Source organism: Trichosurus vulpecula, chromosome 1, assembly GCF_011100635.1.
Source record: "Trichosurus vulpecula isolate mTriVul1 chromosome 1, mTriVul1.pri, whole genome shotgun sequence".
Taxonomy (NCBI): Eukaryota; Metazoa; Chordata; class Mammalia; order Diprotodontia; family Phalangeridae; genus Trichosurus; species Trichosurus vulpecula.
In genome coordinates this window covers 541,467,304-541,570,175 of record NC_050573.1, presented here as the reverse complement: position 1 = coordinate 541,570,175, position 102,872 = coordinate 541,467,304, and the positions used below count along the sequence as shown (strand labels likewise).

The following is a 102,872-nucleotide window of genomic DNA, read 5'->3' as shown; positions in this document are numbered from 1 at the left end:
TCTTCTTTGTCACCAAAGAAAGATTCCAAAGTCTGAGACTGAATCTGGCTGCTTTTTTGCTGCCTGGCCATTTTCCCAGCCAACTTACTTGACCCTTGAGTTTTTCAGCGGGGTATGACTGCTTGTAGAGTAAAGAGTACTTTGTTCCAAGCTTGGGGGGATGCGCTGTTGATTTCAGAACTATTACAGCCATCTCTGCCACACCAGCACTCCTCCGTCCCCAAGAACCCCCAACCTGGACTGGACTTAGATCTTCAGCAGGCTCTGCACTCCTACTCTGATCCGCCACTTAATTCCTCCCACCAGGTGGGCCTGGGGCCAGAAGCAACTGCAGCTATAGTTCTGTAGCTGCCCCACCTCCGCTGCCCCTGGGGCAGTGGCTGAACTGTGAACTCTGTCCCCCTGTACCCAGCAGCTTTTCCCACTAACCTTCTCTGTTGTCTTTGGTGTTTGTGGTTTGAGAAGTCTGGTAACTGCTGCAGCTCACTGATTTAGGGCGTTAGGGCCTGCTGCGCCTGGCTCCTGCTCTGGTTGGTCCACCCAGCCCACGCTGGGCTCTGCTCCACTCCGCTCCGCTCTGCTCCCAGCTCCATGCCAGATAGACTTTACCCAGAGACCATCCAGGTTGTCCTGGGCTGGAGCCCTGCTTCCCTCTGCTATTTTGTGGGTTCTGCAGTTCTAGAATTGGTTCAGAGCCATTTTTTATAGGTTTTTGGAGGGACTTGGCGGGGAGCTCATGCTAGTCCCTGCTTTCCAGCCACCATCTTGGCTCCACCCCGGTTTTGTTTCATTTTAATGCAGAAAAAGACTTTAGGGCCATAGCCAGCCTGCCCGGACCTCCTTGAAACAATATTTTTGAGCTGGTTGGTCAATACAAGAAACAAGTGATATTAATATGGCAACTGGCATTTGCTGCCCACTTATCAGATGGCAGATTAGTTACAAGTGCCAAAGGATTACACTTTCTCTCACAGCTCCATACTACCTGCTTTCTGGTATCTTTTCTCTTCCGCCGTGTTAGTGCATCACAACCCCCATCTCCCAATTCGTTGACCTCACTGGGGTGATTCCTTAGAGAGCCTACACAAGGATTATTTGACTACTTGGGTTGAAAGTTTTTTGCTGTTTCTTTGACTCTATCCGAGCTGGTGTTGAGAATGGTATCATAAGATAATAGAGTGCTTGGAAGAGACCTTGGAACTTATCTAAACTAGCACTTCTCAAAGGGTGGTCTGAGGACTCCAGGGGATCCCCAAGACCCTTTTCCAACTATGTATCTACGTAAAGTTAATTTCCTTCATATGCTTCAACTAAAACAACACACGGCAATTGGTTGAATGCAGAAACAGATGTAAGAATCCAGCTGTCTTCTATTAAGCCAAACATTAAGAGATTTACGAAAATATGTAAAACAATGCCTCTTTTCCTCACTCAATTTTTTTTCGTTTTGGAAAATATAGTTATTTTTCATTCAAAAAAAGTTGCCTCCACTAACATGTGATGAGTTTTATTGTTAGTTTTAGATGAATTCATGTGGTGTTGTGTTTGTCCTTCATTTTCGAAGAGAACCGTGACATTGGGGAAATGATGGCTTGACCTGCAGCTGGCTTTGATTTGAGGGAGGGAGGGCTGTGCAAAGTCACCAGTCACACTTCTTCCTCCAGAGCCATCTGGGTCCAGTGACCAAGATATCGATCAGGACTATTGGAGATGGCCCAGGATGCAGTGGGAGACCTTGACACTTATCAGCTAAGGTCTTTCCAGGTTCTGACTTTGAGGAGGCAGTGCCCATGTAGTGAATAGGCCTATTTAAGAAGTGAGTCAAGGGATGTCCCCTTTAATTAAAAAAAAATCAAACTGGGAGGGGAAGACCGTCAGGGTTGCTGCTCAAAAGAGAAACAATTACTATTCACATTCACTCTGGTCCAGAAGGGCCCAAAATATAGCCATTAAGTGGAGCTTGGGCAGGGATCTATGGTGGTCCAATCTACGAGCTCCAGAGTGAAATGTGTTTAAGGTTTGGTCTTTGAGACAAGAGACAAAGAAAGAAAAGAAAAGAGAGAGAAAGAAAGAAGGGAAGGATGGAGGGAAACTAGCCAGCAAACCCCAAGTTAAGTGGGCAGCTTCCAGCCAATAAAATTTACTTTCCTTTGGAGAGGAAGAGGGAGAAGACAAGCTGAATTATCCACCCGGCTGGGTCCTCATTCAGGCAGCTCAAATGACTCACAGGTTTGTATTTGTTCTTCGTTTTCAAAGAGGACCATGACGTCAGGGAAATGATGACAGGACTTGCAGTTGACTTTGATTTGAGTGAGGGAGGGCTGTGCAAGATGAATTCGTAAGCATTTTTAAATGTATCTATGTTAATGGCTACTATAGTAAATGTTGATAGATATAAACCACGTAAACAAAAGCTCATTAAGGCCCTCAACAATTTCTAAGAGTGCAAAGTGGTTCTCAGTAATTTTTAAGGGTATAAAAGGTCTTTATTGTGAGCGATAAGATTGAGAACTGTTCATCTAGATCAGCCCTATCATTCTGCAGATGAGGAAACTGACACCTACGCAGGCCAAGTAACTCGACCAAGAACACCCAGGGTAGTAGGTTGACTATCCAATATTTGAACTCAGGTCCACTGATCCCAAATTTATGGTTCTTTTCATTCTACCACACTGTGCCCATGAATAGCTGCTTGCTTTCAAACTTTATTTAAAAAGCTCAGAAACTGAATGCAGAAAGTGATGTTCTGGTTGCAGAAGAAGGTACTGAACTAAGAGCTATTAGACCAGGGTTCTAGTGGTGACTCTTATTTTCTTGTTCAATCATGTCCTACTCTTCATGACCCCACTTGGGATTTTCTTGGCAAAGATACTGGAGTGGTTGGCCATTTCCTTCTCTAGTTCATTTCTCAGAGAAGGAAACTGAGGCAAACAGGGTTAAGTGATTTGCCCAGGGTTGTACAGCTAGTAAATATCTGAGGCTGGATTTGAACTTGGGTCTCCTGACTCCAGGCCCAGTACTTCATGCTATCTCTCACCTCAACATTACCTTGTACTTATTCTGCATATATTTATTTTGCATGTACTTATATGTGTACATGTTGTCTTCCATTATGGAGGACTGTTTCATTTTTGTCTAATGTCTGAACATGGTAGCTAGCTCATAGTAATTTAAAAAATGCTTGTGATTGATTTCCCAAAATCACACAGATAGTAAGTAGTAAATAGTATAGCCAAGTTTGAAGCCAGATCCTATAGATCCAAATGGAGTTGTTCTTTCTATTGTATTGCACGGTCTCCAAACATTTATTCTGTGTGTATGGGGATGGAGGGGGGCAGAGATACAAAGACACAGTCCTTTAGGTAGCTGGGGGTGTAGGTCTGGAGTTTAAAGATGTCAGGACTGAATAGATTTTGAAGTCATCTGCATCAAAGCAGTAGTTGAAGCTGTGGGAGTGAATATGATTACCTAGGAAGAGAGAGTAGAGAGGTAAAAAAAAAAAAAAGAAGAGCTCTCCTTCCCATTAAAGGTTTGAATTGCCCTTCAGACAGACAGTTAAGGTAGTTAGGGTAGAAGCACTGAAAATAGGCATTTGGGGAGGCAGGAGGAAGGAATGATGTTGGAGCATGAGGGCCTGTCAAGAGAAGACTGCTTAAGACAAACCCACCGTTGCATGATTTTGCCTGGTAAAGGTGCTGATCCTACCCACAGTACTGGTAAAGCAAGGAATGGCACTAGGGAACCACTTCACTAAGAAATGGTGTCTTCAGTAAGAACCCCTACCCCAACTCCCATTTATCTTCTAAACAGCCGCCGTTCCTGACCCAATGTTAGCAAGTACAGGTTCAAGCCAGGCCACCACACATAAAGAACCTATTTCTACGTGGACTAAACCATTTTTCTCTGCCTAGCACAAAAATACTTAGGGTAAAAAAAAATAACAATAGCAAGGCATCAAGCAAAGTACTGCTTCCTGGGTATTATTCAGGTGAAGGAAAGTAAATAGACATTAAAATTTCAGGGAATTGTATCAGAATTTGATATCCTTTTCTATCACTCTGTCTGAGAACCCTCTTGTTCTACCACTGCCCCTTCCCCTGCCCCTGGTCTTACTGTGGTACAGTCTGTTGCCTAGGGGATAGAATAACATCCTCATAGACCTCCCCACTGGACTACAAAGAGAGTAAAGGAGAAAGTAGAAAGTGTGACCAGAAGCCAAAGGCCTTTGGCTTAAACATTTCTCCTAAAGATGGAGGACTGAGGATCAAAGATAGGAGGAAGTGGTTGGTGAGTATGAGTATCAATTTTGTGGGTCCTCCTTGCCAGAAAACTATAGAAAGAGTAGCAGGCTAGGAGGTTGTGCAGGCTGGTGTTATCCTACCTCAGCTGCCATCCCTGGATCCCAAAACCCCGAACACATTTGCAGAAAAAGCATTAACCATTGCATGGAAGATGATCAGCCATACCCTTGGACAAGTAGACAATGCCCTTATTCGCCCCTTCAAGAATTCTTGTCCAGAAGATCATCATCATTGCCGGGAAGATCTAGGTGGGGTAGTTCATTCATCTACTTTATGATTGAACCATAGAATTTTTCTTTTCCTACTTGATGGACGTTTCCTCTAGAAAAGGACTGGAAAGAGAAAGGAGAAACTCATTACCAACCTTCCCAAACTCAGCATAGTTGTCTAGTCTAGAAAGTCTGGACTACTCACCTAGCTTTTCAGAGCTTTTCAGCTCTCAAGTCACCATTTTTCACGAAGCAACTTCATAGTATCCCAAAATCACAGAACATTAGAAATTGAAGAGGCCTTAGATCTCACCTAGTTTAACCCCCGCTGATTTTGTAGATGAGGAAACAGAATCAGAGGGATCACTTGTCCCAAGGCCACATGGGTACTGAGTAGCAGTGCTGAGATTCAAACCCATGTCTTCTGATCCCAAGTCAAGAGTTCTTTATACTATACCAAGCTATTCTCAGTGGCTTATCAACTAATCCTTTCTAAGGTCTTAGCTGATAATATTTTAAAGAATTACCCTTTCCAGAAATAACAGAATTTCAAAAGGAGGTCCTTGAAAACACAAAATCTCTAATAGTGGAATTTCAAGCATTAATAACAGGCCAGTAGGATAAAGATAGGCAACCATCTACTTAAGAAACCAGCCTTTTTTGTTACAATTAGTTCTTATGTGTTGGTGGACGTGAACAGACTGCAACATACATCCAGTGCTGGAGAAGAACTAGAATAAAGGAAATGTATGCTAGAAATAGAAGATGGGCTGATCAGAAATCCAACTAAATAATAAATAATAACGAAAAGGTAGTCAGCTCAAGTGCTCCAGTGGTATTCTTGGAATTGTCAGGAGAAATAGAGGAAGGCCTTTTGGGGGGACCCCTGTGGCAAAGTTATGGGGAATATGAACAAGTCATACAGGAATGTCAGGCAACTAAACAGCATGGTGGATAAAGCATTTGACCTGGAGTCAGGAAGACCAAAGGTGGATTAAATGTTGCCCCAGACAATTATGGGGACATCACTTAACCTCTGTCTGCCTCGTTTTCCTAAACTGCAAAATGGGGATAATAATAGCCTTTATCTCCCAGGATTGTTGTGAGGATCAAAAGAAATAACCTTGGAAAGTGCTTTACAAACCTTAAAATGCAGTATAAATGTTAGCTGTTGTCAAAGATGTCTAACAGGCATCCTGGCCTCCCAATACTCTTGAGTGTGATCTGAACCAGATTAAAATGTAATTAGGAAATATTTAACAAAATAAATAAAAATACAATAGAACATAGATAATGGAAAGCAGTTTTTTAAGTCAATATCCACCCTGTAGAGGATCCTTATGTATGGTTTAGTGATCTGCTCCCACCTCTCCCCCTTTGACACCACTGATCTACTTCATGGGAAGGAACATCCAAATCCATGAGATCACAGATCCATTTAAGTTTCTGAGTACCTCTTCTCAAACCCACTCTCAGTTCCTAGAGCCCTGACCATTAATTTCAGTTGAACCAATGCTGTGACACTTGGATTTCATTCTCAGGCCTTCTGTGGCCCCTAACCTCCAAAAGAGCTTTCAACAAGACTTCAAAGAGACAAAGTTAGTTTATAATGATTCTTCATTTGCCTTTTGGGTGGTCCTTTCCTCCGTTTCACCAAATCTCTTGGCTTTCTAAGACCCCTCCTAAAGTGTGGTATTTCACCCTGCCTTGCTCAACTAAAAAAGGTATTCCATGCTCTAGACCTCTCTGTCCTACTTTCCAACTCATGCCCTCACAAAATCTTCCCTGTCTTATATAACTATTCCTTCAGTGTCTTGCTCTTCAGCTAGCTAATCTAATAAAAGAATTTAGGCTAAAGGCTAAGGTGTTAATGGCCACTAATAGCTTAATGTTTCACCCTTCCAGGAAATATTTTAATTATATGCAAGGCTGTCAATAGCCCAAAAGAGTCATTAATAGTCAAATTTTCAGACTCATTGAAGACCAGTGGGAGTGATATTTTTGGACAAAGTGACTTTTTAGCACCCTTGACATCATATCAGCTAAGCATATCCCACCTTCCCCTATTCTTGGAGTCAATCCTACATCCTTGCCCTTTCCAATTCCTGCCATAAGCGTACTTTGAGATTGAAGATTTATTTTCAAAGCTACCATTTTGAACGATGTCCTTTTGCCTGTACCTCCTCCCCTGTCACTTTCCGAACTTTGAAATGACAGAATTTCACTGCTTATATTTCACATGCTAAATTGTAATTTTTAGCTCTTTCAAGGCAGGAACTGCATCTTTCAATACTAAAATTAGGGGTATGCTAGAGCCACATTGAAGAAGCTGAGAGAATCTGTTGTTAAATTTTCAGTGTCAGCTTACAACTCAAAAATCAGCAAATGCTACAAATCAGTGTTTGATTTATTGTCTCTGATTATCTAGAATTAAGAAAACACTGATTCAAATTAAACTTAAAAGTGTGTTGTGCATACAGTCAATTGTTATTTACCAACACATCCCTGACTAAAACTTCCCATAATTATGACACCTAACATTTTTCAAAGAGTTTTCATGTCCGTTATCTGATTTGGTCTTCATTTAAAAAAAAAAAACCTGTAAGTAGATATTATCATCCTCATATGATAGCTGAAAAATCTGAGATCCAGAAAGGTAAAGTACTTGTCCAAGGTCTCAACCGATCAGCCATAGGGTTAGGACTAGAACCCAGTAGTTTCTTCCTGGTGCAGTACTCTTCCTGGTACAGTACTTCCTGGTACAATTCTCTTGCCAGCATACGACTCTATCTTTTATTTGATCTGCATCAGTCCCTCTTGCCATTTCACCAAATTAGCAGGTGATATGGGACTTTACATACAGTATATGATTCTTAATCAATTACTATATGAAAAGGAGGTTTTGAGACTTCACTGGGATTCCCACGATTCTAACGGAATTTCCATTTTAGCAGTCCCAGCTTCCAAAATCCCACTTCCTTAGTCTATCGAGTGAGGTGTTACTGAGTCATCCTCACATTTTCTTAGTGCTTCTCTGAAAAGTTAAAATAAAATGAGCATAAACAGAGATCCAAAATAAAATGCTCTGTGGCATTAAATTTAATGAGTCCTACCACAATACTCTTAAAAGAATGCTCTCTCTTGTTTTTGTTTTGTGTTGTTTTGTTTTGTTTCTTCTTTCTCATGGTCCATTCCATTGCCTAAAATTCTTCTTTAAAACATGACTAATGTGAAAATATGTTTAATATGAATGTATATGTAGAGCCTATATCAGAAGGCATGCTGTCTTGGGGAGGGGAGAGGGAAAGGAGGGGAGAAGATTTAAAACTGAAAAGCTTGTGGAACTGAATGTTGTAAACTAAAAATTAATTAATTAATTAATTAATTTTTAAAAAATGATAAGGATACCCAAGGAAGTTTCCATGCCACATGCCTTATTTCAGAATGTTTGCCACAGAATATATTCACCATGTGCCGATTTTCCTTCATAGGAAACTGTCTTGGAGTATTTTAAAATGGCCACACAAACCAGAATTGGAGTCCAGATTCAAAATAATGAAAAATTTCTGCGAGACCTTAGGTAAGGACCTAGCTTACCTGGGTTCCCAAAAGAAAATAATATTTACTAATAAGAGAGAATTGATATAGTTTTCATTTTTGTTAAGTACCTTGTTAAGTTCCATAATACTATCCTATGTGGAACACAGTTTAATATAAGGCTAATATGTCTGAGACTCCATATGGGGGAAAGGCTAGTTACTGATATGCCAAGATACCACATTATGAAAAGATCTCTCCTAGAAACTGGCCCTGAGGTTGTTTCAACAATCTTGCTAGCAGCTTCTGTGGGGGTGTAAGATCTACCCACAGCCAGCACCCAGAAAGCTGCCAACAGCACAGGTTCTTTTGATCTGCTTTAATAAGGAAAGCAAGGTGAAGGGGTTGACAAGCTTACTTTTAATTCAGTATACAAATATCATTCACTTAATTCAGGGAAAAAGCCAGCAACCCAAACTTCAGAACAAAATACAAACAAGTTACAAACATCAACAGACAGACCCAATACAATTCATAGTTACCAACATCTAGGTTCAGCCCAGAAGCTCAGAACAAGGGCTGGCCCAGATTCACACGCGCCATCACTGCTGTGGGTAAGAGCTCCCAAGAAGAAAAGGCCAACCCCTGGTTTTATATCTTTTTCAGCATCAGGGGTGAGTCACACATGCGACTTACCCACGTGACCTAAAATCATCACAAAGAGGTGACAAACCCACGTGGTCTAAGAGCCTCTGATGTCCCAAACCTATCACTCAAACTCATTTGTAAACTAGGCCCTCCCCTGAGTTAGCCCCACCTTAGGCTCCACCTTAGTTACAAATCCACACTCAGGTAGGTTTTACACCTAATAGGGGTTTGGGCCTGGGGCTTAGCACCTAGTAAGGCTCAATGAAATACACTGAATTACTCAAAGAAAAAAAACCAAACTCTTCAAGAGCACTTGTTGAACTAAGTGCTAAGGAGCCCATTTTGCTTACCAACACAGAGGCATAAACTCTGGGGACTGATTCATACATAATGGGATTTCATGAGGATAACTGGGAGAAAAACAAAGCAAATAAGAAAACCTCAGGATTATTCAAAAGAAATGAAGATCTGCCCCCCCCCGCCAAGGTTATTCTGAGGCCTATGTGTAGTGGCATAGGTTAAATTAAGAAAACAGTGAATTGGAATCACGAGTAATGACCAAATGGAATTTGTGTTTTATAGTGTAAAAGGAAACACTGATGCAGACCTTAAGAAGCAGGTAAGTTTGCGGTTTATTGGTGGAAGCCCTGAGAAAACAGATAATGGATTATTGGTTTCAAACATCAAACAGACCCAGGACTTGGTTAAAAATCAAAGTTATCCAGCTAAGAAGAAATAGTTACAAATCATATCCTAGGGGGCTAATGGGTGGAGGGTGGTTTTGTTCTAAGGACCTTCCCAAATGATATACCGCAACTTAGAACAGCTGAAAAGTTGAGCTTGGCAGAGCAACATTAAGACAGGTGGGAGCAGGGAGAAGGGTACAACTTACTCGGAAAAATATCTATGTTCAAAATTCTTTGAATTGCACCCAAAGGAGGGAGGAGTAATAATTCCTCCCAAATGTGTACAGACCAAGGAACTAGCTATAGGGGTGGGGAATCTGTGGCCTCAAGACCACACTGGCCTTCTAGGTCCTCGGGTGCCACCTTTTGACTGAGTCCAAGTTTTACAGAACAAATCTTTTTATTAAGGGGATTTGTTCTGTGAAGTTTGGATTCAGTCAAAGCGCTGCACTTGAGGACCTAGAGGGCCACATATGGACTCAAGGACCACAGGTTCCCCACCTCAGGATTAGCAGTATCTGTCTGTCACATAAATATGCACCTAATAAATGTTTGCTGCTGATTGACATGAAATTTGCAAAGTATTAAGTTAGAAAACATGGAAAACACAGAATGAAATTCAAAACCTTTTCCCATTTTTTGTTTTGTTATTCTAACAGAGAGAGGAATGCAAATTTTATTTGCATACTGAATATAAATAGAAATGGATTTTCTAGTTACTTTCTATCTTCTCCTAAAAACCCATGTTCATGGGTTTTCAGAAAAATGCAACCCTCTTATTAGAGATATATCTATTTTCTTAAATTATTTTGTATTTGGAAAAAGAAAAAGAAATTAGATCATTCACTTTTATCAGAGAAGTATTTCTATTTTTCATCTGTACTTCAGCTTCCCCCAATGGGAAGGTTAAGAAGGCTAAAACTCTGGAATGAGATGAAGCTTGTGTCACATGAGAAACAGAGCTGTGTGTTTAAATTATATGGGAGAGAACATAAGGGAGACAAGAGACATGTCTCCAAATGTGTAAAGAGCTATCACATGGAAAAAAGGGCTAACCCATTCTGTGTTGCTCCAGAGGATAGTAGTACTAGGATTGTTGGGTAGGAGTTAAAGAGAGACAGACCTCCTTTCTCTTTGCAAAAGAAAATACTTTTTTATGTTCAGAGCTATCCAACATTGGAACAGGCAATACTTAGGACATACTGAGTTCCCCTCAAGAAAGTGATTAAGTCATTGTCAAGGCTTATTATCTCCCCCATTAGATTGTAGGCTCCTTGAGGAGGGTACTATTTCCCTTTTGTCTTTGTATCAGTGCCTTATCCATAAGGACAGTGATTGGACCTGTGATTTCATTGATATAGAAAATTTCTCCTCCCAATGCAGGTCTTTCAGTACCTTCTCTGAAACTTAGAATGTGGCTAGGGCACCAAGAGGTTAATTCATTTGCCCAAGGTCAAATAGGTGTCAGAGGAAAGATTCGAACACACTGTCTTCCTGAATCTGAGGCCAACTTGCTATCTGCTATGCCACACAGCCCAAAGTAGGCATTTAATAAATGCTTGCTGATCGATTGAGAGGTAGGACTAAATAAACTATATCTTCCAACTTTAAAAAAATGGTTTTGTGATTCTGTAAATGATATGTTATGCTTTGTATCCTTTTTTCTACATGCATAAGGGAGAAGTAGAAAGAAAGGTCATCTATTCACTTTATGTTGTAGCTGCCATATTAAAGTGCTTTTCTATCTCTGTAGGGCTCAAACCCTGGGATGTAATCCGTGGGGAATAGACTTAAAATATATGTATTCAATAGCGCTTCTTCAGACGCAGCCATGTTCAGAAGTTTTAGTAGTCATTTCTAATACGGGAAAGATGAAGGAAATATGACTAAGAACTCTACTATGCTCAATATGTCGCCTAAGAGAAGGTGAGAACAGTAAAATCTAGTATATATTTGATAAGGCAATCCTTGCCCAACAATCTAATGTAGGCAAGACATAGTCTGTTGATGGTAGGAGGGAAGACGCATTAACGGCTATTTTTGTAACTATGACAAATCTGTGACTGCTTTGCACACCAGTCCTCTGGCTAAGATGTAAACATAACTTCTGTGTGGCACAGTAGAAAGAGGAAGACCTCAATCCTGGTTTCCAGCTCTGCTACTAACTGTGTGTAAAATGAAGTGATAGACTATAGGATCACTAAGGACCTTTTCAGCATTGTTATTCTATGACTTTTTAATAAACTTCTATTTCCCAATGTCAGGTTGGGTCTCCTAGTATATGGTGATGTCAGATTACCCTCTCACCAGGCTCTGAAACCTCATTTTCCCAAAACATCTAGTACCTTCTTTTGGAAGGGCAGGACTAGGGGTGTGCTGGAGCTGACTCCTAGGTTCCCAAGAGCCCATTGTTAATGTTTCAGTCTGATCATTTATATCTCACTACAAATCAAGACTCAATTTATTGTTTTATTGCTTATCTAGACTTGGGAAAATATTAATAATGCAGATTCAGCTTAAACGTGAGTATGTGTGTATACATTCTTTTTTCCAGGAGAGCTCAGCTGTTAAACATTTCCCAGCCCACCTCTCTATTGTTCTATAAACATTGTTTTAGTTCAACAGGAGTAGAAGTCTCAGGGAATGAGGTCTGGTGCCTATAGGCTAATAATAATAATAATAATAACTGGCATTTATATAGCACTTTAAGGTTTGCAAAGTGCTTTACATCTATTACCTCATTTGAGCTGCACAACACCACTGGATAGGACCCACTTTATCCTTGACCTCTTGACAATTCAACCCAGCTACTTGCGAAAGGTAAATTCTTGTGGCAGCTAGGTGGCACAGTGAATAGAACACAGGCCTGGAGTCAGTAGGGACCTGAGTTCAAATTTGACCTCAGACACTTGACACACTTACTAGCTGTGTGACCTTGGGCAAGTCATTTAACCCCAAATTGCCCTGCCTTCCCCTCTCAAAAAAATGGAAATTCTTTTCAGAAGCACAGCCAAATTTGTAGTTGAAGCTGCTACTCTTGTTGTACCCATCACATGGGAGGTCACATTTTCCCTTTACTTCAACCAGTTCAGGTAAAGTTGCATATGACTGGAGGTAGAAGGGACTGAAAGTTCCCAAGAGTAAGGAAATCTCAGTTTTGTTCTTGGTTCTGCAACTAGCTAAGCTGGGTATCCATAGGCAAGTAATTTATTACCCTCTCTGTCCCTTACTTTCTTTGTCAAATAGGAATTATATTTGGTCTACCTACCTTACAGATTTGAAGTTTGAATGGTTAAAAAGTGCCATGTAAATAGAAAGTATGATTATTATTAACTAATCAAAAAGTAAAATACCCTACCTTTTTAATCTATGATGAAATTCCAGACCAAAGGCAGAGGACAGAACCAAATTATTTCCAAAGGTTCTTTTCAGCTCCAGGACTTTTTGATGAGGCACGAAGTTACATTCAATTCAGGATAACATTCCGGCCAGAATATTTGTTGTTGAGTCATTTCACTCATATCTGACTTTTTGTGACCCCTTTTTGGGGGCTTTCTTGGCAAAGATACTAGAGTGGTTTGCCATTTCTTTCTCCAGCTCATTTTCCAGATGAGGAAACTGAGGCAAACAGAGGTTAAGGAATTTGCTCAGGGTCACACAGCTAGTAAATGTCTGAAGCCAGATTTGAACTCAGGAAGAGTCCAAGCCTGATGCTCTATCTACTGCGCCACCTGGCTGCTGGCAAAGTGTGTGCAGAGAGGAAGAAACAAATTTCACAGACATAGTCAGAGGAAAACCAACAAAACTTGGTAAATAATAGGATGTGAGAATATAAGGGAGACAGAAGATTCACAGATAATGCCTAAGTTTTTAACCTGGTTTATTTTTGGGATGCTGAAGGTGCCAACACGAGAAAATGAAGTTGGGAGAAGAGGAAAGTTTAAGGCATAAGATAGCGAGCTCAATGCTGAGTCAGAGGCAGGGTGTCCAGCAGACGACTGGAAATTCAGGACTAGAGCTAAGAAATGGAGTAGGAGATACAGATTTTGGAGATATCTGGTTAGAGATCGCTAACAAACCAACACTACTATATACTAGGCACTGTGCTAAGCACCCAACAAGAGTTAAATGCATCAGACAGATCAAGGAGAATTAATGCTAAGAAAAGGTATCATATGGCAATTAAAGGGACACTGATGAGCTTGAAATGAAAGAGGCAGGATCATGGAATCATAGATTTAGACCTAAAAGAGACCTTAAAAGTCATCAAGCCCAATCTCCTCACTTTACAGATGAGGAAACTGAGGTACAGGGATATGATAGCTTGAGAAGAAGGCAAGGTCAAAAGAAAGGACTTTTTTATTGTCTTTAAGACAGAAGAGACTGAGCATGCTTTTAGGAAGAAGGGAATTGGCTAATAGAAAATAGAGTGAGTGAAGGACTGAGCTAGTGAGGGAAGCTTGGTCTTGACAAGGAGTAGGACCACCTCCTCCTCTAGAGCAAAGGTCAAGAGGATGAATAAAGACAGATTTTGAGGTGGAGAAATGGCCTTATCTTAGTAAAGTAGACAAAGTCCTCTACTGAAAGAATAGGAAGTGGAATCAAGTTGGGAGCTTGAAAAGACAGAAGGATTGGATCAGCTTCTATGGGGAGTGTGCTGGAGTATCATGGGGTGTTCAAGCAGGATTAGCACCACTGGTCTGAAGGTTTGCTGAGCCCTTTTCAGGACTATATGTACACCTTGGGTGTCTACCTGGCACTGAACTCTCACCTGTGGCTCCAAGAAGCTGTAGCATGCAAATCAGCAACACCCTGGTGTGGAGTAAGCACGACCATCTAGGCAGATGGGCTAAACCAGGTTAAGGGTAACCTATGAGCCTCCAACCCATTGGTGAGTTAGGGAGGTGTCTACGCCAAGCATTCAGAGACTTCTTCTGGTGGAATGGGTGGATGAGAACAAGTTGTTCCAACTGCTATGAAGGCAGCTGTAGCAGGGGTTGTGGAGCACTTAGAGCTTGGTCAGACGTTGAAGACCATAAGTTCATCCATTGCATCCCGGGCCTTCACCAGTTGTCTTGAGACTTTTGTCTGGCCACTGGACTTTGATGACTCTGGAAGAGAGAGTGAGGCTGACAACTTTTTGCAACTCTGTCTCACTTAAATCCAATTCATGTGCAAGTCAAGACATCTCCCTGTTATGTCCTCTTCAAAATGAAGGACAAACAACAGAATGAGAAGTGTGATAGAACACTAGAGACAAACAAAAGACATCACGCAGCAGTGAGGACTAGGTTGAGATTAGATACTGTGAATTTGTAGTGTTCACAGTCACCAATGTTCCATGACTTCCTCTAGCAGTACTTGGTAACTCAGGAGTAGGAACAAAAAAGGCAGATGGTGAATGTAACCAAGTGTCAGGGATTACTTAGCAGGGTGGGAAAAGTGGAAGAACTGGAGACAAGGAATTCCAAGATGGAGAATAATGCCTTGTTGAATTAGGGTCAAGACTGGAAGGAGGAAGATTCAACTTAAGCAGGGGTGATGGACTGGGAAAATAAGGAGAGATTAAATGACTACAAGTCAGGGATTTCTCATTGAAGGAAGTAGTAACTTGTGGGAAAGATGGAAAGACAGGAGGTTATAATGAGAGAGGAATTTCGAAGATTTAGATCTTGCTTGTAGTAGGTACTTCATAAATGTGAACTGAACTGAATTAATTTAGAACTGCAGTAATTTTGGGCAATAGATTGCCCCTTACAGGTGGCTGAGATAGAGTGAAGTTGAGAATCAAAAAGTCTGAGATAATAATAGCATTTATATAAAACCTACTATGTGCAGGTACTATACTATACTGTACAAATATCTCATTTGATCCCCACAACAACCCTGGGAAGTAGGTGCTATTATGGTTGAAGAAATTGAGGCAGGTCTAGGTTAACTGACTTACCAAGGTAAATGTCTAGTAAATGTCTGAGACTGCATTTGAACTCAGATCTTCTAGGCCCAGTGTTCTAGTCACTGTGCCACCTAGCTGCCTCCCAAGGACTACATAGTCCAACCATACACGACTAGGAATCTCTCCTATAGCATCCAGATTCAACTTGAAGACCTCTAAGAAAGGAGAAACCACAACCTTCCAATAGCCTATCCCACTTTTTTTAGCATTTATTTATTTAATTTATTTAATATATTTAGTTTTCAGCAATGATTTTCACAAGAGTTTGAATTACAAATTTTCTCCCCCTTTGTACCCTCCCCTCCCCCACTCCAAGATGGCATATATTCTGGTTGCCCTGTTCCCCAGTCAGCCCTCCCTTCTGTCACCCCACTCCCCTCCCATCCCCTTTTCCCTTCCTTTCTCATAGGACAAGATAAATTTCTATGCCCCATTGCCTGTGTATCTTATTTCCTAGTTGCATGCAAAAACTTTTTTTTTGTTTTTGAACATCTGTTTCTAAAACTTTGAGTTCCAAATTCTCTCCCCTCTTCCCTTCCCACCCACTCTCCCTAAGAAGGCAAGCAATTCAACACAGGCCACATGCATATCATTATGTAAAACCCTTCCACAATACTCATGTTGTGAAAGACTAACTATATTTTGCTCCTTCCTAATCTATCCCCCTTTATTGAATTTTCTCCCTTGACCCTGTCCCTTTGTGAAAGTGTTTGTTTTTGATTATATCCTCCCCTTATCTGCCCTCCCTTCTATCATCCCCCCTTTTTTAATCTTCTTCCTCCTTTCCTGTGGGGTAAGATACCCTATTGAGTGTGTATGGTATTCCCTCCTCAGGTCAAATCTGATGAGAGCAAGATTCACTCATTCCCCCTCACCTGCCTTCTCTTCTTTTCCTACAGAACTGCTTTTTCTTGCCACTTTTATGTGAGATAATTTACCCCATTCTATCTCTCCCTTTCTCCTTCTCTCAATATATTCCTCTCTCATCCCATCCCACTTTTTAGTAACTCTTATTTATTGGGAAGCTTTTCTATAAATGGAGCCAAATTTGCCTCTCTGCAACTTCCAGCAATGATCACTAGTTCTGCTCTCTGGGACCAAGAAGAACAAGTCAGTATCTCTTCTACTTGACAGCCTTTCAGATACTTGAAGACAGTTGCCCCTCTATGTCTTCTCTTTCCCAGGCTCAACCTCCCCACTTTCTTCAACTGATGTTCATATGGTATAAACGTGAGGACCTTCAGTGTCCCATCTTCCTCTAGACACTTCCCATCTTGTCAATGTCCTTCCTAAAATATGGTGCTCAGAGCTGAATGAATTCTTCCATATGTGGTTTGACCAGAGAATAGTTCAATGGGACTATCAGCTCTCTTAATGAAACTCAAGATTGCATTAGATTTTATTGCTGTCATATCATACTGTTGGATGGACAACCCGTAGATTTGGTCCATTAGTACATGTGTCTTGGACAAATGCTGATGTTGTATGAATATGAGTCATAGATTTTCATGGTCTCTGAAGAATAAAAGTTGAGGGACAATGAAGAACCACACGGTAGGTGTGAATAGGATACAACATGATATCAATCAATAATTGCACAAGAGGAATATAAAGGATGTTATCAGAGACATAAAGACATGCATGACTGGAAAGAAAGGAGAGCCAAAACTGATGGACAGCCCATGTATCCTCTCAATATCAAGAGAGCTGGGGAAGGGCCCATCCTAGTATATTAAATGAAACCCTTTTGGATCGTTTATGGGAAGACATGGACAAGAATTGCTCAGGATGTGAGAGAGCGAATTGGCTTCAATCTTCATCATTGGAGAAAGCACTTAGATGATTAATCAACTAAGCAATACTTATTTGGATTGAACTGAACACCTACTATGTTCCAAGCTCTGGAGATACAGAGGCAAAAATGCTCCTACCCTTCAGGAACTCCATAGGAGGAGACAGCATGTGCATAGATAACCATAGGGTCACTGAGGAGGAGGGACTTGTGGTGTTTGAAGGAGAAAGCCAAACTGCTCCTGCTTGGATGGCCTCCACCCTTGGGTGTAGTCTTTTTTCTCCAGCCACTCCCCTCCTCCTCCCCGTGGGAATGACTTTCTCCCTGGTGTCTTCCCTGGGCTCCCCTCTACAGAGGGAGTTCCCTTTGAGGCTGTGTGGAGTAAAACAATGAGGAAGGCAATATGATCCAGTATGCCCCCACCCCTGCCCCCACCAGACAGAAACTATTTCTGCCTTCCTTTGGCCAAAGGGGAAACCTTCAACATGTTTTTGCCTTGCTTTGGAAAGTTACGGAATACAAAATCACTAAGATTCTCCTTCATTCCACCCCCAGAGCCCTCTTGCCAGAATAAAAAACAAAAACGATCTTGACATTTCCAACAGAAAGTTTATCTTCTCTGTCTCCTTCTCTCCCTGTATTCTGTCCAGATGGTCTTTGCCTAATATTGCTTCTGTTTCTCCTTATGGTGATCTTTGCCCAAATGCCCTCCATGGAGCTTCCCCACTCTGGTTTTTGGATTACCTCACATGAATAAATGCCATTATCTTTTTTATTAAATAGGTATAGATGAGAACAAGAGGAAGGGCAAAAAGAATCACAGACTAGTAGGAGAGCTTTAAAAGTTACATGTTGAATAATACCTAAAAAGCATCTGTAGTTTTTTTCTGTTCTACTATGTATGTGGAAATATCCATTGGCCACACCTGTTTGATTTCCAGAGCCTGAGGAGGCAACTTGTGCCTAGGCTAAGGCTAACTTCAGGGCAGATAGGGGGCACCATAGTGCACAGAGTACCAAGCCTGGAGTCAGGAAGACTCATCTTCCTGAATTCAATCCAGCCTCAGACACTTACTAGCTACATGACCCTGGGCTAGTCACTTAATCCTATTTGCCTCAGTTTCTTCCTCTGGCAAATGAGCTGGAGAAAGGAAATGACGAAATACTCCAGGATCTTTATCAAGAACACTTCAGATGGGGTCATGAAGAGACAGAAACAACTGAAGAGCAGCAACAACCTACTTCAAGGGGTATAAGGATAAAATGAGACTCAAATGGGGTCCCAAAGAGTTGGACACAGCTGAACAACAAGGCTACCTTCAGCTGTGTACTAAGCCTATATACTGGGCAAGGAGCAGTAACAGAAGGGAGAAGCAGCTGTGTGGCTCTAAGTGAGGTGGGGGATTCAGTTCCCAACCTGGCCTGAGGCCTGCAGGAATCAAGATAGCAGGCTCAGACCAAGAGGAAACCTGCAGTTGTGTCATCCCCAGTGCCCACAGACCTCTGTCTGTCTCCCTATGCTGACCAGATACTGAAAAAAGACTGTTTTTCCCTTGGATTTCCCAATCAGGACTCTGTTTGGTGCTCTTTCTAGGCTTAGTTATGGGGGAGAGCTGAACTATACTGCTTTCTCCTACTCCACCATCTTTGCTGGTCTCTCTCCAATGCCGGCTCTTCCCTTGGTGCCAGCTCACTCTTGCCAATGCTTAGGAAATTTCTCAAAAATCCTGCTGCTCAGGTGCCAGGGAAGGTGAAGACACCAGCTGCCAAAGCTGTAATCTCTTCAGAGTTTTCATTGTTCACAAGGTCAATGCTAAAAGAAGGAAATACACAAAGACAAAGGTAGCCAGAGGCCCCAGAAAAAAGCTCAACTCCTTAAGTCTTACATTCCACATAGGGAGCATTAGCCCCCATCTTAGATTGATGATTAATCAATTAAACAATAGTTATTTGGATTGAACTGAGCACCTACTATGTTCCAGGCTCTGGGGATACAGAGGCAAAAATGTTCCTGCCCTTCAGGAGCTGAGGTTAGAGAAGGGCCATCCTTTATTCCCCAGTGAATTTACATCCTGTCACCCAGAGGGCTGTATCCAATAGAGCTGCCAGCTAAAAGTTGACTTTTTTCTACAGAGTGCAGCACTCCGTGTTATCAGCTTATCAGTCATTTAGAAGACTCCTGGGAAATTAGTCCATATGTGGCCTAAATTGTCCCCACCTCAGCTCCAACATAGTCCCCAGGAGGTAGACAGAGAATTCTGGAGAGCTGAAAGAATGAGGAAAGGGGAAGACCCCCATTACATGTAAAAAGGCAGGGGTTGGACCAGAAAATCTCTGAAGTAGTTAGAGCTGGAGCTCTAAATCTATGCGTATCTATGCATGCCATTTCTTGAAGGGCCTCAGATGTAGAGCAATGACATCTCTGGCATGTATGAGGCTGCAGACAGCTAAACTGTTCTACAGTTTTAATTACATATTCCCTGGTGATATTTAAAACTCATCTGTATTGCATGGGAATAATAACTAGTCAATTCGGGAAGCTCTGGCCTCAGCTCATGCTAGGTGGGTTTCCCTTTATCCCGGTTAAGGAAGGCAAGGCAGAATTACAACTATAGAACTTAATTCCATTTAATTTGACAAGCATGGGAGAGTTAGGATCAGTTCTTTTTTAAAAATCTTTTTTTTTTATTAAATTGAGATTTTTTTATTTTTAGTTTACAACACTCAGTTCTACATGTTTTTGAGTTCCAGATTTTCTTCTCCTCCCTCTCCTCCCCCATCCCCTCCAAGATGGCATTGAATCCGATATGTATTCTACATATACCTTCACATTAAACTTATTTACACAATAGTCAAGCTGTAGAGAAGAATTATCACCAATGGAAGGAATCTTGAGAAAGAAGAAACAAAACCAAAGAGAGAGAGAGAGAAAGAAAAAAAAAGAGCAAATAGTTTGCCTCAATCTGCATTCAGACTCCACAGTTCTTTCTCTGGATGTAGCTAGCTTTTTCTGTCATGAGTCCTTTGAATCTGTCTTTGAGCTTTGTAGTGCTGAGGAGAGCCAAGTTTATCAGAGTTAGTCATCACAGAATCAATATGTCTGTGGTTGTGTACAGTGTTCTCCTGGTTCTGCTCCTCTCACTCAACATCATATCATGTAGGTCTTTCAGGTTATTATGAAGTCCGTATCTTCCCCATTTCTTATAGCACAATACTATTCCATTACTTTCATATACCACAACTTGTTCAGCCATTCCCCAATTGATGGGCATCCCCTTGATTTCCAATTTTTTGCTGCCACAAAAAGAGCTGCTATAAATATTCTTGTACATATGGGTCCCTTTCCCACTTGTGTGATCTCTTTGGGATACAGCCCTAGAAGTGGTATTATTGCATCAAAGGGTATGCGCATTTTTATAGCCCTTTGGGCATAGTTCCAAATTGCTCTCCAGAATGGTTGGATCAGTTCACAACTCCACCAACAATGTAACAGTGTTCCAATTTTCCCACATCCTCTCCAGCATTTATCATTTTCCTGTTTTGTCATGTTAGCCAATCTGACAGGAGAGATGTGGTACCTAGGAGTTGTTTTGATTTGCATTTCTCTAATCAGTAGTGATTTAGAGCATTTTTTCATATACTTATAGATAACTTTAATTTCTTCCTCTGAAAACTGCCTGTTCATATCCTTTGACCATTTCTCAATTGGGGAATGACTTGAATTTCTATATATTTGGTTCAGTTCCCCGTATATTTTAGAGATGAGGCCTTTATCAGAGACACCGGTTGTAAAGATTTTCTCCCAATTTTCTTCTTCCCTCCTAATCTTTGTTGCATTGGCATTTTTTATACCAAAACTTTTCAATTTAACATAATCAAAATTATCTATCTTGCATTTTGTAATGCTTTCTATCTCTTGTTATGTCATGAATTCTTTGCTTTCCCATAAATCTGATAAGTAAACTATTCCTTGCTCTTCCAAATTGCTTATAGTATCAGCCTTTATTCCTAAGTCATGAACCCATTTTGAATTTATTTTGGTATGTAGTGTAAGATATTGGTCTATGCCCAGTTTCAGCCCTACCATTTCCCAATTTTTCCAAGCAGTTTTTGTGAAATAGTGAATTCTTAGCCCAGAAGCTGGATCCTTTGGGTTTATCAAAGAATAGATTGCTATAGTCATTGACTACTATGTCTTGTGTACCTAACCTATTCCACTGATCCACCACTCTGTTTCTTAGCCAGTAACAAGTAGTTTTGATGACTGCTGCTTTATTGTTTTCTCATTCTTTTTTTATTTAATATTTTAGTTTTCAACATTGATTTCCACAAGATTTGAGTTACACATTTTCTCCCCATTTCTAACTTCCCACTATACTCCCAGGATGGCATATATTCTGATTTCCCCATTCCCCAGTCAACCCTCCCTTCTGTCACCCCACTCCCCCCCCCACATCACCTTTCCCCTTATTTTTTTGTAGGGTAGGATAGACTTCTATGCCCCATTCCCTAGATATCTTGTTTCTCAGTTGCATGCAAAAACAACTTTTTCTTTTGAGCACCTGATTTTAAAACTTTGAGTTCCAAATTTTCTCCCTTCTTCCCTCCCCACCCACCCTCCCTAAGAAGGCAAGCAATTCAACATAGGTCATACTTGTATCATTATGCAAAACACTTCCACAATACTCATGTTGTGAAAGACTAACTATATTTCCCTCCATCCTATCCTGTCCCCCTTTATTCAATTTTCTCCCTTGATCTTGTCCCCGTTGAAAAAATGTTTGCTTTTGATTTCCTCCTCCCCCATCTGCCCTCCCTTCTATCATCCCTCCTTTTTTATCCCATTCCCCCTACTTTCATGTGGAGTAAGATACCCAATTGAGTGTGTATGTTATTCCCTCCTCATATCAAATCTGATGACAGCAAGATTCACTCATTCCCCCTCACCTGCCCTCTCTTCCCTTCCAACAAACTGCTTTTTCTTGCCACTTTTGTGTGAGATGATTTACCCCACTCTATCTCTCCCTTTCTCCCTCTCTCAATATATTCCTCTCTCATCCCTGAATTTGATTTTATTTTTTAGATATCATCCCTTCATATTCAACTCACCCTGTGCCCTCTGTCTATAAATATGTATATTCCCTTCAACTACTCTAATACTGAGAAAGGTCTCATGTAGGAATGTAAACAAAACAGTTCAACTTTAGTAAGTCCCTTATGATTTCTCTTTCTTGTTTATCTTTTCATGCTTTTCTTGATTCTTGTGTTTGAAAGTTAAATTTTCTATTCAGCTCTGGTCTTTTCATTGAGAAAGCTTGAAAGTCCACATTTTGCCTTGGAGCATGATACTCAGTTTTGCTGGGTAGGTGATTCTTGGTTTTAATCCTAACTCCTTTGACCTCTGGAATATCATATTCCAAGTCCTTCAATCTCTTAATGTAAAAGCTGTTAGATCTTGTGTTATCCTGATTGTGTTTCCACAATACTCAAATTGTTTCTTTCTGGCTGCTTGCAGTATTTTCTCCTTGATCTGGGAGCTCTGGAATTTGGTGACAATATCCTAGGAGTTTTCTTTTTGGGATCTTTTTCAAGAGGTGATCGGTGGATTCTTTCAATTTCTGTTTTACCTTCTGGTTCTAGAATATCAGGGCAGTTCTCCTTGATAATTTCTTAAAAGACGATGTCTAAGGTCTTTTTTTGATCATGGCTTTCAGGTAGTCCAATAATTTTTAAATTATCTCTCCTAGATCTATTTTCCAGCTCAGTGGTTTTTCCGATGAGATATTTCACATTGTCTTCCATTTTTTCATTCCTTTGGCTCTGTTTCATAATATCTTGATTTCTCGTAAAGTCACTAGCTTTCATTTGCTTCAATCTATTTTTAAGGTGGTATTTTCTTCAGTGGTCTTTTGGACCTCCTTTTTCATTTGGCTAATTCTGCCTTTCAAGGCATTCTTCTCCTCATTGGCTTTTTGGAGCTCTTTTGACATTTGGGTTGGTCTATTTTTAAGGTGTTATTTTCTTCAGTATTTTTGGGTCTCCTTTAGCAAGTCATTGACTTGTTTTTCATGGTTTTCTTGGATATCTCTCATTTCACTTCCCAGTTTTTCCTCTACTTCTCTTACTTGCTTTTCCCAATCCTTTTTGAGCTCTTCCATGGCCTGAGACCAATTCACATTTTTCTTGGAGGATTTTGATGTAGGCTCTTTGACTTTGTTGACTTCTTCTGGCTGTATGTTTTGATCTTCTTTCTCACCAAAAAAGGTTCTAGAGTCGAATCTGAGTCTGAGTCTGCATCTTTTTTCACTGCCTGGCCATGTTCCCAGCCAACTACTTGACCTTTGAGCTTTTTGTCAGGGTATGACTGCTTGTAGACTAGAGAGTGCTTTGTCCCAAGCTTTAGAGGCCTTGTGCTGCTGTTTTCAAAACTACTTCTACTCCTAAGCTCTGCCACAGCATCACTCCTCCTCCCCCAAGAACCGCCAACCAGGATTGCAACCAAGATCCAAGCAGGGCAAAGCAATCCCTGCACTCGCTCTGGTCTGGTGCTTGATTCCTCCCACCTGTGAGCCAGGGACTCTGGAGGCAGCTGACGCTGGAGCTTCCTGCTGCTGCTGCCACCACCGTGCACCACTTCCACCACCCACAGGGCTGGGGCTGGACCACTTTCTAACCCAATCTAGCTGTTTTCCCACTAACCTGCTCCTTGGTCTTTGGCGTTTGTGGGTTGAGAAGTCTGGTAACTGCCACAGCTCAATGATTCATGGCCCTAAGGCCTGCTCTGGGCCAATTCCCAGTCTGGTCTGTCCTGGCACGACACATGCTGGGCTGCGCTCCACTCCCAGCACTGTGCAATAGACCCTTTCCAACAACCATCCAGGCTGTCCCAGGCTGGAGACCTGCTTCCCTCTGCTATTTCATGGGTTCTGCAGATCTAGAATTTGTTTAGAGCCATTTTTACAGGTGTTTGGAGGGATTTGGGGGAGAGCTTAAGCAAGTTCCTGCTTTCCAGCTGCCATCTTGGCTCTCGTCCCCCCGCAGTCCCCATCCTGGGACTCTGACTGCTGCTTTATAGTACAGTTTAATATCTGGTATGGCTGGGCCACCTTCCCTAGCATTTCTTTTCATTAATTCCCTTGATATTCTAGACCTCTTGTTCTTCCAGATGAGTTTTGTTATTATTTTATCCAGCTCTGTAAAATAATTTTTTGGTAATTCAATTGGTATGGCACTGAATAGATAGATTAATTTAGATAAAATTGTCATTTTTATTATATTGGCTCTGCCTAACCATGAGCAACTGATATTTTTCCATTTATTTAGATCTGACTTTATTTGCGTGAAAAGTGTTTCGTAGTTATGTTCATATAATCCCTGGGTTTGTCTTGGCAGGTACACTCCCAAATATTTTATAGAGTCTACAGTAACTTTAAATGGAATTTCTCTTTCTATCTCTTGTTGTTGGGGTTTGTTAGTAATGTATAGGAATGCTGAGGATTTATGTGGGTTTATTTTATATCCTGCAACTTTGCTAAAGTTGTTTATTATTTCAAGTAGTTTTTTACTTGATTCTGTAGGATTCTCTAAGTAAATCATCATATCATCTGCAAAAAGTGATAATTTAGTTTCTTCTTTGCCTATTCTAATTCCTCCAATTTCTTTTTCTTCTCTTGTTGCTACAGCTAACATTTCTAGTACCAAACTGAATAATAGGGGTGATAATGAACATCCTTGTTTCTTATTGGGAATGCATCTACCTTATTCCCATCACATATAATGATTGCTGATGGTTTTAGGTAGATGCTATTTATAATTTTAAGGAAGGCTCCATTTATTCCTATGCTTTCTAGCATTTTTAATAGGAATGGGTGTTGTATTTTGTCAAAGGCTTCTTCTGCATCTATTGAGATGATCATATGGTTTCTGCTAATTTTGTTATTGATATGATCAATTATGCTGATAGTTTTCCTAATATTGAACCATCCTTGCCTTCCTGGAATAAATTCTACCTGGTCTTAGTGCATTATTCTTCTGATAAGTTGCTGCAATCTTTTTGCTAATATTTTATTTAAAATTTTTGCATCAATATTCATTAGGGACATTGGTCTATAGTTTTCCTTCTCTGTTTTGACTCTTCCTAGTTTGGGTATTAGTACCATATTTGTGTCATAAAAAGAATTTGGTAGGACTCCTTCTTCATCTATTTTCCCAAACAGTCTATAAAGTATAGAAACTAACTGTTCTTTAAATGTTTGATAGAGTTCACATGTAAAACCATCTAGCCCTGGAGATTTTTTTCCTAGGGAGTTCATTGATGGCTTGCTCAATTTCTTTTTCTGAGATGGGGCTATTTAGATATTTTACTTCCTCTTCTGTTAACCTGGGCAATTTATATTTTTGTAAATATTCATCCATTTCCCTAAGATTGTCACATTTATGGGCATACAACTGGGCAAAATAATTCTGAATTACTCTTTTAATTTCCTCCATTGGAGGTTAGTTCACCCTTTTCATTTTTAATACTGGTAATTTGGCTTTCTTCTTTCTCTTTTTAAAATCAAATTGACCAAAGGTTTATCAATTTTATTGGTTTTTTTCATAAAACCAACTCTTAGTTTTATTTATTAATTTAATAGTTTTCTTGATTTCAATTTTATTAATCTCTTCTTTGATTTTCAGTATTTATAATTTGGTATTTAATTGGGGGTTTTCAGTTTGTTCTTTTTGTAGCTTTTTCAGTTGCATGCCCAATTCATTGATCTCCTTTTTCTCTATTTTATTCATGTAAGCATTTACAGATATAAACTTCCCCTAAGAACTGCTTTTGCTGCGTCCCATAAGTTTTGGTATGTTGTCTCCTTATTGTCATTCTCTTGAATGAAGTTATTAATTGTTTCTATGACTTGTTCTTTGGCCCACTCATTCTTTAGGATTAGATTATTTAGTTTCCAATTAATTTTTAGTTTTATTTTTCCATGGTGCTTTATTACAAATAATTTTTATTGCATCATGATCTAAAAAGGATGCTTTGACTACTTCTGCCTTTCTGCACTGGATTGTGAGATTTTTATGCCCTAGTACATGGTCAGTTTTTGAGTATGTGCCATGTACCACTGAGAAAAAAAAGTATATTCATTTTTAATCTCTATTCAGTTTTCTCCAAAGGTCTATCATATCTGCCTTTTCTGAAATTCTATTCACTTCCTTAACTTCTTTCTTGTTTATTTTGAGGTTAGATTTATCAAGTTCAGAGAGGGGGAGGTTGAGGTCCCCCATTAGTATAGTTTTGCTGTCTATTTCTTCTTGTAACTACCTTAACTTCTCCTCTAAGAATCCGCCTGCTATACCACTTGGTGCATATATGTTAAATAATGATACTGCTTCATTGTCTTTGGTGCCTTTTAGCAGGATATAGTGTCCTTCCTTATCTTTTTTAATTAGATCTATCTTTGCTTTTGCTTTTTCTGAGACTAGGATTGCTACCCCTGCTTTTTTTACTTTAGCTGAAGCACAATAAATTCTACTCCAGCCTTTACTCTGTGTGTATCCCCCTGTTTCAAATGTGTTCATTGTAAACAACGTATTGCAGAATTATAGTTTTTAATCCATTCTGATACCTGCTTCCGTTTTATGGGAGAGTTCATCCCATTCACATTCACAGTTATGATTATTATCTATGTCTCTTTCTCCATCCTATTTTCCCCCATTTACGCTTTTATTTCTCCCTTCTCCCTTCCACTCTTCAAAAGAGTTTTGCTTTTGACCACCACCTTCCTCAGTTTACCCTCCCTTGATTCCCCTCCTACTTTTTTCCCCTTGCTACTTCTTCCCTCCCTTCTGAGCACCTCCCTCCCTTTTCTTTCCCCTTTCCCCTCCTACTGCCTGTAGGACAAGTTTGATTTCTATATTTATCAGAGTATGTTATTCCCTTCTTGAACCAAATCCTATGAGAGTAAAGCTCATATACTGCTCTTCTCCCTCCCTTTTTTCCCTCTACTATAATATGCTTTTGTGCCTCTTCATGTGATATAATTTACCCTTTTCTACTACCTCCTTACTTCTTCTCCCAGAACCATCCCTTTATATCTCTTAATTATGTTTTTATCATTATATCAGTTATTTTATACCGATAGCCACAGTGTGTATATATATATATACATATATGTGTATATATATAATATATATATACGTATATATAATATATATATATCTTTCAATTGTCGTAATAGCTGTACTATTCTCAAGATTGACATATATATAAAACATATATAAAACAATGTAATACTATAAAAGGATGTAAATAATTCACCTTATTGATTAACAACAGTTTTCCCGCCTGTTTACCTTTTTATGTCACTCTTGAGTTTTGTATTTAAAGATCAGATTTTCCATTGAGCTCTGGCCTTTCCATCAGGAAGGTCTGGAATTCCCTTATTCCATTAAATGTCCATCTCCTTGCCTGAAAAATTATGCTCAGTTTCGCTGGGAAGTTGATCCTTGGTTGTAGTCCAAGTTCCTTTGCCTTTTGGAATATCATTTTCCAATTTCTCCTGTAATTTAATGTAGAAGCTGAAAGATCCTGTGTGATCCTAACTGTAGTTCTGCGATATTTGAATTGTTTCTTTTTGGCTGCTTGCAGTATTTTCTCCTTGACCTGATGATTCTGGAATTTGGCTATAATACTTCTTGAAGTTTTCAATTTGGGATCTCTTTCAAGGGGTGATTGGTGGATTCTTTTGATGACTATTTTACCCTGTGGTTCTAGGACCTCAGGGCTGTTATCCTTGATGATTTCTTGGAAAATGCTATCCAGGGTCTTTTTTTTATTGTGATTTTCTGGTAGATCAATAATTCTTAAATTGTCTCTCCTGGATCTATTTTCCAGGTCAGTTGTTTTTCCAATCAGATATTTCATGTTTTCTTCTAATTTTTGCATTCTTTAGATTTTGTTTGACTGATTCTTGATGCCTCATAGAGTCATTAGCTTCTACTTGCCCAATTCTAATTTTTAATGTATTATTTTCTTCCTTTAGCTTCTCTATCTCCTTTTCCATTAGGTTGATTTTACTTTTCAATGAGACATTTTCTCCATTTATATTCTGAATCTCCTTAACCATTTCACCGATTTTACTTTTGAAAGATTTGTTTTCATCAGTGATTTTTTTTCCATTTTTCTTTTACCTCTCTAATTTGGTTTTTAAAGTCCTCCTTGAGTTCTTCCAGAAATGCTTTTTGGTCTGGAGACCAGTTCACATTCCCTTTTGAGGTTCCAGCTGTGGGTATAATGTCCATGCTGTCCTCTTCTGAATTGGTATTTTGATCTTGCCTATCTCCATAATAGGATTCAATGGTCTTTGGTTTTGGGGGGGGGGGTTCATGTTTTTTTTATTCCTCTTGGCTTCTAAAGTGGATCTCTGCTTCTGGGGCTCAGGGGGCTTTGCCCCAAACTTCTTATGTTGGGATCTGTGGACCTGCTCACTGGCTTTGTGTGCTATGGGCTGTGGTTTCATGAGGTGTGGGGGAGGGGTGGTCTGGTTGCTGGAGGTCTCCTCTTCCCTGGGACTGCTCTACAGCAGGGTGGTCTCAGCTGTTGTCTGTGCTGGTGTCTGCCACTTTCCCTGGCTGTGCAAAGGCAGTCTGGTGTCCTGGTGTTGACGTTTGCTAGCTCCACCCTCCTTGGGCTCAGTCATTTTCATTGTTCTGCTGAGGTGGGACCTGCTGGGATACCTCTCTTCCTGCACTAGTCTCCTTCTGCCACCACAAGAAGGGCCCTCTCCCCAGCTTCTCTAGCTAAAAAACTAGTGAAGCCCCACTTCTGGCTCCTCTGTTTCTCCCGAGGGAGTATTCTCTGGATGAGTGAGGGAGAGCCGATTTACCTGGCCATCATGGCTCCTGGAAGTTTCAAACCTTTAGGCTGTGGGCTAGAGGCCTCCAGGGTAGTTGCTCCTGCGGCCGGCCGCAGGCTCCACGCTGATGTCTCTTGTAGTTCCAACAGCCTTCCACCCCGGGCTGAGAGACCTGGGGCTCGATCACCACCCTAGCTGGTACTTCCGCCCCAGGCCTCTTCCTGTTCCTGGGTTTTGCTCGCCCAGCAACCCTCCCTGCCCGGAGCTCTGGCTGGGTTCCTCTGCTCTTCCCAGTTGGTGTGGTCTGGCGCTGTTCCGCATGCCTGGTGCTCCTGCCCCTCTTAGTCTACTAGTGGCTTCTAACTCTCTCAAATCTGCTCGGATTCACTTTTTTAGACATATCTGACAGAATTTGTGTCAGGATCAGTTCTAACATGAACTCTTTGGATGAGTAACTTCTGAACATCCTTGATGGGCAAAAGGTACAGACACATCCTCAACTTATCACCTCATTGCCATCATAACCCTCACTCCCAATCCTATCTCCTGACTATGCAAATTCCTTAACCAAGCTCTCAGGTTTTCCACAATATGACCCCAGCTTACCTTTCCAACCTTATTCTACAGTTCTTTGTACATAGTGTTCCAGTCAAATTGGACTACTCACTTTTTCCTGATTTGATGCTGCCATCTCCCTCCTCCAGGCTTTTTTTGCACACATCTGGAGCCAATATCTTCCCTCATCTATGCTTATTGACCTCCTCCCTCTCCTTCAAGACCTAGCTCAGGTGTCATCTCCTCCATGAAGCCTTCTGTGATTCCCCCTCAGCTAGAAGTGATTAATTCTCTGAGGCCAATCCATTTGACTTCCCTTAGGTACTGAATTATTTTATAACACAGTGATTCGTGTTTCTCAAACCCCTCCCCTTTGCTAAACTAAGCTCCTTGAGGGCTGTGAGTATGCCATTTTTTCTCTTTGGTCAAATGAAAGAGAATTTTTAAAAGCTTTTAGCACAGAGCCTGGCATTTGGCAGGCTCATGTAAATGCTTATTCCCTTCTTTCCTTCCTTTTCTTTGTGGCACCAGTGACTGAAAGAGATTATCAGATTCCACTGCATTTATTACTTGCTGAATATGAAAAAACTCTTTTTAAGAACAAGGTGTTTCCTACCCAGATATAACAAATTCATTCAAAAGGTTCCTTGAAAAATATAACAATAGAAATTTTATTGTTCAGTTGTGTCAGTCTCTCCATGACCACATTTGGGATTTTCTTGGCAAAGATACTGGTGGGGTTTGCCATTTCCCTTTTCAGCTCATTTTGTAGATGAGGAAACTGAGGCAAACAGGATTAAGTAACTTGCCCAGGGTCACACAGCTAGTAAGTGTCTGAGGCCACAATTGAACTAAGGAAAATCAGTTTTCTTGACTGTAGGCACAGCACTCTATCCACTGCACCAAATGAAACTCAGATTATAGAAATCTGGTAAGTCAAAAGGCAAATAGATGTGTCTTAATCCACAACTGCTTTCCACTGTGATGGAGGAGATCAAGACAGAGCCCAAGTTGGAGAGGAATTCCCTGTCGATGGTGAAGGCTTCCAGGTGCCCCTGTTTGTGGATAACATTGTGTTTATTGCTTCAAGCCTTGGAACTGCAGTCTCCTGGATCAGGGTGGTCAGTAATCAGTCAAAGGAGGTAAGTCTAACCATTCTCACATGAAAGACCAAGTGGATGACAAACATCCATTGCCTAGCCCTAGATCATGACATAAATCTTGATGGACAACTTTGTCCATTATTATGTGTACCTGGGACATACCATACAAATGGATAACAAGTTGGGATTGCCTTTGGGAAACTGAAAAGCTCTTTTAATGACCCAAGCTTCCCATGAAAACAAAAGCCCATTTTTTTTATATAAGCATCCTCTTTGTGTTGCTATATGACAATGAGACATGGAATACAATAGTCTCCAAAGAATTTTAAAAATCAGTATTACACAAAGGAAAATGGAAAATACATAGTGAGTGTGGGTAAAATGTGACGCATAACCAATGAGGAATTCCAAAGAAAAATTGTAGTAATAGATAACATAAAGGAGTTATATGAGATGAAAAGGGGACAGCCAGAGGATTCCCCTGGAACCACTGTAATGTAGGAGAAAGCAAGGAAGGTCTCCAAGTATGTGGAGTGAACCCTCTGTGGCGAACTTAACAACAAACTTGGGCAAGAAATAGCATGGCATGATGGCCAGGCCTGGCTGGGTTGTGATTTTCATAACAGTGAAGGAAAGGAAACTTTCAGATTGGTGAGATCAAAGATCGATCAGACCGTTCCTAGCACGGGCTTAATAAGTGTTCGTTGAATTGCATTGAATTGGTACGTCTGAAGTTGCTTCAAACTCCTTGAATGTGACAATCTTGTCTGTTCTTTCTTACATATCCTCCCATAGAGCTCTGCATACCATAGATGTTCAAGAATGTTGACCAATTAATATTTGGAATGTTTTTTATAGTTTAGTTTAAAGTTAGTTTGGGGTATTATCGTAGAAGGAACGTTGTTTTCAAAGAACCAGCAAACATTTATTAGACACCTACCATGTGCGTAGCATTGTGTTAGATGCTTTGTGGGCACAAAGAAAAGTAAGAAGCAGTCCCTCACCCTCAGGGTCCTTATAGTCTTAACTGGGAAGACAGGACATAGGCACAAGATAAGATAATTGACAACATAGGAAGCAGATGGTAAATACCAAGTGAATAATTCAGAAATGGTAATGGCTCTGTACATTGAGGCAAGGGACGCAGCTCCTGGAACTCTCCCAGGACACAGGCATTTTTTGAGTGATACCTCTGTAAACACCTGCCTTCCTGTGAGGTGAATGTGAATGTTTTCCTGGGTTTGGATCTAGATAGGGTGGGCAGCACTTGGGTATTAGTGCAAAGGAAACCTGGGGAATCTCTCCACCCATACCTTCTCCTTTAACTGCTAATTTGCCCCTGGCTTCCACCTTTCAGAAAGAACATGAAAAAGAACCCCAGGCCCCGCCTAAGAAAGGCTCAGAAGACTGGTTTGACACCCACAGTTTGACATACCAGAAGCTTACATTGGTAGATCTGATCAGCCAGGGCACAGCTGTTCTGTAAGTCTGAAATTTAAAAAATAACCTTCCCTTTAGCCATCTCAAATCCCCATCTCTATCCCTGCTTCCATCCCTCCACCTTCCCCAGGGAAGCATGGCAGTGCGTGATAACATATTCTCCCTTTAGGAACAAAAACAACAGCGTCATGCAAAAAATCCACTTTCCACTCAAGGCCGTCAGTCTCTTTGAATCAAGACTTTCTGAGTAAGTACAGCCCTAGCAGCTAAGAAGCATGTGTAACATTTCATTTCGGGAGATAATATTTTAAATGCTGCACCTTTCCATAAGTCCCTATGCTAGGCTCTCTCAGACAAGTTCGCTGGAATTCTTTCCTTCTGAACGCTTTGCCCAAGCAGAGTTTTGCTCGTTTTAAGTCATTCGTCTTGGACCGTTGACTAATTCAAAGGATTTGTACTATTCAATTTGTTCAATCAACATTGATGAAACACATACTCTATGTGCCAGGCACTATGCTAAGCACTGGGGATACAAATAGGCAAAAGACAGCCCTTGCCCTCAAGGAGCTTACAGTCTAAGCTTACTAGATTCCTACTACATTCCAAACCACTTTAGGTGCTATGGATTTAAGAGCATGCCAGACAATGCTCCTGTCCTCATGGTGTTTATAATCTTTTTTCTGGGAAGTGGGGAAAGGTAGAACAGGAAGGGGAAGAAAGGGGTTAATTGGCACTTTGAGACAGGGCAAAATGAAAAGAGCTCTGGAGTCAGAGGTTAATGATGCTGTTGTGGAAAATGATGGGGTGGGGCTTGATGGCTTCTAGATGGTCCCTTCTAGCTTTAGGTCTAAGATCCTTAACTAAGCACCAATAAATAATGGGAGCCCTGAAAGATGGAGAAGAGTGAGAGCATTCCGAGGGGGAGAGACAGGTTAATAAGCAAAGGCTTAGCATTGGGAAGAATGGCGTGTTAACAATCAGGTCTAGAAGCAGGTTTTTCATGTGGAAAATTGGTAAAATAGTGAAGATGGATCCAAACTGTGGGGTCCTTGAATGCCGAGCTAAGGAATTGGGACTTTGTCCTGCAGGTAATGGGAAAGCCACTGAAAAAAATTTTAATGGGAGAATTACACAATGAGAGCAGAGTTTTTAGGAGAAAAAAATACTCTCTCAACCATGTGCAATGTGGATAGATGGCAGAACCATTCAGCTAAAATAGTAATATAGGCATGAAGTGATGATGACAGCCCAGCCTGGTATGTGAATAGAAGGAATAGAGAGGAAATGATGGGCCCAAAACATTTGGAAGAAGAACTTGAACAACCCTGGTGATTGGTTGTAAAGAGGAGAGAGAAGCATCAAAGATGACTTCAAGGATCCTTCATCAAACCTTCCTGAGGAAAAGGTATATTGAATCATTAATTGAACTAGTGTGTCCCATTTTGAAAGTAACTAGGACAAACACATCAGAGCTGGGGGCATCTCCCACTAAAGCAAACTAAGTAGGAGGAAGAGGGTCAGGGGGACAATAAAAAGAGCACTGAAGGATAGATCAGAAGGCATGAGTGCGAGTTCTGGTTCTTCCATTGACCCTGGGGCAAGTCATTGCAGCATTTGGGGCTATAAAATGGGGATAATATTATGCCTTGTGCCAACCTCACAGAGTTGTTCTTAAGAACAAATGTGACATAGATATGAAAAAAAACTTTGAAAAAAGTAGAAGTGTGACATAGAAGTAAAAGTCAGCTTTGCTTGTGTCTTGACAGAGCTATTGAAACTTACCAGCAGAGAATTCAATGGCTCATGGAAGGCAGCAGGAAGGTAACAAAAGCAAAAGTTTTGCTCTTTGACGCTTTTATTTTCTTCTCTTTCTTTTTTTTTTTTTGGAAGCAGTTGAGATTAAGTACTGGCCCAGGGTTACACAGCTACTAAGTATCTGAGGCCAGATTTTAACTTAGGTCCTTCTGACTCCAGGGCTGATTCTCCATCCACTGAGCCATCTAGTTGTCCCTTATTCTAATCTTTTCACCTCCAAGCCATCTTCAAATTGGACTTTAAATTAGAGGTCCTGGGTTCAAATGTGGTACTTATAAGCAATTTGGTGGGTGAAGAAGTCATTTAACCTCTCTGAGCTTGTTTCATCATCTGTATAATGGGCATAAAAATATTTTGATTCATCCTCCAAAGGGATTGCTATGAGGATCCAACAAGATAAAGGGTATAAACTATCCTGTAACCATAAAGTATTTTACTTTGTGTTACTATTCATTATATTATTAAATATAATATGATTCTAACAATAGCATATAATGATAATCTGTTTCCTTAAAAAAATCAGCAACTTCTTCCTAGAACCCTTAACTTCTAGGCATTTTATAAGTTTTAAAATAATATATATTACATTTAATATATATTAACTATTTATTATTAATACTTAATGTATACTTTAACCAATTAGAAATATGTGTACATATATGTTATAGATACTTGATATATTACAACTATTTATTTAATTTATAAATTGTGTATTTATTTTATTACCAACTATTTAAGTTAATTTATACATTAACTAAGAATGTTAAGAACAGCTTTTTATCCCCTCAATATCCTTGTTCTCCACTTCTGTATATACGTTCCTTTTAGGTAGTCATAGAGTGTATGTTCTTATGATTCTATTTTCACTGCTTTCACTACTTATTTTTATGTTCCTCATACTTGTCATTTTAATAGAACAATAGTGTTCTCTTACATTCATGTCAATCTGTGATCTCATGAATTTGCATCTTCCTTCTAACACTGCAGATAGAAACCCATCCATGCCTGCCCATGTGTTACTACTTCCATGTCCTCCCCTAAGTTCACCACGGTGGGGGGAGGGGGATCCACCCAACAACATGCTGAGTGTGTTTGTCAGTTTCTCCTCACATCTGGAAGATGCCAGTTGGAGTACTTGGGCAGTCTGCCCATTGTGCCTTGCCCTCATCATGTACCCAGCCCTTCTCTTCTTTTCACTTAATCATTTCGATCAACTACATTGATATCCATTATTTGTTTAACTAAGATCCAGAAAGTTAAGTGACTTGCCCAAGATCACTCCAGTAGGTTTTTTGGTTGTTGTTGCTATGACACCTACAATACAAGACAATAAACATTTATTTAGCATCTTCCATGTGCCAGGCACTAAGGAATGGAGATGGCAAATAAGAAAAAGACAGTCCCTGCACTAATAATCTTAATGGGGGAAGACAACACACAAAAAGGAAGCTGGAAGGGGGAGGAGGGCAGAGGGTACACACTGCTGCTAGGGCGGGATGATGCCATGGAGTCAAAACCAAGCAGTGAACTTGGTGGGAAATGAAGAGCTGGCTGACCTTCTGGGTTCTCTTTAAAAGGAAACTTTAGGAGGAATTTTCTGCTTTACTCTCCAACCCTCTGATCAGAGGGACAGAGGCAACTGGAGGTACTGATGAAGTATGAGCATCGAAGTTGAAGCAATCTCCATGATGTCCTGGTGATGAGTTTATCATGGGAGGTGTGGGGGCCAGGGACCGCACCATGATGGTGAGGCAAAAAATAAGCAGTATAGTTGGTGGGAAATATACTTTTTGTATATCCCCAGGGTTGGAGATATTCTCGATAATGGTATTATTGGATCAAGTTTTTATGTTGCACTGTAATTTGAATTTTGTGACTTTACATTCTATCAGATTACCCACAGAGAAAAAAAAGTTCTGCTAATCTGCAGTTCCACCAGAGATGTATGAGTGTATCTGTTTCTCTAATTCTCAAGCTGGCACCAAAACTTTCCATCCCCTCCCCCAACCCCAACCCAAAAAGAAGTAGGTGACCCTTTGAGATTAAGGTGCTGGCTACCTATTAAAGATGAAGTCCGATTTCCTGCTGGGTACAACCTATGATATAGTTTAAAGGAAACTCCCTTTCCTTAATGATATAATTTATTATTATCACAGCTAGCATTTATTACATAGTGCTTTAAGGTCTGCACAGCACTTTAGATATATATATATGCATATATATATATACACATATATATGTATATATGATCTCATTCGATCCTCACAACAACCCTGGGAGGTAGGTGCTATTTATTATCCTCATTTTACAAATGAGGAGACTGAGGCTAAAAAAGGTTAAAAACAGGATTAAGTGACTTGCCCAGGGTCACACAGTTTAAAAAGTGTTTGAGGTTGTATTTGAACTCAAGTCTTCCTGGCTCCTTGTGCAGTACTCCATGCACTGTGCCATCTAACTGCTTTATTATCAAATGGATTATTGGTTATATCTCAGACCCTTTGGACTGCCGTGGTAATAGAGGCAAGGAAAGCACAGAAGGATGAAACAAATGGATGATCCAGAAACACAAATTTACCCAATAGTAGTAACATCAATATCTCTACTAAAACTATTGGCAGAGAGCAGACAATTCCTGCTTCTGTACCCTAACAGTATAGGTGTTAACAAGTTTAGAAATAATCACAGTGTGGGCAGAAGAGGCTAGAGAACTAGAGGGACCTGGATAGTCAAAAACCTTATCATCAAGCTCTCTGGATGAATCTAAAGAATAGTCCCAGGTTAGCCACTGAATAGCTACATGACCTTAAAAAACTCATTTAAAACTCTATGGGCCTCACTTTCTTCTCTGGCAAAATGAGGGTTGGGTTATGTTTGTTGTAAGTTTACATCACTAAAAGAGCACTGGATTTGAAGTCAGAAGACCTGGGTTCAAGTCCCAGCTCAGTCAGTCACCAGGTTGTAACCTTAGGTAAGTCCTTTGACCTCATGAAATCTCAGTTTCTTAATCTGTAAAATGGAGATGATAATATTAAGAGTACCCTACCATGCAGAGTGAGGACAGTGCTTTGCAAACTATAAATCACTATTAGAAGTGTGAATTATAATGCCCAATTAATCTTATAGTTTTATCTGAGCAAAGGGACAAATGGCTACATAATGTGACCTGGGCACTGTAGACAACCCTAACCAGTGGGCCCAGGTTTTGAGATCAGGATGAAGTCCAACAAGACTGAGACATATGTCTTTAGCAGAGCCTTGAAACTGAGAGTGACCTGGAGCCAACAAAGCACCGCCCCCAGGATTCCATATTCTTTGTTTTTCTCCAGGAATAGCTTCAGAAGGTCTCTCCATATGCTAGCATTTCTGCTCTAAGCATGGCAGGGCCAGGACGAGAGAAGGTCCACATGAGCAGAATATGACTTATGGGAAATTAGCCCAGTTGCTGATTTGTGGCTTTGGGAGAGGAGAATTTTTTATGTCATGACCTACTGTGACCATCTCTGTAGTTGTCTGAGGGGGAGACCTTCAGATCTGTTCTGACTGAGCTCTTCAACAATATTTTTATGCATCAATGGTCAAGACTCGGAGAATGTACTGGACTTGGGCATCCTCACAGAATTTTTTAAAAGGGTCAATCAAGCCCGGGGCTTGGCTTCAGCCAGTCAACTAATATCTATGAAACATTTTCTATGTGCCAGGCACTGTGCTAAGCTCTGGGGATACAAAGTAAGGCAACACATACGTGTATATACACACACACCAGGCTAATGTGCTGTATAGTATCAACATCAGCATTACTTCTGGAAAAAGAATAATTGCAGGACTGGAGGAATGGGCAGGGAGGCAGATGGGAGACAAAGATTTAGCCTCCTCTTAGCGGCATCTTCTGCCAAGAGACGGAAGCAACTAACAGGGAGCCAGCTCTAGGGCTCCACAGCAAGGACCTTAACAGAGACAGTGCTCTTTGGGCCTCCTGATTCAATGAAGGAAACTGTTAAACCTCTAGAGCTTCTCAGAGTTTGATCATCAGACAAGTACACAACATTCTCGGTGCAGTTGTAGCTTTAATAGCTTAAATCTTAGTGTCTTCAAAAAAGACAGTGCCAGTCTGAGCTTTAATAGCTTAAAACTGCACAAAGACTTTTGGGACACCCCATATAAGGTGCCACTGATTCAACAAATTTCTTTGCCCTTAGATGTTTGGCATCCTAAAGGGGACTAAGGTTGGAGTCCTGGTGGACGTTTCAAACATTAGCTGTAACCTTCAAAAGCAGGAGTTCCAACGTGACTTGTTGGTAAGTAGCTCTTCTAAACTAGAAAGAAAAAAAGCAACTCTGCCTTTCTCAATTCCATAACAAATACTTATGAAGCAACTATTATTTTCGAGGGACTTTGTTAGGCCAGGGAGACACAAAGTTTAAACCAACAACAACAACAACAACAAAAAACCACTCTCTGCCCTCAGAAAGTTTACAGTCTAGTAGGAGCTGAGAGATTTCTGCAAATAACCACCATAGGAATTACAATGTGATGAGCACATAGGAGAAACTAGACAAGACTGAGAGAGTCACTTTGAGCTGGGTGGATAAGGAAGGCTTAATGGAGCTGAGCTGTGAAGAACAGAAGGAAGGATTTTGACAGCAGAAGATAAGTCAAGAAACAGTTCCAGGCATAAGAGGAAAAAGTTCTTAACTTGAAAAAGGGTAGAGCAAGCTAGGATTTCAAGGAGGAAATGGGAAACCAGAAATAAGTTGGTGTTTCCTCCTAAAGTCAGGCAGCATGAGAAAAGCAATAAACAATGGAGAAGGTAATAAAGGATAAAGAGATGTATGAGGAGGGAAGTAGGAAGGAAAGTTTCTTAACGATTTGCCAAAGGAGGAGGTGCAGGCAGAGAAGGATAGGGACTGGATATCATAGATTTAGAGCTGGAAGGGACCTTATCAAAGACCATCTAGTCCAGGGTTTTCTAATTTTTTGTGTCCCAGATCCCTTGAGCAGTCTAGTGAAGCCTATGGACCACTTCTAACAATGTTTTTAAAAAATAAAACAAAATGCATAGGATTACCAGGGAAACCAAAGGTTAGTAAAAAAATAAAGATGCAACTTTTCCCATCCTTCTAAAGGGTCTGTTTACCCTAGGTTATAAACCCCTGATCTAGTTAGACACCATTTTATAGCCAGGGACCTGAAGACAAGAAAAGTTAAACAATTCGCCCAACGTGTCTGATAGGTGAATACATGGCGAAGGTGAGATTAGAACACAGGGCTTCTTGACTCCAAATTAGGGTTCCACCCAGACACTTTCCATTGTACCATTCTGCTAAACAGGAGGCAGAAGAGTATATGGGAGGGGCAGCAGGGGAAAGAGGTTTCTGTCCAGGATTGAATGACTTGTTCTGTGTGTCTGTGTTGTTCTGAATGACAGGAATTAGGGGAGTAGGAGGTTAACATCAAATCTGCAGAACAGATTCAATTGTAAAAATCCACAAAGGGAGATTTCTGATGTTGGTGTTTTGTTGTTTGTTTGTTTGTTTGTTTGTTTTTCAACAAAAATGGTTCATTAACACTAAGATACCAAACAGACAAAAATGTATTGTTTGCAGTAGTAATTGCAGTCAGATTTTCTAAGGTTCTCACCTCAATCGCACTTGCATGGTGAAATGGCACCTCTATTACAGTTCATTTCAAGTGGTTTCCTCCAAAAATTGTGAGCCCATAAATGGACCATGCCTTCAGTTGGGATGGATCCTATTGGATATTAATTCCTGTCACTTTACTCACCATCCTCTGCTGTCAGAATTTTTTGACAGGCAGTGTGATGTAGGCAGTGGAGAGGGGACAGGTCAAAAAGACCTGGGTTCATATTCTGCCTCAGACACTAATCACTTAACCTCTTCTATTCTTCAGTTTCCTCATCTGTAAAATCAGGGTGTTGGATTCAATGGCCTCCAAGATCCCTTTTAGTTCTAAATCTCTGATCCTACAGAATATGGCATGCCACAACTTCTCCTTAGAGATGCCTTCAACTTCGTCCAATTATTATCCCTAGGGGAGAGGGATTGTTGGTGATATAAGTCAATAATGAAAATTGAGATGGAAGTGGGGATTTTCCTCCTGAGGTCTTTGAGCCTGTCAGGTAACCCGGAGACTGACTGCGTGCTCTGCAACCGCATTGATAGAATGGGTTATGTTTGAACTGGCTGGCAGCCACATGCTAAGATACTTCTCCAAAGTATCCAGGTCAGTCAGTGTCAATGGTACACCATAGTATCTTCCTTTAAACCTCAGAAATTTTTTTAAAAATCAGGATAACAATTTACTTACTCCAATACCTAAAGGATTTCATTTAAATAGGGTCCAATGACATGGACCCACAGACCTTCATGGGTCTCAGGTAGTGTTCCCTTTCATTTCTTTTAAGTTGCCAGGAGATAACCATGTTCCATATTAAAGTTGAGTGTCATTTTCCTTCAAACCAAGAATATTCATGAAGAAAAAATGAGGACAATAGTTTACCTACTCAAATACCTAAAGGATCTCCTCATGATAAGGGCCTCCCAAGTTTTCAGTAGTGGGCTGTGTGATTGTAAACCTATAAGTGTGCAGGCTGTATTAATTTGATGGCCTAATAATAATAGCTAGCATTTATATAGCCCTTCAAGGTTTGTGAAGTACTTTACATAGGTTATCTCATTTGATCCTTTACCACAACCCTACGAGGTTGGTGAAGTTTTAATCCCCATTTTATAGGTGAGGAAATTGAGGCTCAGAAAAGTTAAGGGACTTTCCCAGGGTCACCCAGCTAGTAAGTGTCTGAATTAGGATTCAAACTCAGGTCTTCTGGGCTCCAAGTCTAGTGCTCTCTGCTTCTGTGACTGATTGATGTATACCTGCTAGTCAGTTACACAATGGAAGTAACAAGCGTTATGTATGCTAACTAGATTTTTAAAAAATATTTCCTAAAAATCCCAAGCAGGCCATATCTTTGAGGAAAACAGGTCACATTTGATCCATAGGCTAGATGTCCTATGCTTGGGTTCTAGGAAGATCCCAGCCTACCTCTCTCTGTTGGGCCTCACCTTTCAGGACCCCACCTTTCTGCCTCTCATTCGCCTTTTCTCTGAGGGCAGCCCTAACAGATGAAATTCAAAGAGTAGCAAGTGAAGTACATCAGAGCAGGTTGATGCCTAGGAGAGAACTTTTTGCAGTGATGAGCAGGAGTGAATAGTGATACAGGCTGTGGAGCTGACAGGATGAGCAATTGCTTGCCAAAATAAGCAACCAACTAACCCCTGGTAACTCATTGCCCCCCAGACAGCCAGCGAATAAGACTAAAAATTAATCCCTGGCAGCTGTTGAAATGGCACACTAGTCACCTGTCTATCCTCCACCATGGAAACACAACGGGAAGGAAATGAATGGAATTACTATTCTGTTTCTCTGAAATTTAAGCATTTCTTACCTGGATCATAGTCATCTGCTTACAACTTAAATAAATTAAAAAGAGCCCCACTGGAGACCCACACAGGTCCATTCATAGGGTTGATGTCATTAGACACCCTGATTTTTTTTTCTTTGTGAATCTTCCAGTTTAAAAGAAGATGATGTTCTTTCTCTGACAGTGACTAATCTGGATGCCTTGGAGCAATGAATTTTCAGTGTTTCAGTTTCACACATTACAAAAAAATACAGGTCCCAGATGGATTCAGATTGAACCAGATCCATTCCATCACAAGAAGGCTTGTTCTATTTGGCTCCAGAGGGCAAAACTAGGGCCAGTTGGTGGAAGTTACAGAGAAACAGATTTCAGCTCAGGAGAAGGAAGATTTTCCTGACAAATCTGTCTAAAAATGGAATGAGTTGCCTTGTGAGGTAATGAATTTCCCATCCTGGAGGTATTCAAACAAAGACTAGATAAATCTCAAGGATTTTGTAGATAAGATTCTCACATGCAATGGGATTTTGGATAGGATGACTTCTATGATGCTGCCTAATTCTAATACTCTTTGGGTAAGTCAGTCAATAAACATTTATTAAGCACCTACTATGTGCCACGTACTGTGTTAAGCACCGGGGATATAAAGAAAGGCAAAAGATGGTCTTTCTCACAAAGATCCCATAATGTGATAGGGGTGAGTAACTAGAGTCAGAGCCCAGTATGGTGTGAACAGCTTCTTTAAATGAATCCTAAAACCACATGCCAAACCAGAAGGGTGTTTTTTATTCCTTTGTCTGTGGGTGGGAGATTGGACTAGACAGCTTCTAAGGTCCCTTCCAACTCTAAAGTTATTTGGTTTTATTATTTCCTTTTGCAGAGTCTTCTAGATGAGCAGCTGAGCAAAAAAGAACACTTGTATCTTCTTTCCTTTGGCACCCATCCCTCAGTCCTCTGGCCAAATCCAGTGAAGGTCAATAAGTCCATGTAAGTACTGCCTTCAACAGTGACGACATTTAAAACAATCAGAACAGGATGGATCAAGGAAGGCGAGATGGTGGGAGTGCTTCCATACTTCAGTAGATCTAGTTCGAGTGGAAGTGGGGAGGCCCTCCAACAGTGAAGATTGAAACCCATTCATGTGTTCTCATGGGAGAATGGGGAGCAAGAAGGACACTAGGTAGAAGAAAGTCAGAAGCCTAAACCCTGCAATGACTGGAATAGCTAGGAACTTCTGAAACAAAAGTAAATTCCAAGGACCATAACCTTAGAACAAGCAATCTATTTAAAACATATTTTTATTTCTTTTGTTAAATATTTCCCAACTACATGTAAAATTTTACAACATTAATTTTTAAAATTTTTGAGTTCCAAATTCTCTCCCTCCCTCCTTCCCTTTACCCCTTGAGAATGCAAGCAATATGATATTGATTTTACATGTAAAGTCATGTAAAAAGAACAAGCAATCTTAACCTTTTTTTTCAGGCTACTTTTTGTCAGTCTGATCAACCTGTAGACCCATTCTCAGAATGCATAAAATAAAATACAATGAATTACAAAGGAAACCAATTATATTGAAATACTGTTTTCAAAATATTTTAAAAATAAGTTCACAGTCTCTAAGTTAAGAACCCCTGACCTAGATGGAAGGGGATCTTCTCCATGTGAAGGCACACTTCTGATTTGCAGAGCACAAAATCTGTTACCTCTGAGCCCCAGCCCCTGGGCTGCAACCAGTGTAACTATCTATACTACCCTACCTAAAGTTTGAATGCCAAGCATTCAAATTCTGCTGCAGAGAGCATAACTGATGGGCTGGCCACATAGTTCAAATGCCAAATGTATGTTTGCCTAAAAAGACTATTTTATGGAGACCTGGTGGTCAGAAGAAGTGATAGAGGGACATTCTCAAGGGCTCTCTGAACTTTGAAATTGGATTGCATGATTTGGGACACTAGCAAAGGGCCACCCAGCATGGCATGCCCACACCAAAGAAGGTACTGTGCGTATGAGTGAAGCATAATCACAGTAGCTCAAAAGAAATATGAGATGTGAAAATTTAGAGACATCTCCACTCCAAATGTTCATGTGAACTATTTGTGCCCAACCTATGGTAGAGCCTTCTAAGCTCATATTGGTCTGATCAGCCATGGTCAGACATACTGTATCTTGACTCCAACATGGTGATGTCATTTTTGTCCTCTTTGAGAATGAAGGACAACAACCAACCAACCAGCCAAGTGTTGGTGTCTGCCTTATGTTAGAAACTTCTAGAGTCTAACGGACTCTAGATCAGACATTCTTAACTAGGAGTATACAGATCCCTGAGGGGTCCATGGATAAATTTCAGGGAGTCCTTGTGTGTGTGTTTTTTTTAATATTTTGATAACTATATTGCAATATAATTGGTTTCCTTTTAAATCCTATATATTTTTATTTTATGCATTTAAAAACATTCTTCTTGCCCAATGGGCAATCAAACTGTGCATACCCTTTGATCCAGCAATACCACTACTAGGTCTGTATCCCAAAGAGAGAAAAAAAGGGGGGAAAGGACCTATTTGTATACAAATATTTATAGAAGTTCTTTTTGTGGTGGCAAAAAATTGGAAATTGAGGGGATGCCTATCAAGTAAGGAATGGTCAAACAAGTTGTGGTACATGATAGTAACGGAATACAATTGTCTTAGAAGAAATGACAAGTAGGCTGATTTCAGAAAAACCTGGAAAGACTTAACATGAACTGATGCTGAGTGAAGTGAACAGAACCAGGAGAACATTGTACACAGTAACAGCAAGATTGTACAATGATCACCTGTGAATGACTTAGCTATTCTCAGCAATACAATGATCTAAGACAATGCCAAAGGACTCATGATGAAAAATACTATTCATGTCCCAGAGAAAGAAATGGAGCCTGAATGCAGATCAAGGCATACTATTTTTCACTTTATTTTTTTCATGGTTTTTTTTTCCTTTGCTCTGTTTCTTCTTTCACAACATGACTAATATGGAAATATGTTTTACATGATTATACATATATAACCTATACTAAATTGCTTACTGTCTTGGAGTGGGGGGTGAGGAAGGGAGGGAGAAAATTTGGAACTCAAAATGTTTTAAAAATGAATGTTAAAAATTGTCTTGACATATAATTGGGGAAAATAACATAATTAAAAAATAAAAACATTCTTCTGAAAAGAAGCCCATAGGCTTTACCAGACAGCCCAAGGGGTCCAGGACACAAAAAAGGTTAAGAATTCCTGCCATACATAGAGCATCCAGCACGGCACTGTGCATTTTTAGGAGCTTAATACGTTTTCTGTGCTGCCCCTGATGACATTTTTGCATAACTTTTTTTCTCTGATCCTAAAGGAAATTTGATTTGGTATCCTAGGAGATTCTGCAGCAACTAATCTGTACTGACAATCTAATCGCAATCAAGTCATACGTACCTGAATAAAGTTCATTTTCGTCATCTGCTTCTTCATCTTTCTCTTCATCTCAATGATGAGAGCTTATGGCTCTGTGCTGGTCCAAAGCTAGTCCCAGTCTGAGTCAAGTCCGTAGCAAAGGCCATGGGAAACATTTTTTTTTTTGCTTTTTGGCAGGGCAATTGGGGTTAAGTGACTTGCCCAAGGTCACACAGCTAGTACTTGTGTCAAGTGTCTGAGGCCGGATTTGAACTCAGGTCCTCCTGACTCCAGGGCCGGTGCTCTACTGACTGCACCACCTAGCTGCCCCAATGCGAAACATTTTAAGTGAAAAAAGATAGCTCAAAACTTGGGCCAAAGTGGGGACAATTCCCAGGACGTTGAGTAGGAATTTGGGTCTTGGTGTTGGTTTTATCCTTTCTTCAGACTTCAGGAAGCTAAAGAGTGGGTGCAGATGTTACAGCCCCGTGGAGGAAGCAATTTGCTCCAAGCCCTGAGAAAAGCCCTCATGAAGAAGGAGCTGAATTCCTTGGTAATCATCATAGGCAGCTGGTAGGTTCCTTTTCCCAAATGGACCACAATGTAAATTAAGACTAAAAATCATTTAGCTACGCACATGAGACTATTGCATGTAAAAACGCATTCTTAGTTTGAGGCAAATTAAAAGGATATTTTATCCTGCTACTGGGAAATTATGCCATCTTTCAGATATGAAATTGAGCTATTGATCCACCATCAGATAGATGTTTGCTTTAAGTTGGGTTTCCAATAGTAAGGCTGGGTCCCACTAAACAATCCACACTCTCTCCTCCTACCTATCCTGGGGATTAGTGGCATGCATTTACAAAATGGTTAGGCAAGGCAAGAAGTTCTATGACCAGAGATGAAGTTATTAGCTATGCAAAGCTAACTTATCTGTTTCAGATTTGGCCTATAAAAGAATTAAACTCTTGCCTTTGACCTCATCAGCCTAATCAACTGGTCTGTTCTATGTTTGAATTAAATTATATCATGACTATTTTTGACTCTCCTTCCTAATGCAATTTTCTTTTCCTTCTTGGAAACACAGATGTCTTTTCCTGAGATGATAAGAAAACCTTTAGGGTTTCCTTTGGCCCTTGCACTGGCCTATACAACTCTGCTTTCTCTTTGATGCTGATTAGAGGGATTTGTCTAAAGTGTAGGGGATTCCTGGAGGCCAAGCTACATAGATCCTAGAGCTAAGAGGACAGTGTTTTGGAACAAGATAGGAAGAATTGAATATTTTTGGGAATTTCCTTAGAGAAGACACTATGAAGCATGCTATTTGAAATTATTCTAGACACTCTTTTTATGATGTAACTATTTTAATGGCAGGAATGTTGGGCCCACCAGCCTATATATTTTAAGATATCCCCACATAGCACTGTTTAAATGTCTACAAAAGGAGAATAAGTGGGCAGAGGAGGAAAAAGCTGATGTAAAAAAGAATATTCTTAAATCTAAGCACTCAAATGGTCCCCAAATAACTAGGATTGTCAGGCATCAAACCTGTGATTAATGTTTTCAAATGCACACTCTTCTGTCAGCTTCCCAGTGAAAAAAATGGTGAGAAAAAGATCATTGAGACGTTCTAGTCCAAAGATGTTGACAAAGAGGAGACAACACTGAGGGTTAGAGCACTGGGTTTAGGCCCATCTGCCTAGGAAGTTCAAGTGCCTTTCTCAGCAGGAAATTAGAGGGCATAGAGCTTAAGTAATCTTAACATACCATTTTGTAGTAACTCCTTTACTTTGAAATTGTCTCACTATGACCTGGCTTGTTTGAACCACGGTCCTTCTCCCCAGCCCAGATCAATCACCAGAAATTCTATCAGACTACATTCTACAGTGTACCCTGGGAAGGAATCTGGTCCTCCAGACTGTCACTTATAAATGCAGCAACCACATGCCCCCGGTGAGTGCCTGCAGTGGTAGGAAGCTTCTCATTTGGTGGTTTCCCACTGAACCAAATAAAGCAATTGTGGCTTCGAGATCTGGACTTAATCTGTGGCTTGGAGGAGCAGTCAAGAGGCTTGAGTTCTCAAGTCAATTTGATTATAAACTCTGCTTCTCTGTGCCTCAGTTTTCACTCCTGCAAAATGGGAAGCAATGAATTTGTGGAAATTGGGTTAATGGAGGAGGGAGGTGTTTGGGCTCCAGGGGATAAGTAGGAGTAGGAAGAGGAGTAGCAGCAGCAGCACTAGTAGTAGTAGCATTTATATAGCACTTTAAGATTTGCCAAATACATTATAAATATTTCATTTGATCCTCACAACCTCACAACAATAGGTGGGACTATTATTATCAACAGTTTACACATGAGGAAACTGAGGCAGAATGGGGTAAAGTGACTTGCCCAAAGCTAGTAAGTATCTAAGACTAGATTTGAGCTCAAATCATCCTGACTCCAGGTTCAGTGGTCTATCCAAGAGTTATAAACCCCATAATATTATTAATATTCTCTTCAGGACTCAATAGCTTTCTTCTGTCACCATTACTGTAGGCCGTGGTGAGGAACTTTGCAGAAGGTCTTGGAGGCCACTACCATTGCTACACACTAGTACCGGAGGTAAGCCTGCCTCTTTCCTTGCTACCAAGACTATCCCTAGAGGGCAGGTTTCTGGGCCAATCACTGTATGTGATTTCTTCTTAGGGTGGTGATGGTGATGGTGATGGATATGGGCCATAATATGACCTTTAAGCCTTCCTGACCACCAACAGATAGAACAACCCTCATCTGTCACTTATTGCTGTTCTGAGTCACCATCTAACCGCTACTTGACTTCCTCCACTCTAAACTTGCTATTCTGATTGCAATTTTCTGTCCTTCTACTCTTTTGATGCCTTTACTCTTACCATAACAGTTGCTCTCCGGAGACTCTGTCAACCCTTCTCTGGCCTCACATTCTTCCTTATATCTTGTGTCTATGGTTTGTTGTTGTTGTTCAGTCATGTCCAACTCTTAATGATTCTGCTTGAGGTTTCCTTGACAAAAATACAGGAGTGGTTTGTCTTATCCTTCTCCAGCTTATTTTACATATGAGGAAACTGAGGCAAACAGGGCTAACTGAGTCAGGGTCACACAGCTAGTAAGTGTCTGAGGCCAGATTTGAACTCAGGAAGATTAGTTTTCCTGACCTCAGGCCAAGTACTCTATCCACTGAATCACCTGGCTGCCTGCATCTATGGTTAGATGCTAGCTACTTCAATAATGCCTTTTACTCCACCGCTGAATCCCTGACCCTGTTTTGTCAACATCCACCCAGGTAATTCTGCTGCCTCCATCCTACTCCTGAGATGCTTAATGTGTGCTAAGAGAGAAAATCATGAAATGGTACTGATCATGTCAGGAGATTCATGCTTCAACCGGACCCTCACTGATGCACATTCCATCAGTGCACCCTGGCAAGGAATCTGCTACACAGGTTCTCCATGTCTAGTTGATTGTCTTTCAGATTCCCTCCATTAGCTATTTCACATCTTCTCTTTGCTCAGACCTCTAACTCTACTCACTCCTCGCAAATGATTTCCTCATTACTTTACTGAGAAAAATGAAAACATCCTTTGTAACTTTCATGCTTCTATTGCTCCAAACTCTTAAATATCCTTTCCTTTCCTTTCCTCCTTCCGTTCAATCTCAAAGGAAGAAATGGCTCTCCTCCTTGACAATTCAATAAACGTGTATTTCCAAAGCTAACCCTTCCACCTGTACCTTCAATCCTATCCCCTCCTATCTCCTCCATGACCTTATTCCATTAATCATCCCTCTCTCTCATGCATTTTCAATCTCTTTCTCTGCCGAATCCTTACCCTAAGCCAACAAACATACTTTTTAAAAAATCCTTGATCCAAAAAAACTCCTTCCCTTAAACCTTTTTCACCTCCTCAAGTTATCATCCAATCTCTCTCCCTTTACTGCCAAACTTCTAGAAAGAAGAATCCAAAGTGGGGACTGGGGGAGGTTGCTTTGCTGCTCTATGTGTCTTTGTTATCAAAGTTTTATTTCTCTTTTTTGTTTGTTTATTTAATTGGAAGTGGGGAAGAGGAAAAAAAGGATACTTGTTAACTTTTTTAATTAAAATTTTTTAAATAGTAAGAGTAGTTTATACTAAATGTTTCTTCTTCCCCACCTTTCCCACTCATACATCAAAGCTCTACAGTCAGGCTTCCATGACCACCATTCTACAGAAGCAGTTCTCTCCAAAGTCATTAACAACCTCATTAATAAATCCAGGTTGTTATTTTTTTCTGTCATCTTTGTTATGGACTCCTCTGTGGTATTTGACACTGTGGACCAGTCACCCTCTCCTCACTGGTCGTCTCACTGAGCTGAGTTTCTGTGACACCGTGCTCTTCAGAATCTGCTCCTTCCCTATCTCCTATGCCAGCTTATCATCCTCTTCGGGTTCCTTAAATACTGATATCCCATAAATGGAATTTCCATTCACAACTTTCTTTTCTTCTTTCTCTACAATCTTTCCCTTGGTGATCCCCATTATCAGCTCTATGAATGAATGAATGAATGTGTAAAGAAGGAAGAATATGATTCCCTGTCCTCCAACTCTAGTGATTTAGTCAAAGAATTTAGTTAGTCATGGGTAACGAAGTTTTAATGTGGTAACAAGGTGTTTAACTGTAAAATGTTGGCTATATCCAGTGATTCCTTTATAAAGTTTGAAAACCTCTCTGAGAAAGAGGGGAAGAACACGGTTGGCTGAGCTAACAAATCAGCCATACCTCTGGAGGCTTTAAATAGCTAAGCCCTGGGGTGTCTAGAGGAGTCCAGGCTCCCGAGTGGTTTGTGGAGAAGGGCCATTCAGGAGGGGAGAGGTTTTCCTCTTTCCCCTCTTTTGGTCATGGTGTCCAGCAGTGATTTGCCCAAAGGGAGACATGCCACCACACAGTTTGTGAGTTTACCAGTTCAAGAGAACTTAAGACACAGTGGATGGAGCAGAAAGACTCCAGACAGACAAGGCTACATAGAAGCAGTCAGTCAAGGAGGAAAAATCTTCAGAGTGTGATCTCTGGCAGCAGAAAAGAGAGCCTGCTATGAACTCAAAAGAAAGCTAATCCTGGCAGTTGACAGTTGAATTGTGGAAAGGATAATCCCCTGAAATCCCAGATTAAGAACCTCTCCAGCAGATACAGTGAAACCAAGAGTTGCTGGACCAAGAGAAGGACCTTCAGGACCTACGGTACCAGGAGTTATGAGTTGCCTTTGCCACACACATATCCTACACATGTTCCTTTCTAATACCGCATTCTGAGTCCACTCTTCCCATGAATTCTGTGTGTATTTATGGGAAAATATACCCCAGGTAAATACAAAACATTCCTCCTATAAACCTGGGATGTGCTCTCCCACAATTACACAGTCTATGGCAAGAGAGATAAAGGAATGATGAGTGGAGCCATTATAGGGGAATAAACTGACACATTTTTATAGGAACAATGGCAATATTGATTTGATTATGGTTCTAGAGCTGGAAAGAGAGGATCAGGTAAATGCATGGCAGCAGAGCACATGGCAAGAAAGATATACAGGGTATAAAGTGGAGCACAACTGGGGCTGGCTAGGTATAGTGGGCCGTGTGAAACGCTCACTTATCAGGACAGTGCAGACCCTAAAAGAGGAGTTGGAGTGAAAGAAGTGAAGTCACCCAGAGCATGGCCTCTAGTAAGGAAGGTCCAGTACGTAGGTAGCTGAAGAAGATGGTTTGGAGTGAAAATAACCATCTATTTAGATGGATCCGTAATTTATATCTCTACTCTCATTTTCTCCCTGATCTCCAGAACCGTATTTCTAGCTACCTGCTGAATATCTCTACCTGAATATCCCAATAGCACCTGAAACTCAGCATGTCCAAAACTAAACTCCTTATCATTCCCTAAAAATCTGTCCCTCCCCCATAATTTCTCCATTTCTGTTGATGGAATCACTGTATTCCCAGTCACCCTGTTTGATTCTTCCCTCACCTCCAAACGTCCAACCAATTGCCAAGTCATAGAAAGCCTACCTCTGAAATCTCTCTTCAGTTCATCCCTCCTTCCATTCCCACTACTCCTGCCCAGACTCTGGCCCTCATTTCTTCTCACCTAAACTAGTTTCCCCTCTGCCCATGCTTATTGCCTCAATTTCTTTTTCTTGTCATTTTTAGCTAGCATTTCTGAAACTATATCAAATATTAGTAGTGACAATGAACAATCTCCTCAAATTGGAAAGACCTCTACTGTTTCTGTTATTGTTTTTCTGTCATTTTTGACTCTTGGTGACCCTTTTTGGGGTTTTCTTGGCAAAGATACTGGAGCAGTTTGCCATTTCCTTCTCCAGTTCATTTTATAGATGAGGAAACTGAGGCAAATAGGGTGAAGTGACTTCTCCGGGGTCACACAGCTAGTAAATGTTTGAGGCCCAATTTGAACTCAAGATGAGTCTTCTTGATTCCAGGTCTGGTACTTTATCTATGGTGCCACCTAGCTACTGTTTCTATATTTGCTGAGATAATACTACCTCTTTAATTTAGATAGATACTATTTGGAACATTAAGAAACCATCCATTTATTCCTATGCTTTTTAATATTTTTAACATAAGAGTACTATATTGTTGTCAAAACTTTTTATGCAGGGGCAGCTAGGTGGCTCAGTGAGTAGAGCACTGGTCCTGGAGTGAGGAGGACCTGAGTTCAAATCTGGCCTCAGACACTTGATGCATGTACTAGCTGTGTGACCTTGGGCAAGTCACTTGACCCCAACTGCTCTGCCAAAAAAGCAAAAAAAAAAAACAAAAAAAAAACTTTTTATGGATCTATAAATGAGCCCTATCCTTTCAAAATTCTCCCACAGAGGAACAAGAGATGTAGGTGAATTCCCCAAATTGGCTCCCCTGGGAAATCACTTTCAGGATCCAACAAACTGAAAAAAAAAATCAAAGGTCTTAGTGGACTGTGAGTTCTATATAAGTCAATAGTGTTATATGATAGCAAAAAGAAAAGAAAAGAACATCTAATGCAAACTTAGGTTGCATTTTAAGAGAAACATCATAGGGATGTGATAGTGTCTCTGTACTCTTTCCCAGTCAGACCATATCTGAAGTATTATGTTCAGTTCTGGGCATCATATTTTAGGAAGGATATTGATAAATAGGATATCACTAAGGGCAACCAAGCTATTGGAAGACCTCAGGTCCATGCCATACAAAGATCAATTGAAAGATAATTAATAGACCAACATCTTACACCAAGATATGGTCAAAATAGGTACATGATTCAAACATAAAGGGTGTTACCATAAGTAAATTAGGAGAGCAAGGAATAGTTTATATGTCAGATCTATGGAGAAGGGGAAGGAGCAGGTTCTGGAAAGTACAGTATCACAGAAACTAAGCTCAGTGAGACTATCATTGAGGAGAGGGTGACTGGTCAACAGTCTCAAATACCACAGAAGAGTCCACAACAAAGAGGACACAAAAAAATGACAACCTGGATTTACTAATGAGGTGTGACTCTCCATAACTCCATTTGGGGTTTTCTTGGCAGAGATACTGGAGCTCATTTTATAGATGAGGAAATTGAAGCAAACAGGGTGAAGAGACTTGCCCAAGGTAACACAACTGGTAAGTATCTGAGGCTGAATGTGAACTCAGGTCCTCCTGCCTCCAGCCTGATGCTCTGTCCACTGCACCACCCAGCTGCCCTATGATAAAAGTATTGACTGCCACTAATATTATCACTAAAGAAGAGTTTAATGAGAATTTTTGACCAAACAAGAGAAAGAGGGAGTATTACAGGAAGTAAAATGGATAATCTTAATTACATTAAATTAAAAAGACTTTGCACAAACAAAACCAATGCAACCAAGATTAGGAGGAAAATAGAAAGCTGGGAAGCAATTTTTACAGCAAGTGTCTCTGATAAAGGCCTCATTTCTCAAATATATAGAGAACTGAATCAAATTGGTAAGAATACAAGTTATACCCCAACTGATAAATGGTCAAAAGATATGAACAGGCAGTTTTCAGAGGAAGAAATCAAAGTTATCTACAGTCATATGAAAAAGTGCTCTAAATCTGTTGATTAGAGAAATGAAAATTAAAACAACTCTGAGGTACCACCTCATACCTATCAGATTGTATAATATAACAGAAAAGGAAAATGGTAAAATGTTGGAAAGGGTGTGGGAAAATTGGGACACTAATGCACTGGAGTTGTGAATTGATCTAACCATTCTGAAGAGTAATCTGGAACTATGCCCAAAGGGCAACCAAACTGTGCATACCCTTTGATCTAACAATATCACTAGTAGGTCTGTATCCCAAAGAGATCATTAAAAAAAGGAAAAGGACCTACATGTACAAAAATATTTATAGCAGCTTTTTTGTGATGGCAAAGAATTAGAAATTGAGGGGGATGCCCATCAATTTGGGAATGATTGAACAAACTGTGGTATATGAATGTAATGGAATACTATTATGCTATAAGAAATGAGCAGGCTGATTTCAGAAAAACCTGGAAAGACTTATATGAACTGATGCAAAGTACAGTGAGTAGAACCAAGAGAACATTACAGTAACAGCAACACTATGCAAAGATCAATGATGAATAACTTAATTCTCAGCAATATACAATGACTCAAGATAATTCCAAAGGACTCATGATGGAAAATGCTATCTACATCCAGAGGAAGAAGTGATGTAGTCTGAATGCAGATCAACACATACTAATTTCACTTTATTTTTTTCATGGTTTTTTTCCTTTTCATCTGTATCTTCTCCAACAACATGGCTAATATAGAAACATGTCATACATGATTACACATATATAACCTATATCAAATTGCTTACCATTTTAGGGAGGGGCAATAGAAGGGAAGGAGAAAATTTGGAACTCAAAAATTTTTTAAATGAATGTTTAAAATTGTCTTTATGTGTAATTGGAAAAAAATTTTTTAAACTATCTTAAAAAAAGACCACTAAGGTCTCTTCTACCTCTGAGATTCTGTGCAATTCTGTGATTCTATGACAATATAATTTAATATTAGCACTACAGTATGTCCCCTAAGATATTATGGTCTGTGAGCTTCCCAGAATTAACACATATGAAACCTATAGATGAGAGAATAACAATATTGAACTTATTACCAATGACATTTATATAACAAAGATCAAATGTTATCAATTCCAATACCAAAGAAGAACAACTAATAAATTTATGTATTACCCCCTATTCAAATTTAAATAATTAATTGTCCATTTTGTCAAATGCTTAATTGCTTAGATTACAGGTTCATGCTTTGATGACCAGTTATTGGCATCCATTAATAAATGTGTTTGGATTTTATAGGTGTGTTTGAATGTCACAAATCTTATATTTCACACCAGGGAACCAAGTTCAGTCAGCACTTTCCTGTAGTATACCTTGCATAAGGCATTACTTTAACTGAACTTCAGAAACAGAAGTAAAAACACCAGGAGCATGAGTCACACTTAGTCATTTGCTAATTGTTCATTCCTTCAGTGAACATTGGCCAGCCATAACATTTACCTTCAATCCAAATTTTTTGGTTTACTCCTGCTTAGGATCAGAATTCTGCCAACAGTGATGTAGTTAAGCTCCTTAAAGAGATTCAGAAGGCTAAGAATATTCTCAGCACCATCAAAGAGATGTACCAGAGCAAGACTTGTGAAGCATTCACCAACATGGCACGGGAAGTAAGTACTGAGCCTCTCTGACCTATGTTTCTATACCTTTCTGCTGACATACAGGTTCAACATTTGCCAAGGAAGCTTTTGGCATATCATGGGACATTTTACCCAGAAGGAATATGTAGAGAGCCTCTGAAAAATTATTTTTTTTGAGTCTTATCTAAGTGTCTACAGGAAGAAAGGCCAGACTAACAGGATTGCTCCCAATGGGTAGTTTGTGTACCCAAAGTTGAACAATCCAAAGTCCTTGCCATCTGATGTGGATCTAAAGTTTTCTGAATCTGGTTCCCATGGAAACAAAATCAGCCTTCATCCACCAAAACAATAAAGCCTGATTCTTTTACTTTCTCTTCATTTTCCCTCTTCGATGTGCCCCAGGGAAACCAAAAAGGTTTTTTACCACTTTTGGTCATTTTCACTTCCATAAGAAGAGAACTGCAAGTGTTCTCTGCTCCCCTCATGACTTCCATGGGAGGAGGCTTCATATTACTGTGAGATGCCTTGAAGAGAATTCTTCTATTCTCCTGCCTCATTTAGAACAATCCCAGTGCTTTGTGAGTATAATTAATGGGAACTTGAAAACAACTTAATAAGTCAGTTGTTTACTAGAGCCTAGTGTTAGGTAGAGCTTCAAAAGCCCTTTCTTTTTCTTCATTTCATATTAATGGGCACAATAAATATTGCATGTCATTTTGGCTTAATAGAAAACACAGCTGTTGACAATGCAGGATTAAGAATGAATACATACATTATTCACCCATTATACTGGTGCATGTGGGGCAGCAAGGTGGCATAATGGATAGAGTCCCAGACCTGAAGACAGTAAAACTCATCTTCATGAGTTCAAATCTGGCCTCAAACACTTCTAGCTATGTGACCCTGGGCAAGTCACTTCACCCTGCCTGCCTCAGTTTACTCATCTGTAAAATGAGCTGGAGAAAGAAATGGCAAACCACTCCAGTATCTTTGTCAAGAAAACCCCAAAGGGGTCACAAAGAATAGGACACAACTGAACAACAAAAATATTGGAGCATAAGTGAACAAAGGCATTTTTTAACATAGCACAGCAGAGGTGAAATAGCACTGGACTATAAATGTGGGTTTCAATCTTGACTTTGTACTATGTGTTCAAAGTCAAGTCAGTTATCCTCTTTGATTGTCAGCTACCTTATCTTCAAAATGAAGGGGGTAGACCAGGAGCTCCCCTCTTTGCTGCTGATTCCAAGTAGGTAGGAGTCGTGGTGCTACATGTTCTAAAAGTGGTTATATCACATTCATCGACACTTTACCATGATATAAGGAGCATATCAAAAGATAACAAAAAAAGAAAATGACGAATGCTAGAAAGGATGTGGGAAAATAGCTATATTAATGCACTGTTGGTAGAGCTACAAACTAGCCCAACCACTCTGGAAAGCAATTTGAAACTATGCCCAAAAAACTATTAAACTACACATAGCCTTTGATCCAGCCATACCACTACTAGATCTATACCCCAAAGAGATCCAAGAAAGAGAAAGAGAACCCATATGCACAAAAATTTTTACACAGCTCTTTTTGGGAGGCAAAAAATTAGAAACTGAGGAGACATATCGAATTGGGGAATGGCTGAAGAAGTTACAGTATATGAATATAATGAAATACTATTGTGCTATAAGAAATGATGAAGGGGATGGTTTCAGAAAAACCTGGGAAGACTTGTATGAACTGATACAGAGTGAAGTGAACTGAACCAGGAGAACAATTTATATAGTAACAGTAATATTTTAAAGAGATTCAACTTTGAAAGACTTAGTAACTCTGATCAACATAATGACTCACCACAGTTCCAAGGACTTATGATGAAACATGCTTTCCAACTTTAGATAGAAAGCTGATGGACTCAGACTGTGGACTGAAGCATAGTTTTTTTTTTCTTTCGCTATCTTTCATTTTTTGTTTTTGGAACATAGTTAATGCAGAAATTTGTTTTGCCTGACTATACATATTTGTAATAAATTTGACTTTTCTTGCACTTTCAATGGGTAAGGGAGAAGGAGGGAGAGAATTTGGAACCAAAAATAAAATTGTATAATAATAAATAAATTGAATTTTAAATAAATTTTAACTTTAATACAATTGAAATTTATAAAATAAATGTTTTTATTTATAAGATTGAATTTTGAAATTGATTTTTTAAAAACAGAGCATAGTAAATGAGCAAGAGTTTATGTTTTTTCTTTTCCATGCATGTATATTTTCAAACATAAATATCAATGTTGGTGAGGAAGGGAGTAAAGAAAGTACTGACAATAAAGTTGTTGTGTAGGCTACAGAAATGGGGAGTGAGGACTGTACTAGATTTCTCATTGGGAATTCTAGCAGTCCCTGGTGAAGGTAAGGTAGAGAGGGTTGGGGTAGTTGTGGTTAGCTTAGAGATTTACCAAATATGGTTTCTAGGTCTACTGGTAGATACCAATCTAATGGTTGAGGACTCTTGAGTTTTTAAAGTCCTTCCTAGCTCTAAAATTGTTTGATTCTATGATATTTTGTGCTCAATTTAGATTTCTGCAGAGTTTACAAAACTGCCAATATCCAGCTTCTTACCCAAGCCTCCAAAGCATGACAGCCCCCTCAAAATTAAAATCCCAAACTTCTTGACAAGAACTTCTGCAGACTGGCTGAAGACAAATGGATTGAACGGTACTTTCCTCAGGAAGTGGACAAAAATAACTAAATGCTACCCATTAGGTCTTGGTAAAAATGCACACACAATATGCCCAACATACATACACACATATGTATATATACATATATACATACATACATACATACATACATACATGCATGCATGCATGCATGCATGTATCCTGAACTTTATTGTCTTCACAGCCAAGAAGTTAAGCCTTTACCAAGTTTTAGCTCCTAATGCATTCTCTGCTGTGGAAGAATTTGTGCCCATTCTCCAGAAAACAGTATCTTCAACTCTCCATGAGGTAATTCAAGACATCCAGAATGTGTTAATGGAAATAATACTGCATCTGATAGAGAGCATGGGTTAAAATCTTGACTCTGCTTCTCACTACATGTGTGACCTTGGATAAATCATTTAAATTCTTTGTACCTCAGTTTCTTCATCTGTAAAAGATGAGAATTAGAGGTAGCCTCTAATTTTCCTTCCAATTCTAAATCTAACAAACCCTTTTCATAGAGGATGGTGTGCTCCATCTCATGGTTTGTTCCTTCAACATGTAGAAAAGCATCAAAGAGAGCACCTTTTTTTGGTAGCTAGATGCTATGCATTTTATCAACCTATCTCCCGAGTACCCCCGTGCTGCTGATCCCAAGGAGGGTGAGGACACAGTGGTGGTTGCTATAACCTTAAATGTGGTTGCAGTTGATCTTCCTGCTCCTCATCATAATACCAAGAGGTCAGTGCACAAGTAAGACTTGACCCCATTTTCCTATACTGTTCCCCTGCCTGCAGAAAGCAATGATGCAGTTTGAATGGCATGATGGAACCGTGAAGAATATCCATGTGGACCTACCCCGTCTGTATGACTATCAGGTCAGTGATTGGCTTTTGGCCTGATCTAGATACACACACACACACATACACACACACACACACACACACACACACACGCACGCACGCACGCACGCACGCACACATGCACACACGCACAGGAAAAGTGGGAGAAGACAGACAGAGGAGGAATAAAAAGCACTGGTAGAAATCCCTTATGTAAATAACCTCTGTGCCTTGAAGATAGCGCCCTCCAAACTGTTTTCACCAACTTCATATAGGGACTAGGAACTTTTCAGAAAATGCTTTTTGGTCCCATGACCTGTGTCGCCATTTTTCTAGTTGTTGAAATAGAAAAGTTTCCCCATTGCCTTTATCTGTCTTTTTTAAATTCAAGGCCAACTTATTCAACTATCCCACGTAAGTGGTGCAGTGCATAGAACACTGGGCCAGGAGTCAGGAAGACTTGAGTTAAAACCAGCCTCAGACATTTACTGGCCATGTGACTCTGGGCAAGGTATTTACCCTCTGTCGGCCTCAGTTTCCTCATCTGTAAAATGCAGAAAATAATAGCACCTATCTTTCAGGGTTGTTGTGAGGATAATACTTGTAAAGCACTTAACCCAGTGTCTGGTACATAGTAGGTGCCATGTAGTAGTAGAAGTAGTAGTAGTAGTGGTGGTGGTGGTGGTAGTGGTGGTGGTAGTAGTAGTGGTAGTAGTAATAGTAGTAGTAGTAGTGATAGCTATTATTTATAGAGTGCTTACTATGTGCCAGCACTGTGCTGAGCACTTTACAGTTATTATCACATTTGATCCTCACAACAACCCTGGAAGGTGGGTAATATTATCATCAACATTTTTACAGATGAGGAAACTGAGGCAAATAGAGATTAAATAACTTGCCCAAAGTCATTTAGCTAGTAATTGTCTGAGGTCTGATTTGAATTCAGGTCTTCCTGACTCCAAAGCCAGCACTCTACCCACTGCACCACCTAATGCTTATTCCTTTCCCTCCCTTTCCCAATGGGATTTGTGGTGGTGGTTGTTGTTATTGGTATTATTATGATGATTATCATGGAACCTGATCGGGGGAGTCCCCGGACCCTACCACAATACTTACCCCTCCCCCCGCTGCCTTAGTTTGCCTTCCTTGGGACACAGTTGCTCATTGAGTCTGTCTGACCTGTGGGTTTGTAGAAGCAGCTCAGCAGCGCCATACGGACCTATGAGAGGCGGATTGAGTGGCTTTCCATCTCCAGCAGGAGAATCTGGGGCATAGTCTGTGAAAAAAGGTATTTTCTCCTGTGTGGTTCCCTGTCTCCTTCATTATGCTTTCTGTTACGTGGCACTTCATACATGGCAAATTCTCATTAAACTCTTCATTAGTGACGGTATCAGCGGCAGTCAACACTTTTATCATAGGGCAGCTGGATGGTGCATAGGAAAGACATCACATTCAGCCTCCGACACTTACTGGCTATGTTACCCACCCTGTTTGCCTCAGTTTTCTCATCTGTAAAATGGAGGTGATAATAGCACCTGCCTCCCAGGACTGTTGTGAGGATCAAATGAGATGATGTTTGCCAAGTGTTTAACATACCTTTAAAATACTAGCTATTATCATTTTTTGTCACCATTGTCTCCCCCACAATGACTTTTAGTTGCAGGATGATTGATTTCTAGGGCTTTGAACCAAGGAAATAGAGGTCGGTTTACTCATTTCCATGCCTCAGGATATGATCATGCTCTATCCCAGTCAAAATGTTCCATATTTTGAGACTTCTGGAGGAAGAGACAATACACCCTTCACAGGACACTTTTTCTAGTATTAGAGCCATACCTTTATTGGCTTCAAATTGTACAAATTTTGGACAGTGCTGAGCACAGCTCATGAAATTCCCCCTGGAAAAAACTTTAAATAGTAAAATGGAATAAAATAAACATTAGCCGAGAGATTCGATTCTCCTTTTAAAGGTTGTGTTTCTTTTTAGGGTGGTTATACTGGTGGATATCTCAGTGACTAATTCCATGTACATTATTCATATCCAACATTCCTTAAGACTTCTGCTTGAGGAACAATTGTCAAACAAGGATTGCTTCAACATCATTGCGTAAGCTTCTGATGATGGGAGTAGGGTTATATTCATTGGGAGGGAGTCTGTGCAAAGAAAGGTTACTAGCAGCAAGATAAGGATAGTGAGAGAGATTAAAGGGACTTAACGTCATTTGACGGTCATCGCTTTATCTGATTTGGATGATCTCCTTTTTAGCTTTGAATTATTAAGTGGTTGCAGGAGTCTATTGGGGCAATGGTGATAGGTGGCCCCAAAACACACGGCTTGATCAACCAGGATAAAATGTAACCAAATTCCATGGCTGGCTTTGTTCTGATGACTCCTATGCTGCGATATAAAAAAAAAAAAAGGCACAGATGGACTATAAGTTTCACATTTGCCTTGTTTCATAGGATCTATTGTTCCAGACCATGAATTCAAATGGAGAATATTTAAAGCTCATGATATTACAAAGACACAGTTGTCTGAATTCCTGCTTTACCCTAGTTCTAACCAGTCTTAGTAAAATATCATAATAAAATCTCAACTAATTCATCTGGAAAGTTATATTCAGCTAAGACCTTCCCCCCAAGAAAAAAAATCACAGAAAAACTATTTTTACTATATTCTCCTTTAATAAGAATGAAACAAATAACAATAAAATGTTTGTGTCAGAGACTTATTTTTTCCCAAAAAAGCACTTCCTAGGCTATTTCCCAGGATCAGCACATATCCAGTCCAATCTCCTATACCTTCTATAGCTAGGGTACTATAGAATGACCCCAAAACACCAACTTATCCCCCCCACCCCTGCCAAAAAGTGCAAATATGTGCATCTGTTATATTTTTGAAGGCAGGAAAGTTGACTCATGGATTTTAGATCCTCAACAATAGTTAGCTAGGCCCCCTATTCCCTTGTTAATCGAGTTTTGTTCTGTGCGACTATGTGTGCACTTACGCATATGTGTTCACTTAAAGAGATGTTTTAACTGTGGTAGGAGTCGCTTTTCTTTTTTTGTTCTATACCAGTTATTGCCGCTAGGTGGCACAGTGGATAGAGTTCTGGACCTGGAGTCAGGAAGAGGAGTTCAAATCCATCTTCAGATACTTACTAGATGCATGACCTTGGGCAAATCACTTAACCTCTCTGTTCCTCAGTTTCCTCAGCTGTAAATGGGGGAAATAATTGGACCTACCTCCCAGGGTTGTTGTGAGATTAAAATGAGATATTTGTAAAGCGCTTAGTACAATACCTGGCACATAGTAGGTGCTACATATGTGCGAGCTATTATTATTATTATTATTATTATTATTATTATTATGATGTCCCTGTTAACTTGCTTTAATACAAAACAAGCTCCAAAACTATTTGGAAAGACAGCATGAGGTAGTGGATATCAAAGCCATCCTCCTAAACAGAAAGACCTCTGTTCATGTCCTCCCTCTGACACATGTTGATTGACCATAAGTTGCAGAGGTATTGACCTGAGTTGGAAGAAAGAGCCTTCTCACCCTGGAGTTTTCTCTTATACCACTAAATCATTAGTCCAATCTCTATCCCTCTCATTTTAAATAGATACCTACATTTTATTTCCCAAATGACCTTTGGTGTGCCCCCCCCCAAAATCTCAAGAGATGAAACGGAGATAACTACTGCCATTCTGCCTATCTCACAGGGTTTATTGTCAAGATTGTATGAGATATATAGGAAGGGATGAGGACTGATTTCATTGTTAGAGGGAGATCCCAGGTAAGGAAACTCCCTCCACCAGTGCAGTTTGGCACCTTCTCTGCAACATATAGTCTTAGCACTAGAATCCAGAGCCCTGAGAAGTCCAGTGACTTGCCCCAGGGCCATAAAGCCAGTATGTGTTAGAATTGGGACCAGATTCCAGGTCTTTCTGGCTCCAAGGGTGACTATCTACTATGCAACACTACTTCTCAAATACACAGGAAAGCCCCTTATAACAATATAAACAGAGGCGATGGTGAATGTAATGATGTTGATAATGACAATGACAGTGATGATGATGATGATGATGATGATGATTCCCTTTGAAGGTTTGGAAGTATAGTTGAAAGCTGGAGACCTGAGATGGTTCCCTTAACTCAAGAGAATTTGCAAAGTGCCTGGCGGTAGGTAATAGGGGGAAGATATGTTACTCTTCGTTTGTCCTTGGGATGCCCAAGCTTGAGCCATTGTTGTTTGTCATCTCTAACTTTGCCTGGCCCTCTCTCTCATCCTCTAACAGTCATACAACAGAAAGCCACCTTCCCCAGATCCTCTTTTCCATCCCTCTTCCACCAACAAACATTTCTATTTCTACTCTCAGCTCCTCATTAACAATCATATCCTCTGAATTCAGACCTTTTCCCTCATCTCTCCAGCTGGATCTTGTCCCTGAACTGCAAGGGCAGCAGAAATGTCCTCCGTGCTATGAGGAAGGCAGTAGAAGTGGATTTCAAGGATAGAGACAACTTCAACTCCCAAGGCATCTACATCTTCACTGGTGGAGTCCCTGATCAGGAAATGGTATGTAAATGGGTTCTTTAGACCCTCCAGGACTTATTTGTCGATGATGATTGACTCACAGGCCCTTCTAAAGACTACTACAAAATGGTGGCAAATGTCTTCTGAAATGATAAGGGATTTGTATAAATGAATCTAACTCCCCAGACTGGTAGCATTTAAGACAAGGAAATTTCACACACAATATAGGGTCTGACTTTCAAAGAAGCCTCAGAAGCAGTTTTTGATACCAAGTGTCTAAATAGATTCGTGAAAGAATAATGCCCCACTGTACTTGATACAGTGAAAATTCTGGTCTTTTGGATGAAAAGGGAAAGCAGAAAGACAAGGAAAATGAAAAGATTTTAGTTTCCTGGAACCTCTGCAGCAGCTTTCTGGGAATAATTCAGAGACCAGGTCAACATTCCTTGTTTCTTCTGGAGCAATCCACTTCCAGGCCTGGTTCAGTTATTGCTATAACAGAGGGCAGGACAACAGAGCCCCTAGGCTGTAAGTCAGCCTGCCCCACTGTCCAGAAAGCAGAAGAAATTAAATGGAGGGGAGTATAGGGACAAATGATCCCAGCTGTTGAGTCAGACTGCTCAGATGCTTTCCAAAAGTAGAAGAGGAGAATGTGCTTTCCTTCTATTTCTCCACCCATCTTTTCAGCCAGGGTGATTTAGAATTTCTTCTCTAGCATATGACTTTCCTGATGCCAGCCTTGAGGAGTCTCTGTTCAAGAGACCATCCAATCTGAATCCTTGTAGATTCTTCTCCAAGCATCCTTCCTCCCTTCCTGGGAACAGGAGGGTCTTTGGGAAGCCCCACTAGCCTCTCTTCCACTTAGGTGGTGATCCCTTATTGATCATCTGGTAAAAGCAATTCCATCTCCCTTCCTACCCTGTAGTAAGATGGGGTGGGGATGTTCAAGTCCAAGCTTTGGGCACCCTGTGGCCTGTTAGCCCCCAGAGCTACTCATCTTCCCACAGCCTATGGTCAGTGCCTATGTCGCTGAGACCTGTCAGGGATGTGATCTGAGGATTCATGTTTGCCTGTTCCACATCAACGAGCTAGATATGGATGGCGCAGTTCCTGCCCGCTATGCCAACAGGACTGACACGGCCTCTGCTTACAAGGAGGTCACTCACGCTTCTAATGGGAGATTCCACTGGTTTGGTGATACAGGTTAGTGAAGGTCTTGGCTGCTTTTTCCTTTTGGGGGGCAATTCCCTGCTTTTTTTACTGATTAGTAATTGGGCTATAATCTGTGCCTGACCAGAGTGGTCGCTTCATTCCAGAACAGTGATGCATTATAAACGTACCTGTGAGTGAGATACCTCTCTTTAAAAAATAAAAAAAAAATCTTACTAGCATTGTCTACCAGAACTATAGAAATATTCCCATGGTCATGTGCTTCTTGCACATATGTCCCACAAGCCTTGTGAAGTTGGGGTCCTTTAGCTCTGGCAATAATATGTCATGGCAGACTGAACCCAACAACTCACAGTCTTGTGACTATCTTTGAAAACAAGAATGTAAATTTCTTAGGCATACAAAATGACAATATACCCTGATCATATTGAGGGAAATTTAGCTCAAAGACAAATATACATCATTCATCATCGAAACAAGAATTGACTCAATCAGATAAACTACTTTGCAAGTACTTAATTTTAACAACTTCTAAGAGTAACACACACCTGGAAGAGTAGATACACACACAAAAAAGTAACACTCCCACTCAGGCCAGGTAGGGGAGAGACAGGCTGCATGCTGCATCTGTGCTCAGGAACATCTCAACCAATCAGGAGTCACATCAGCCTTTGATATATGTAGTTTACAGCCCAGAACTGCCCCTCCTTGACCATAAAAGAGATGAACAGTGTTGAGGTTAATGAGAGGGAAATATCACATATGTACAGCAGAGAGAACATGAGGAATGGATATGGAGGCTGCAATTTGCAAGGAAAATTTCAGGGAGCCCAGACAGAGCAGTAAAGATAATTTTCCTTCCAGAGAGAGAGGGAGGGAGGGAGAGAATATTAGAATATACATATGCATAGATATGTATGTGGATATGTATATATATCCACATACATATACATAGCTACATACATATATATGTGTGTAGATATAGATATGTACAGGGTGTCTCAAAAGTCTTAATAAGACTAAGACTTTTGAGATGCCCTATATGTGTGTATGGGTATGTGTATGCACAGAGAGAGAGACAGACAGAGACAGACAGATGGAGAGACAGAGAGAGGAGAGACGCAGGGAGAGACACAGAGAAGAGAGACAGAGAGAGACAGAAACAGAGACAGTGAGAGAAGAAAGACAGAAAGAGAGCGAGAGCGAGAGAGAGAGAGAGAAAGTATGTGTGTGTTTCTCCCATAGATTACCTTCTGCCAAATTCTGACCTGTAAGTTACAGACTGAGCTTGCAGTTTTCTGGCTTAGTTTCTCTTCATCAGGTTTTGATCCTAGTTGAGTGTGGTCCCAGAATTGTCAGTTTATGCAATATGCCTTCATGATATCCAAGAGACAAAGTATTTATTAGGTCTCTGTTCAGCCAGGTAAGGGTGTTCCCTTTTAAAGGAGGAAAAAGAACTAAGGCATTTTTCTTTTTTCAGAAAAGTCTTGCCAACGCCTTCCTAAGTCCACTTCTTTAAGCCTTCCCATTGTTCCTATATATTCTCCTGGGTCCAATTCAATTCTTAGATCATTTTTTTATGGCTTCAGTATATCTTTCATAAATACTCCTTTAAGAAACATACCAACACACCTCACATTTCACAACAGATTTATTCCTGAGACATAAATAAAACTTTTGTGAATTAAGTCCTAAAGTGGGAATAATCTAATGGAAGGATCCTAGAACCAGGAGTCAGATTTGGCTACCATGTAACCTGAAGCAAGTTGATTAACCCTGGTGCCTCAATTTTTTCATGTATAAAATGGTCATTATCATATCTACCCTACCCCTATCACAGGGCATGAAATGCTGGTATGAAATCACAGATGTGAGTGTAATTTGAAAAGTATAAGCCCATTTCAGACCTGGAAGAGACCTTCCAGATCATCTATGATCTTAAGACCTAATGTTTCCTTTCATGGGCAAGGAAACTAAAACTCTGGGAGCACAAGCAACTGGTCCAGGATCATGAAGTAACAGTAACTGTTACTACTTCACAACAGTAACTGGTCTGGGATCATTAGTAACAGAGCTGCAACTAGAATCTAGGCCTGCTAGTAATAATAGCTAGCATTTGCATAGCATCTACCATGTGCCAGGCACTCTACAATGTCACTTAAGATAGGTGCTTTTGTAGTAATCCCCATTTTACAAGTGAGGAAGCAGAGGCAGACAGATTTACCCAAGGTCACACAACTAGGAAGTATGTGAGGTGGGATTCAAATTCAGGCCTTCCTGAGTTCAGGCCTAGTGTGGTATCCACTGAGCCACCTAGATGCTTCCTATGCTCTTTCCATCCCTATATTAAGTCAAAACACATGGAAGACATTATTATTAATACATTTTAATCATTGTATCCATAATGATGTTGATACAACAGGATAGGGACTGGATCTATGATTTTATTATTAGTACAGGTCAGCATCTTCTCTGCAAATCTATGGCCTGTGTCATGCTTTTTACTTGTGTTTCTGGGCCATCTAGTGACCAGCACATAGTAGGTATTCAATAAATACTTACTGATTGGTTAATAAACTTGCCTAAAATAGAGAAAAAGTGACTTGCCTACAGTCATGCTTCCGGTATTTATCATAGGTGGGACTTGAACTCGGGCATCCTTGCTTTGACACTGCCTTTCAGTAGCCTTAATATAATCCTGATAATAATTATAAGGGAAATATGTTAAATAAAGGAATCTAAGGTCAATTATCTTATAAAGCAGATAATCAGATACACCTAACTTATGTTTTGTATAAATCTAGATCAGCATACATTGGGCTCCCTTTAAGGCAAGGTACAATTCACCGAGACCCAAAGTTAGCTGTCGGATTCAGAGGTGGAATCAAGGCCTTGTTCTTAGTAAGGGTCAGTAAGGTCTGGTGGGGAGGGCCTGAGATGGGGAGCCAGGATGTGTAAGTCATTCACCCCTTTCCTCCAAGCTACCGAAGAAAGCAGCTGTGAAGATGGTTCATCTAAGTTCCAGCGGGTCCCTGCAGAACCAAGCTTCTGTTGTTTTAATTAACTCTTCTGGAATATAGTTCTTGCTTAAAACCAATTTCCCATAGTCACTCTGTTTGGCTTCCAGGCATCTTCGAGAGTGATGATATCAGTATTATCGCCTTGGAGATGGAAAAGGCCATCAACTACTCCCAAAAGGTGCCTTCCTCTGAGACAATTACCTAATTACCTTCCTTCAGTAACAGGTTTTTCTCACTCTTTTCCCCTCTGCCCCAACCGTACTCAACCACAGGGACTTCTAGCGTACTAAATCAATGAGAGCTTCTCTTTTCAAAATCCAGGACTTTGGAATTATTTCAGGGTAAAGAGGGTAGGGATATAGTTAGGACTGCCCCTAAACAAAAAGTACAAGGGAACTTGGAACTGCCTCTCCCCTCCTTCCTTCCCTCCCTCTTTCCCTCCTTCCTACCTTCCTTCCCTTACCATTCTGTCTCTATATCTATGTTGTTCCCCGCTGCCTATACTGTCTTACACCTTCTATCATTCCTCCACCTTCTAAAAGTATATTCATCCTTTAAGGCCTAACTCTAATTCGAACTCCTCCGTGACACCATCCTTGAGCCCCTCCTCCCACAACCATCCAGCCAGAAGTGATTTCTTCTTCCTTCACACTCCTATAGTACTTATTAGCTGTACTATTTGTGTTGGCACATATATTGCTTTATATTGTAATTATTTATATACTTATCTCATTTTCCCTTAACAGCCCAAGCTCCCTGAGGGCCCAGAGACTGTCTAATTCATCTTTTTATCCTTCCCCCCCACAATATAAGCAAGCACAATGGCTCACACATAACTTCAGTGCCTGGTAAATTTTGAACAAATAAGTGACTCTCAGGTCCCTCTCCCATGTACTCAACTTCCTCAGGTTTCCCTTTTCCCAAGTGGTACCCTCCCAGTAGCATAGAATCCTTCTTTGGATCTTTTCTAAAATCCTTTCCTATACCTCATCAAAATACCACCCTCATCTATTTCTCTTTGTCTCACTCTCTTCAGTTCCTTTGATTCAACTGGATCTGACAAGTGAATTTATGTCATCACTTTTGGATGACATTGGCTCCTTATTATATTAATCATTCTAGGTCTGATACTTCTGTTTTAATGGGGGCCTCCAATATCTGACCTAGGAAGAATTTTAGGCCATTGGAAGAAGTTCTGGGGCCAGTGGACCTTTGGAAAATCCTCCAATCTGACCACAAAGACAACCTACTCTGTCCATGGGTTAATGAAGTTATAGAAGCCATAGCAGTATTGGGCTTTTTTTTCTTTTCCCAAATGAAACACAGCTATGATTAATACTAAGCAGTGGCCGCAAGGCAGTCCAAGATTTCTAAAGGAAGGGCCTAGGAGGCCCACTTTCAATAAGTTCCCAAAGGCCCCATTACTTACGATAGGGCTTGTAGGGCCTGTTACTCTATAATAGTCTAATGCATGCAGTTTCACCACCACTACCCCACCACCACTATCCATGAATTGAATTTGTCCTTGATATTTAGACCAGACTATAGGTTGGCACTAACATTATACTTCACCCTTTCAGTGTGCTTTGCTGGTAGCATCCCTCAAAAACCAGTCTGGAAGCCTGGCTGAAAGCCCACCGATACCCAAAGAAGAGCCAAAGGTGTTCAAGGAAAAAAGTCAGCCTCGGAAACTTTGCTGCCCTAAGCCCACCACACTCTCACAGGCCAAAATGGTTTGACTCCCCTTTATTAGTAACAATGAGTTGTTGTTGTTAAGTCACTTTTCAGTCATGCCTGACTCTTTATTACCCCATTTGGGGTTTTCTTGGAAGAGATACTGGAATGGTTTGCCATCTCCTTTTCAAGCTCATTTTACAGATAAGGAAACTGAGGCAAACAGGGTTGAGTGACTTGCCCAGGGTCACAGAGCTAGTAAGTGTCTGGGGCAGATTTGAACTCAGGAAAAGGAGTTTTCCTGACTTCAGGTCCAGCACTCAATGGTCCAGTACCACCTAACTGCATAACAATGAGTACCTGTGCACTCTTGCCCTTGTCTCTTGATCATTCTGAGGATTTCAAAACAGCTGTGGCCAAGGACACAGTCCAGGGCCCCAGGATAAAGGATGGAAATTGGCTCACCAGTAAATAATAACCAGCATCTCCATCTTACTAAGGGCCAGAATCCGGGTGGGGTGGCGCAGTTAGCAGCACCCTGCCCACTGCTTGTCAGCTTGGGAGGTCAGGCTATCTGGTGGGTCTGCAAAAGATACCAAAACTAATCTGAAACTGAACCTGATTCAATTTGGTTTGCCTGGATTGGCTTTAGAGGACAGTGCTAGGGGAATGGAGTTGGCACTTAGGATGGCACCATTGTATTTAGTGGAAGTGAAGCGATAGGGACTTGTTCTGTAGGAATATCCAGGAACCAGAAGAGGCTGGGATAGACTGAGAGACTATAGCTGAACTTGTTAGGATCAGAAAGAGAAGGAAGGGGAGGGGAGAAGAAGCAGATGGTTCATTCTTCATGCTGGTCAATTCCACATGAAGTCACTTCCTCATCTTGTCCATTAGAAGCGTATTCTATCAAGTTTGTTTATGCGTTATTTGTGTATGCGTATTACCTAACACATCTGAGTCCCCAGGGGGAGGCCTGGACCTTCCAAAAGACCCCAGAGCTGACAGTCTGTAGCAGAGCTTGTTAACAGAAGCAGGGCAATGAGACACATGCTCCTCCATTGTTTAATAACGATATTAATGTTTTAACATGGTAGTTTTCCTTAACGAGGCATCTGTCCCTGAAAAAATATGCTAACATTGTCAGTACTCAATTTCATTTGCACAATTCCATTCAGGAGTTTCATTCAGGCTTCCTGCGTGCTTCATCCTTTCCTACTCTAAACACTTGTCCATGATTAAAAAAAAAAACAAACCCCACAGTTCCAAGACCTTTCTCCTATCATCTTGCCAAATAGTTACCGAGCCAAAGGCCTGAGGTGGCAGCCCTGTGGATTGTCAATGCCTATAACAAACTTTTGTAGACTTAAGGCTTAAATGGGATAGACTCTCTCTTAAGAGTTTTATATCTCTTACTTTTTTCATGTCGGGACATAGAGAAGTGCCTGCTCACTGGGCATGTTGGAGGGGACTAGCATGTTGGAAGGGACTGAGAGTGGGTTGGTTTGTTTTTTGTAGCTGAATGGTTACTGCCTTCCAGTAACATTTAATAACAAAACAACCTTTCAGCTTAACAAATGGTAGTTTAAGTAAGAGTATGTGAGTGTGTGTGTGTGTGTGTGTGTATGCATGCATGAGTGTGTGTGCATGCGCGTGCATGTATGTGTGTATTTATGTTTACTCCTCAAACCAGTGGGAAATCCAGAAAATTCTACTCAGTGAGAAAGGTAGAAACAGGCCACTTCTTCTGGTGACTACTGAGTAATTTGCTATTCAGTTTTTTTGCCAAGCCTCCTGCCTTCATGGACCCATTGTTATAATATGGCAAGGGTCTTGAAGTCCCACATTAAATAACAAAACTGCTTACAGAAAATGTGTCCTCATATCTCTCTTACTATTTTTCCCACCCTTCTCCCTGGGCCCATCTCTCAAGCTGTACCCTGCATGGATTATAGTAATAGGTTAAGAAGAAAGTTTTCAGGGTCTGGGATATTACTGGGCTGCAAACAGCATAGAGACCAAGACATCTTTTCCAGCTAGCCTGACTTTATTTTAGAAAAATAAAAGTGATCCTGACAAAGAGAAGATCGCCTCCATAAAGAATCTGACCTGGCACTCAAACACCAGCAAACCAGCCATCCTATCAGGTAAGAGAAGGCACGGGCTCCAGAATGTTTGGGGAGTGGGGAAGAATGAAGAAAAAGTATTTACATGGGAACCAGTTCTATTAGCCGACAGCTAGCTCAATACAAAAGCCAAACTAGGCATAACACACAATCAATCAGAGCACATGACCCAGATCCAGCTGTTCAAAGAGGAACCTAAATTTGCCAGAAAATCATGGGACCTACATGGCGCACTTCAAAAGAGTCAGTGCAGTTCTAATGAGTATGTCATAGTAAACAGAAAGGGACCTCTTAATTACCTCAGTATCTTAAAGTCTCATAGTTTGTGGTGTCCAAGAACCAAGTCTTCCAGTTCAGAGTATAGCCTGGGGTTTAAGAAGTAGGAGTTAAACTAGAAAACAACATGGTGCTAATTAGCATGGCTTCCCCTATCAGAAATGGCCAATTTTTCTACTTTTCTAGGCCAGTCAGTGAAAGATTGGGGTCCAAATAAGGGAAAGACAAAGATCAACCCGGCAAAGAAAGGGCCAACCACATCTTTTTTACTTGTTGTTGATCAAGAGAAAGATGCGGGTAAGCAAGTAGCTAACCTCCAATTCTGGGCCCCTAAGTAAGACCATCTAAAAGGGTCTCTTCTACTTGGTAGTTGTGAAAGAAACATCTCTACAGTGGAGGGCTCCTTTCTCTCCCAGGAGGCTGAATAGCAGTATTTATGCAGCTAATCTTGCCTTGGTTTGACATCTACTAACTTACTAATGGGATGGGCTTCCAAAGACTATAACTCTGAGGGGGAAAAGGCATCCAAAACAGACAAAAAGCTACAACTGTATTAGAAAAAAAAAAGAGGGGCATCTCAATGGCAGTAGATAGAGCACCAGCCCTGGAGTCAGAAGGACCTGATTTCAAATCTGGCTTCACATGCTTAACTAGCTGTGTGACCCCTGGGCAAGTCACTCAACCCCGTTTGCCTCAGTTTCCTCATCTGTAAAATGAGCTAGAGAAGCAAATGGCAAACCACTCTAGTATCTTTGCTGAGAAAACTCCAGATTGGATCATGAAGAGACTGAACAGCAACAACACCTTTATTCTTTTTTTTTTAATGAATAGTCTGAATTTCTTTCTTTCTTTCTTTTTTTGTTTCTAAGAATCACAATAGTGTATTTACACAAGAGTTTGAATTACAGATTTTCTCCCCATTTCTACCCTCCCCCCCACTCCAAGATGGCATATATTCTGGTTGCCCTGTTCCCCAGTCAGCCCTCCCTTCTGTCACCCCACTCCCCTCCCATCCCCTTTTTCCTTCCTTTCTAGTAGGGCAAGATAAATTTCTACACCCCATTGCCTGTGTATCTTATTTTCTAGTTGCATGGAAAAACTTTTTTTTTGTTTTTGAACATCTGTTTTTAAAACTTTGAGTTCCAAATTCTCTCCCCTCTTCTCTTCCCACCCACCCTCCCTAAGAAATCAAGCAATTCGACATAGGCCACATGCGTATCATTATGTATAACCCTTCCACAATACTCATGTTGTGAAAGACTAACTATATTTTGCTCCTTCCTAACGTATCCCCCTTTATCCAATTTTCTCCCTTGACCCTGTCTCTTTTTGAAAGTGTTTGTTTTTGATTACCTCCTCCTCCATCTACCCTCCCTTCTATCATCCCCCTTTTTTTATCTTCTTCCTCCTTATTCCCTGTGGGGTAAGATACCCAATTGAGTATGTATGGTATTCCCTCCTCAGGTCAAATCTGATGAGAGCAAGATTCACTCATTCCCCTTCACCTGCCTTCTCTTCTCTTCCTACAGAACTGCTTTTTCTTGCCACTTTTATGAGAGATAATTTACCCCACTCTGTCTCTCCCTTTCTCCCTCTCTCAATATATTCCTCTCTCATCCCTTAATTTGATTTTATTTCTTTTACATATCATCCCTTCATCTTCAACTCACCCTGTGCCCTCTCTCTCTCTCTCTCTATATATATATATATACATACATACATACATATATATATATATACACATACATATATACATACATACACACACATATACATATATATATATACATATATATATATGTATATTCCCTTCAGCTACCCTAATACTGAGGTCTCATGAATCAAACGCATCATCTATCCATGTAGGAATGTAAACAAAACAGTTCAACTTTAGTAAGTCCCTTGCGATTTCTTTTTCTTGTTCTTTTTCTTGATTACCTTTCATGGTTCTCTTGATTCTTGTGTTTGAAAGTCAAATTTTCTATTCAGCTCTGGTCTTTTCACTGAGAAAGCTTGAAAGTCCTCTATTTTATTGAAAATCCATATTTTGCCTTGGAGCATGATACTCAGTTTTGCTGGGTAGGTAATTCTTGGTTTTAATCCTAGCTCCATTGACCTCCGGAATATCGTATTCCAAGCCCTTCGATCTCTTAATGTAGAAGCTGCTAGATCTTGGGTTATTCTGACTATGTTTCCACAATACTCAAATTGTTTCTTTCTGGCTGCTTGCAGTATTTTCTCCTTGATCTGGGAGCTCTGGAATTTGGCGACAATATTCCTAGGAGATTTCTTTTTGGGATCTATTTGAGGAGGCGATGGGTGGATTCTTTCAATTTCTATTTTGCCCTGTGGCTCTAGAATATCAGGGCAGTTCTCCTTGATTATTTCTTGAAAGATGATGTCTAGGCTCTTTTTTGGATCATTGCTTTCAGGTAGTCCAATTATTTTTAAATTATCTCTCCTGGATCTATTTTCCACGTCAGTGGTTTTTCCAATGAGATATTTCACATTGTCTTCCACATTTTCATTCCTTTGATTCTGTTTTATAATATTTTGATTTCTCATCAAGTCACTAGCTTCCACTTGCTCCAGTCTAATTTTTAAGGTAGTATTTTCTTCAGTGGTCTTTTGGACCTCCTTTTCCATTTGGCTAATTCTTCCTTTCAAGGCATTCTTCTCCTCATTGGCTTTTTGGAACTCTTGCCGTTTGTGTTAGTCTATTTTTTAAGGTGTTGTTTTCTTCAGTATATTTTTCAGTATTTTTTTGGATCTCCTTTAGCAAGTCATTGACTTGTTTTTCATGGTTTTCTCGCATCCTTCTCATTTCTCTTCCCAATTTTTCCTCTACTTCTCTAACTTTCTTTTCCAAATCCTTTTTGAGCTCTTCCATGGCCTGAGACCAGTTCATGTTTTTCTTGGAGGCTTTTGTTGTAGGCTCTTTGACTTTGTTGACTTCTTCTGGCTGTATGTTTTGGTCTTCTTTGTCACCAAAGACAGATTCCAGAGTCTGAGACTGAATCTGGGTGTGTTTTCGCTTCCTGGCCATGTTCCCAGCCAACTTACTTGACCCTTGAGTTTTTCAGCGGGGTATGACTGCTTGTAGAGCAAAGAGTACTTTGTTCCAAGCTTGGGGGGATGTGCCAGCTCTGCCACACCAGCTCTCCTCCTTCCCCAAGAACCACCAACCCGGACTGGACTCGGATCTTCAGCAGGCTCTGCACTCCTGCTCTGATCCACCACTTAATTCCTCCCACCAGGTGGGCCTGGGGCCAGAAGCAACTGCAGCTTTAGTTCTGTAGCTTCCCCACCTCCGCTGCCCCCGGGGCGGTGGCTGAACCGGGAATTCTATCCCCCTGTCCCCAGCAGCTTTTCCCACTAACCTTCTCTGTTGTCTTTGGTGTTTGTGGGTTGAGAAGTCTGGCAACTGCCACAGCTCACTGATTCAGGGCACTAGGGCACGCTCCGCCTGGCTCCTGGTCTGGTTGGTCCACACTGCCCACGCTGGGCTCTGCTCCACTCCTCTCCCAGTTCCCAGCTCCCAGCTCCGTGCATGATAGACCTTATCCAGAGACCATCCATGTTGTCCTGGGCTAGAGCCCTGCTTTCCACTGCTATTTTGTGGGTTCTGCAGTTCTAGAATTGGTTCAGAGCCATTTTTTATAGGTTTTTGGAGGGATTTTGTGGGGAGGTCAAACTAGTCCCTGCTTTCCAGCCTCCATCTTGAACACCTTTATTCTTAAAAAAAAAAAAAAGAAACTCTCCAGAATTCCATTTCCTTAACTCTCATATGTTAGGAAAGGCCCCCTTATCATACTGCTAATTGGTGGGAGTGGAAACAGTTCACTCTGGGAACATGGTCCATGTTATTGTGAAATGGTGCCAATCAAGTTAAATGATTTATTTAATAGTAAAGCAGCAAGATCCCAAGCTGATCCATTTACACATGGTCTCCATTGTTTGGCTCGAATTTCTGCTATTTAATGGGTGATGCCTAGGATCATATAGTGAACGGAACAGAGGACTTGGAGTCAGGAAGACCTGAGTTTGAATCCTGCCCCAGATATTTTTTCTAGCTGTCTGGCCTTGAGCAAATCCCTTAAACTTTCTCAGCCTTGGTTTCCTCATCCATAAAATGGGAATAATAACAGCTACCTATATCCCAGGGTTATGGTAAAGAGGAGATAAGATCATTGCAAAGCCTTTCGCTAACTTTGAAGCGCTGTATAAATGTATAAATCTTTTAAAAAAATAACTACACATTTTAAAACCAAATTGCGGCTAGGCCTATAGTCTATGCTACTTGGGAGGCTGAAGTTGGTGGCTAGAGTAGATGTTCTGTGAGACAATAGAATTGAAAGCCTATAGTGTGTCACCCTAATTTAGAAAGTAGGAGTTAAGCTAGAAGACAACATGGTGCTAACCAGCAGGGCCTCCCCCTTATGAAATGGCCAAATGTTCTCCTATTTTAGCTCAGCCAACGAAATAATAAAGTCCAAATAAGGTAAAGAAGATTAAACCACCAAAGAAAGGACCAACCACATTTTCTTCATTATTTGTTATTAACAAAGGGAAAGGTTCACCAGTTTGGTAAACCACCAGGTGTGGAGGGCCACCAGGCTGCTTAAAGAAGGCTGAACCAACCAAGGTCCGAATGCAAAGCAGGTTAAAGTTTCTAGGCTGATCAGTATTGGGATCAGCACATGAGTAGCTACTGTATTTCCAGCCTGGGCATGAGATTAGAAGACCCAGTCTCCCTAAAACTAAAACAAAAGAAATTGAGTGACATTGAGAATTGGTGCCAAGAAGGGGTTATATTTGATGTAAATGTCTTTCTTCTAGATGCAGCACAAAAGAAAAATCCACCGATAAAGGCTACAAAAAAACCTGTTTCTTCCACTGAGCTTCCCCCAAAAGATGACATTTCCTCAACTGAAGAGGTATTAAGTTAGTAATACAAATAAATATCTCCTGAACAATGGTTCAGAACAGGGCAGCTATGCGGTAGCAGCTAGAGTGCTGGGCCTAGAATCAGGAAAACCTGAATTCACTGAAACCTGCTAGTCTCAGTTTCCTCATCTGTAAGATGAGCTGGAGAAGGAAATGGCAAACCACTCCAATATCTTTGACAAGAAAACCCCCTTTATAGAAGCAAATATGGCTTCTGTGGACTAATAAATTTGTACTTCATTTATTACAGCACCATCTACATACCTTTGGGGGAAAAACATATATGCAAGACATTAGTCCACAGAACCTATATTTGCTTATTTATTATACTCTGTTCTGATACCTATTTTATTAGAGCTATATAAAAATCAAAGTGGTAAAGCTTGATATGCACGTGAATTTATGGAGTTCTGTCAGGAAAGGTCCACCAGGCTCCCACAGGCCACAGCTTAACAGCTCAAAAGCTCCATGAATGAGTTGGTTTCTTTAAGTTTTCTTTCAGTTAACAAAAATCTATTTTTCTTCCCTCCCACCTCCCACCTCCCCCCTCCACTGAAAAAAAAGAAAAACAAAACCCTTGCAATAAATAAGGATAGTCCAGCAAAACAAATTCCTGCATTGGCCATGTCCAAAAAATTTATGTCTTGTACTATACCCTGAGTCTATCACTTCTCTGTTAGAAGATGAGTAGTATACTTCATTGTCAGACCTATGGAATCATGATTGGTCATTATATTGATCGGAGTTCTGCAGTTTTTCAGAGTTGTTTGTCTTTATAGCATTCTTATTGTATATGTTGTTCTCCTGGTCCTGCTCACTTCACTCTGCATTATTTCTTACATATCTTCTCAGGTTTCAATGAAAGCATCCTTTTTGTTATTTTTTTCAGCACTCCATTAAAGCAGTTTGGAACTATGCCCAAAAAGTAGCCAAACTGTCCCTTCGACCTAGCTATCCCACTAGGCCTCTACTCCCAAAGAAATCAAAGAAAAAAATTAAAGGACCTGTATGTATAAAAATATTGCAGCTCTTTTCATGGTAACCAAAAATTGAGAACTTAAGGGGATGCCTTCCTATTGGGGAATGATTAAACAAATTGAGGCATATGAATCTAATGGAATATCATTGTGCCATAAGAGATGATGAAATGGAATTTCAGAGAAAACTAGGAAGACTTTTACATATCAACATGGAATGAAGTGAGCAGAAACAGGAGAACAATGTATACCATGTACACAGTGTATACAATAACAATAGTCTAAGACAAACAGTGATAACTACACTGTAGAGAAAAACAACTTTCAAACCCTAGAGGATTCTGATCAATGCAATGATAAAGCTGGAGTCCAGAAGAAATGAAGTTGAAACATGATATTCACCCCCTGACCAAGAGGAAATGAACTTTAAGAGCAGAAAGAGACACACATTTTCAGACATGGCTGATGTGGGAATTTGTTTTGCTGTACTATGCAGCAATATGCCAAAGCCTTTATTTTTCAATATTTTTTTATTTTCTCATAGTGGGGTGTAGAGGGAGGAACAGATAAAAAGCTTATTAGTTGAAACTTTTAAACAAAAAAAGTATTGCATTACATTCATGTACCATTAGTTGTTCAGCCATTCTCTAATCAATGAACTTGGAGTTTCTAGTTCTTTTCGACCACAAAAAGTAAATAAATAAAAATAAAACATTGTTATACATATCTTTGTACATATAGGACCTTTTCTTCTTTTTTTGATCTCTTTGGGGTCGATATATACAGTTTTCAAGTTCTTCAAAGATGGGAACCTCATTCATTACTTCTTGGGTTTTTGCTTTCCAGAAGCTAGTCCAAAGCACTCTGCTCAATTTTGGGGGTGCTTCACACATATACACCATGGTCAGTCTATTCAATTCAGTCCTACAAACATTTATTAAGAGTTTGCTATCCATGAAACATTGGCAATACAGGGGTATAAAATGGCATAGCCCCTTCCCTCATGAAGCTTAAGATCTAATAAGAGTGGCAAAACATAAACACCAATAAGTATTGGTGGCTGTATAGGAGGGCTGTAAACTTGCTGCAAATTTTACATTTAAGGTTTTTTAGTGGAGGTGATGATTCAGTCAGTTGATCAGATTCCTCAAATAATATTGTATTCCTTTATTTAAAAGTGGTTGACAAGTTGCAGCTTGAGAAAACTGAAGCTAGAACTGCCCAAACTCTTGTTTGGCACAAACTCTATTCATCAGAAGAAAATGGAAGATACCTTGCAGAAGCAAATCTCATCCAAAGCTCTAAACTACTTACCAGTCACAGAAATCAAGGTCAGTTCTGATCTTCACCCTCACCAAATCCTGTACGTATCAGCTTAGACCAGTCTGATAGGTTGTGGGGAGCATAAGCATATTGCATGGGTAAGTAGCTCATCATTGCTAAATTGCCTGCTGCTAAGATAGGCCCTAAAACTCAGATTGCTTTAGGCATCTTAAGTTAGGCTGTCCTTCAGAGTGCAGAAACATCTGTGTTCTGGTGCATGGGAAAAGCGTTATGATCAGCCTCAGAGCCACTGAGGGACACACTCAAGAAAAATGGTTTACCCAAATGTATTAAGCAAAGGACTGCTAAAAAAAATGGCAGCCGAGGACAACTGCACTGAAGCTAAAATGTAGCTTTAAAAAAATCTCTCCCACCCTTGCCCATACAAACCACATTATCAGCATCTGACAGAACTTCAATTCTGGCTAAAGGTAACAGAATCAAAAGTAATCATTTGTAGCTCTTTAAGGTTTACAAGGTGCTTTACTTATCTCATTCCACTCTCATGACAACCCTAGGAAGGTGTGCATTATTATCCCTATTATCCCTATAGAGGCAGATGAGGGTTGAGTGACTTGCCCAGGACCACTAAGTATCCAATTCCAGGCCCCAACTCCACCACTCTATCCACTATACTGCCTAATTGTCCCAAGAATTTTTGGTAAGCTCCTGTCCAATTTAATCCATCTAAGTGGAAATCATGCCTCCCTCACGGCTTGTGATCTGGTTTCCCATCAAATTTTTTGTTTTAGAATTGAGATTGGTCTCTTTTGTTGTTGCTTTAATTACAATGATAGCATTTGCCATGAATCCTCACAGTCCTATTCAAAAGTGTAAACTCCAGAAATATATAGGACTTAGTTTTGGAGCAAAATTATGTGGAACAGATGTTTGGGAAAGCCATTAACCACAAATAAAATAAAAATGGTTTAGTGGGATTGGGCAGGGGGACGGAAGAGGAGAAAGGGAGAAGGGAGCTGGGGATAGGGCAGCCAAAAGGAAAAAGAGGTTCTCTGAAATACTTTAATGTCCAGAAGAGAACAAAAGGAGGAGCAGCGGGACTCACAGACAAGCAGGATAGCTTTGAAAGTATTATATGAAAGTATTATAAACTTTAAAACAAGTTATTCATAATAGAGATTCACAGTTTGATGCACATACTCCTGCTGTTCTACCATGCATATGGAAATACTCATGTCATTTGGTGTCTAAGTACAAAATAAAAATACACCTCTGCTATAGGTCAGTGACATCAAACTCAAATAGAAATGGGGCCACTTAAACCATATACAAGGATCCCTGTGGGCTCCATTGACTTAGTTCTCAAATGTAATATTAACTATCTTTATTGTATTTTTATTTATCCTGGTAAACATTTCCCAATTACTTTTTAATTTGGTTCAGCTGAATGTTGTCAGCCACACTCATGTCTGACATCTCAGGTCTAGGCAACTCAAGAAGTTCTCTATACCGATGAAATCCTAAGTCCAGCTCCTCTCCCTTAAGTAGCTGATGAGAGTCAGAAGAAACTTATGTGCTTTCCTCATCCTAGGGCATGATAAAATATCTGCAGTGCCACTATAAGGATATAGAAGAGTACATGGAACAGACAGAGAAGGTGACAAAATGTTATATCAAACGGATTCAGTGGTTGATGACAGGTAAATTTCTCAGCCATGAAGGGTATTCAGGAAGCAGGGAATAATAGCACAGTGGCAGGCCTGTACTATCAAAGCCCAAATTTTGGTTCCAAGATCTTTTATAACCCTTCCTTTCCCTGATTCAGCTCTCAAGCAGTGAGAATCATTAAATCAATCAACAAACATTAAGTGTTTACTATGTGCATTCTGATAGGTGCGGGGGGGGGGGGGGGAAGATAAAGGGGAAACTGTCCCTGCCCTTACAGTCTTACATTCTAACAGGGGAGACAACATAGAGCTCATGAGTACATACAGAATATGTGAAAAATGAACCGGCCACTGCGGGGGTGGGGGGGTGGGAACAGAGGGCGTTAAATGTTTTATTGTGTTTTTATTTATTTTGTTAAATATTTCCCAATTGGTTTGGCCTGCACTTAGAAAGATTTGGGCTGTCCTTGTGTTTGGTACCTCTGTTCTAAAGCATTCCCTCCTAACCAGCACTTCAAGATAGTGTGTTATCAGAACATTCTTTCCATAATATGATATCTTGAGTTTCCTTACTTCACTGGGTCAGTTTTTTAAATAAGAATAAGTGGGAAGATGCAGAGAAGGCAGGGTATGTCTGTGTACAACGATGGTCATGGGAAATGAGGACATCTGCTCACAAAGTCAGCCAACCCCATGCAAACTGGCACCCTCCCATTTCTTCTCCCTATTCTCTCTGTCCACTTGTTCTGGGTACATTTTGGTTTGCCCTGCTCAGGTTCCCATGGCCAGGAGAAACATACATTGTGAAGAGTACATGGTACACATACTGAGTCTTACAGAGTGACACTCTTCAACCTTTGACTAAGCAGAAAAGGAAAATAAGGCAGAGGATTTCTCTGTAGGTGGGCTTTCCAGAAACCTCTGAGAGCCATAAAGTCACACAATGTTAGAACTAGAAGGTCTTGCCCAACCCAGTTGTTTTACAGATGGAGAAGCTGAGGCCTAGGGACATTACATGATTTGTCCAAAATCACATAATTAGTTTGTGACAGAGCCAAGACCAAAACCCAGGACTCCAGACTCCCAATACAGTGCTCTCCCCACTGTACCATTCTGGTATCCAAAAGTCTCCCAGAAGGACATCCCCACCCCCTGAACTTTAGCTACAAATGATATTTCCCAAAAGGATGTCATCTGAGAAAGGCTCAATCAATAAAAATGTATTGAAGTCTTACTATGTTAGGCACCATGGTGTATGCCATGTGGGGAAGGAGAAACAGAAAAACTGTTAAGTTACACCTCATTCTTCTTCCGGCCCCATATTCATCAGGAAGCCGTCGACTATTTGGTACCATTTTGGAGAACAAGGTCTGTGTCATGATAGACCTATCAGAGTCCATGGGATTATATCTGCAGCAGCTGAAGGAAGAACTGAATTTGCTGATTTGGGAACAGCTAAGAAAATGTGACAGGTAAAAACAAGAAGGTATAAAAACCTATCTTGCCCTACAAGAAAGTAAGGGGGAAGAGGATAGGGGGGATGATAGAAGGGAGGGCAGACTGGGGGAAGAGGTAATCAGAATGCATGCCATCTCGAGGTGGGGGGAGAGGAGAGATGAGGAGAAAATTTGGAACTCAAAATCTTGTGGAAATGAATATCGAAAACTAAAAATAAATAAATTAGTAATAATTTTTTTAAAAGAATAAGCTGCCCTGGGGAGGAGGGAACTTCTCTAGAGATGGAGAGAGCTTCCTGCCAAAAGATTATGGGATTCAGTAAACCACCACTCCATAGTCAATTCATGGCCTGGTTATCAATCTCCTTTTCATTGTTCAAGCAAGGAAATGAGTGTTTCTAAATATCCCAAGGCAGCAGCTCTCAAACTTTTTGGCATCAAGTAAAAGTTACTACTTACTCTTAAAAATTATTAAAAACCCCAAAGAACTTTTGTTATTTTAACTACATCTATTGATATTTACCATATTAGAAATTAAAACTGAAAAAAAATTTAAAATATTTGTCATTTTAAAAGAATAATACATCTATTACATATTAACATAAATAACATATTTTATGAAAAAAACTATTTTTAAAAATTTAGAGAAATATGCATGGCATTGCTTTACATATTTGTAAATCTCTTTAATGTCTGCTTTAGTAAAAGGCAGCTAGATTCTCACATCTGCATGCAATCCATTGTGATATATTGTTTTGATTGAAGTATATAAAGTAAATCTAGCCTCACACATTGGAAAAGTTGGAAAAAGGGACAGTATTTTAATAGACAAACAATATCTTAGTTTTATTGTAAAAATAGTTTTGACCTCTTGAAAGGCCAAAAAGGATCTCAGAGACCATACTTTGAGAATCACTGGGCTAGATGAATTGAAAAGTGCTGACACTGAACTCTGTTTGGGAAATGAAGTAATCTCCAAAAAAAATCATCTGTACTACTCATCTTTCTATTTGTCTGTGTTTCAACAATCCGGCTAGCAGCTGCTGTGGGGGTGTAAGATCCACCAACAGCCAGCACCCAGAAAGCTGCCAACAGCACAGGTTCTTTTGATCTGCTTTAATAAGGAAAGCAAGGTTAAAGGGGTTGATAAGCTTACTTTAATTCAGCATACAAATATCATTCACTTAGTTCAGGGGAAGAGACCAGCACACTGAACTTCAGACCAAATTACAAACAAATTACAAAGATCAACCGACAGACCCAATACAGATTCATAGTAACCAACATCTAGGTTCAGCCCGGGAGCTCAGAACAAGGGCTGGCCCAGAGTCACTTGTGCCACCACTGCTGCAGGTAGAGCTCCAAAGAAGAGAAGTCCAACCCCTGGTTTTATATTTTTTTCAGCGTCAGGGGTGAGTCACACATGCGACTCACCCACGTGACCTAGAATCATCACAAAGAGGTGACTTAAACCCATGTGGTCTAAAAGCCTCTGCTCTCCCAGACATGTAAACTAGGCCCTCCCTGGAGTTAGCCCCATGTTGGGCCCCACGTTAGTTGCCAATCCACACCCACTAAGGTTTTACACCTAATAGGGGTTTGGGCCTGGGGCTTAGTACCTAGTAAGTCTCAATGAAATACACTGAATTACTCAAAGGGAACAAAAGCCAAACTCTTCCAGGGCACTTGGTTGAACTAAGTGCTAAGGAGCCCATTTTGCTTACCAACACAGTCTGTTAATTCATTCTAGACAGAGGTGGGAAAAATTGTTCCTTGTTTTCTCAAAAGCTAAAATTGACCTAGAAAACAATAGAAACTTATTTTTTTAAAAAAAGAAAACACAGGTAGGGAAAAAAGAAAATACAAGTAAGCTTTGTTTTCCCCGCACAGAATGAATGAGGTCTAATTTCCCACTGTCATTCCATCTGTTATCCCCTCCCAACATCTACTATAATCTATTATGTTCTAACCAAAAGATCTCTCTCTTCTCTCTTCTCCCTCTCTCTCTCTCTCTCTCTCTCTCTCTCTCTCTCTCTCTCTCCTTCTCTCTCTTTTCCTCTCCCTCTTTTCCCCTCCCTCTTTCCCTCTCTCCATCTCCATCTCTTCCTCTCTCCTCTCTCTCTCTCTCTCTCTCTCTCTCTCTCTCTCTCTCTCTCTCTCTCTCTCTCTCTCTCTCCCCCCCCCCCTCTCTCCCTCTCCCTCCCTTCCTCTCTCCCTCTCCCTCTCTCTTCTTCTCTCCCTCTCTCTCTCTCCCCCACAACTTCCATCCTCTCCTGCTCCATTCTCTTGGCCTCCAGCTTTAACCTGCTTGGTTTTGCAGAAGACCTATATGCATGGCAAGACAGACTGGTAGATTCCACAGATGAAGCATGCCACAATGCTGTGCAGTGGGTAACCAAACTGGAAGCCCATGGAAGTACCTCCATCCTGAGAGCTTTATTGGTAAGTTCTCTCACCTTCCCTGCCCTCTCCCTCTCCCCTAACTCCTGGCCCCTGCCCCCAAAGAAATGGAAACAGAGGAAGGGGATCCAGAGATATGTTGGGATGACTGGGTAGTACCTTGGCACTAAATGACAAGTCTCTGGGAACAACACAGATGACCTTTGAGCACTTGAGTTCTAACCCAGGTCTTAATGATGAAGGCTGCCCTTGGACCCTCTGGCTCTCTCAATCCCCTTATGCTTTTTTCCAGAAAGCTTTCACCTTTCAAGATGTAAAAGGACTGTATCTTCTGACTAATGGAAAGTTGGACTTGAACTGCAGTCTGATTCTAAATGAAGTTGAAAAACTCAGGAAGAAAAGAAATATTAAAGTACATTCCATTTCTTTTAACTACTCATCTAAAAAAGATCGGGAGACAAGGTAAGAAAGCAGGAACCTTGTGTTTAATGCTGTTACACTACTTCACATCAGAGGGTGAAGTAATAAACTTGTGATCATTTACAACGTGAGTTAGTTTTGAACTCTCTGATGTATATAGACAAAACCTTCCCTGGTAGGTCCTACTTACAGCTACTCAGGGAGATTCATTAATTTTTCCAAATTTTCATCAACTTTTCCAATTATCGTGTTAGGGAACCTTTGGAAATATTTTTAATGCACAGTAACTACATACCTAACTTACCCAACTGGGGGTTCTTTGTATATGTAACCTAATCAATTAATCAATAAGCATTTATTAAGTGCTTACTAAGTGCCACGTACTGTGCCAAGTGCTGGAGATACAAAAAGAGGCAAAAGACAGTCCTGCCCTCAAGGAGCTTACAGTCTAATATAGAAATATAGATAGATATGCAAATAAATATATTCAAAGCAAGCCAAATTCAAGATAAATAGGGAATAATTAACAAGAAGTAAGGCGCTAGAATTAAGAGGGGTAAGGGAAGACTTCCAGTAAAAGAAGGAATTTTAATTAGGTCTTAAAGGAGGCCAGGGAGGTCAGGAGTCAAAGCAAGGGAAGAAGAGCATTCCAGGCATGTGGGATAGCTGGAGAACATTCCTAAAGCCAAGATATAGAGTGTCTTGTTCATGGAACAGCCAGAAGTTCAGCATCGCTAGATACAAGAGTATGAGTCAGTGAGTAAGGTGTAAGAAGATTGGAAAGGTAAGAGGAAGATAGGTTATGAAGGGCTTTGAATGCCAAACAGAGCATTTTATATTTGCTCCTAGAGATAATAGGAAGCTACTGGAATTTACAGAGCAGGCTGTGACACGATCAGACTTGTGTTTTTGGAAAAGTCACTTTTAGTGGCTGAATGGAGGGCGGATTGGAGTGGGAGAGGTTTGAGGTGGGCAGACCTACCCCTAGGTTATTGCAGTAATCAAGATGTGAATTGATGAGAGCCCGCTGTAGCATGTAGCAGTGTCAGAAGAGAGAAGGGGGTGTATACAGGAGCAGGAGATTAGGGCATACTCTACGTGGGAAAACAAAGCTTACCAGTATTTTCTTTTTTTCTACAGGTATTTTCTTTTTTAGAAAACAAGTTTTTATTTATTTTTTATAAGCATGTTTTCTAGTGAGATATGCATGGCATTGCTTTATATATTTTACAAATCTCTTTAATGTGGTACATCTGTGGGTGATAACAAGCTCAAGGGTATGACCATCTTTATGTGTAGCTGAGATAGAGTGGAAAAATAGGTCATAAGAAGTGACTAGGATGAGGAGCTGAGTTTTTAAGATGTTTGAGAGTCAATATGTATGTCGCAGTCCCCTGGTATGAGGGCAGGAGTTGAGGAGAAGAAAAAATTGTGAGCCATGTACCAAACTCATTGAGGAAAGAAGGGGAATAGCCTGGTGGTCTGTAGACAATAGCTACCAGGACTTTGATTGGCATGAACCTCAAAGGAGGAGAGGTTACTGAGTTATGAAGGTAAGGGGAAAATCTGGAAGTTGGCACTGGGAAGCAAGGAGTATCCCAACTTCCTAACCTTGACCAATTAGCCAAAAAGATTTAGTGAAGGAGCAACCAAAACTGGAAAGAGTTACCAGGGAGGCTGGTGGAAAGTGTGGGGAAAGGTAAAGTTTTAAGATGAAGGGAAGTTTGTTGCCTATGGAATAAGCATACCAGGAGACACAGTGGTATGGCAACATTCAATGAACCAACCTCAAAGCCCTTTTTCATGGGAATATCCTCATTTGGTGGAGACTGATCTCTCAATATCTGCACCTGTGTGAGTTGGAGAGTGTATGAGAGAAGAGAGCCTGGTCCTCTGGCTTCCAGTTCCAAGGAAAAGGACACATGGTTCCAGATTTTCTTCAGGTCCCTACAGGGAGAGAAGGACTTCAGAAGGAAGTCGACACAATAGAGGAGCCAGCATATCAGTCATGCTCCTATCTCCAGCTCACCATCTTGGAGACTTTATGGAGTTTCCCCCTTGGATGAGACCTGGGCCTCTCTCTCTTGGTTGAGCTATCTCTCTCCCAATGAGAAAGTTCATTCAGTCTCTATATCGTATGGCATATATTCTCATCTGTTTGTCTTCTCTGACTGCTGTTTGCTATCAGCTTGGATAAACAGATTTTTAGAAAAAGAGGTTTAATAGGATAAACAGGTTTGCTATTTGCTATGCATGTTCATTGTGAAACTAGTATTTAGTGGGAATGAAGTCAAGTCTTGGATATATAGCTTGAGACAGTTCTTTTCTGTTAAAGGACATTGATCAGGAATGCAGCTGGCATCTAAAAAATTATTTCCCTTAGACTTATAATATTTAGAGGGCAGATTGCTACAGTAGGAAGAAGCTGACATGATGGAGGTGCCAGTTTCTCTACCTGTCTGCTTTTTCTCAGAGGCTTTCTCTTCCTTTAGGGACCTAAAGAGAATAGAACCATAGAACCATATATCTTCTTTCTTAAAGCTTAAAGCCAGAAGATCAGGATCTCTCTTCTCTCAAGCTCTTGCCAATTCTGCCCCTCACTTCATGGAGCACTGAATATAATCAATCTCAATCAATGAAGAGAGTCTGATGCAAATGGGCTTTGAAACCCAGGTTACATACACAAAAATGGCATGGTTGTTGATCTACCATCAGTGGATCATGAATTTTGAGTATAATTTTTCCCCAGGAGAGTAAATAGATTCATTCTGTTCCATCCACATTTTTTCTCCCTCTTAATTCCCACTCATCTCCAATCTGTGATCAATGGCACACATGGACAGGAGAAAGAAGCTTGGATCTGGAGTTAGAGGACCTGGGCGTCACATCCCAGGCCTACTACTTAGTACCTATGTGACCTTGGACAAGTCACTTGCCCTCTCTGGAGCTCAGTTTCCTACTTGTGAAAAGAAAGGTTTGGACTACATGAATTTTAGGTTCCCTTCCAGCTCTAATCCTGGACAAAAGATATCTGGAAACTAGGGACACAAACCCTCTGGTCATGGAACCCAGCAGAGCTGATTAAAGAGCCCAGCTTGTTAACTGGATGCTGCCTTTGTTCTGCCGACTAACATGCACTTGTGTACATGCACATGCACATGCACACATGTGTGCACACACACAAACACAAAAGTTTTGGGTGTTAATATATCTGATAACAGTGAGCTTCAGGAGTACAACAAAGTTGAGGATCATGCCTATAAACTGGATTAATAACTTCCTTTTTAATTATACTACATACGACCTAAAAGATAGCATGGTAGAGAGAAAAGCCTACTAGAGTCAGAGGTGGTTGTTGTTCAGTCATTTCAGTCACATCCGATTCTTTGTGACCCCTTTTGGGGTTTTCTTGGCAATTTCCTTCTCCAACTCATTTTACAGATGAGGAAACTGAGGTAAACAGGATTAAGTGACTTGCCCAGAGTCATACAGTCAATAAATGTCTGAGGGCACATTTGAACTCAGGTCTTCCTGACTCCAGGTGCTCTATCCACTGTGTCTCCTAGTCAGAGGACTTGTGTTCAAATCCTATCTCTGACTCTACCTAAGTGACCATGGGCAGGTCAGTCACTTAACCTTTCTGGGCCATGGTTTCCTCATCTGTAAAATGAGAGGGTTGCATCCCCTGAGACGGACTCAGGATGAAGAATGAGGGATATATCTTTGGATATGGACAATGTGGAAATTTGTTTTGCTTGGCAGTGCATGTCTATTACAAGGATTTTGATTTTTTTTAAATGAGGGGTAGGTAGGAGGAAGAAAGAGGATAGAACTAGGTTTCCTCTCTTTTCCTCCACCCAAAAAAAGAGGTCAGTTAATCAACAGGCATTTGTTAAGCTCTTACTATGTATCAGGCACTTTACTAAGCTCTAAGTATTCCAAGAAGGGCAAAAAACATGGTCCTTTCCCTCAAAGTGTTCACATTCTAATGAGGAAGGCAACATGCAAATAACTATATAGAAACAAGAGATATACAGTGTAAAAGGAAGATGATCTCGGGGGAAGGCATTAGGAGAAAACAGAAGGAGGACCAGAAAGAATCACAGACAGGGAGGACAGTTTTGAAAGTTATGTGTTCAATTTATTATACACTTGAAAAGAAAAGCAAACTCTATATAAGAGAGATTCACAGACTCCTGTACAATCTTCTCCTTTTCTAAAATGTACTTGGAAATGGTCATTTAATTTGGCACATGTTAAATTCAGAATAAAAAATAAAATGAAAAAAGACGAAATTTTTTAAATAATGAGATGGTCAGACGAGGTGGCCTCTGAGATCCCTTTCAGCCGTGCATCTATGATTGTAATGTAATTATCGACTTGTAATACCTGCCAATAGCCCAGCAACTTCAGTCCTGATTTACTCCTCTCTAGATCAGCAATTTCATTCCTGAAAAAGCTGTCTAATAATACTGGGGGGCGCTACCATCACTGCCAAATGGAGTTGGAAGACTGCATGGAGATTCATAAAGTGCTGACCGAAGACATTACTGAAAAAAATGTATGTTACTACATACTATGTCTGTAGAGTTTTGTCCTGGGATATTTTTCCTCATTCATACTTATTTTATTTTCCTCAACTTAAAATCCATTCTTTTTTTTAGCTAAAAGATACAAGGGACATGAGGCAGAGGCTCTTAGGCTTCCCTGGCCTCTTTCCCTTTGAGCTTTAGGGAAAGGAAAGTGGGAGGCTGTGGAATAATAGTAGGGATATAATATCCATTGTTTGGTGAAAATCCTAGTCTGGCTACAGTGAGATTCGACTAAAGTGAAGTTAAAAATTATCTCAATTTACTTACATCTGCAGCCTGACCTGTGTTAAAAAATAATTATCTAAATTAAAGGATTTCATGGTGTACTGGTTAGTGCTGGTTTTGCAGTCAGGAAGACCTGTGTTTGAAGCCTAGCTCTTGATAATTACTAGCTGTGTGACTTTGGGCAAGTCACTTAACTCCTCTGGGTCTATTTCCTCATCTAGAAAATGAAGGGGTTGGACCCCATAACCTCTAAGGTCCCTTCCAGCTGTGATCCTATGAACAATGGAAGCAGTGAGCTCCCCAGACATGTTCAGAGACTGTATTACTGCAGATCAACTAGTCAACAAGCATTTTTTTAAGCAACTGCTATGTGCCAGGCACTGTGCTAAAGTCAGGGGTATAATCAAAGAAATTCCTGGATTGAGTGGGAGGTTATGCTAAAAAAGACGTTATGATTCAATTGATTATTTAGATAAGATGTGAAGGAAAGTAATGTGGTGGCCTTCTCATTTTTTCCCCTGCAAAGGATTCATTTTTGCAGTTATTTGAAGGAGACGACCTAAAGAAACTTGTTCAAGAGATATTCAAAGCCAAGCACTTCCTAAAGCAGGCCCAGTGTTTCAGGTACAGTTGCTCTGGGAATATTTTGCTGGAAGGATGTTCATGCCAGAAACACTAAGAAGGAAAAAAAAAAAGAAATAGGTGGGATGAGAAACAGCAGGTAGTGTCAGAATGAACAGGACAGAGGCTACATGTACAGCAGAGTAAATTTACCATGGAGGCTATAACGGAAATGACACTGGACTTGGAAGCCCTGAGTTCAAATCCTGGCTTCACCAGTTACTAGTCATGTAACCTTGAATAATTCATTTTTGCACCATGGTGCTTTTAGTTTACTGGTGAAAATAATACATGACATTGCACATAGGTATTTTTTAGGAAAAATGCTTGGTAGACAGATACTTTGAGATATCAGAGGCAGTGTGAAATAGTGGAAAACATACTGGATTTGGACCTGGGTTCAAATCCCATCTCACTCACTTGCTATCTATGAGATCTTAGACAAGTCCCTTAACCTCTCAAAGCCTGTTTCTTCATCTGTAAAATGGAGATAATAATAATGAGGCTTTTATAGTTTTAATGTATAATTATATATAATTTATAATTATAATTTATATTTTAACTATTATAATTTATAATAATAAATCATTCATAATTATAATTTGTATTGCAAATATTAATTATAATTACATAGTATAATATGTAATTATATCATATAATTTACAAGAGGTGGCTAGAAGCACCCCTTCCCCAATGCTACAATGTCTAAAATTCCACTATTGGAGAGATTCATCATCCCTGTTCTTTATGAAGGACAAGAAACAAAGGCACTACATTCATCAAGTTATTACTTCTCTTAAAATAAAATCGATCTCCTGAAGGGATAATATTATAGCATTAGTGGCATTCTCTACTAACATGTTAATATGAACACATTTCTCCAATCCTCTACTCTCTGAGTGGCAATAAGCAAGACTAAAGGGATTTGTATCAGACCACTGGCCATCTACAGGAAGGAAGGTTTTATTGAAAGAGAAGAAAAGGGTCATGACAAACCGTACTGATTTCATAACCTTTCTGTGGCCTAATTCTGAATATGGGGATGTGATATAGCTAGAGAGGATACGGTCATAGGGATGCTCCTATCTATTGCTTCTCCCCTTTTGCCTCTCCCTTTGTCACAGGTGCTGACTCCTACACTTTCCTCTTTAGGCAGAGTTGGGGTGAGAGTGAAAATTTGTTCTAGTTCATCCTACAATTTGACTTCCCACCAAGGTGGACCATATTACTAGCAAGGTCCTATTTCCTTAAAAGCTAGTGGCCAGAAGAACTAGGTCAGGCTCAAAAATGTGGGCATCCTGGCATATACCCTCTGAAATGAACAGATACAATGTCCCCTCTTCTTTCCTTCCTCCCCTCCTTTCCTTCTTTTTTCCCTTCTTTCTAAATTGAACCCTTTTTTCTAATTAGAACAATACTACAGAAGAAGAAAAATACCAAAGAAATGAATGTTTCTGCTTAGAAAAGAGCTTTCAGGTAAACTGTGGGAATTTATCAAGTATTAGCAAAACTGAGACAGTTTTCTATAGTGAAAAGAACACAGGATTTGGATTCTAAAGATCCGGATGTGAGTATTACCTCTACTACTTACTGCCAGTAGGACTTAATAGGGGTTTCTTTTCTATGAGGAAAAAATAAAACTGTGCTGCCAAATCTAGGTTACCTGAGATGATAGGGGACAAAGATGACCTGAATAGTTGTAATTAATAATCCAAAATGCCAGTTGACCACAAACACTAAACTAGCTAACAGGAAACCAGAGGGAGTTGTTTTTGGGAGAGTTTCTGGATTCTGGCCCCAATAGATAGGCTCCATGAAAATTCATTTATGAAAGTTGGGCTAGGTTATTTTTGGTTTTGAGTGTTGTGGGGGTTTTTTTGTTTTGTCAAATAATGGCATACTTTTTCCTTTTTTTCCCCTCCATGCTTTTCTCTGTACCCTCTTCAGATGACCCTCTGTTGTACCTCCATCAGTGTGGCTTGAAAGGAGTGGAAAACAGCAGAACCAATCCATCTATATCTATCCATCCATCCATCTATCCATCCATCCATCCATCTTTCCATCAAAATAAGCTAAGCTGCTGCTCTTTGGATCTTGTCTAGCAAATTTCTTGCTAAAGGACATGAACATGAGGATGTATATTGTACATCGAATTATACATTTTAAACTGCATATTATATGTAGTATATATTTTATAATAGTCATTTATGAAACAAAGCTACTTATTACTAGAATCAAAACCGTTGTTTAGAATGTTATAGAAGTGATTACTGTTCTTTTCTTCATAAATCTTCGATGAAAGAAAATCCTATTTGCTAAGCCTGGAACAAGGCCTTCTGTTTTGCTTGGAACTTTTTTGAGGTTGTTTTGTTTTATCAATTTGGAAAAAATGAAAATGTGTAGATAGCTGCCTTTTGCCAAGATGAAGGAAATAGCATGTGGTTGTAAGTGATGCTTCTCTTTTGAAGAAAATACCTTTAGACTGGTCCTTTAAGTGAAGTGCTCTGGGACCCTGTGGGTGGTAGAAAAGGGTCCTGGTCTTTTAAAAAAAAAGTAATTTATTTTTACAAGCATTTATTGTCTTTTCCTCTCTCTTCCCCTACTGAACCATTAAAAAACAGCAACAACAACAGAAAAGCAAGACCTTCATCACAAATATGCAAAGTCCAGCAAAATAAATTTCCATATTGGCCATGTTCACAAATAGATGTCCCATTTTGCAATTCAAGCCCATCACCTCTCTGACAGTATGGGTGGCCTGTTTCATCTTCAGGCCTCTAGATTTCTGGTCTATTATCATTGAATGGATCAGAGTTCTAAAGTCTTTCAAAGACACTTTTTCTTTATGACTGTCCTCATTGCACTCAATGTGATTCTGCATCATTTCAGAGAGGTCTTCCCACTTCCCTATGAGCCCATATCATCATTTCTTATGGAGTCCTGCTCCTTATGAGGGATAAGAAACAAAGGTACCACATCTCATGCCCATTCACAAAGCATAATAGTTCTATTTTAAAAACAAAACAAAACAAAAAAACCCTAGTAGGAGACATCTTAAGGAGATCCTGCCTGAGTTGACCCTACTGTGCAAAGCATCTCATTGGCGTTCCTGAGTTCCTTTGCTCACTTTGGCAATCACAGCACTTCCACTATCTGTAAAATGAGAATAAGCCCCAGTACAAAGGGAGTTTTTATGTCCAGATTAATTCGGGTTTACTAAGTGTTCTGCTATAACCAGAATATGCAGTCCTGTTTGGAGATGACCCCAAATTTCAAAACTCAAAGTAAAGGTTAAAATTCTGTCCAAGTGATTGGATACTGTTGGATGAGGGAGAACAGTGGTCAAGACTGGAGATGAAACCGTTTTCTGTCCATAACTGCTATCTCTCGATTGACACCCCAATCTACCTCAGCCTCCCCAGATCTGCTTCTCTCTGGGTGCCTCTGATGGGGGGACAAAGGGGTACAAAATTTCGGTCACATCTGGAGAAAGTGAACCCGGAGAGGGACAGGGAGGTGCTCAGGACTGGTTCAAGGTTCGGGAACAGAACCCAGGGGTCTCCTTTAGCTGGAAATCAGGGAGATGTGACGAGCCCTGTACCTCTGGGCGTGTCTCGAGGTGGCCCCGCCCTTGGCATCCCGCCCCTGGTCCCGCCCCTCACTGCCCCAGCTGGGCCGCTTCTGGAGGTAGAGAGGAGGGAGCACAGGTACCTGAGGAGGACAAGCACCTGGGGCCGAGACAGCTAGAGAGGAGCCAGGTGAGCTGGGAGCCGTTACCTGGGGGAATGAGGGAAGGGCGGAGGCACTCGGGCCCGGTCAGGACATGCTGGTGGCAGGGTGTAAGCCGCGTGTGGGGAGGGGGATCTAGTATCTGGAGTTGGGGAGGAGTATAGACCTTGCACTCCGGGAAAATCAGGAATAAAGTTTCGGGGACCAAAAGGACGTGGGAGGCTGGTGTGTGTGCTTATGTCCACAGTTTGGGGACCCGCTCCATTCAAGCTAGCCTTGGTTTAGCCTCATGCTCCCTTGTGAATAGGGATTGGAGGCACCTCTGCCCTGCTGGTGAGAACCAGACCCCAGGGTAGACACTAAACGCTGCTGGAGCCTCGTTCCTTTTCCCAAAGGCAAGGTCTCGACACACTAACTTAGACCAACCCCAAAATGTTAGCGCCTGTAAGGACCCTGGAGATCAGATCATAGAGTCGTAGATTGAGCTGGAAGGAATCTCAGAGGCCGTTTAGTCCGACCTCATTTTACAGAAGAGGAAACTGAGATAAATAGAGATTAGTGGAGCCGGGATTAGATCCCAGGACCGGGGGCTGAGTTAGTGCTGTTAACACAGTACCATACTTCCCAAACAGATGGCAACCCATCCAGCTCTTTTCATCCTGAGCAATTCAGGTTTTTCCATAAATCTTCCAGAGATTATCTGGATGCCTTCCTCTGGCACTGTTGGCATATCATGGGTACCAGTGAAGCACTTGGTCTGCCCACGTGTTATGCCTTACTCTCTGCATGTTATACCTTATTCTCTCTACACTGAATTTTTCAGTTATAGGAATGTGAAGTCTAGTGAGTGACTTTCCCTAGGTATCAGTGGCAGAGAGAAGAGAACCCAGGTCTCCTAATTCCCAGTCCAGTGCTACTTATAGAATAACAACCTCATCCCTAAAAAAAAAAAAATCTCTTCCCATACAACCCTTAGTTTTGTGGGATGAGGGTGGGGTGGGGGTACCTAGGGCACTTCTCCTGAGCTATACTTGCCTTAAAACACCCATCCTCCCATCATTCATTTTCATTGTCCTAATTAGGTGTGTTTCTTGAATTATTTGTGCTAATGACCATTCACTCAACAGGCATTTATTAATCACAGATTATGTGCAAACACTGTGTTAGGCATTTGGGAATACAAAGATAAAAACAAAACAGCAGTTTGCATTCTACTTGGGAGAAAATAATGTGTTCACAGGAAAATACAAATATATTCATATTTGTGTAACAATACATACAAAGCAATATCCCACAAGAAGGCACTAATAACTGAGGGCATCAGGAATGTTCTTGTGTTGGAGGCACTTAAGCTAAGACCTGAATAAAGCTATGGACTCTAAAAGGCAAAGATGAAGAGGAAGCACAATTCTGGGCATATGGGACAGGCTCTTAGAGGCATGGAGGCAAAAGATGTCATGTGTGGGGAAAAGCAAATAGGCCCATTTGGCTGGAACATAGAGTGTGTAAGGAGGAGTACTGTGAAAGTCTGGAAAGATAGGTTGAAGCCAGATTGTGGAAGACTTTAAAATGCCAAACAGGAAGACTTCTGAGAAAGGAAGTGTCATGGTCAGACCATTTAGGAATCTCACTTTGGCAGCTGTGTGAAGGACAGATTGGAGAAGGAAGGGACTGGGTTTTGGGAAATGTATTGGGAGGCTATTGTAAGAATCCAGGTGAGAGGTGAAAAGAGGCTTCTCTGGGACATATGAGTAGAGGAAAGGGATAGATTCAAAGTGTGATGGAGGCAGAACTGACAAAAGTTTGGACTGAATATGGGGAGCGATGGGAAAGTGAAGAGTTAAGGATGACCCTAAGGTTGTGAACCTTCATGATTTGGAGTGTGGTGATGTCCTTAACAGAAATAGGGAAGTTAAGAAGAAGGATGGGTTTGAGAGGAAAGATAATAAAATTCCATATGAGACATGTTAAGTTTGAGATATCTGTCTCAAGGTGGAGATGTCCATTAGGCAATTGGTAATATAGGACTAGAGCTCAGGAGAAAGATTAAGGTTTGATATAGCGATCTAGAAGTCAACTGCATAAAAATAGAATGGAACTATTTACAAGAATACCCCAAGAGAGTAGATAAAGAGAAAATAAGGCCTAATACTGCCTTTAGGGGACGCTATGTTTCAGAGTCAGGACATGGACATGCAAAGGAAATTGAGGGGTCAGACAGGTAAGAGGAGAACCAGGAGAAAGCAGTGTCATGAAAACCCAAGAAGGAGAGAATATCTAGGAGGAAAGAGTGAATGCTGCAGAAAATTAAAAATTAAAATTAAAAAAGAGACTGTTAGATTTTTCGAGACCTTCATTGACCTTGGAGAGAGCATTTTCAGTTGAGTGATGAATTTGGAAGTCTGATTAAAGTGGGTTGAAAAGTGCTTACAGACAACTTCTTGGAGTTTGGCTGTGGAAGCGAGGAAGACTATATCGTGTGACTATGTGCAGAGATGTCTCTAGGGTGCAGCCAACTAGGGCTATTGCCCAAGGCCTGCCCTTTAAGCAGCAGTCAAGGGAGGCAGTGGGTCCCAGTAGCTGGCATCCAAAAAAGAAGTGAAACTCATATACCTACAATTAACCCAAACTTGGCTCTATTCTCCCTTTCCTCCCACATCCAGTAACCAGGTCGTGTCTTTTCTATCTCCACATCTTTTAAATTGGTTTCCTTCTTTCTAATCCTACTGCTATTTATTTATTCTCTTTGTATTTATTGCTTTATATACTTATATATGCTGTTGCCTCCCCCGTTAAGGTCTTTGAGAGCAGAAATTATCTCATTTTCTGTATTTATATCCCCAGCATCTAGCACAATGCCTGGCATATAGTAAGTGCTTAATAAATGCTTGTTGATTGATTGATTACCACCCACCTGAACTACTGCCAAGACCCTTCTAACAGGTTCACCTGCCACCATCTTCTCCCTCTTGCAGTCTACTTAACCCACTGTTAAACTATTCTTCCATGTGTAGATGGATCTGACCAGGTCAACTCAACAAACATTTATTAGCTTCCATAGAAGTCTTCTGATGCTGATGCTTCATTGTGGCATGAAGGTGATCCCGAGTCCTCAAAGATAATGACAATAAAATGAAGCACTTGCAGATCTTGCCAAACCAGAAAGACCTTGATGTAGTTGCCCAGTGGACTGGCTGTCTTGTCTGAAGACCAACCTAGTTAACTTCAAAAACTTATTCACTCAGCACTTATTTATTAAATGCCTTCTTTTTGCAGATTATCAAATTATATGTTATGGGACCAGAAGGTTGGCCCCCAGACAATTTTTTCTAGTGACAGCAGCTCACAGTTGGTACAGTACAAAGAGCGCTGAACTTGGAATCAAAGGACCTAGGTTCACATCCCAATTTGCCACTTATTAGCTGTGTGCCACTTTGGGCAAGTCACTTAGCCTTAGTTTCCTCATTTGCTAAATGAAAGGATTCTACTAGATGCCTTCTCAGTTCCTTCCTGTTCTAGGTCTATGATCTATTTACTAAAGCACAGAATGGTTGATTGCAAGGAATAGCAATAAAGTTACAGATTCTTGACTTATCCAACTATTTGCCAGGCACTGTGTTGGGTACTAGTGATACAGAGTTGAAAAAGATAGTTGCTGCCTAATCTTATGGCCCTTATAGTCAAATGGAAATAATAATAATTTCTGGCATTTATGTGGAGTGTCCCACAAAAGTCTTGGTCCAGTTATATGCTATTATAACGTATTAAAACACAAAGACCTTGGGAATACCTTGTAGAGTACTTTAAGGCTGGCAAAATATTTTACATGTGTTATCTTCTTTGAGTCTCTCAACAATCCATTAATCCCATTTTACAGATGAGCAAACTGAAGCTGAAATGAGAGCCGTTAAATGGCATGTTCACAAACAGCTACGCCATAGGATAGAGTGCGATAAGAATAAGGAAAGATCTAAAGTAAGGCCATCAAACTTAAGGAGGTAGAGCAGGTACACCTGGGGGAGATCAAGGAGGCTTCGTGGATGCAGTGGCATCTGAGCCGGGCTTCAAAGGAAGAGAAAGCTTTCACAGGCAGAATTAGGAGGTTATTACAATAGTCCTAGGCAGTGTGAGTGGAAAGGAGATATCAGAAGAAAAGCTGAAGTCATATATAGCCCCCTTATCATTTGTAGAGGGCCTGAAACTGAGGGAAATAGTAACACGTGGAATGAGACAGTAAGGATCCAGAAAGATCTCAACAGCCTAAAATGGTGAACTAAAGCTAAGGAAATGAGATTTAACAGGTTCCAAAAACTCAACTCTACACATATGGGATGGGGGACCAGTGTTCAGGTAACAAATGGTTCATGTGAAAAAGATCCAGGGAGATAATCCCAGAGGACTTGAAACATACTACTCAGCATGCAGAATAAGACAAATAGATATTGGACATGGCTAATGTTGAAATTTGTTTTGTTTGATTATACATGTTAGAAGCAGGAAGTTTTTTTCTTTCTCAACTGGGACAAGAAGTGGGTTGGAGGATTGTAGTCTAAAAAATTTTAAAAAAAACATGGAAGTCAGTGGGCTACAAGCTCAGTTTATTAGATGAATAAAGCTACGCAATATTAGGTTGAACTAAGAAAGATACAGCATCTAGGAACATAGGAGTTGATGGTTCTGTACTTTGCCCATCTAGAAAATGTGTCCAGTTTGGAGCACCATGTTTTAGGAAAGACACAGATAAGCTGGAGATCATCCAAAGGAAACTGACCATAATGGTGATGGAAATAGAGACCATGTCACCCAAGGATTAGTTGAAAGAGTTGGGCATAGTTAGCATTAGCGAAGAGAAAACACTTGGGAGAGAAAAGTTAGCTGTCTTCTAAGTACTTAAGGAGATCTCTGTCACCTGGAAGAGGAATTCAACTTCTGTTTGGTCCCGGAGGCCAGAAGTGGGATCAACGGGTAGACTTTCCAAGAGGTAATTTTAGGCTCCATATTTAAAAAAAAAATAAAATAAAAACAAACAAAACTTCCTAACAATTCGAGCTATCCAGTGGTCTACCTTGGAAGACAGTGGAATTCCCTTACTAGAGGTCTTCAAGATAAAAGACTATTCATTGCAATGGTGGCTGGAGAGCCATCATTTTGGTCCAATTTGAAGTAGACAGCCTCTGAGGTCCCTCCATACTCTGATATTCTGTAATTCTATTTAGTACTTCTCCATGTCCCTGTTTTATTATGATCTGCCCTATAATTGTTATGTATTTATTGTATTGTTGCCTTTCTGTGTGGGTGTTATATATATTCACCTTGTGTATCACGTATCAGTCACTCCTAGACTGAAGAGAATTGGCTAAAGAGAAATACAAATCTCCTTGTATTTCTCCCATTATCTAGCACAGTTTTGGTTCTATACCAGCAAAGTGTTTGGTATAGTGTGAAAACAGTACTGAACCTGGAGAAAGAAGAGACCTGGGTTCAGATAGCACCTCCTATGCATACTAACTAGTAAGGTGACAATGGGCAAGTTGCTTAACATCTCTGTCAGTTTCCCCATCAGTAAAATGGGGTAATCGTACCCATGGTACCTCTCTTATAGATAACAGATATACCTTACAGATAGTCTGGAAAGTACTTTTGTAAACCTGTAAGAGCTATCTAAAGAGCTATTTATAATCGTCACGTAGTTATGCTGCTCCCTCACCAAAAGGCACTAAAGGGGAAAAAAACAATCCTCCTTGCTCCCTTTCCACATACTCTCCTCAGGAAAGTCCTTAACCTCAGGGCTTCTTTACCCTCAATGTGTATCACGGGCCCTCTCCAGCTGTCTGGCAAAGCCTGTGAATCCCCCTCTCAGAATAACATTTTTAAGTACAGAAAATAAAATATTTAGGATTACAAAGAAGTTCATTGCATTAAAATGTGGTTATCAAAGTATTTTTTAAATGGTGATATAGTAATATCTAACTATATGTGTGTATATATACATATATGTATGTGTATATATGTATATGTGTATTTGTATATGTATATATACATAAATGTATACCTATATACACACACACAGTCATTGCAAAGGAGTGCTACATTGAGTAAACTGCTAGTCTTGGAGTCAGAAAGACCTGGGTTTAAATCCGGCCACATTTACTAGTTGTATGACCTTGGGCAAGTCACTTAATTTGCCTCAGTTTCCTCATCTGTAAAATGGGGACAATAATAAGACCTACCTCCCAAGGTAGTTATGAGGATAAGATACTATTGGCAAAGCACTTTGCAAACTTTAAAGTGTTTTGTTAGTGTATTATTATTATTATTGTTATTATTTTGAGATCTCTGCCACAATTATAAGGTAATTTGAAAACATCCATGATTTCTCTCGGGTCACAAAGTCTAATATTACTTTGGTTTATGGTCTATGTTCATCAGTGAAGAACATGTTAGATTTCAATTAGAGGTTAGTGAAAATAGAGATGTGATTGTACATTCAAGTTCACAGACCCTCCATCCATGGACCTCCCCCACACACACACACACACACACGCACACTCCCAGATTAAGGGCATTTGCTGTACCTAAACTATCCCCTTTCGCTACACACTGTTCATTTGTAAGTGTTTTCCACCAGATTTCAACTGGACATCAATACTGGGCAAGTGGTTGGTTGGGTTCAATCCCCCAGAGATGACTGACGGAGCCCATTTAGAATGCGTTTGTCTGCGTTGCATTGTTTTGCATCCCCAAGACCTGTAAGAGAATAGGGGTTCCTAAAAAGTAGGCACATGTTGTCTCCCCTAATAGAACGTAAGCTGATGAGCTTCCTTCCTCAACACCTGGTAGAGTGTCTAACACATAGAGACACTTAAGAAATACCTGTTTGACTCCTAACTGGTCTTCCTGCCTCCACCCATTCCCCATCTCCATCATTTAGTCAAGCAAGAGAGAAAACATTTATCATTTGCTTGCTCTGCGTCATGCACTGAACTAGGCATTGGGGATGAAATGACAAAAGTGCCCTCACTCAGAGTGGTTCTGTAGTACCTGACAGACACACATACACATAGATATGTATATACAAAGCACATGTATAGATATATGCAAAGCACACACAAAGTAAACTTGGAGGGGTTGGCATTGGCAGCTGGAGGGACCAGGAGAGAATGTAGGCAGGAGGCTCTCCAAGCTGAGTCTTAAAGAAAGAGGGAGAGATTTCCAGGTGCGGAGGACAGCCTGTGGAAAGGTGGAGAAAAGGAGGTGGAGAGTCAAACAGGAAAAACGGGGCTAGACCCCAGAGTTTATGAGGGATATGTGTGTATGTATGTATGGGTGTGTGTATATGTGTGTATGCACACATACACACACATATATGAACTTTAAGAATTTTAAATGTACCTAACAGAGGAGTTTACATATGACCCTAGAGGTAATAGGGAGCCATTGGATTTTTCCAGAGGCAGGGGGAAGGGAGGGGAAGGGCAGTGTCATAGCCAGACCTACCCTTTAGGACAGGCACTTTGGTGGCTGCGTGGAGAATGGTTTAGAATGGAGAAAGGTAAGGAAACCAATCAGGAGGATATTGCAGTAGTCCATGTGAGAGATGATAAGGGCCTTTAGGTGGTAGTTGTGTGAGTCAAGAGAAAGGAATATATGTGAGAGATGGTGTGGAGATAGAAATAGCAAGAGTTGGCACCTGATTGGTTAGAGAGTGAGAAAGGATAGAAGGGGAAGAGAAGAAGGGAGGGAGGAATGAAGGGAGAGAGGGAGGGAGGAAGGGAAAGAAGATGGAAGGAAGAAAGAAAGGAGGGAAGGGAAGGAAGAGAAGAAGGGAGGGAGGAAGAGGAGGAGGAAAGAAGGGAACGAAGAAGAAAGAGAGGTAAGAATAAAAGGAGGAAGAGAGGGAAGGAAAGGAAGGAAGGAAGACAAACCAGGCACTTTGTTAAATACTTTACAAATACTTCATTTGATCCTCACAACTCTGTGAGGTAGGTGTTATTATCACCCCCATTTTATAGTAGAGGGTGACACTAAGGTTTCAAATCTGTATGAGTGGAGACCTCAATGGTAATAGAAAATTCAGAAGAAATGTGAGTTTGGAGAAACAGACAATGAAATTCTGTTTCGGATATGATGCCTATGGAACATCTGGTTCAAAATGTCCAATAGTCAATAGGTAATGCAGAACTGGAACTCAAGAAGAGACTGGGGCTAGAACAACCTGCAGCTGCCAAAATAATCTTCCTTAGGCCTGAGTCTGACCCTCCCCCCCCCCACCTCATCCAGACTGCCACGTGGTTCCCCATTACCTAAAGAACAGGAGAAAATGCTCAACCTGGCATTAAAGGCTCTCTAATCTCATGTCAACCTACCTTTCTAGCCTAATTTCACCCTTGTCCCCTTCTTGCACACTCCATTGCATTGTGGTGTAATTAAAAGAGGGTGGGACCTAGTCTTGCCTTACCATGCTAACTCTTGCATCTGCGAATTTGCCAAGGCAGCCTCCTCTGCCTAGAATTAATTCACTGCTCATCTCTGCTTTGCGAAGTCTTTCCCATCCTTTAATGGTCGATTCAGGTGGCACCTCAGCTGACTACAGGGTTGGGTGGTCAAGAAAGGCTTCTTGGAGGAGGTGCCACACTCCACCTATTCTATAAATACCACTTTTCTATAAATAAGTCACATCTTTCCCTCATAATTTCTTGATTGTAAACTTCTGAAGGCAAGGAACTGGGAACTTTGTTTTTTGTTTTTGGACCCCCAATGCCCTGCACACGGTAGACACTTAATAAGTGGTCGTCGAATTCAACAAATATTTGCCCAAGAATTTAGAGACACCCTTGTCTTCATGGAAATCTGCATTTGTTGCACATTTATTCTTACACTAATCATTTGTTCAGGTTTCACGAAAAGGTGAAAGCAAAGTGTTATGGGAGGCAGTATGTCAGTGTGACAAGAGAACTGGCACTGCCATCTGAAGGCCTGGGTTGAACCTCGCCCTATATACTGTGTGACCCTGGGCAAGTCATTTACCCATACTCAGCCTCAGCTTTCTTAGATGGAAAACAGGGATACTAAACACTTATAAGACCTACCTCAAAGAAATTGTTGTGAGGAAAGAACATTGTGAATCTTAGAGCACTACAGAAATGTGGGTTATTCTTGTGTGAGGCCTGAGGGAAGAGAGGTAACTTTACTTAAGAGCTGGGGTGGCTGTGAGGGGGAAGGTGCCCGTTGATAAGAGAAGACTTCCTGGAGGAGATAATATTTGAATTGGGCTTTCAGTGATGGTGAGACAATGTAGAGTAGTAGCTAGACAATGGTGGGGGGAGGAGGGGCAGTTAAGGTGGTGGTGAGGGGGTGCAGCGGACAGAGCATTGGGCCTGGAGTCTTCTTCCTCAGTTCAAAACTGACCTCAGACTCTCACTAGCTGTGTGACCCTGGATAAGTCACCTAACCCTGTTTGCGTCAGTTTCCTCATCTGTAAAATGAGCTGTAAAAAGGAAATGGCAAACAGCTCCAGTATCTCTGCCAAGAAAACCCCAAAATGGGGTCACAAAGAGTCAGACACGACTAAACAACAACAACAACAAATGAGCTTGGAGCTAGGAAGACCCAGATTCGAGTTCTGTCTTTAACCTATACTGGATAAATGACCTTGCTCCAATTATTTAATTTCTCAGTTCTCTGAGCAACTTTTTTAAGACTATTAATTACTTTTAAGATCATAAATTTCAGAAAAGGTACTGGGCTGTACATGCAG

The 102,872-nt window shown here is 40.5% G+C and overlaps 1 protein-coding gene across 1 annotated transcript; it reads left to right on the top strand.

Annotated features, from left to right (window-relative positions):
* The first annotated feature begins 8,025 nt into the window (after positions 1 to 8,025).
* VWA3A (von Willebrand factor A domain containing 3A) lies at positions 8,026 to 90,848 on the top strand. The gene is given in 33 exon segments (XM_036748921.1): positions 8,026 to 8,090; positions 9,278 to 9,398; positions 31,991 to 32,115; positions 32,243 to 32,320; positions 33,840 to 33,894; positions 38,085 to 38,183; positions 42,204 to 42,310; positions 45,184 to 45,309; positions 46,584 to 46,692; positions 47,281 to 47,346; positions 54,353 to 54,484; positions 57,022 to 57,160; positions 57,350 to 57,453; positions 57,945 to 58,025; positions 59,183 to 59,317; positions 59,319 to 59,344; positions 59,977 to 60,096; positions 62,101 to 62,175; positions 62,428 to 62,572; positions 63,538 to 63,733; positions 66,828 to 66,898; positions 68,301 to 68,453; positions 70,451 to 70,541; positions 70,983 to 71,093; positions 75,636 to 75,733; positions 77,899 to 78,051; positions 79,596 to 79,704; positions 81,002 to 81,143; positions 83,426 to 83,570; positions 83,821 to 83,990; positions 88,383 to 88,509; positions 89,292 to 89,389; positions 90,797 to 90,848. Coding segments are annotated over 33 exon segments (3,624 nt in total).
* The last annotated feature ends 12,024 nt before the right edge of the window (positions 90,849 to 102,872 follow it).